The sequence below is a fragment of the Colias croceus genome, chromosome Z, assembly GCF_905220415.1.
Source record: "Colias croceus chromosome Z, ilColCroc2.1".
In the NCBI taxonomy this organism is placed as follows: domain Eukaryota; kingdom Metazoa; phylum Arthropoda; class Insecta; order Lepidoptera; family Pieridae; genus Colias; species Colias croceus.
This window is the reverse complement of record NC_059568.1, coordinates 8,457,234-8,572,117: the sequence shown is the minus strand read 5'-3', so window position 1 is coordinate 8,572,117 and position 114,884 is coordinate 8,457,234. Positions and strand designations below refer to the sequence as shown.

Sequence of the window (114,884 nt, the reverse complement as noted above, 5' to 3'; positions counted from 1 at the left end):
TAAATACCTAACTATAGTGAAAATTTTGATGGGCTAAGTAATATAGGTATGTAGGTAATCAATTATACAAGATTTTGTCTTACATATACCTAAGATTACAATAAGTTGTAACATTTATTTACATTTTGGATACTTTTTCACTGTACGCTTATTGAAGCAATGAACATTTAGGTAATAATATCAATTATCAAATGAGTAAATAAATTATCAAAACGGAAAATCAATTATTGTCCCAATAAAAACCATATTAAGGATATAATTTTCTACGAATTACGTAACAAATTTTAAATTGTCCAACAATGTAGGTAACCTTATAGTCAACTCCGTACCTATCAGTATTTGAGAATTTAATAACTTGTTTGTTGACTTTTTCATGTCAAACCTATGTTACAAAAGTATTAAAAATGTATTACTTAACTTGTATCAAGTATTGTTACCAAGTGGTATGTTAGCTAAATTGATTGATTTATTTACAGTCTCTTAAAACCGTCATATTATAATACCTATCAAATTTTAATAAAAATTGTAAATAAACGAGTGTGTATACGAAAAAAAAAACAATTTTAAAATAGAGCGTAAAATATAGCTCTAGAGTCTAGACTAAGATGTTTAAAAACAGACGTAATTGGAAAGTATATAATATATAGAGGTAATAATATGTAGACCCATAGAAATCTAAATAACAAGACACATAGAAGTGCTTTAATGTCATAATTCGTATGAAAACCGCTGTCGCCAAAATCAACACATTTAAACCGATAGCTAAACAATACACACAAGTAAACTATGCCTTTTATTGGACAGCTTGATTTTAGTGAAAACTCACTTAAATATTAAATTAAGCTTTAGAATATGTATCCTAACGCACGAATTTACGGTTTATTTTAGAATAACATCCCTAAGTATATGAGACGTTTTGTTTCTTTTTGCTCCAATACGAAAAAATTCGGCTTTTCTACAACAGAGGTTGTCAATTTTCAATAGATATAACTTTGAACATAAACTCATAGAAATAAGGTTGAAATTTGTGTTAAACGTGATAATAAGAATGGTCGGCTGTGTCATTCATTGTTATTTCGATTACTATGGTGACACTCGTAATACTTGTAAATATTCTTTAATTTTAAGGAAAAACGGCATTATTTCTAAAAAAAAATATTTACCGATGAGATGTTATTCCTTTATTAGTATAATTACAACTTGTGGAAGTATTTCCGCAATGGGAAATGCTGAAACACACCATGTTTACACACGCACGTCTCTAGAGCAACTGAACAGCGACGAACGCACTTGTGGTGTGGTAACCATCTGAGCGGCGACAATGTCACGCGCGCTTACGACTTCTAGTGCCTTGTTATTTAGATTTCTATGTGTAGACCGTACTCTCCAATTCACAATACACAATATAAAATACGCGTAAATTTCGCAATGCAAAAGATTCGCAACAACTTCTACCATCATACCAGCTTGCAGGCTGTATAGCAGTAACATATTATTTTAGTTCTTTTTTTTTTCATCTTAACGGTATCTAGTACAGATTCTTGATAATTATTATCTCTTGTCTTTTTGTATTAACTATTACACTGTGGGGTAAGGCGCAGATGTATTGCATACAATATCTATTTCACTGATCGAATTATTTCTTTAGGGACAAGAGGGTGATCAGCCTTCGCCCTTCTGTGCCCTGCCAGACCGAGACATTCCACCGGGAATCGAACAAAGGACCCCTCGGTTCTATATGCTAATGCGTCAGCCACTTCACTCGATCAGTGCACACAGCATTACACTTTACACAGGGTCAAAATAATTTAAATCTTTGCGATGCAATTTGAATCGTGCGGGCAAATGATAATTTGACTGTCGAATAATTTAAACATTTGAAGATGTATAAGCTTAAGTTTGTGTTTTCATAATTACAAATAGTTTATGGGTCTGAGATGGTGTAAGGCCACAGACTGGCTTCAACTACTTCGACATCGGGAATAAAATCGTCATCTAGATTGTTCTGTTCTTGCTCATTGTGTTCTGGTGAATCTGTGGCAGGGATGCGCTCCTCCTCGTCAACGTCGTGCGAGTCTTCCGATTCTTTAATAGGATAAAAATATCCGAGAATTTAATAACTTGTTTGTTGACTTTTTCATGTCAAACCTATGTTACAAAAGTATTAAAAATGTATTACTTAACTTGTATCAAGTATTGTTACCAAGTGGTATGTTAGCTAAATTGATTGATTTATTTACAGTCTCTTAAAACCGTCATATTATAATACCTATCAAATTTTAATAAAAATTGTAAATAAACGAGTGTGTATACGAAAAAAAAAACAATTTTAAAATAGAGCGTAAAATATAGCTCTAGAGTCTAGACTAAGATGTTTAAAAACAGACGTAATTGGAAAGTATATAATATATAGAGGTAATAATATGTAGACCCATAGAAATCTAAATAACAAGACACATAGAAGTGCTATAATGTCATAATTCGTATGAAAACCGCTGTCGCCAAAATCAACACATTTAAACCGATAGCTAAACAATACACACAAGTAAACTATGCCTTTTATTGGACAGCTTGATTTTAGTGAAAACTCACTTAAATATTAAATTAAGCTTTAGAATATGTATCCTAACGCACGAATTTACGGTTTATTTTAGAATAACATCCCTAAGTATATGAGACGTTTTGTTTCTTTTTGCTCCAATACGAAAAAATTCGGCTTTTCTACAACAGAGGTTGTCAATTTTCAATAGATATAACTTTGAACATAAACTCATAGAAATAAGGTTGAAATTTGTGTTAAACGTGATAATAAGAATGGTCGGCTGTGTCATTCATTGTTATTTCGATTACTATGGTGACACTCGTAATACTTGTAAATATTCTTTAATTTTAAGGAAAAACGGCATTATTTCTAAAAAAAAATATTTACCGATGAGATGTTATTCCTTTATTAGTATAATTACAACTTGTGGAAGTATTTCCGCAATGGGAAATGCTGAAACACACCATGTTTACACACGCACGTCTCTAGAGCAACTGAACAGCGACGAACGCACTTGTGGTGTGGTAACCATCTGAGCGGCGACAATGTCACGCGCGCTTACGACTTCTAGTGCCTTGTTATTTAGATTTCTATGTGTAGACCGTACTCTCCAATTCACAATACACAATATAAAATACGCGTAAATTTCGCAATGCAAAAGATTCGCAACAACTTCTACCATCATACCAGCTTGCAGGCTGTATAGCAGTAACATATTATTTTAGTTCTTTTTTTTTTCATCTTAACGGTATCTAGTACAGATTCTTGATAATTATTATCTCTTGTCTTTTTGTATTAACTATTACACTGTGGGGTAAGGCGCAGATGTATTGCATACAATATCTATTTCACTGATCGAATTATTTCTTTAGGGACAAGAGGGTGATCAGCCTTCGCCCTTCTGTGCCCTGCCAGACCGAGACATTCCACCGGGAATCGAACAAAGGACCCCTCGGTTCTATATGCTAATGCGTCAGCCACTTCACTCGATCAGTGCACACAGCATTACACTTTACACAGGGTCAAAATAATTTAAATCTTTGCGATGCAATTTGAATCGTGCGGGCAAATGATAATTTGACTGTCGAATAATTTAAACATTTGAAGATGTATAAGCTTAAGTTTGTGTTTTCATAATTACAAATAGTTTATGGGTCTGAGATGGTGTAAGGCCACAGACTGGCTTCAACTACTTCGACATCGGGAATAAAATCGTCATCTAGATTGTTCTGTTCTTGCTCATTGTGTTCTGGTGAATCTGTGGCAGGGATGCGCTCCTCCTCGTCAACGTCGTGCGAGTCTTCCGATTCATCGGCGTCTTCATTACCTTCACATACAGGCATATCATTAAAATCAATATACCTAATATGTTCTAACTTCTACTTATTGCTTTGCTAATAAAAAGAGGCTATACTGAGGCAACAAAATGTAGCAATCATTTGTATCGACGTCACGTGAAAGACAAACTCGCATCATGAATTTACACTTATAGGAGAAGAGAGAGAGAGAGAGAGAGAACAAGAAACGCTTTAACATTTTCAATTAATATAGATTTATCTATTCGATTATCTATCGATTTATGGGGAACTTTACCAAGCAAACACTTACAGATGTAAAAAAATTATGTACCTACCTAATTACTGGCACACGCCCGCGGCTTCGTCCGCATTTTCAAAGAAAATCTCGCTAAGGTCCCGTTCCTGAGAGATTTCAGGAAAAAATAGTCACCCTCTATATGTGTGTCAAAGTTCATGAAAAACGGATCAGCAGTTTTTGCGTAGGTACAGTAACAAACATCCATACATACCTACTTACAAACTTTCGCATTTATAATATTAGTAGAAAATTATAGCTTTTTTTGAAAACCTATTTTTTATGTTATAAAAAATAGGCCCGGTCAATTTAGACATTTCAAATAACCAAATTCCCGGAGAGGTAAATTTTGGTAGACAGCAGAACATTTTTCTCGAAAACGGTAAAAAAAACCTATAGATCTTAGAAACCTTATTAACTATATCTTTCGCTACAAAAATTGTCTTCAAGTTTTTTTTACAGTTTCCATTGCTGAGATTATCGCGATTTATTCTTTTACAAGAATTTTGGTTATTTTATGTGTAAATAGACCGGGCTGTAAATACCACCATCGTCTGTTTCTGCATCATCAATCGGTTCTGGATCAGACTTTTCTACTGGAGCATGTTTCACACATCTCTTGGTAAAGGAATTAAGCTAAAAAAAAAAGTTTATATATTTTATGACCAGCCTATGTATGTGTAGAAACTAGAAAGTACATTCGTGAAAACCACGATTCAAAGACATTTTATACAAAAACGAACTAGGTAGCGGGTACTTATAAACGATTTATATTAATAAGTATCCTCATTTTCCAATAGTTTCCAACTAAAGAAAACCCCCTACTAATTAATTATTGATACCTACTGTCAAGCTGTCTAGACAATAATTCATTCCAAGTGTTTCAGATTTTTTTAAACCAGATTTAACCCTAGAACACTAACCTTATTTTTCAACGTTTAATACTAACCTTCGTCGTTTCGACTACGCTGTTTATTGGAGGGGATTTAGGGGTTTAATTTAAAAAATATATTTGTAGTTATGTCTTTATTTTAAGGACAAGGTATTAATCTACATATAAAAATATAAAAATATTTATTTTAACATAGTTTTAATTCAAACAGTCATCAAAATGAGATCACAGTTTACACGCTTTTTGAACATTCTTAATTTTTTTGAAAAATTCCGTACAAATAATATATACCTCTAAATTGCTCGAAATAAAGTATTACTTACAAAAATAATATCTGGAAAATTAATTAAAAATATAATTTTGATAATAGCTTAGGATCTAAAACATTTGTGACACACATCAAGTTTGTGTTCCCCACACAACGATTTTTGCACCTAGTGCACCTATTTTTAGGTCTACCTTTGCTTTACAGAGGGACATAATATAGCATATTATATGTTTATTTTAGTTTGCTATGGAGGCACATTAGCAGCATTACTTTGCTCAGTCTCATTTATAACTTTCACATTATTTATTTCTGGCATGTTATTGTATTGAGTTATGTAATTGAGTCCCAAAGAGTATCAGTAATGTCACCAGTAATTATACCTGAAAAACATTGAAGAGGATCTAAAATATCTTGAAAAAAGCGTCACACACAGGTCCACGTGCTATGTATCTATGTTCTTTGAAGGTCTTCTGCTTTGTGGCCTTGACTGTTGTGATGACCATAATATGTGTTTGTCTTTCCCAAGAAGAATGGTATGCGATGGTCTTGTAATCGCTAGGGTCAGCTGAAGTGCTAGGTATCTCATCTTCAATAGAACGTGGGGAGATGTATTACTACTTGCCTCATAATCTTGATCTGGAAATTGCTCTTTATTTACAGTAGAAACTTCATCATCACCCTCCGTTTCATGCCTCTTCAGCCTCAATGTGGTCTTCAGGCTCTCTCGCAGATGAATTTTCCTCATCGCTTTCAACTTCTAAAACTAACATATGAATCGTATCTAAAAATAAAATAATAGGCACCATTATAAAACATAAAATAACGTAATTTTAACTTAACTAAATAGTACGAAAAGTTACGTTAATACTAACCTTCGTCGATGTGACGAGCCATGGTTGCTGGAACACCACGTGTGGACCTTCCACGCACAAAGCACTACCGTCCATCGCAAGCGCAACGGGTTGGCTGAGATTAGCTGAAGTCAGAAAACCATACGGTCGCACGCGTAAAAGTTATAGCGATTTTTTTGGTGACGCGTCGTCGAATCGACGAAGGGTAGTAATCTAGGGTTAAAAGCACCTGTAGTTTTGATGTAGTAAATACCTTAAATGGGTTTTCTCTGAAAATCGATTCCTCTTCATAATGTAATTTGCACAGTATCTACAGTAATTGCATTCCATTGGGAGGAATGACAGGCGTTTTGAAGTATTTTAATTGTTTTTTTTTTATGCAAGAGCGACAGAGATAGATCATACCAGAGCAAGAGCAACTTTTGTCTCCGCAACTATTTTGTCTTGATTTTGTCTCTCCCATCGACTCTATGGGGAGTTGCGTCGCGCTACGTGCGCGCACCTTCATACTAGCCCATAGAGTTGATGGGAGAGACAAAATAGTTGCGGAAACAAAAGTTGCTCTTGCGCGCTAGCTCTCAATACTCTTTGTAGTTCACCACCGTAGTTACTATAGAATACGTTATACCTACCTTTTTAACTGTAGATACTTAGTAGTTAGTAGTTACCATATACAAGTTGTGAGGTAATTCATTATTTTTTCAAACACATCTTGTTATGATTACAATAAGCTTCAACACTACTATCATTAATAATCTAGTTAAAACTACACTAAAACAAAAATATTATAAGGGGCATTAATGGACAAAAGCCATTCCCAAAGCTTGACATAAAAAATAAATTGAACATTATAGGTTATTGCTATTGTTTAAATAATCGCGTCAGGTTCACTTCCCACTTTATATAAGTTTTTGTTAATTAAAATATTAACAAATTTAAAATTTCATCAAGTGTATGAGGGAATTGTTAAAGAAAATCAATAATAAATCAGAAACTTGCACTTACCGTTTATATCGCATATCAGGAATTAGAGAACATTGACAAAGTCTATAGATACAAGTGTAGTAGTGTAGATTTTTTTAAGATTGTCATTGTATGTTCTTTTAGAAGGTACAATATAAAATACTTTTATAATATTGAACATAAATCTACAAGAATGTTAGGGAGTGTTTATGGCAATTAAAATCCTGTTATAGAACACATGCAGTTAATTAATTATATTTTGCTTTTAGAACCATATACTTAGATAATAGAATTATTATTTCCTTTTTACAAAATTTTATCAGGAATTCCCATACATAAATAAATACATAAATAAATTGATACTTACTATGAATTATGAGTTTAGTTACCAGTGAAAAACATGACTTAAATTATATCAAGAAGATGATATATTTAAAGGTAATGTTTTTTGACACAACAGTTCTTGAAAATAATTTTAATTAACTATCATGTCAAAATCAAACATCAAAGAACAAAGAAAAATTATTCTGATCATCTTATAGAGAGCAAGAGACAACCAAAATTTTCCGAAAGAACATACCTAAATAAAAAGCAATATTTAAGATAATACCTACATGGTAATCAAAATATTAGGTTTAGCAATAAATAGATATACAATTAAATTAAAACAACATTTTTTCACAAACCAAATATGGAAGTAATCCAATTTTATTAATAATCCATAATAAAATCTCACACTCGATACTAAAATACATAATTTTATATAAAAATAAAACCATAATGATTAAGTAACTCTACTCATAAATAATTTTGTTGATATAACAATAAAGTTGAATATCAAATTGCGTCACTGCTTACACTTACGATCATCATAATTGTTACATTGACGAAATACAAAAGTTCAACACTTTTTTATTTAATTTAGAATTTTATGATCCTTCAATCAATGATAACACTTGGATTAGATACATACAACTATAAAACTAGACAATAATCAGAGTCAAAAAATGTCTTAACCAAATAAAGAAATACAAGGCTTTGCAAATTTACATAAACATACACAAACACATTGTGTAATAATATGCATACAAAACTACATTACATGCTGAGACATTAATACAATTTACTAGTGCATCAAGATTCTTACAATAAAATGAAGAGGATGCAGAATGTAAAAAAGAAAAACAATGAATGGAAATAACATGAATCATCTAAAAATAGTTTAATTCAATAGAAATATAAATTATTCAACTACTATGTATGTAGAGTGAATGCTGGATAATAATTGTATGTTTTACTTATATTTTTATAAGAATGTAATGCAGTAAGTTGAACTTTACAAATTCATCCTTAAACTCAAAAACATATATCTTATTGGAAGAATACTACATATTACAGCTTTCACTCTACAAAGGAAAAATATAAATAGGAAGCTTAAAAGAAACTGCTAGAATTTCATTCCAATGTTGCATTAACTAAACATGTATATATATAGTGAATGATCTCTATAAATGTAACCAAGTAAAAGAAGCAGATACTAGACAATCATACCCATCGACGATGTGCTTGCTCTAGCTTAGTTAATTCTGCATCCTCATCACAAGGATTATCTGCATTAAACCAGTCTGCAAATGTTAGAAGAGGCCTTATAGCTGGAAATGGTATATCCATCTTAGATATTTTTTATTGTTATAATATGAATCCGCAAATATATTTTTAATATGTAATGAAATAATCTATTTTACAAGTGGCCATAAACATAGGTGTTATAAAGAATTTAGTAAGGGTATCTTTACTGATTTCCAGGAATTAAAATTAAAAAGCTAATTATGACAAGTTGGAGATTCTGGCAGCAAAATCTTCGATTCACTTCAAAATTTTACTAGCTAGAGCTCAATTTTCGGTTTGGAAACAACGTATTACAGATTCTAGATGGAAATCAACTAAAATATATAGGTATGTAATTACTAAAAAAATTAACGTAAAATAGATTAGACAAAAGCGAATTCCTCAGACAGTTTATATAAATTTTAGCTAAGAACACATCGTAAACTTTTCATTGTTATGATTTTCTGAATTTCGGTATTCGGATTGAGAAAATATGAGACTTGAGAGTTGAGAGGTAGGTGGAGGTAGGTAGTTAAAATAGGTATTATGTGCCAATGTCAATGTGTCCCAGTGTCAACTGTCAGGTCACAGGTGTCTATTGATCAATTGATCAAGCCACAGAGCTTATATCCTCTAATACACTGGAGATTGCTTCAATGACGTCAGTCATGTTTTTTGTCTCTTTCTGTCGAGTGACCACGCTGGTTTGTAAATTCAGGATTTTTCAAAATAGAAAAAACTAAAAATCATGGTCTATAAATAATAACGACATATATTTTTAACAGTATTTATATTATAATATTATGGTCATACTTTATAGGTAGGTACATACAATTTTAATTGGTATAGAATGATAGTTATAAATAACTTTTGGCTACAAAGCTTGGATATGAACCGATATATAGCATTAACATCCTTTGTAAATAGAGGAAAGTTGTGTTTTGCATCAGATGCTGTTTACCAAATTGTTAGCTACTCAGATCTTCTTTTTAAACGCGTTGCTTCGACGGGTCAATTTCAAGCCAGAATCATCAAAGAAAAACTGTTTATAGCAGCCTTGCACAAATTTTCTTTACAAAGTTTATTTTTCAAAAGGTATTTTTTTCTGGGTCGTAATCCTCAGTAATTTTACCCTTGATGGGCACATATATTTCTTTTTATTTTACTTTTTGGAAAGCTGAAATACCTAAAACAAAAAATATGAGGTAAGTTAAAAAAGTATAAATTTCAATGTAAAAACGAACAATCTTATAACTACATGTGAGTGCAATTAATACCGATGTCGAGTGTTGTTTCATTACTATAGTCGAGCCATTTTAATAGGCAACATTTGACGTCTATCAATTTTATCTTCGAAGAGATGTAACTTGCATAAAAACATCGATTAAAGTGAATTAATCGATACGGATTTGAAACATTTGTCAATCGAATTTATTAATTTATGATGATTTTTATTCACAAGTAATCAATGCATTCGATTCTAGATGTCAGATTTCGATTTTTAGAGTAACATCTCTGGTATTTAAAAAGAAAAAAGGTTTATTGACACAAAATTGTAGCGACGTCAGTTCTTCAATTCAGAAATTGTTTATTATGTTTAGAATGGTTAATCAGTAAAATGAAATCTTAAAATTACTTGTATTGGTCATTATTATTATAAATATGTAATCGTAATTTAAAAAAGTTAAGCAAATGTGCAGTTCTAACAAAACGAAATATCATGTTATTCTATGTCGTCGTTACTAGGTTACGTTGTTGAAATTTGTTGAACTGTCAAATGTTGCCTATTAAAATGGCTCTACTATAGTAAAAATCTTGAAAATGGTGTTCTAAATTTCATCATAATATTGTTATTACAATATATTCTCTTCACTATCCATAAAAACTCGTCATCATGGTTACCTTACTTGTTAATTTTGTTTATTGAAAACTTGTTGAAAAATGATAAAGTATTAGGAAAATAACAAATTTAACATGAATGCTTTCTAAAATGATGCAAAATTTTACAATTTTTGCCATTGAAATGATTCTAAACAGGTAAATGCAGGAGTATTGAGGAATATTGTAAATAACGTAAATATACACTTGCCTGTGAAATTCTATGCCAGAATTTGGTGTCCAAACACTTCTGCAATTTTGCACAATACAATGCATTCTTTATATTCGGAAAATATTCATTAAATAAGCAACAATATTAACTTAAATATTCGAAGCGACGCAATTTTTTTGACACACATGCCATATTGACAAAGTGAGAGTTGCTACAATTTTATTATGGTGACTACCCATAATCAGGGAGTATCGCTTTTTAATAATTGGTTCAGATACTTAGTTTATTTAGCATAAATAATAATTGTCTCATCCAACAATGCTTCTGAATGACGTTGTTGGCAATTTATCAACAAACTCATGTACAAAAACTATCCTTTTGCACAGAATATTACAGCATACATAGTAGCCTTGGGAAAACTTCGTATTAACAGTGGCAATACCAAGTTAGGTGTGAAAGTGATAAAAAACATGAACTGGGCAATATTTTCTTGTTACACGTCAATGTTCATACCGAAATCTCCAGTGTATTAGATATAAGCTTCTTGGTGTCACAGTTATATAAACATTACCATTCGTCTTAGGGCCGATTTTTCAATGCCCAGATAAAGAGCTAGATAGACTTTATTCTTCAGTTAACAAAATATTCAATTTTTCAATAGACGAATAGGACTTATCTATCGAATAACTACGTTATTTGATGAATAAATCTATTTGTCGCTCCAACGGCCAGATAGCACGCTATTCGACGAATAGGCTTTTGATTTGACAACTGACGCGTCAAATTTGGGATATTTTCGTATGTAATAACATAGAGCATAGAATTATTAACAATTAAGCCTCTTTCTATATAATTATTATCAACTAAAATCATATTGAAATTGATGTTTTTGGTAGTATTGATGACCATGCCATTGAAAATTTGCCGAACGCTGCCTTTATGTCGTTTCCATCGTAAAATATATAAATTTAAACACAAATTTAATCAAAACTCTTTACTCGAATCAAAACAATAATCAACAATCATAGAACACAAGATAAACTTAAAATGCACTCCTGACGTGAGTCATAATGACGGTTGTTGACAAATTGCAAGAGTTGACTCTATCCCGCTCTAACCTGACAAATTTAATATGTTTGTTTCGCCACTCCGAGAGCAGAGCTGCCAATATGGAAATATTTGGTCAGATAGTTATTCATCAAATAAATCACAATTGAAAAATAGGCGAGCCGTTATGAGTTAGATATACAATTGAATAAATCTATTCGATGGGTAGTTATTAGACTGTTTATCTCGGGATTGAAAAATCGGCCCTTAGATCATTATGTTAATGATCTAATTATGCTATTTTATTATTAGCGGTCGGCGTCTATAACTAACTGCTCGAGCCGTCGGTTGTTGGTTGACCGCTCGAGCCGTCGCTACCAACCGCTCGAGCGGTTGATTTTTTTGACTAGTCAAGTCATTGATTTTCAGGGGAGGAGCGAGCCGTCGACGGCTATAGCGCAGTCAACGGCTCGAGCAGTCAGTGTATGCCTCACGACCACTCACGAGCCGTCAACGGCACGGTGGAATTTCGTCATGCAGTTGACGGCTTGAAGCGGTCGCGACGGCTCGAGCCGTCAGAGCGTTTCCACATTATCCGATCCGATATCGGATATCGGACGCCGATAGCCGATATCCGATATCGGATACAATTTGCCCTTTCACATTGTCCGATAAAATCGTTCCGATATCATCATGAGTGTTGCCAGAAATTTTTAGAGAAAACTAAACTAAATTGCCAGTTGATAAAAAAGGTATAATTAAAAAAAAATTCAAATGATAGATCATAGTTGTACATACACATTAGAAATAAATACGTTAAAAATAACAACTTCTAAAAAAGAAAAGTAAAATGTAAAAAAGATTTTATATCATTAATTACTGCATGTGTTTTATAATATCATTAATTACTGATAATTAAGATGTGCTATTTACTAAATAGTTTTGATATCGGTCATTTGTATAGTATAAGTTAACACATTATAAATTATATTATAAATTTATATCAATACCTACTACAACCTAGTATTAGTTAATAGTTTTAGTAATACATATTAGTAAATACCTTTCAAAATCTATTAAATGTATTTTTAGCAAGACGTACCTAATCATTTAGTCATTTTTTCACTATATACTATAACTATTTAAAAAAGTTCATGTAGTACCTACGATAAATTTATTAAGTGATACAATCTTTGTTCACATTTTCTTTTCTTTTTCTTATTACACTGTAATATCCTAAGGTAATATCCTAAAATAATATTGTCACCCGTTCAAATATATTTGTAATATGATTGTTGTAATTTCTTGTAAGTAAAGATACATAAATTATTTTATTGTCATAAGCAATTATTTTAGAATTAAGAGTTTTCAAACTTTGTATTCTTTGTTGTAAATTCAAAATAAAAATAAAATCGGTGTGAAATGTGGTGTGAAATCTCCTCCTTTTTTGAAGTCTGTTAAAAACAAAGCACTCAATGACAACAATACAATTAACAGCACAACCAACATCCGAGTAGGAGGAGGAGCGAGGCAGAATGAGTTAAAATAAAGATGATAAACTAACTAATGTTTTCGAAGATAGATATTTGAATTTAAGAACGCAATATATTTTTGTTTACTTAAGCCGTATAATTTAATTCGGTAATTAAGATATCTGCCGTATAAATCCTATTTCTAATGCCTATAAATACTTAAATGTGTGTTTTCTTAATAAAAAAATGTTTCTTTTAATAGAAAGGGTTTTAGGTTACAGCAAAGAATTTCTTTAAAGATTTAGCGCCCTATAAGACTGAAAATACACAAACTAGTGCTTTTTTGCTGTTGGTATACTGCCTTTTTGAAAATTGAGTTGGCAACACTGAAGATTATCGTCCGATAGCCGCTGGCATATCGGTGTTGGCTCCGATATCCGATATCGGACCGGACAATGTGAAAGACAGGTACTTATTTCATACATTTTACTTCCCTCCGATATCGAATATCGGATATCGGAAGCCGATAGCCGATATCCGATATCGGACACAATTTGCCCTTTCACATTATCCGATAATATCGTCCCGATATCATGAGTGTTGCCAGAAACTGGAAAAGTAGATATACCTATGGAGAATTAAAAAAAACAGTGGATGCATTTATGTTACAAAAAATAAACTTTATTTTAAATAAAATAAATAGTAATCAATAAACTATGTTTTTCAAACCGGTTTAATCTGCTGACTGCGGAGTTTGGATTTGTACCCTCTGCAGAGTCAGAATCTAGTTTCAATATTCAATTTCATTGTGAGGCTTGTTTTTTTTATATGCTGTTCTTCTTTTTTTAATAATAGAACATGTTGTGTGGTCGTAGTGAATTTTAGAACTTTTTTATATTAAATCATGTACGACTGTTATGTTCTTATACAAATAAAATAAAATAAAATTCAACTCAGTATTAAAGCGACGAAACTGGCAAATATAAATTCAAATTACATTTACAAATGTAGGTGCTGTTATCTACCACAGAACAGTAAATTATCTACGTAGTACCACAGACTAATAATAATATAGCCATACGAGCAATGACAACCAAAATAGTAAACAAGCCAAACAAGCTCAAAAGTCGCCGCGCGTTCTTGACAAAATGTAAGGTCGCCACATTCTAATTCTGAAATTTTAGAGAAAACTAAACAAAATTGCCGTATTGTAAATTTTCTTTTCAATAAAAAGGGTTTGATTTAAAAAAATTCAACTGATAGATCGTAGTTGCACATACAGTAAAAATAACTACAAAAAAGAAACCGACTTCAAAAACAGCTGGAAAAGTAAAATATAAAAAAGATTTGTTATTATTAATTACTTAATATTATTTAGATGTGCTATTTATTATACAGGTTTGATATCGGCGCTAAAACAAAGCACTAAATCTGTGACTCAATGACAACAATACAATAAACAGCTTACAGCACAACAGTAGTCCAAGTAGGAGGAGGAGCGAGGCAGAATGAGTAAATAAAGATAAAAGACACTAATATTTCGAAGATACGGTTGAATTTAAGAAGGCAATATATTTTTGTTTACTTCAGTTCAGCCAATTGCCGTATATTATAGGACGGTATTAAAATAGCTCCCGTAAAAATAGTATTTTTAATGCCTTTAAATACTTAAATGAATGTTTTCTTAATAAAAAGGTTTAAAGTAAATGAAAGGATTTTTTTTTACATTTAGCGCCTAGAAATGACTGAAAATACACAAACTAGTGCTTTTTTTGCTGTTGGTATACTACCTTTTCGAAAATTGAGTTGGTAACACTGAACATTATCGGCCGATAGTTCACGGGATTATCGGTGTTGGCTCCGATATCCGATATCGGACCGGACAATGTGAAAGACAGGTACCTAAATCATACATTTTACTTAGCCTCCGATATCGGATATCGGCTATCGGCGCCCGATATCCGATATCGGACCGGACAATGTGAAAACGCTCTCACGTGTACGGCGGTGAATGAATGCCTATAGTTCACCGCGCGGTCGCGGCTTCAAGCGGTCGGTCTCAACTGCTTGAAGCGGTCCGTGTATCGCCGCCCTAACCCCGTCTGTGATTTTTTTGAAAATATATTTTTTTTGTCGGCAATACGTATTTTGATTATTGACACCAAGATTGACACACGTAGATCTGACAGAAAATTTCTGAGCAGAAAATCCAAAATCCAAATAGTTTTATTCTGTCTGTGACTCTGAAGTTTACGTTGGTACTTGGTGTAAATTCTATTGATCGGTATCTTTATGTTATACCCTATATTTTTTAATTTTGTATATCCGAAAAGTTCAAAGAATGGAGGAATTACGCACAAAACATAAAGCTATGCAAAATGCTGCACATCACATTGCTTTGGACTGTATACATCCACAGGTAAAAAATTAGTATGTATAGAATTTTATTGTAAATACGGTTCAAAAAAAATCTTTCTCGTCTATATATATTATTGAATTATATATCTTTTGCAAAGCAACTTCATAACTAGAAATATTCAATTATGTGTGTGGCAATTAAAATATAATATAGTTAGGAAACACTTGTCTCATACTTACAAAGCTTTTTCTAAATAACTCGACAAGAAAATCATCCTATGGGAAAGATTTCAAGTCAACTACATACAGTGGTGGACGTTTAATTAGAAACACGTAACAGGATGAAGTAGTCATCAAATTTATTTACTTTTGTGTATTAACGTATTAGAGATTAAGCATTATTTCATATGTAATAGAACACCCGTTTATCTAGTTTTATAAGAAATTGCTTAATTTTAATCAAACGTTAGCTTAAATTAATAAAATTAAACAACTTTAAGTGAAGTCTGATTTCCGAGTATTTTCAGTCTGGACAACAAATTAGAAACAGCATGGTTCGAGTGTTCCAAAGTCAAAACCTGTTGAAATGCATGCCGCCAATATTTTTATCTTCTACAAATATTTGCACCGTTTTTTAAACATTCCATCTAAAAGTTTCTGAAAATTAATTTGCTTTGCAGTATAAATGGGTAAAAGTAAGATTTGTGACCCATCAACAAGAAAAATAATTTTAAGTTTACATTTTGACAAAAACTGGAGTTACAGGAAAATTGCAAATCATTTAGAGTGTTCGATAAAAAGATATTCAATGCTACAGTTTATTTAAAAGAGCATGGTACTTCTGATTAAGTGCCTAAAAAAGCTCGACCATGAAAAACCACTGCATGCGAGCATAGGCAAATAATTCTTTTTGCAAAAATGGATCCATTTAAAGGTTCCAATTGTATTCGAAAATATGTTTTTGCAAACGTGTTAAAATCTCATACAATCTAAGCCACGACGTTGTAAAGCCGTTGTTGTCTATAAAGATTATAACAGTCTAAAAACAACCCCATACGTGCCCATACTATAATATTTCCTCCGCCATGCTGAACTGTTTATTTATTATCTAAGGCATGGTTAACTGAACGACGCGCGTATCCTTTGCCATCAGAATTGATTAAATTAATTTTAGTTTCATCCCAAAATAAAACTTTTTCACTGGCGGACTGTACACTAGCAATATTTCTTAGTAAATGAAAATCGTTGTTCCCTGTACTGCCTAGTAAGAAGCTGTACTTTCCTGGCGTCTCTCCCAAAAAATTTTGCCTCGACTTACTGCCTGCGAACCGATCTCATCGACACATTGCGAGGTTCGTCTTCGGAAAAAACTAATTTTATTATAGAATTTGAACTTTTAAATGGATCCATCTTTGCCAAAAGAATCATTTGCCTATCCTCGCGTGCAGTAGTTTTTCATGGTCGAGCTTTTCTAGGCACTTGATCGGAAGTACCATGCTCTTTTAAATAAACTATAGCATTGAATATCTTTTTATCGAACACTCTAAATGATTTGCAATTTTCCTGTAACTCCAGTTTTTGTCAAAATGTAAACTTAAAATTATTTTTCTTGTTGATGGGTCACAAATCTTACTTTTACCCATTTATACTGCAAAGCAAATTAATTTTCAGAAACTTGTAGATGGAATGTTTAAAAAACGGTGCAAATATTTGTAGAAGAAAAAAATATTGGCAGCATTTCAACAGGTTCTGACTTTGGAACACTCGAACCATGCTGTTTCTAATTTGTTGTCCAGACTGAAAATACTCGGAAATCAGACTTCACTTATAGTTGTTTAATTTTATTAATTTAAGCTAACGTTTGATTAAAATTAAGCAATTTCTTATAAAACTAGATAAACGGGTGTTCTATTACATATGAAATAATACTTAATCTCTAATACGTTAATACATAAATGTTAAATGAATTTGATGACTACTTCATCGTGTTAGGAGTTTCTAATTAAACGTCTACCACTGTATATAGCAGTTGTCTAGAGAAAATTCAAAATAATTATAACATCTCATTCAGATTGCTTGGTGACTGAACATAAAGAACACTTATAAGATAATTTTACATAATAATAATAAAATTTCTCAGGCATGTGCATTCTAAAGCATTTGCTCTTATATGTCAATGTAATAGTTTTCTACAAGATGTTCTATAAAGAAATTTATGGCAAAAAATCATTTAATTGTTTTGTTTCAGCAATGTTATTCTATTTCTACTTAATATTGCCTGCCTCACTATGCTCATTGCTAATAATTTATATTGTACAGATATTGTAATAATTGTTCTGAGTGAACTAGAGCCTAGAGGCTAGTAGCACCCACCATTGCACAGCTTCTGTAATATTGTGTTCAATATGTATAAACATGTGTCTGTATTTAACCGCATGCCAATTAATCAAATCAATCCTAAGCAATTAATAAAAAAAATTAAAACTGATACATTTTTGTTTTGTCTTGTTATAACAAGTTGGAATATAGATTTATTTCAAATGTTATGTTTTTTTTTTTGCTTACATGTACCTGTATAATTATTGTATCTAGTATTATGTATGTATATGTCGCAGTTGGATTGAATAATCCGCTGTATTACATTACAGCTAGCTTTTTTCAAAAACAGGGCTGTTTTGTAATGTGGTGGTTCAACAGTTAGCCGTATTGAATATAATATGTCGCATGTAAATTGTATAATCTCGCCGTTTTGTATCTTAGTGTTCTTTTTTCATGAAATCAGGCCAATTTAATTCAAATTAAAAAGTCTGCTTATGGGAAGCTGATGGGAACTGTAACTGTTAATTATGTGTCATTTTTTTAATTGGTTAATTTATCAGCAATATCTTTTACTGTATTATGTAAGAATCTAATGTTATTCTTTACCATATTAATATAATTACTATTATATATTTATATAATGTGTGACACGTATAGCACTTGTTTACAGTGTGGTTTGTTCATCTATGTCTGTACATTTGGATATCACAGTCAGCACATGGATCTCCATACCATGTACACCCATATCCTTCTCCTGTCCGTCTACAACACGCGTTTCAAGCGCAACCTAGCCCTAAGATGTTTCATCCGAAAGGGCTTAAAGCACACCTTGTAAGTTGGCTTCACCTTTATAAACAGTATAATATATAAATGTTATTGTACTTCGGTTTCTACTTAAGTTTATATATTTATAGGATCCCAGAGCGTATGGGACACCTAACGAAAGCCCTATTTTGGGCAGAGCACTATGCCTTACACCAAGAGGCAGTCCGCTGCCAGGTCGAGTTTCCCACTTGAATGAAAAATTTCAGGACTCTCTAACACTAAACTCAGATACTGACGCTTTAGTGGCCAAAATAAGTGCCATGTTTCCAACAGTCAGTGAAACCCACATCAAGATTTTGTTAAAAAAGTAAGTACATATTGATAAATATTTCAGTTCAGAGTTAGTTTTAATAATAAAATAATATAAATATATCATGTTACGCATATCCTCAGGTACTACAACCGTGAAGCAGTAGTGATAAGTGCGTTACAAGTGGAGAAGCATCCAATAACAACGCCGGGACCGCTCACAGCTTCACCGTCAGCTGCTCGACTCCACAAAGGTGCGGTTGGGGTGTACTCCGCGTTACAACTTGCCAAAGGAGTGTCTGGATCGCTTCATGGCTCATGTCATACACCGTTCACATTGACACCACAAGGTATAAATAACAATGATTTTACTGTACCTACATACGTCTTGTAAATATTATGGATCACTAGCTGCTCCGCGCGGTTTCACCCCCATGGCTCCACTCCAGTTGGTTGTACCGTGATGATATATAGCCTATAATAGCCTTCCTCGATAAATGAGCTATCTAACACCGGAATTATTTTTCAAATCGGACCAGTAGTTCCCGAGATTAGCGCGTTCAAACAAACAAACTCTTCAGCTTTATAATTCTCTTTCTCTGAGGCTTTTTTATATGCAGATGATCTTAAATTTGCCAAAAAAATCGATAAACCAAGTGATACCTGCCTTCTACAAGAAGATCTTAATCGGCTTGTTCAATGGTGTGCACTCAATGATATGCAGTTGAACCCCAAAAAATGTTACCATATGAAATTTTCTAGAAAGAACTCTTCAGTGCATTCAAAGTATTACATTGGAAACCAGGTAGTGCAGGAGGTAGACACAATCAGGGACCTCGGTGTCCTGTTTGATAAATCCCTGACCTTTCTACCTCATATTGAGAATGTAACAAAAAAAGCTTCCCAAATGCTAGGGTTCATATTACGAAATACAAAAATTTTTAGTTTGGTCCGAACTAAAATTATTTTATACAACTGCTTGGTACGAAGCGCCTTAGAATACTGTAGTTCCGTTTGGAGACCCCACTATGCTACTCACATGCTAAGACTAGAAAGGGTACAAAAAAGATTCCTATGGCACTTAGCTTTTTCTGAAGGGAAGCTGAGACAACTACCCACATATAAAACACGCTTAAACCATTTTAAAATACGTGCTTTGCATATACGTTACAAAATTATTGATGCATCGTTTCTATACAAACTTCTAAGAAATAAAATTGACTGCCCTAGTTTATTGAGCCAAATCAGATTTCGCGTGCCATATAGATATCCCCGTAACTGTATCACACCTTTTTACCCTCCAATACGACGAACTGTTCTTGGTTCTAATTCACCACTTCTTAAAATGTATAAAATTCTGAATGAGTGTAGTAATTTAATAGATATAAACTATGATAGCCTCAGTATATTCGTGAAGAAAATCTCAGAACACTATATTAATTTAATTTAGGATCGCTTAGCTTATACAAACTTAAAATGTTTAGTCAATTTAGATTTATAAGTTAAATATTTACATATTTTTTTTTTCTCATAGATCTCAACGTAAAAAAAAAATAATTTAGATGTAAGATACTATCACAGTTTTATTTTTTTTATTTTATTTTTTTTCCAATTAATCGTTGTATTGTCATAACATGTAACCGTTTTCGCATGTGGTGTTAGCCTATAAGTAGTTATTACATTTATGTAAGTTATTTTGTAATCTTTTTTTCTGTATGTTTGCATTGATGTAAATAACTGTTGGCTGACCTTAAATAAATAAATAAATAATAAAATAAATAATATTAGTATAGATTAGACATTTCTTACGATACTGTAAATTTGAAAATACATACAAAAACTTATTCACGGCACTAATATGGAACGCCATCCACATTAGAAGTTAATTTTTCATAAATACACTATACTATATATAATATATATAATATATATATATATATATATATAATATACAAATATACATTGTAAAATTAAATAAGAATTGCTATTAATGAAATCATTGTTTATTGAAGGTTCCCCACTATTACTGCGTCCAGCGTCCGGGGCGTCTAGTTATTACGGGACCAATAAATCTGTGGACGGCCAACATGCCAGGCATCAGTCACCCAAAATGAAACTAAAGCAAGTATCTAATTACCTTCCCATTGTTAATTTATTGTTACCTATTTAAAATATGTATGCATTAGAAATATTGTTTACTAAATGTGTGAGTCATTTTAGATATCTCAAGAGTGTATTTCCAAAGGCAGAAGAAACACTGATTTTAGATGTGCTAGCAAATAAAGATAATAATGTGCAAATGGCAAGCGAAGAGCTTATCACTATGGGATTTAACAAGAAGGAGACAATAATAGGTCCAAAGAAAAAAGAGAAAGAAACCCCTCAACCAGTGAAGAAAACTGTTCCAGTTATCAAGACCATAGAGGAGAAAAATGAGTGTAATATATTTAATTTTTATGACAACACCATTTGTATTTTTATTTGTTTGTTTTAATGACCTGTTCCTTATTTCAGTGAAACTTAAATTACAAAAGAAATACAACAACATTGCAGAAAGAGTGGTCGCAATTGCTCTGGAGAGTGTAGATTATAATGAAGATAGAGCAGAACAAATATTAAATGCTGTAGTTCAAGAGGATCAGGCGCCCAAAGTCAAACCAGTTCCCTTAAAAGATTCTAGACGACCAGAGACAAAATACACCAAAGGGTAATTCATATAAATATTTTAATGTAAATATTTTAAACCCTATTTCGTTAAACTATACGTAATAGTACCTCCTCGTAATACTTTATTTCATACCTGTAACACTACTTACATTTATCTATATAATATTTAATTAATAGAATGTTAATTGACTCTACAATAATTACAATTTACAAATGCTTCTTAGCTTCTCATACGCACAGCTGTACATTCATCGCTTTAAATAAAATTTTATTCAAATAATACCTCAAATAAATACAACATTTTATATAAATAAAAAATCTGACGGCTTGGCGGGACATGCAAAATTATTAAAAAAAAGAAATACATATTGAACGTAAATGAGGTTTCTTTTCTGCATATTATATTATCAAATTTTAATTGAATTTTATTGTAACTACGCTAACTATAATCAATCTATAGCTGATTTTTATTTTTATTCTTCAAACAGAATTAGATACTCGCTTTGGTCTATATATAAATTTATTCAATGTTCTTATACTACTGTAGAGTAAGTGATAATAATTTAGAAGTCAGAATTTTTATTTATTTTAACTTTTAAATTGGTACTATTGCGAAATGTGATCTACTAACATGATCATTCAACGTTTATGATACATGCCACATTTTTATATAATTTTTTTTTTCTGAGGGTATAATTAATCAATCAATTTCTATACTCGATGTCCGTGGACATTAGGATACGATAACAACACTTATAGTTATAACTAATAAGTGACTAAGGCTCGGTTCCACCATGTTACTTTAGCAATAGCAAACATGTTGAAGTAACGCTTAGGGAAAATATGAGTTTTGACAATTTAATAGATGACCTCTTAATTTTAACACTAACCATAACCAAAAACCATTCGCGTTACATCGCCTCATCGGTAGCTATTCTTAATGTTAAATAACTGTAAGAAGCGTCAAATATAAAATAAGATGTGTAAAAAATGAGTTGGTGCAACACATTCCTCAGTCACTGTTAAAGTCAAATTTAACATTAACCTTAACTATAACTAAAACACGGTGCAACCGAGCTTAAGTTGATTCGGTGGTAATGTTATCATAAGCGTGGTAACCCATCGCCCCCTCTCATACATTCCGTACGGGCAGTGTGTGCGAGCACGCGGCCGAGCCGGCGCCGCGCTCGCCGCCCGCGCCGCCCGTAGCGCGCCGCATCAAGACTTGGGCCGAGCATCTGAAGTATGTTCGCTTGCATGCTATGCTAAACCCTGCTGTTTTGCAGTGTCTGTTACACGTAGAGTATTTTTTGTTGTAAAAAGCCGTGTATCATGGTATTGAACGTGTGACAGAATGTCAATATTATTAGTAATGCATTTCTAGATTTCTTCCATATTCTCATCTATCAATAAATACTGAACTAACTAATGAATCACGATAAATACTTTGCGTGTAACAGGCGCCACGCTATTCGACGGATCCTAGCAGCGTTGCGAAGCGATTGCTGCGCGAAGTAACTCGGTCTATGTGCACTGCCATTCCATTCGGCCGAGACGCATTCTCCGTGATGTTTCGAGCAACAATTTCCTCGCGTGGCTGTTCACTCTATGTGATCCTGCCTATTTGTTAGACTTGTACAGTGTACACACTACGACATCATGTAATGTCGCCTGTCGGATATAAATCCATACATATCCGATATTCATCACACGTATACGACGAGTTATACTGCCTGACATTAAATATTTTTTTACCAATTATTCATTTGTCGTGTGTTTACGCGAGATACCTGCTGTTTTCATAGGTATCTCTCCATCAATCGATGTCTATCTATTACATTCGTAATATATTCAATGTAACGTAACAAAACTTACAATTATTTATTGTGTATTGTGTTTTGAAATGTCCGCTTCTTTATTAGTTTTATTTTTATTTACATTCGCTCCATGTTAATATATTTAAGTAACCTTGGCTACTCCTATGTTCCTGTGTTGGATTGCTATTTGGTAGGAGACAATAGAAGTGACAAATCATTTTTAATATATTTGAATGTTTAGTTACTATTTACTAACTTCATCTAGAATTTCCTGCAACCTCTTTTGGTACTAAATAAGTCTAATTGAACCACAAAATTGAACAAAGAGTGCGAATTTGAGCTTACACTTTAGAGTAGACACGTATTCGACAGTCGACACAATGTAACTGACGTTGTGTGATGTGTCTAAACGTAGTTTCATAACACATAGACATAAATTGATCATTTTCTGTTTCAGATAAAAGGGTAAAAATAATCATATGGTTGTTTGAAGTGAAAATTTATATTTTAAAATTCATAGCTATCATTTTCATAGTCATTTTATTATTTTAGCCTTAGTAAACGTTAATTTTGCGTAACATAATATGTAATTCTTAAAACTAAATATAAATTAGCGTGTGTGTAAGACTAGCTTCTAATGGCATGGTTGTCTGTGTTCTTATTAAATGTTGTTTGTATAGTTGTGACATAGTATAATAATTGATTGCATTAAAACCTTGAAATTAATCTCCTTTTATGCATATTTAATTTTACAGGCCAATCCTTAAGTCAAGTACGAAAATTGAACCGAAATATAAATCTGAATATTCGGTACCAAACAATGGACCTAATCCGACCCTTCGTCAAGGTCCAAAGGACAATCTTTTACTGTAAGTATCGTAGGTATACTTAATATCGTTATATTGAAACAAGTTTGAACCTATAGTAACAAATATGGTACCTTGTACAAATTTTAGAAAGTTCTAATTCTGTTACTGCAATAACACAACTATTCAACAAAATTAAGCGTTTTAAAAAATCTCTAGGGAGGATTACATGACCTGGAATGGACCGAACCCGCAACTGCGTGTCGGCCAAACAGTTAAAGCTGAAGGGCCGGACTCGCGTAAAAAGCTCATATCAGCAGCTCGGGGACCTTCCAGCGCCGCTAAAGGACCCATGGGACTAGCTAAAGGCTCCATATACAAACAAACCAAGAAATCTGCCAAAATGTAAGTAATATTAAAAAAAATGAATGAATGCTACTCACGCATGTGACAGACACCTAAAATAGTCTCGACAATTATTATTTTCAGCTAATATTAACTCTGAGCAGTAATTTTGTTTAGTTTCATCGAAATCGCAAATGTATTTTAGATTTTGTCACCAGGTGTCATGGTTTAAAGTCCAACCTAACATATTTATAATTTAGTTAGTAGTTTTGCTAAAAGGTTAAATATCTAACAAGTACATAATATAAAGATATTATGTATCATTGACTTTATAGGTAAGTGCCGTCGTCTGTAACTGTAACTTACGTAACCTATTCGTAAGTTTTTAAAATCAATAGTTTACTAGTTTTTATATGGGTCAATTAAGTTTATTGTTAAGTTTTGTTTATTCCCCCTAATAATACATATATTTAGGTTACCAATGTCTTTTTCCCGTCTCGTTATTCTGTCCTTGGGATATACTATTATACTAGCTTCCGCCCGCGATTCCGCGCGGATGTCGGTCTTCGCGTGGATGGTTTATTTCTCCGTTTTGAACGGGGAAGACATTTCTCACTGAATTAATATTAGACGATCACTCTCGCTCGCCTCACTGGACACGTTCGCTGGCATCAAAATTCATAAATTACATGCATCGCGCGGCTTTTTTTTTTTTTTTTGTAAGGTGTTTCTCAATGTTAGCCAGAAGGGCTTCTACATTTTAACGCGGACGCGGGGGTGAACTGAAGGTTCACCCTGGTAGCGACATGCACAAGGGCGTCCCCCCTTGACGGGGACCACGAACCTCGGCTTGAGCTGTCGCTTGAGTGGAGGAGGCCAGAAGGGCCCTAATCGGACGGGGCATCGCGCGGCGCGGAACGACGTCCTTATATTCGTTGTGTGCGCGATGACAGCGCCCCTAGTGGCCGCAACTATTCAGGACTTGTCATCTGTCAAATCATTTCAACTGATGTCAACTAGATGATAAGATATTTTTGTGATATTGATTTTCGACTAGATTTTCAACGAAATTGAAAAAAATAGTGTAAAAAGTGAGTGTGTATATTATACCTAGCGATTTTCTTCCTGGTGAAAAATATTTTTTTCTCTTCACAGCAGCTATCCATTTTTGTCTTTGCTGTAATGTCCACTTTGATGTTGGAAATGAATTAAACTTGCAGGAACTGTTTTTCCCATTGTTTTTACAATTTACGACACAGCATTTACTATGACCCATATCGCTAATTTTTATGTTTTTACTTAAAATTATAAAGGAAGTTATGAAAATAAAGCAATTTGACACATGACAGCCCAGAATTAATTCACATTTCTGCCACGTCGTGCGCTACGGTCGATTTGCCGTTCCCTACCACCCACTTCGCACATAGCCAATAGGAGTCGGAGAGGCGTGGCGTCGTGCGGTCCGCGTGTGCCGCAAACAGTTCTAGCCAAATCCGACTTTCGGCGCTACAGGTGACGGCGCTGAATCCACTGCGGGTAACGCAACGTGTGTTTGCGGTTCTACAGAACAACGTCTATGGATGAAACTGAAAGATTAAGATTTTTTTTTCTACGTATTTTTCCAGGATGAAATGTATTCTATTTTATGCCCAGGATAATAAGGTATAATTATACCAAGTTTCCTCGAAATCGAACCGTTAGTTTCGTCACGTGATGCCTGAATATACAGACAGACAGACAGACAAATATAATAAAAAAATTGGTTGCCTGTAAAGTCGATATACGGGCGAAAGTTTTACGTGACGACTTTTTATGTCTGTCTCTCTCGCTCTTAGGCGGGCTAACCATGCCCGAGTGGAAGGGACGCGTGCCTCTCACTCGCTCTCATTGTGAGCGCATAACGTGAGCGGAGCGTAACGCAGTTTCTTGAAGTGTCACCCGGCAAACCAATTTATATAACGACGTGTGGTACTCGGGTACTGCCGCGATAAAGCTATTGCATGCTATGCCTTCAAGCCACATCTCCGCCCGTCGGAGTGGGGAGCGTGACATTTTTTCGTCACGGAATTTCTCGATTCGGTCCCCGCGCTCAAGGCCCGCGATAGAAGCTATGCAATAGCTTAAAAAAAATTTATCACATATTTGGGTTTGGTATCGATCCAGTAACACCGCCCCTGCTATTTATTTTTTCAATATCTTCAATGTACAGAATTGATCCCTCTACAGATTTTTTATATGTAACAATAATATAATAGATGAGCGCTTGAATTGTTAAATACTAACTCTTAATTTATTTCATTTTCAGTGTGGTGTAAATCAAATCGCTTCGGGTTAACGTCCAACGTCTTTATACAGGCTGTGGCGTAATGAGTGGATAACCTGGTAACTGGAGATAGAAGACGTTGGGGCATTACCTTTTGGATCACGGCCCACGGGTGACCATTATTTTTTACATCTCGTATAAACTTAGAAACGAAAATAAGGAAAACGTAAAACTTTATTTCTCTTTTTGCTAAAAAATATATACGCATGCGCCCCTCCTAGTTTTGGTTTATTATTCGATAGTGCATCCATCCAGGTACCTATGCTATGCCAAAATAGTTTGAAAAAATATCCTTCATTTGCAGTCATACCATCAGACAATAAAACAAAAGTAGTAAGGGCGTTTGTGCACTACAAGGAATTTTACGGTCCGGCATTCCGATTTTTTACGGTCCGGTGTGGCATGAAAAAACCGATGAATTGGCTTTTACACCATTGTGCACTACAAGGAATTTTACTGTCCGGCATTCCGATTTATTACGGTTCGTCTTTACTCGGATCGGAGTGCGGTACAGTTGGGTTGGCTCTCTTTGAAACTACACGCCACGCACCAATGATATTATATATAGAAACAAGAGGTAGATACGTCACCAACGCACCAAAACTGATTCCGTGAATTGGTCCTATTTGGGACCAATGCAATCAGTCAAAAAACAGTCAGATTTTGACCGGTTCCAGCGAGCGCACGTGCCGATAGGTACATTAAAGTTCTCGAAAATGCCTTCCTGTGTGTTCAGAGAGTGCACGTATTCGTGCAAAAAAATAAAGAAAGATAAAGGAATATCATATCACAGGAAAATATATTAAATTATTACAGTATAAGAGTAAAAATAACAATTTACAATTCTTTATGAATGACACTTGCTTGACACTTGTATTGAAATAATGAAAGGGATAAAATATTGCTTCAATCACTAGTGTGACAAAGCTAGCGTACACTGTGTTCAAAGATTATCATGCAGATACGATTATTGAAAATAGAACGGTTATTTTATTAATTTCGATTTGGGTAAATACTTGATTATTTTTTATTTATTTTAAATCCACACAGTGCATGTAATTAACAAATATATCTATTTATTATATACAATGAAATCGTGATGGCAAAAATGTTTGTTTGGGAAAATGATATTGAATATACGTATACATTAAAGAAAAGATTATCGCTACTGACGAAAAATTACTATTTGCTTTTCTGTAAATAGCTATTGAACATACATTTTATTTGTGTTTTAGATAAAAAAAGGCTTATACTTCATCCTTTCTTTTATTTCATCCTTTTTTTTTCATCTAGGCACCACTATTATTATATCCTACTAGTTGGAGTGATGACCTTGTACGGGTTCCGAGAACTGCCTTGAAACGAATAGCGTAAGATCGGTCCTTATGGAGTTCTATAAGGAGGACTATGCTCAGCAGTGGGTGTTTATCGGGTGAAATGATGATGACCGAAAACGAACACCACAGCTAGAAATAAATACTTAATACAGTTATATCTCCAAAAAAGTTTTTTTCATTTTAAAACAACTTCATAATAATAAATAAATAGTAAATGAAATTTTATATATATACACGTTATATACTCACAATATACCCAAAAAAATGTTCCACATGCAGCGGCAAGCACACACAAATACAAGTTGCATTTTACATAATTTATTACATTGACAGACTGTATAAGAGAGATAGATGGCTATAATAAAATGATATAAACAAAAAATACAAAGATAGTTTGTCACTTCCGCGTAGGTGTAAGTGAACGTCATAAGAATTCACCAATTAAATAAAAATAAATAAATAGTTGCCATGGCAATTGGCATAGACTAACGACACAGAAGTTTCAATGTTATAGATGGTACGTTTCCTGCACACGTAAACAAATGTGACAATTTTATTTCATATTTAATTATTATGATGAAGTTGTATTAAAATGATAAAAACTTTTTTGGGTATATAAATGTATTAAGTATTTATTACTAGCAGTGGTGTTCGTTTTCGGATGTGGTTTTCGGTCAGGGAGTTGATGTGATAATCATCATCTTCATTTCACCCGATAGACACCCACTGCTGAGCATAGTCCTCCTTATAGAACTCCATAAGGACCGATCTTACGCTATACATCTCAATGCAGTTCCCGGAACGCGTACAAGGTCATCACTCCACCTTGTAGGATATATAATAATAGTGGTGCTTAGATAAAAAAGGATGAAATAAAAGAAAGTACGAAGAGATCAGCAGACTTTTTTTATCGAAAGCACAAATAAAATTTATGTTCAATAGCTATTTACAGAAAAGCAAATAGCATTTTCGCCTCCCCCGCCCCGCAGCATAAACACGTTTTTCATTGCTGTCATCTCGGACCGGATAAAAACCATCCGGAATAGGGAAAAGTAAAATGTCGGACAGTAAAATTACGTATAGGTGCACAAGCTAGTATTTAGATTAATGGCAGGCCATACCGGACCGTAAAAAATCGTCGGACAGTAAAATTCCTTGTAGTGCACAAGCGCCCTAAGGGCTAGCTGGCTAAACTGCTAGCTGGCTAAAATACTAGCTTGTGCACCTATACGCAATTTTACTGTCCGACATTTTACTTTTCCCTATTCCGGATGGTTTTTTGTGTCTACGAGTCGCTGTAGGTATAAATTATAATTGTTTTCGAATGCCCACTTGCTTGGATTTTACTGCATATACCAATTGAAAGCAAGCTCTTGTTTTACTTTCTTTTAGTTGGCAATGAGATTTGAGAAGTCGGTATTGTTATTTATATACATTGACCAAGCATTGACCTATAATTATTATCTAAGTAAAAGTTGGTAAGTTAAAGTTCAAGTGGAAATAGCTTTAGCTCCTCGTCACCGATTAAAATAAATAAATGAAACACACATTTTAAATGTTTTACGGAACTTTCCTTTTTTTTATAACGAAGTAATATAATATTTCACCTTCTATATTTTTTACTCGTTTCTTTTAAAATGCAAAAACAATCATTTATGATAGCATTATACCGCCAAACTTTCTTGGACATACCGCACTGATCCGAGTAAAGACGGACAGGTGCACAAGCAATTCATCGGTTTTTTCATGCCACACCGGACCGTAAAAAATCGGAATGCCGGACGGTAAAATTCCTTGTAGTGCACAAGCGCCCTAAAGGTGTAATTTTCGAAAATATCGAGTATTTCGAAAATCGAGGGACTTTTCAAAACACAAAAATCATTTTTATATACCGCCACAGCGTCATCTATCTATAGTTGCCATGTTATCCATTCATTACACCACACCCTCCTTTTTTGCTATAGTCAAATATCGAGATTCCTTTTAAAACATGTTATAATTTTTGGCATTTATTTCGATGTATGGCCAAAAGCTTTATTCAAATCTAAAATAATCTAGTCATATCGGAAAGTGTCTGTATGTTGACGTTTGACTAATGCATTCCCCTCTCCAATATTGTTAAAAATGTAGTGTAAATTTTTGAAGTAAGCATCTCAGAGGTAGTCGATGTATTTTTATATATCTTTATTTTTCTCAAGTGTTTTATCGCACTAAATAATATACCTAAGACTTAAAGTGCTTGTAGCTTGTCTCTGTACAATGTACATATTGATACTATACTGTCAATATAAAAACTTTGATCTCTTATTTATATTCTTTTATTATCATGTGCCAAATTCTGGAAAGAAGTTACATGTTGCCTAAATTATTGTTCGAGTATGAGTAATAGAAATACTTCCAACATACATTTTTATTAATAGATTTTAATTGTGTTGAGGACTAAATTTAGTTTCATTAAAATATGTAATAGCTATGTTCGTTCAAGATTTTGCTACAATGTCTTCAACGATATTCATGACGTCTTCAAGTGTATAAACTAGTCATAAAGCTCAGGATATTTGCTCAATTAAATATTTGATATTAAATTATGTTTTAAGAATATTTTTTATTTTCTCGCACACGTTGAAACTACGTTAAATTATAGATAATAAGTATTGCTAGTAGATTTAAAATATGTAATAAAACGAAATTAAGTAGGTATTCTGCATATCAATTCTATTAAAAAAGCGTATTAAACTGTAACTTGTAACTGTGTAACTTTGATGTAGGAAATTTTCATTTGGTTCAACGTAATCCCCTTAGGGCACCTCTGCACTATGCGGCTAGCCGGGTTGCGGATAGCCGCGAACCCTAACAGGAAAGTGCTGTTAAGGCGTAATGATATATGCGGTTGGATAGACTTATTTGATATTTCCAATTCCAATATGAAACTATTTTATATTTTATCCGCGTATTTTCTGGATTTTAGTATTCCAGATTGCTGGCCTATTTTGAATCTCAATTATAAATTTTACTGAACAGCAATCCATAGTTATCAGCATAATACGCGAACTTCGACTACGTTTGTCTTTAAAACCGCACATTTCGGTTTGGGTTACCCGCCACGCGGCTAGCCGCAAGCGCAACCGCATCCAGACGATTGACTGCATTGCTACTAACCGCATAGTGAAAAGGTGCCCTTAGAAGTACTTAACATAATACAGCTATCTTATAACTAAAGCTTTTACTGAATAAGGCTAAGCGCGCACCACGATTTTAATTTTTGCGACACGATTTCAAAATCGCGCTGTAGAAAATCGCAGAGAGTACGGTGCGCGCACAGCGATAATTTAATAGTGATACTTACTCACTTTCATCATGGATTTCGTACAAGTTGCTTGTCTTTATTTACTACTTAGGAGGATAAGAAGAAAAAGAAAAGAAAATTCGTCTATATTGGACTCATTCTTTTACAGCAGATATAATTGTCAAAGGTTTCTTTTATCCATACTATAATATTATAAATGCGAAAGTAACTCTGTCTTTCTGTAAATTTGGTATAGAGATATTTTGATACCTGAGAAAAGACATAGGATCGGTTTTATCCTGGAAATCCCACGGGAACGGAAAGGATGTATCCCAAAAAATTCTTTGGCTATTATAGAGTGAAAATTCCGCCAAAAGGCCGCCCTTTGTGCTTTTTTATTTTTTTTTATTATTGTAACCTTTATGTATATTTTGTTTCTTGTACAATAAAGTGTGAAATAAATAAATAAATTCAAACCTTTGACTGATTACTGAGTTTATGTTTACTAAACAGTACCTACCTATACCACTACGATGTTTACTGTTGGACAGACGAAACACAAGTGAAGTGCCGGCCGGGCCCGAGTGTGCGATTTTATTATCGCAGTGCGCGCGGTACCATACAATTTCATATTCTGCATTTCATTTTGGCGACAATCGCGTCGCGAGCAGTCGCAGCAAAATGTGACAAATCACAATTTTAAAATCGCTGCGATTATTTAAACGCATGTGCGCGCATTGTCATAGTAACTCATACGTTGTATTTCTGCGATAAAATAATCACGCTGCATAAAGTCGTGGTGCGCGCTTAGCCTAAAACAAATTTTTTGGGAATATTACAATAAGGATTAACTTCATATCTCATACAATTAGGATATGAACATTTTCTAGTAAGTATTTAAAAATTAAAATGGATAACTTCCATTTACATTTTAATTAGTAATAAGTTTTTTTAATGTAAATGCCATCCAAAAATGTTATCTCACATTTAATTATTGTTTTTAAATATAGTTTATTTATTTTTTATACATATGTCTTTGTTCTTATTAGGTTTAAGTCAAAGAAATCTAAATAACAAGACACTAGAAGTCGTAAGTGCGCGTGACCTTGTCGCCACTCTGGTGACTTCCGAGCCACCAGTGCGTTCGTCGCTGTTCAGTTGCTCTCGATACGTGCGTGTGTAAACATGGTGTGATTAGCTGGGTCCACACCGGACGATCCAGCGATCCCGCGATCCGCGATCCAGATCGCGGAGCATGGATCGTGGATCGTGTTAGGCCGATCCACTTTAAAAACTTGCGTTCCCAAATATGCGCTCCAAGCGATCCAAATTCGATCCATGATTCAGCCAGTCTAACTCTTGTACAATATGGAATCACACGTACAACGGCGGCGTCTTACCGTTGCAGCAGTAACTTTGATAATACTTAAATGTTTGCCCAAAAAATCAAGAAAAAGAAATCGACGGTTTTGGTTGAAACAATTTTACAAAAATCGATCAGCATCTGGGCCTCAGCTGTACGCAGAGTTAGTTTCAGATGAAGTTGAACACAATTTTGCAAGAATGAATGCTAATCAATTTGAGATATTCGACTTTCTGAGATTCGACATCGCGGTGGATCGTCCGGTGTGGACCCAGCTATTCAGCATTTCCCATTGCGGCAATTCTTCCACAAGTTGTAATTATACTAATAAAGGCATAACATTTCATCGTTAAGTATTATTTTTTTTTTTGTTAGAAATAATGCCGTTTTTTTTTTAAATTATAGAATATTTACAAGTATTACGAGTGTCACCATAGAAATCTTAATAACAATGAATGTAACAGTCGACCGTTCTTAATTCTTATTATCACGTTTAATACAAATTTCAACCTTATTTGTTTGTGTTTAGTTTCAAAGTTATATCTATTAAAAATTAACGCCCTCTGTTGTAGAAAAGCCGATTTTTTTCGTATTGGAGCAAAAAGAAACAAAACCTCTCATGTACCTAGGGATGTTATCGTAAAACAAACCGTAAAATCGTGCGTATATATTATATAACATATTAAAAAGCTGAATTTAATATTTAAGTTAGTTTTCACTAAAATCAAGCTGTCCAATAAAAGGCATAGTTTACTTGTGTGCACTGTTTAGCTATCGGTTTAAATGTGTTGATTTTGGCGACAGTGGTTCTCATAATTAGACATTATAGCAGTTCTATGTAGTGTCTTGTTATTTAGATTTCTATGGTATGTATAAGTATTTAATCATGATTAAATATGTAAGTGCAATATATCGTAATGATATTCCAGTGTATTTTTCTTATTCGTTTTATCGAGACGTAATATTAACGTAAGGTACCTATTGTATTTCAAGGAACAGTTCTGCTACTGTGCCAAATTATAAAGGTGTTATGTTCATTAATTGTTCTAGTCTGTTTTATTATTCTAATGTTACTTTGACAAACACAAATGAATACGAATAAAGTTTATCAATAAGGACCTAATATTACTGTATTAATAATGATCTCATGTACCTAGTCTAATCTACTCTAGTTTGCGATCTAGTCAAATAGATTATTTTCAGATTTGTAGTCTTACTTAACATTCCATATTTTGGTGACTATTAAAGTTGTTGGGATTACTTTTTGTTTTATTTTATCTACTATACAGGGTTACTTGTAAAACACCGGCAACCTCGCAGGAGAAGATAGCTAACATCATAAGCAACAACATTTGTTCAACGACTTTTGATAATTTGTTAGATTTTATTTTCATACAAAAATAAATAGGTATTCATATAATTTTCCGTTTGAATATTATAAACTCTACGCCTCCCAAAAATTACGTAAACAAGAAGCGAACGAGAGGGGGAAGGGGGCGTCGCGTCGTCCATCCGATAATGAATAGAACATTAACTTACAAATGTTAGGAGAGTACAATAAAAGTTTAAAAAATCATTTAAAAATAATTTATTGCGTTATGCCAAAAGTCGTAGAACAAATGTTGTTACTTATGATGTTAGCTATCTTGTCCTACGAGGTTGCTGGTGTTTTACAAGTAACCCTGTATGTGACACCCACAAGAATCGCTTTAAGGCCCAGATTCACAAGCGAGACTATATAGCAAAAGAGTCTTCACAAAGTAAACTTTGTATGACCGAAGTTTACTTTCAACATATTTAATTTCAGAGACAATTGCTTGACTTTCCTTAGAAAAGTACCTACGGCACCAAAGTAAAGTAGGGTAGACTGGGTACGGTTGAAACAATTTCACTTAAAACGACCATAACTTTGCTGTTTATAACCCGATCGATGAAAAATATACGTTAAATAAAAGAGCATGTATCTGTCTAATAATAGGCGCTATGATTTTAGTTCCATGTGTATTATTTTTTAAAATAGATCAAATTAAAAAAATAAATCCGATTTGTTTCAATCGTCCCCATACCAGGGGCGGTTGAAACAGTGATTGGGGTCAGTTGAAAAATATGCGAATAATACAAAATATAGCATTAAAATATGTTTTATTGATTGTTTATTTTAAATCTAACAATAATTAAGTAACTCTTTTACAATAAGGTCTGCTCTTTAAATATGGTTACATAGAAACAAGACATAAGTAACTACTCCTCATCTTCTGATGATATCTCTTCTTGTATTTTATTTATTTTTTGCTTCTTCGGTGTTACTTTTACATTTTCCCCCTTCAAATTTCTTTCTTTTTCCTCTATCCGATCGCTTCTTCACTTGCTTAGCTCTAGTTCGTTTCAATATTAATTCTTGCTTTTTTCTTATCTCTTCCTTATGTTGTGTGTCAGTGTAAATAGTAGATTTCCTAAGTTTTCGCCCTCTATTATTGTACCTTCTATTGTTATATCCTCTATTATATCCCATTTTTTTATTTTCTTGCTCGCCAGAGTCATCTCGCATTCGAATTTACCTTAGAAGCGAATAATTGTGCTTCTCTGCCAGTTTTCGCAATGATCTCCGGTTTTCACTTCCTCATATGCGTCTTTGTACTTTGATAAGTCTATTTATCTTCCCGAAATCTCTCTTACACATACTATCGGCATTTAAAAATACAAAAAATAATTAAAACAATGTTTCAACCGTACCCAAAAAAAATGTTTCAACCGTCCCCAACTTCTACTTTAGGTAAAATACAGTTATAGTAATTGTAACAACAATGATACACAAAAACTAGTCACAATGTCATATTCCACAAGATTCACTTCAAACAAAAACGCACACTTAATACTTTCACTAAAATAGAAACGCCAATAATTGGAAAAATCTCAAAGCAAAAATACTTACTTTTGGTCATAAAAACACAATAGGGTCTTATAAAATCAGCTGAAGCGCGCCGGGATCGTCGCAACATTGTGGTTCGTGTTTAGAACAGTTGTGCGCTTCATTTTCCCCTTGGACCCCTAACCCCCCCACCAACGGTTTGCGAGATATTCGTGTTGTTTCAACCGTCCTTTGTTTCAATCGTACCCAGTCTACCCTACAGGGAAAGACGTGTGCGGTGTGACTGTTACGTTATACGCATAATTTATGTTTTTGAGGACATATTATTGAATTAAGTTATATTTCCATATTAAAAATAACATGATTATTTTATATCAAAAATTAAATGTTTAGAAAAAAACATTATGTAGGTTTTACGTGGATTTGCAATAATTGTCAGTCAGGTAGCAGTAAGTATAAAGTCCGTTATAACAAGACAGGGTCGGGAAGGTTGTTGTAGAAATATCAAAAAGTCAAAAACCAGTAGACAGCAAAATTCGTCAGTTAAATATAATAATTAATAATGTTAATTGTTATAAGACAAACGAAGCGATGCAACGATCAACACAATAACACATCAACAAAAAAAATTGTCTGCATGTAAAGTTTACTTTGAGACCAAAGTTATGATTATCGGCTCCTTAGGCCCAGATTCACAATCGTGACTTTACTTTAGAGCAAAAGAGTCTTCACAAAGTAAACTTTGTATGACCGAAGTTTACTTTCAACATATTTAATTTCAGAGACAATTGCTTGACTTTCCTAAGAAAAGTACGGCCCCAAAGTAAAGTACAGGGTAAGACGTGTAACTGTTAAGATAAACGCATAATTTATGTTTTTGAGAACATAATATTATTAAATTAAGATAAATTTCCATAAAAAAGATATATTAATAATAACATTATTATTTTATGTCAAAAATTAAATGTTTAGAAAAAAACCATTATGTAGGAAGATTATAGTAGAAATATCAAAAATATAATAATGTTATAAGACAAACGAAACGATGCAACGATCAACACATCAACAAAAAAAATATCACTTAAATCGACATGACGTTTCGATCTATAACCCAACCATATTAAAATGTGTTTCTGTTCTAGGAAATTGGTGTAAAATGAAGGCCTACTTACATGATTTATACGCATAGTCATGTAAAGTTTACTTTGAGACCAGTCATGATTATCGGCTCCTTAGCCTTTACTAAGTAGTATAGTTTCTGGAAAGTAAAGATGAGCTTGACACGACTAAGAAATATATTTTTGGGTGAAAGTAGATCTTTCCATCAAAGTAAAGTTAAAGTGCGATCTATGAATCTCGGCCTTATTAGCCTTTACTAAGTAATATATTTTTGGGTGAAAGTAAATCTTTCCATCAATGTAAACTTAAAGTGCGATCTATGAATCTCGGCCTTTAGTGTCGAGGAAATGACCATGATGGAAAAATCCAAATAACCAAGTTTTTGGATTTTTTTCATTTAAGTATAATATCTTATCAATTGGTGAAATTTCCTATTTAATGTCCTTGGACTGTGTGTTTTTTAATTACGACAATTTTTACGTTACATTAGCCAAATACCGTAACGTAGCATAATTTTAAATCGAAAAGTCTCAGGTTAAAATAACTAACATTTTTTTCAATACTTAAATATTTTTATTCAGTCTCACATGAATAGCCAACAGAAAAGAAATATAAATAAACTGGAAATAACTTTTCGCACTTTTTGCCGTTGTAACCGCAATAATATCACTAGAATCAAGTCACCTAGAGTAAAAATTGTAATTTTGATGAGAGTGTACTTCCAATTAATATCAAAACTAGTAAAATTATCATAATTTACGGAACACTCAATAAATTAGTCGGTTTATTCATAAATATAAATGAAAGGATTCGATTCTACGAGCGCTATATCCTTTTCGAGCTGTCGCAATTCTTGCTCCATCTTTGTTTTTTTAAGAATTTTTGGAATAGTGTCTGTTAGCATTGGCAGTTGTAGAAAAGCTTTCTGCATCATCTGCCAATTGTGTTTAAGGTCCTGCAACGAAAAAATGAAGGTATCTTTATCTAAGTATATAAATAAAAACGATTTTTTTACACAATAGTAACTAGTTTGAATGAACAATGTACATAGGTATGTCATAATATACTAATTATATCATTATATTATATCATTGACTAAAAATATAAGGATTTAGAACCACAGAACAGTAAGAATACTGTTCTGTGTTTAGAACTAACCTCCAAAAGCTTCTTTCGTTCTTCTTCATTAATAAGTTTACAAAGGCTCTCCTTGTGTTCTTCAGCGTATCTAATTTTCTCAATTTCTCTCTGATTTTTTCTATTTCTTTTAACTAAGTATGCAGGCATTCTTCCAAAATCAGGTCGTAAACAGAATTCTGGAACTTCTCCTGAACCTTTTATTTTTTTTACGTGGCCATCTCTAGTATCCACTAGTCTAAAAACAATGTGAAAACTTTAAGAACGTAACCCAAAAATACCTACTACTGGATCACATTTTCCCTTGCTAGAATTAATGGCTTTAAGGCGTCATGGTAATTCCCGTTATACTTACATAGAACCTTTTGCTGATTAAAAATTTAAACATGTTTATCAATACATTGAAAATTAATATCTACATAATATTATAAACCAAGTAATGCATAAAAACCGTATACCTACATGGTGCAATTAAGAAATGTTATTAAAATATACCTATGATCATTTGTCCTATTCTAACGATCAACACATTGTAATATGCGTTTATTAGAATAGGTATGCAGTGATATGCAGTAGGTACCTTATAACTGAAAAAATAAATAAATAGGTAGTCACATGAAAACCTATTACCTACCTGGGCTCAACGGCTTTAGGTTTTGTTTTTATCGCCTTTTTAATATTTACAACTTTGAAATTGATGTTAGGCTTTTCTGGGTGCTTCCCGGGTGGAGGACGTTTTGGAACAGGAGGGAGATTTCCAGACACAAAGCATTTATGGTCCGATTTTTTTAAGGGCTGTCCAATTCCCTCACCTTTTTTCAAAAACCGATCAGGTTTTTTTAGAGGTGTTTCAGCATATCCAAAATCGCGGCGGGTTGGAGGAATCTTAGTTTCTTTTAATTGCTTTTCCAATTTAGACTCATATCTACAAAATACATTGTATCAGTGCATTATGGCCATGAAAAAAAAATGTTTTAATAAACGATTTCGATTAATTTTCCCTACCTGGGTGTTTTGGGGGGTTCAGGAGGAGGTTCATCCAATATCGTGTATATGATTTCATCATGTTGTGTAATTTCCACGATTGACATCGTTTAAATATTAATTTTCAATTTTGTTAAAATAGTTAGTCATAAGACGTATTATTTATTATACGTAATGATTATTGGAAAGAAGTTTATAAGAATACACGGTACAAAGTTGACGTTATGTGTTGTCATGGAAACGACACGAATTCGAATTACCATTGGAAACAGTTTGGAAACAGTATACAGGTGTCCCAAAAAGTAGTGATGAACGGAAGCTGGGAGGTAGAGGACCTAGAGGGCTATCCGAATCACCCCCATGTATATTATGCGATTTTTAGTATTTTCGGAGTTATGACGTTTTTTTCAATTTTTCATCTATCGCCGAGTACGATGATATTTTCACTCATGGTGACGTCAATTATTGCGGAAGATGCTTGATTTTTTTTGTGTGCTAAGCTGAAAGATTGGCCAATTCAGTATGGTAACATTTACTATCGTTAGATCTATGAATGGAATAAAAAAAAAAGAATTAAATGCCAAGAAAGATAAAATTACTCAGTATGTTTACCACTTCAAGGGCCCGTAAAAAATAAAATCACATAAAAAAAGTTTTCCGTTTGGCTTTTAAAAACTTGCTCTATCTATCAGGTACAGGTAGCCACCCTGAAAATTTCATTTTATTATTCTGAAGGCTTCAATCTTAAGAATACGATATTAATTTCACTTCAATACCTCCACGCTATTCTGAGAAAAAGGGTGTTTAAAATAACTAAAAATATTTTTTATAGTTTCTAAAACATACATTTTAGACAGCGCGAGTCCGACTCGCACTTGGCTGGTTTTTTTTTTAATAAAAAAAGTAAAAAAATGTACCTATTAAAATTTTCTCAAGTTTTTGCTTATAACTTCAATTGAATACGATTTTTAACAAGTACGATTGGGGACCTTTTGAGGCTTTTTTGAGGGGTTACCTTTCCAGCCGTGTGACCCCCCCCCCCCCCCCACCCAAAGGTCAGGCTGGGACCGTGCCTGAAAGCAACCTTAGGAATTAATTAGATGGATATTCATGTTGGGTAAGAGTATGCATTGAAAGAAAAAGAGATCCCATCAAAAACATCCTGTAAAAAACCCAAGTCTCGCAGCTCAGTCTTTCTACCGTCAAAAGTTGTGAGATCCATGTAATACCAAGTCGGTTAATCTATATGCCAATATTAAAAATATTTAACGTTTTAAACAAATAGATCGACTTGGACATCGCATGAAAACAAAATGAATATTACAATATTATATTAGATTCTTTAGTCTCTCGCGCCTCACGCGATTGAAACTCTCGTTCCTGTTGGTCGCTGGCCCGTCGTGCTGTGTAGTGTGATACATACTAATAATCAAATCAAGCGATGTCCAAGTCGATCTATTTGTTTAAAACGTTCGTTCGGAGTCAGTGAGTGACAAAATTTAGAAACTTTAACAAGTTGTCATTCTTAAACTACTGGTTCAAATTGACTGAAATTTTAAATATTCCGTGTTTATACAATGCCGGATTAGTTACTGAAGATTCAGGTTTCTTGCTTTATCCACAACCGAATTATAGGGGGTCGAAAAAGGCCCGAATTGCTTCGAGAAAAGGATGGTACGGCCGTGCCGCTTTTTTTTTGCTCGACTTGGCGGGGGCACTGCCGTGCCCCCAGAAATAGATTGTAATGTTTTCAGGACATAGTAAATAGTGCCTAATAAGTAATTATTAAATGTTGTTAAAAATAAAAATAAAAAATAAGAATAAAAAATAACGTTTTATTTATCATAGGTTTAAATTAGTTCTTCTACACAAAACCAAAAGTAACAAATTTTTGTCATTTTTGTAAACTTAAATTACTTATTAGAAAATCAATTTTTTTTAGAAAAATGAAAAAACAAAATTGGCTCTTGTGCCTAATTTACATCTTTCGGTGCAATTTTAACCTTCTTTAGTTCTGCAGCTCTTTTCCTTGTGGAGACATCTTTCTCCAGGGGAACTGAAACTTTTGATTAGACAAAAAAATGTATTGTTAGAATCAAAACAAGTTTATGATAAGAAAACAATGTTGAAGTATATTATATTGCTGTGCAATTTGATTTTTTTAGGGTTTTTTTCTTCTAGTTATCTACTCCCTTATTAGACAAATTATGCAATACTGAATAAAATATACATTTTTATGATAAAAATCTTATAAAAATATATTCGCTTACCTTGATTCTGAATCTCGTTGGATAATTTTATTGGAATCAAGTAACTTCATGAGTTGAGCAGCCATGAACTTAAATATCTTGAATTTTTCTATCAAGTCCCAACCTTTAATGGTTTGGACTTCCGAACACAACTCCAATGTTCGTCGGAAAAGGCTTAGATACTGTCAAATAAAAAAGGTACGGAATTTAAAGTTGGATAAGTATAATACGAATGGAATAATGATAGCCCTAAGTTTTTTGTAAAGGAAAATGCGGACATGTCGCTAAATAGCAGATTCTTCCAGGCAACTAATTAAAGAAAAATAAAATAAGGATAAGGCGCTTTACCAAACGAAAATGAAGATTTATCATTATTTTCACGCATAAACAAATAAAAGTTGTATAATTGAATATTGATATAAAAATTTGGTCTCTAAAACAATAATAAAACTTGAATAAAAAAAACGCTACAGGAAAATAATTCATATGAGCAATTACCAAAAAAAAATATATTTAGTTATGTACATATAAAAAAACCATAATTACCTCCCGTCTCCTCAGACTCAAGGAAACCAATTGAGTATCAGTGGGAGTACGGGTTGGATCAAGATCATAGCAATTGGAAAGACAGTGGCGCATCACTTGAGATGCCAAGTGACGATCTATTCTTAATTCCAAAGCACGCCGCATGCTGTCGGAGATTACAGTACCTACAATTTAATTACATTTTAATTAGTAAACTAAATAACATAATATAAACACCTTATTTAATGCTACTAAGCGATTTGTACCAGCAATCGAAAATACTTCTTTTTAAATTTTTTTACTAGAATTTACTTTAACGAAAAATCAAATTCTGAATCTGTTTATTTATAGAATCTAATAGACCTTACAATTAAGTCTGTAAAAGGTACAAAAGTTACAAAACCTTTTTTAACTGAGTCTTCAATAGTCTTAAAATTCAAATTCTTAAGTGATATTTAAACACTTTAAAATATTGGTAATGCTCAATTTAAGCCTTAAATTGAGCATTACCAATATTTAAGGTTACCTTAAATTTTAAAGTGATTAAAGTCTAGAATCTGCTAATTTGTGACACTAAGTTAGAAGATAAAATTCAATGCAGGTAACAATACAGTTTATATTACATTTTAATGAATTTGTAAGTCCTTGCTATTTTAAAGCAGCTTTTTTCATAACACAATCGTTTAATTTTTAAATCAACTATTTACTATTGCTTCTATTTGGAATTCTATGAATCTAGTACTTACTGACAAGTTCAGATTGGGTAAAGGTGTCACATGGCACATCCATGTTGCAGGGACAACATAAACGGACTGCAGACCCTGGTGTCAACATTTGAACAGAACATAGAGGAATAATTAATAAGACGTGTAATCTATATTTTTGTAGATATGTAATTTATGTCTCTGAAAAATCTCTACATAGTATAAAACAAAGTCGCTGTCCTAGTCTGTTGTCTGTTTTAATCACAGTTTTAATGGATAGAATAGTTCTTGAGGAAGGTTTTAGTATTTAATTTGTTAAGTTGAAAACTAGTAAAACAATCTATCATTTGTTTTGTAAACAAAAATATAAAATAAGTAGGTACTAAGATTTTGATTTTATCATGTGTGCGAATAAATGTAATGTTTGTTTATATACCTGTTACTCCTGTTAATTCCATATCATTAGTTACCACTGGCACTGGTGGATTCTCTGTTGGCTAAAAGTGAATAATTATTATAGTTTCAAAAATAAAAATCACAAAAAAATTATTCAATTATTGTATCTATTGTCACCAATCCTTGATAAGTTTAGAAAGTTTGAATCAAAACTGACTGTTAAATGTGAGTCAAAATGGATTCTTTAAGAGTTCTGTACTAGATACAATCATGGCGGTTACATACAAACATACAGGTGAAGCTAATAAAAGTGTGTTAAAAATAGCTTTACAACTACCAAAACTATTAATAATTATGCGTAAAATCAATAAAAAAATCTTACGTTTGCCTTATGGCTAGCCCTCATGGGTTCCTTAAAGAAGGAATGAGCCACAATTTTATGGAATGGCGTTTCCACCGAACCCAATTTTAGTTGCTTGTTAATTGTTGGCTCCAGGTGGTCTTCTTCTTCCATACACATGAAACCTGGTGCTTGGTAGTCCGCTGGTGTGTCTGTGTTTACAATTATTATGAGAAATATTATTTTCTTAACAACCAACATAAAATATTTGCTTAATCACATTTTTTGCAGCTTGATGAAAGAAAATCTTTATACTATTATACAAAGAAAATGTTAAACATAAAATGAACATAATAAAAGTAGTAAGTATAAATACTTACTTTCATTTAAATAAATCCAAAAGCTAATAATATCATCAAACGTAGAAAAATCTGTTGCACACGACCTCTCGGTAGAGAGTAGTATATTCCTTGCACACGACTGCGCACAGAACACTATTACTCCTAGCGACTGCGTCATGGCGACACAAGCTCTAATTAACTGGATCAGTGTTAGCAACCTGATGGTGGCAGTACACATGGGGCCAACGTGTTGGGCCAACGGGTTGGGCCAACGTGTAGAGAGCTACTTGGCGGTATGTTGGCTTCATTAGTGTAGTTGGCGCCAATATTGGCAGGCCATCCGAATGTTGTCGGTTTTTTGTGCACACTTCAAAGGATCTTGGCGCGCTCCGCAAACAGCGTTCACACGTTGGTGTCTTCTTCAGTTTGTTGTTACTCATCAGCGGAGACAGTATCGTTGCGCGTCTATGAAATTTACGTTTCCATGTTCCGATAGCGATGGCGGCGCCGATGTGGACAAGCAATGAAGTTTTACAATTCTACGAATTGTATCGACATGAATTAATAATTTGGAATCCACGGCATGAACTACACAAAAATAAAAACCATATGACTCAATAAATTAGATGTTTTATTTTCTATTTATTATATTATTCTAGATGTTTTTCATAACTCACTTTCATACATTTTCGATAAAAAATGAATATATTTATAAAATGAGTAAAACAGTATGAAACAGTTAAGTACTTGTTCTTAAAAATTAAATAACAATATACAATGAGCATGATTTTGATCAAATTGTGCTTTAGGTATTACTTACATAAATAATATTATCAAATATCACCAATCAATACATCCGTCCGTACTCTTTAAGTTTCGTTTTATAGTTAAAATTAAATGTAAAATGTACAAATTTTAAACATTTGAAAAAATCTAAACATATTTTTTTAATAATGTTTTATTTGTACAGAAATAAAAAAAGGAAAATAGAGATAGGAAAATGGTATCATCATAGACAGCAGAGTACACTCAATGTTATTGGTGCCAATTGGTGCACATGTACGTAATAATTAAACGCACTGTATAAATAATTAATTGCCGCGGCTGCAAGAACTTCTACGGACTACGTCCATCTTTGAAGCGCCAATGCAGAATGATCAGTACGCCAATGTGTGAACAGGAATCTTGAATCCTTCATTTTTAGCCAACACGTTGGCCCAACGCCTTGGCCCCATGTGTACTGCCGCTATGAGAGCTGATTATCGTACCAGGGGCGTAAAATTATCGTTTATTAGGCGTTTATGGTTCGAAATTATCGTACTTTTTTGAATAAAGTGAATTTTAAGTCAATAAATCATATAAATTGTAATATTGATAAGTATGCAAGTCCCTATAGTTAATCTTTGTTTAACTACCGCTGTCAAATCAACGGGACACTGAAACCCAAACGTTTTACGTGCCCTACTATTCATTATGTACTCTTTGGTTTTACGCGTGGTACAGACTATAGACCTGAACCGATTCCATTTCCACTTTATGTTCAATAAACGCGCCAAGTTTAAAATTCAATCTGACAAAATTTCACTGTTCCCATGAAAGTTCGATATAAAACACGTCAAAATTTCATATTTGTATGGGTGAAATAATATAAATTCTCGAATTTTGGATGATAGAAATTATCGCACGATAATACTATGCTATCGTACATCGTACGTAGGCACAAAATTATCGTGTTTGTACAATAATAATTATCGTACGGTTCCGAACACTGAACTGGATAGTTTTCTCTCTAACATTTTGGAAAGAATACCGCATTGTGTGTTCGGTACTGTCCTGGTTTTTAGAGTGAATGTTCATGGTCACCCCATCAGAGTTATAGCCTAAGGTATACTCGAAAATATAATATTCCAGCAAATTCTCCTTTTTACACTCGTCTTCGTAAAAACATAAAGCTAATTGGTGAAGCTGGAATGAACTGAGCTGTGTTGAGCTACACTTTAAACAAAAACATCACACAGCACGACATTAATCAGTAAGTATAAAAATTAAAAGTTAAGTACGTTACTTTAAATACTCATCTAGACACGCGGCAGCGTGTCAAGCCGAGTTCAAGCGAAGAGAACTGGCGAGCAGCAGCCGTGTGTATATTTACACGAACCATTTCGAGCCACTTTTCACCCCCTTATAACTCGAAAACTATTAAAGTTAAATAAACCAAATTTGGTACATTTGGTACATATCAAGAAGACCTCAAGATAAACAAGAAACTTAAATTTCATAAATACAGATTAAACAGTTGCGTAGATATTAATATCCAAAAATCGCAATTTTTAAGACTGACTGACTTATAGATATATACAAAACCTAACCCACTTCCAGATGACCTAGAAAGTTCAAATTTTGTAATCAACTAGGTAATAGTAAGTGTACAAAGGAAAAAATCAGAAAATACTGAATTTATTTGTATTTAATTTTTTTTTCAATGACATAAATTTTGTTTGTATGGAACAATGGAAAAGTTTAAAAAAAAAAGAAAATAGTATATTCACCTTACTAGTCTTAAAAAATAGATCAAAACTAATCAGTGGCCGAAAAAAATTTTGAAATCCATCAATAAATGACTGAGATATAGATTATTGAAGTTTACATATTTTAGGACGAAACATCTGTAGATTCGAAGCGCCTCTGACATCACACTCACTCGCGCTAGTATCGCTAGGGCGGATTACTTCGATTGCATGATTTCTTTATTCAAAACTGTTATTAAACGTAAAATAAAAGAAAATTGTAATAAAAATATTGCCTTTATTGCTCATACAGTTAAAAATAATATATAATTAAAATATCGATTTTTTTATAAATACGGATATTGTGTGCAAAATAAAATGATTACGATCAGTATCGTCTTTGAGTTCACAACCCCTCTACAACAATATTCCTCAATACTCCTGCATTTACCTGTTTAGAATCATTTCAATGGCAAAAATTGTAAAATTTTGCATCATTTTAGAAAGCATTCATGTTAAATTTGTTATTTTCCTAATACTTTATCATTTTTCAACAAGTTTTCAATAAACAAAATTAACAAGTAAGGTAACCATGATGACGAGTTTTTATGGATAGTGAAGAGAATATTATATTGTAATAACAATATTATGATGAAATTTAGAACACCATTTTCAAGATTTTTACTAGTAATGAAACAACACTCGACATCGGTATTAATTGCACTCACATGTATTATAGTTATAAGATTGTTCGTTTTTACATTGAAATTTATACTTTTTTAACTTACCTCATATTTTTTGTTTTAGGTATTTCAGCTTTCCAAAAAGTAAAATAAAAAGAAATATATGTGCCCATCAAGGGTAAAATTACTGAGGATTACGACCCAGAAAAAAATAACTTTTGAAAAATAAACTTTGTAAAGAAAATTTGTGCAAGGCTGCTATAAACAGTTTTTCTTTGATGATTCTGGCTTGAAATTGACCCGTCGAAGCAACGCGTTTAAAAAGAAGATCTGAGTAGCTAACAATTTGGTAAACAGCATCTGATGCAAAACACTACTTTCCTCTATTTACAAAGGATGTTAATGCTATATATCGGTTCATATCCAAGCTTTGTAGCCAAAAGTTATTTATAACTATCATTCTATACCAATTAAAATTGTATGTACCTACCTATAAAGTATGACCATAATATTATAATATAAATACTGTTAAAAATATATGTCGTTATTATTTATAGACCATGATTTTTAGTTTTTTCTATTTTGAAAAATCCTGAATTTACAAACCAGCGTGGTCACTCGACAGAAAGAGACAAAAAACATGACTGACGTCATTGAATGTCATAGTTTCTTGTTTCAAGTTAATGGTCATAGTGCAATCTCCAGTGTATTAGAGGATATAAGCTTCTTGGCGCTGACATTCATAACATATAAGAAAATATAAAAAATAATACTAAACAAACCACACAGAGAAACCACAAGAAAAAATAAAAAAAATCGTATATAAAAAGTATTAAGTCATAAAGTAAATCAAATTTGCAGAGTAATTTTCTGTACAAAAAGTAATAATATCCCACCAAAAACATAAATGTAAAATATGGAGCCGAGTTCAATCGTTGACTTAATTTGCCAAAAAAAGAAATGAGATGTAAATGTGTGCCAAGTTCTGCAGACAGTCCAGAAATTTATTTACAAAGATGTATTAAGTTCTTAGGTTGACTGAAAACTCAATTGTTTTATTTTCCCTTAGAGAACAATGTTTATTCCAAAATATAAATTTTTAATTTGAATAATATAATTATTTTCACAAAGCAAACAACTAATGACCTATTGAACCCGATTATTTGATGAGGCTAGTTTTTAGAACCTCACAAAATATATAAACAGTATGTAAAACTAGCCTCATCAAATTATGGGGTTCAATAGGTCATTAGTTGTTTGCTTTGTGAAAATAATTATATTATTCAAATTAAAAAAGTTATATTTTGGAATAAACATTGTTCTCTAAGGGAAAATAAAACAATTCGAGTTTTCAGTCAACCTAAGAACTTAATACATCTTTGTAAATAAATTTCTGGACTGTCTGCAGTACTTGGCACACATTTACATCTCCTTTTTTTGGCAAATTAAGTCAACGATTGAACTCGGCTCCATATTTTACATTTATGTTTTTGGTGGGATAAAGATAATAAGTAGGTACGATATGTCTAATTTAATTATGTGTGAATCTGACCAAAGACTACTATGTATATACGGACAAAATCTGACGTATTTCTTGAATAAATCATTATTTTTTATTCAGTCTTCAATTAAAATCTCTAGTTTTAAAGTTTAAACTGTCAAACTCTATAATAAATATCGTAGTATTTGTATTCTCTGTGCTCTTTCATCTTTGCAATATAACGAAATAACGAACGATCGTCGATGTAAATTTTATTACATCCGAAAATAAGCAATGTTTTTATAGATAGGTACCTACCTATCTAATTCGAAATTATTGATGTGGTTTTGAACCCTGTACCTGTAGTGAATAAACGTGGAATAAACATTATACTCTTTGCTGTAGTGCAATCGCGTTTATGCGCAGTAACGATTCGAGATGTTGTCTAATCGCTTCAGACATGGTGTATATAAATATAGTGCATATAAATACTTGGGTATAGCACGACGATCGTTATCTAGCATTGATGCATTGGATCAGACAGAAAATCTGAACAATTGCTTAACAACTTTGCCTACAAAAGCCAAGGTAGTAATATGTGGCGGAGGCGTTATGGGAGCCGCTGTGGCTTATCATTTATCAAAACGGGGATGGGGTGGAGAAACCATCGTCATAGAAAAAGAAAGGTAAGAAAATTTAACGCTTCTATTGATTTTCTTGTCTTGCTCTAATAAATGCAATTAATACTGACTAAATTAGAAATAAAACAGTTGTATAAAGTATATCTGCGAGTCACAAAATGTACTAGTTACTTGATCCTTTGTTATGTTAATGAGATTTCATATTTTAATTTAAAGCATACATGCTCAAAAAATCAAGCACTACAAACTATCAACTAAAATCATATACATTTCTTTAAAGATGAATAGGTACTTATTATAATTTGTAGTCATTAGGGATTAGGTAAGTATTGATTTTTATTCCTACCTATTTAATTGCTTGGGTGAGCTTCAAAACATAGAAGTTGATGTTGAAATCTTATATTTCACATTTTTATTATTTCAAACACCTAATGTATAACATAATACACATACAGTAATCCAAAAGTAATAATGCGCATAGAAATCTTCGTCACTGTTCGGCAACTGTCATATTCTCGGAGAGTCCGAAGATGATATCTATATAGAGCGGTTAAATGCATTTTCTTCATGCATAATTTAGTCAAATTATATGTTTTGTGCTAAAAGAGATTAATATATATGTATTTGTAGGTAAGTAACGATTTTGTTTCGATAATTCCTTGTAAGTAAATAGCGAGTTTACCCCACGATTGCGAATATATTATCTTTGTTGGATTGATTTACTTGGAAAATTTATAGTACTTTTAAAGTGTCTTACTGAAGCTGGTGTAATGATGGAAGAAAAGAAGGTTAAAATAATACAAAATTTCTATTGTACTAGCTTTCCGCCTGCGGCTTCGCCCGCATTTTCAAAGAAAAACCCGCATAGTTCCCGTGCCCGTGGGATTTCCGGGATAAAACCTAGCCTATGTTACTCGTGGATAATGTAGCTTTCGAATGGTGAAAGAATTTTTAAAATCAGTCCAGTAGTTTATGAGCCTATTCATCACAATCAAACAAACAAACAAAGTTTTCCTCTTTATAATATTAGTGTAGATAAAGTATGGTTTTCAAACACAGGTTTATATTTAAACCATATATGTAAATCTTATCATTAAAATCTCAGTTCAAAAGTATTTACAGTACTGATCATTCTTCAATATTATGACAATTACGAAAAAAATAAAAACAATCAAAATCAGGGATTATCTTTATTTCTGACATTTTAGATACATCGGAACTCTTCTTCATTTTCACTTTCCCTACTGCCATCACCTGTGTAAATCATTTCATCGATTAATTCAATTCACCTTTAAAAACAAAACCAAGAAGGGTACGTAATAGCAGCTCTATATAATTTCACACAGAGAGTACACGTGCAGTCACCACCAATATTTAAAGACAACTGACGGATTTTTTAGTTTTTTGACTGACAGGCTACCGTCACCTACCGCCCGATTTGTTTTTGATTGTGTATGACCATGAATTGACTTCTATTTCTTTTGAACAAGGTGTAAAATGCAAGTTCGTTGTTTAGGGCTCTTACGATTCAATGATTCGAGTGTCTTCGGAAATACGACAATTAGCGAAGATTTGCATGTGCATTATTAATTTTGGATTACTGTAATGTATTCAATATTATCTAAAGTTTAAATATGTAATTACTTTAAATGAATTTTATTAATTGTTCATTTATACTGGTATATTGGGTTATATCACTGAGAATCCTATATAAATAAATAGGCAGGTATATATAAATAAATAGGTAGGTATATTATATATATTATATAGTGCAAATGTGATCCATCTGGTATGGTGCAAGTCTTTACAATCTCTTAGGATTGGAGCAGGGAGTCGGTGGCATTCATCAGGTCTAGTTGGTGCTTTTAAGCCATCCTTAGCCCAAGTACGAATTGCTCAGTCTTCCATACAACTTCTTAAAGATCTTGAATCACGTGGGAGAGAAACTGGCTGGAAGCAGTGTGGATCTCTTCTGTTGGCAAGAACTAGGGACAGAATGACTGTCTATAGGCGAATGAAAAGTCAGTCAGTGTATGTAACAATTTTATTTTTAACTCACCTTCAATTTTCCCAGATGCATATTCCCTTATTGTGTGAATTCCTTTCCTATCCCTATGTCACCTTATACTTTCATTAGCAGATTCTTTTTTTTTTACAAAAATCCAAATGATAAAATTGAAGCCTATAGGAATAAACAACTCAATTTTAAGCAGTTGAGTTGTTTATTATTACGGTTCATTTATTTTTATAACCATTCACAGTCGCGCCATTCGATAAAGTAAAATAATTCTAAAAATATTGGTATTTTTTTTTAACCTACCTAACCTAATTAAAGTTAACACTTAGGATAGATTTTTTTATATTTTTTTTCTGAATTATTTTAACTATATAAGTTATTTTCATTATATACCGGACACCCTGTATTCACATAAGTTAGTAAATGATGTGCATAAGTGAGTGACAGTTAAATAAAAGGGTTTTGTGTTCCTAATAATACAAGCGTTGCAATACAAAAAAATGTACAGATTATATCGGTATGAACAGGGTGAATGATAATTTTAAACATAATGTAAACATGTGTGCACCTATGATGGCATACTAGAAGATGGTTACAATGATAAACACAACCTTCACCTTGTAGATGTAAGATGAATAAAGTTTTGTGTTTCTATTGAACTATCTGCTCTTTATGTGCATTACTTTAAATATAATCTTGTACCATCTTCACTATTTAATGGGCCTGCTTCCACCATAATAGCATTATATCCAAGTTAGGCGCGATGGATACATACATTGAATGGTTATTTCTTGTTTATTTTGATTGGTTTCATAGTTTTTAACAGTATTGTAAGTGTTTATATCCTTTCCATTTATTTCAATCTAAGTTATAATACCAGATTAGACAATTTGTATATTTGCCTCAGATAGGTCCTGGGGCATCCCATGTGAGCTTGTTAGTCCAAAACGCTGTCAAGAAATTTGGCCATTGCTTAATGTTGAGGACGTCCTTGGTGGACTTTGGATACCAGGCGATGGTGTTGGCGATCCATATCTTTTTTGCATGTCACTCATGAGGGAAGCTACTGACAATGGTGACTAGCAATTATGCACTAAATCTATAAAATAAAAATGAATCCCAAAATGTGTTGGTAAGCGCATAACTTGAGAACGGCTGAACCGATTTCGTTAATTCTTTTTTATTATATTCCTTGAAGTACGAGGATGGTTCTTATGTTGAGAAAACGTAAATATGTACCACGGGCGAAGCCGGGGCGGACTGCTAGTTGTTAAAAAAAATATATTACATAGATTTTTAAGCTTCTAATTTTATAGATTCTTGCATTGCTTTTTGAACTTTATGCACAAGCCCATGTTAAACCCTTATGATTAATTGGGATTTGAATTTGTGAAATTTTGCAGGTGTAGGAATAATGGAAGAATGTTCCGTAACTGCAGTTCATTCTAAGAACGGTCGGGTTTCCGGAGTCGAAACCACCCAAGGGTCCATCGAATGTCAATATTTTGTTAACTGTGCTGGATTTTGGGCAAGGCAGGTAAGTGGATCATTATTTTTATATTCCAAACGTATTGTACTCAAAATGGAAATTTAATCAAGTATACTTTTCAAGGTTGGACAACTCGCCAAACCACAAGTTAAAGTACCATTACTGCCGTGTGAACATTATTATTTGCACACTAAACGTATTGAAAATCTGGATCCAATGACACCAGGTATCATTACCCAATGTTTTTATATTTATCAATTTAAGAAGATATGTACGATAACATAATTGTAAACTATTAAAATCACAATGATTTCTATTTGTTACAGTTGTGCGCGATCCAGATGGCTATATATATTTACGTGAAAGGGATGGGTGTATCCTAGCCGGAGGATTTGAGCCGATAGCCAAACCTGTTTATGAAGAAGAGAGTAAGTTTTATTTTAGATTAATAATTAAAAATTGTAGCTAAGAAATGCATTTTTTAGGTATATAATAGGAAACAATACTTTCATCAAATATATTATTCTATTTTTATTTTGTGCTTATGCTATTGTTATGAACATTGCGAATATACTTCTAATGGCACAGGCTAGCGATCGCATGGCTATCATATTATAAACTTTAGCAATTTTCATTAGGTACCTGGTCATATTAAATAACTTCGTTAGTAATAGATTTACAAAAAAAGAACTATGTTTTTTTCCCCTTTATTTAGGTTATTTTTAACGTTTCATGCAACTAATTATTACTAGGATTAAGTTTCGCTATGCGCACCAGCATCCTATAATTTAATAAAATCTAAAGTGAAATAATAAAATAATATAATCAATCTTTATCCCCTACAGCTACAGCACGACGCGACGATGCGAGTCAACTTACAAAAATTGTTGTTTTTGGAAATTTATATGCGTTAGTTTTTTTATTTTCTTTTTATAAACAACCGTGTACTGTTTTCGCAAGACGATATTTGTGCAAATAAGCGATTTTTTACTTGCAAAGTTTTTTTAATCGAACATTATTGAACGGTAAATGTATATAAACAGTTGAGAACTCGGCCCAACGGTGTCTCCCAGAGGACTGGGACCACTTCCACGTGCTTCTCCAAGAATTGCTGAAGCGCGTACCCAGTTTGAACCAAGCCGTCTTGCACAAACTTTGCAATGGTCTGGAAGCATTTTCACCGGATTGCAAGTGGATTGTCGGGGAAGCACCTGAGGTAATATTATTTACCTATTCCCCCTTAATTTTGTACCTTGTAGCTAATTGATACTATTTGTTCATGATTATACTGCATACAATTAATATTAGTGGTAAAATTAGCTGTCTATAAGATGTACAAAGTGTTAGTACAATCGAAATATCTCAATAATTATTATTTAAAGATGTACAGGTTTGGTTGGAGGTTTTTTCTTTATACAACTTGCATATGGAAGCGTATTTTTTTTTTTCAAGTTTATTTTTGACTATATTTACCTAGTTATATGTATTATAAAAATGCATAGCAATGTTTATTCTGTATTCATATTTAGACTGCTGTAAGAAAGATTTATTAAAAAAGAAGTATATTTTAAAAATTAAAAAGAAAAAATGGCAAGTACTGACACTAGCAGTAAATGGAAATGTTATGATCTACATTGTACAGGGCGGTATGCAGGGTGTCCTGACAATGGTGGATAATCTAAATCGTGCGTGTACGGGAGATGTGAAGAGAGGGGTTAGCACCACCCGCTGACAAAATTGTGTCTCAAACGGCTCGGGGTATACGCCATTTTTTTTTAAATTTTGAAATATTCGACGTTTTCTGGAATTTGTGGACACCACGTCCGCAGTTAAATCCCGAACTACAAACGTGATGTCCACAAATTCGAGAAATATTGGGAATTTTCTAAATTTTACAAAAATGGAGTAACCCGCAAGTTGTTTGGATATAAATTTTCAGCGGGTGGTGTTGACACCGCTCTTCCCTCCCTCCCGCACACGCACGAACTAGACTATCCACCATTATTGGGACACCCTGCATAAAGTTCATGATAATTGCAACGGTGAAAGGAAGTACAAAAAAAACGCCGACTATGCAGAAAACTGTGTTTTTTCGAATCGTTGAATATCATGAATGAAGCTGTAATGAGGCCGCTAAATTCGTGTTATTCAACGTTTTGCGAAGACATTATCATCTCTTGAGTCTACAACGAAGATGGAATTGGTAAGTATTTAAATTTTTGTTTAGCGTCTCATCTATAAGTTATTCAACCAAAAGTATAATTATATATATTGTATATTACACGTTTGGAAGCAAGCAAGGATTTGCAGTTTAAAAAGTCATTACATTTATTTTAAATCAAGAGATAATGATAAATAAAGAACTGTCATCATTTTTTCATAAATAAGGATTAACTTCAGTTAATCTTCAATCTAGGAAGTTATCTTAAAATAAAAAACAGAAGTAAGATGAAGTACAATCACACAGTCATATCTGTTAAATTATATAGACAGGGCCGTCTTAGACTATGCCGGGGCCTTTGGGCACACAAGAATTGGGGGCCCTTTGAAACCAAACTAGTTATACAAATTTTTTCCCATAAATATATGTGTTTTTGCCCTAAATTGAAACTTATAGAAGTAACTAATAAGAAATGAGAAAATTTTTGCTCCATTTTTTTATACATTTTACAAAAAAGTTACTTCTGACCAATTTTGTATTAGGTATATGGTCTTTTGATGAAACTTTTTTTCCTTATTTTTTGCTGCTGCTGTAATGGCGCTCCAAAGTTGACTTAAATTAAATTTAATTAAGAAATATTTTAAGAATTACTTTTTCAAATTACCTTTCTCTTTTTCAAATTTATCTTTTTAATATTAGCATCTGGATTTTTTGAAGGGAAACTTCTTTATCGGGGTTGGAAAAAAATTTAGTGTAACATTTTTTCGTTACGCGCCATTTTTTTCTTATCCCTACCACGCGTGATTCGATGTCTTCGACGACGTTTCTGTAAAGTTGCATATATGTATATAATTTTTGGAAAAATAAGATTATAAAGAAGTTTCACTTCTTACGTGTGTACACAAGTACACGCACACATTATTCTTTCGTAGCCGTTTCTTATTAAAATGGTAGGAAGCTACATCTACAAATAATGTATTGATTCTTTTGTATAAATAATTTTATGATCTACAAGTACTAGTTCGCGTTCGCGTTCGCGTTCGAATTCGAATTGGTGTTGGAGTATGAGTTTGTGTTCGCGCTCGCGTTCACGTTCGCTTTCGCGCTCGCGTTCGCGTTCGCTTTCGAGCTCGCGTTCGCGTTCGCGTTCGCGCTCGCGTTCGCGTTCGCTTTCGCGCTCGAACTCGCGTGCGCGCTCGCGTTCGCGTTTGCGTTCGCGTTCGCTTTCGAGCTCGCGCTCGCGTGCGCGCTCGCGTTCGCGTTCGCTTTCGCGCTCGAACTCGCGTGCGCGCTCGCGTGCGCGCTCGCGTTCGCGTTTGCGTTCGCGTTCGCTTTCGAGCTCACGCTCGCGTGCGCGCTCGCGTTCGCGTTCGCGTACGCGTTCGCTTTCGCGTGCGCGCTCGCGTTCGCGTTCACGTTCGCTTTCGCGCTTGCGTTCGCGTTCGCGTTCGCGCTCGCGTTCGCGTTCGCGCTCGCATGCGCGTTCGCGTTCGCGTGCGCGCTCGCGTTCGCGTTCGCGTTCGCTTTCGCGTGCGCGCTCGCGTTCGCGTTCACGTTCGCTTTCGCGCTTGCGTTCGCGTTCGCGCTCGCGTTCGCGTTCGCGCTCGCATGCGCGCTCGCGTTCACGTTCGCTTTCGCGCTCGAACTCGCGTGCGCGCTCGCGTGCGCGCTCGCGTTCGCGTTCGCGTTCGCGTGCGCGCTCGCGTTCGCGTTCGCTTTCGCGTGCGCGCTCGCGTTCGCGTTCACGTTCGCTTTCGCGTTCGCGTTCGCGTTCGCGCTCGCGTTCGCGCTCGCGTTCGCGTTCGCGCTCGCATGCGCGCTCGCGTTCGCGCTCGCGTGCGCGCTTGCGTGCGCGCTCGCGTTCGCGTTCGTTTTCGCGTGCGCGCTCGCGTTCGCGTTCGCGCTCGCATGCGCGCTCGCGTTCGCGCTCGCGTTCGCGCTCGCGTTCACGTTCGCTTTCGCGCTTGCGTTCGCGTTCGCGTTCGCGCTCGCGTTCGCGTTCGCGCTCGCATGCGCGCTCGCGTTCGCGTTCGTTTTCGCGTGCGCGCTCGCGTTCGCGTTCGCTTTCGCGCTCGAACTCGCGTGCGCGCTCGCGTTCGCGTTTGCGTTCGCGTTCGCTTTCGAGCTCGCGCTCGCGTGCGCGTTCGTGTTCGTGTTCGTAGTTTAGTTTTACCTAATTTCAGTGTAATGAAAAAAGGCTTCGTCGAAGGTCGAAATGATTTAATTTACGTAATATTAATATAAGTGAAACATCTTTAGGCGCGTTTAGAGTAAAATTTCAAGATCGCGTCATGGCAATACCGTCACGTCATGGAGTAAGGCGACCACGGCGACGATTCTTCTACAACGATCTTTGCATCTTGGTAATAGTGTGTGTACAAATTCACGCTGGATGTTTAGAAAATCATGTAATTTTTTAAACAGAAAACGTGTTTAAAAAATTGCAGATAATTTTTTTCACAGGGCAATGTGCGCTGACATTCAAAACATACAAGAAAATATAGAAAATAATACTAAACAAACCATACAGAGAAACCGCAACAAAAAAAAAAATCGTATATAAAAAGTATTATATTCTTGAAGTAAATCAAATTTGCAGAGTAATTTTCTGTCCAAAAAGTAATGATATCCCACCAGAAACATGAATGTAAAAACTGAACTCGGCTCCAATTTTTACATTTATGTTTTTGGTGGGATATCAATTATTAGTATCAATAGCGGATTCTATTCTCTAGCGTTTCTGCCACTTGTCTACAGGCCCAGAGATTAAAGTTTTGTCACAACGCCCATATAAAAAGCTAGGTATTCTGTAAACTTATACTTGTTATTATTTTCATAATTCCGAAAATAATTCAAGTAAATGTCTGATAAGTTAATTATAATGGTGTTCGAATCACTCGAATTATTTCTATACATAGATGTTTTGATTCGAATAAATCTGAAAATGATCTGACGTTCTGGCAACGAGAAAAGTGTATTGCTTTTAATAAAATATTTTGAGATATATGTGAGAAAAATTGTCTCCAAAAATCTCCTCCAGGGGGCCCCCAGACGATGGGGGGCCCTGGGCACTGGCCCCCTGTGCCCCTATGGTAAAGACGGCAATGTATATAGATACTTTTTTATTTTTTATTCAACAACTGATCAGACATTTGACCATGATCTCGCCTTATGTTAAGCTCGATGCGGTCCCCTTGATTGGCATGCCTGAACACAGAGGTATAGCCTATTCACTATTTTCTTAAATAGATCCGAATTGTACTTATTTATACTAGCTTTCCACCCGCGTTTTCAAAGGAAAACCCGCATTGTTCCCGTTGCCGTGGGATTTCCGGGGTAAAACCTATCCTATATGTTAATCCAAGTTACCATACCCTCTATATGTGTGCTAAATTTTCATTGTATTCGGTTCAGTAGTATTTGCGTGAAAGAGTAACATACATACACACGTCCTCACAAACTTTCGCATTTATAATCTTCTTAATATATATGTCGTGGTCATATCGTAGATTTGATCATTTCATGATATGAGTGGCCATTTCACGAAATGGTCGCATATCGTGAAATGGCCAATTTAGTTTGGCCACATCATGATGTGGTTTGGGCAGATCAAAAATGAAAAGAGAGAAATGGCCAATTAACGCACGGTTTTTTCATGAAATGATCAAAATTATTTGATCATATCGTAAAATAGTTACATTAATCGTTGGTAGAGGCGCTGCAAGCTCTGTGTTTATGTGATAAGATGGCGGCCGCTGGCGAAAATTAAATTATTCGCAGTTAAAAACTTCATAATTCGTTTAATAACAATATTATGAAGAAAGTCATAGCAAAGAATTTACGACGAAGAGGTACGAGTACTATGGAAAATGTGGATATCTTATATGTATTTAAGAAAAAATGCGACTTAAATAAAATAATTTAAGAAACTACTACTTTATTATTATAATTGTTTGTTTTTTAAAAAGCGATCCGCTTCTGGCACTCGCCGGCCGCTGCCGCGGCACGCTCGCTTTGCTCGCTCGGCTCGTGCGTTGTTTATCAAAGTCTAACCTAACCTAACCTAACTGTTTTCTACTGCAAAAACGATTCGCTTCTGGCATTCGCCGGCCGCTGCCGCGGCACTAACTTAAATGACATTAAACAAGTTTTTAGAATATAGTTATTCTGAAATTTTTTAATATTTTATGGACTCTTTATATTTTATACGATCTGGCCAAATGTGGATGACCAAATCGTGAAACGTTGACGATTTAACGATCTGATCAAACTATGTTGGCCATTTCACGATATGCGACCATTTCGTGAAATGGCCACTCATATCATGAAATGATCAAATCTACGATATGACCACGACATATATAAATCTCGTGTCACAATGTTTGTCCTCAATGGACTCCTAAACCACTTAACCGATTATAATAAAATTCGCACACCATGTGCAGTTCGATCCAACTTGAGAGAGATAGGTTTTATCCCGGAAATCCCACGGGAAAGGGAACTATGCGGGGTTTTCTCTGAAAACGCGTGCGAAGCCGCGGGTGGAAAGCTAGTATTATTATATAGTCATAGTCATTAGTAGGATAGGACTCTATAGTCTACTCGATTCCAACGTAATTCCAATTGAATATTCGTGTACTAAGGAATTGAATTTTGATCAGATGTTCAATTACCACGTAGCGGCTGGTATGAAGACGGTTGGCATATCGGCCGCCGGCGGGGTGGCTGAGGCGACTGTGGACGAAATAGTCGAAGGATACACAAAATACGACATGTACGAGCTGGACATCAGCCGTTTCCTCGGATTGCATAATAATAAACGATTCCTGAGGGATCGGGTTAAAGAAGCCCCAGGTAACGAAATTGGAGTGTGCAGTTATCAGAGTTAAAAAAATGGTCATTTTTTTAAATGTCAGAACAATAAATTAATTTCATATTTTAAAATGTCAGTCTACAAACATAATTTTATGTATTTGATAAATAAAGGTTATTAAGTTATAACACCTTAAAATACCATGTTTAAATGCAAATAAAGGATTTATTTTATTGCCTTTTGCAAAACTGTCTTTATTTCGTAGAATAGTCTGACCTCTCAAATATATATGGAATTTGATACAATAAGAGATTTGTCTGTATATTTATGATATATTTATGATAGATTTGATGTATATTTTAGGTGTTCACTATGGTCTATCGTATCCCTTCCACGAGTTTGAGACGGGCCGTAACCTTCGCCTGTCACCGATCTACCCGACTCTTAGGGACAAGGGCGCTGTTTTCGGACAGGTGATGGGCTACGAGCGGCCCACTTGGTTCGAACCTGTTGGTAAGATTACATGTTGTATATTATACTACTAATAATAATTATAAATGCGAAATTGTGTATGTTTGTTTGTTTATTACACCGTCACACTTCACAAATACTATCCTTCTGAATTATAAGTGCCAAAGTTTTATGTGGATGGATCATATAACAGATAAGTTATTATTAAAAATAAAAAAAACTCAAAAAAACGCAGCAAAATAACACATGAGCTTTTTGTAGCTCATGTGTTATTTTGCTGATACTTGATTTTGCCCGAGGGTTAGTCCGCTAGTGAAACCGCGCGTCACAGCATGTAATAATATAAAAACAGATTTGAAATTGAAAAATTTATGGACAGTATTCATATTAAAATACTGTATAAAATTTTCAACACATTTATAGATAAAGACGCAGACAAACCCAGGCCGTTCAAGACAGCCTATACGAAAACCTTCGGCAAGCCGCACTGGTTCGAAACAGTGCAAAGGGAATATTGGGCTTGTAGAGAAGCTATCGGTCTAGCCGACTATTCGTCTTTTACCAAAATTGATTTACAGGTACATAACTTAAATAAATAATATTTAAAATACTTACACTATTTTTACACTTACATTGTTTTCAAATGGAAAATGCATTCTGGGATCACTTTAATTTATCAAATAATTGTGTGCAAATAAAAAAAAAAGTTAAAAATAGCGATGAGAATGTTTTGACAGGCAATTGATCATAGGCATATTTATTTATAAATTATATTTCATAAAAGATACGTCTCATCTGGTTATCAGATCGGTGAAGGTCGATCTGCCACGGTCTCCTCTACTATTAAATTTTTCGTACTACATATATACTAATATTTGCACGGCCTGGGTTACAATTGTATTTCCGATTTGATATTATAGTCTCAGGGCAACGAAGTAGTGGAACTGCTACAGTACTTATGTTCGAACGACGTGGATGTGCCGATCGGAAGTATTATACACACGGGGATGCAGAACGAACGCGGCGGATATGAGAACGATTGCAGCTTGGCGCGTATCTCGGAGAATCAGTGAGTATTAGCATAGAATTCAAGATCGATTCTCAGGCCTACCGAAGAAATAGATTAAAATCGGTCAAGCTGCTTTAAGGAGCATTTACGCTATACCGTGCTGCGACCAGGTCGTGCCCCGTCCGCGGCTAGATCAAGCATTATACTTTTTGTGTTACAGTTAAGTGATTCCTGTCTGACCGTGATTCGGTCTTGTACAGACGGGGCACGACGTTGAAATGTCGATGGATATTGTTTCATTTGTTTCCAGACTCCGACACGGCCCGTCCGCGGCACGGTGTAGCGTGAATCTTCATCTGTAAAAAAATGCTCTCCAAAGGACGTGTCAAAAAAATGGTTTTTGAAGTTTGAACGACTTTATAGACTTTATAGTTTGAACGAGATTATAGATCAAACTCAAACTCAAACATTTATTTATTCAATTAGACTTCTTCGAGAAGCACTTTTGAAACGTCAATACATATTTTTATCATTTACCACCGATTCAGAAAGCAGTATCTAGGGAGAAGAATCGGCAAGAAACTCCATAGTTGCTCTTTTAAATCATTTCAGTATTACAATTTAATTTTACAAAATATGTAAGTAACCGTACGTATATATTATCATAATATGCCAAAGAACTGTCCTGCGGTTCTCACCCGACAACCCTCCATGGGTTTTTATCTTCCATATATTGCTTAATGCTGTAATAGGCTCTCTGAACTAAGACGTTTTTTTACATAATTCTTAAATTTAGCACTACTAAACTCTTTAATACTATGAGGAATTTTGTTGTAAAAAAGTATACCTACCTTGACCCATAAATGAATTTTTAACTTTAGCTAACCGGTAAAATGGCATTTCAATTTTATTTCTGCTCCTTGTGCCATAACAGTGTCTATCTCCTACTCTTGTGTGTAAGTCTGCGTTTTTGTGTACATATAAAATATTATTAAATATATACTGTGATGGTACAGTGAGGATACCAGTATTCTTAAAGAGATCTCTTAGTGAGTCCCTAGCACGTAAATTATATATAGAGCGTATGGCTCTTTTCTGTAATATAAATATAGTTTCAATATCTACAGCCCTGCCCCATAGCAGAATTCCATAGGACATAATGCTATGATCACGAGCATTATTTCAGTTACATGATGATCGCGCCAACGATCCAACAGACGCGCTGCAAGGTGTGGATCAGACGTCACCTGCCGCCCAACGGCTCGGTGACTCTCTCCGACGTGACGTCACTGTACACGGCCATCTGCATACTGGGCCCGTTCACCAGGAGCCTGCTGTCTGAGCTCACGGACACGGATTTGTCTCCGTCCAACTTTCCCTTCTTCACATTTAAGGAGCTAGACGTGGGTCTCGCTAACGGTGTTCGCGCTATGAATCTCACGCACACGGGTGAACTCGGATACGTGCTCTATATACCTAATGAGGTAATTTCAGTGTGGAAAAAATAAATTTACTGTCATATTTTGTTTGTATCAAATAGAGAACTATTTATGTAGTTATGTGATTGTTTGTAATGTATAAAAGTAAAAACTAAATTGAAATCTTTCGCTTGAAGGATACTGGAGATTATTAAAACATGTAGTCTGGAGAACTCAGCGTTAACTTACGTATCCAGTGGTTTAAGAATTTTTGAATCTATCCCAAAAATAGTACCCGAGATCAGTGCGTTCAAACGGACGGTTAATTGGAAATTCTTAATAAATAAAAAAGTCACTCAAGAACAGCCGAACTGATTTGGTTTAAAATAGCTAAACATAGAATACTTTTCCTCTTTTTTTATGAAGAAAAATTTTCTTAAAAAAAGGAATAATTTGTCACCAGTTCGCGCTGCACGTATACAACCGGCTCACAACAGAGGGTGAGAAGTACGGCATCACACACGTGGGCTACTACGCGGCGCGGTCCCTGCGCGTGGAGAAATTCTTCGCGTTCTGGGGACAGGACCTGGACACTATGACCACGCCGCTAGAGTGTGGGCGCACGTGGCGGGTCAAGTTCGACGTGAGTACATGCTCCAAGAAGTAAAAATTCATTTTGTCCAATGTCCAATACTATTGATGAAATATGTGGCCAACGATGTATATGATAACGCTGAAACGTAAGTTTTTACAATTTTAATAGTTATTTTCCTTAACCAGGCGAAGATAAATAAATATATAAATCTATATTATAAATCGTATTCACAACTTTTTTTTGTAACAGAAACACATACCGTTCATCGGGCGAGACGCTTTATTACAACAGCGCAAGGAGGGCGTACACAGGCAGTACGTGCAGCTGCTGTTAACGGACCACGACCACGAGCTGGACCTGTGGTCGTGGGGCGGCGAGCCAATATACAGGGACGGCAATTACTGCGGACAAACTACCACCACGAGCTACGGGTTTACGTTCAAGAAACAGGTACTTTTTGCTTTTGTATAATCTGTTCCACGACATGTGACATCTGCCAACCTGCACTGGGCCAGTGTGGTGGATTATGATGATGATTATTTACAATTCGGTTGTTTTTGGTTGATTTATTATCATGACGAAATAACCTTAATTATTATTTTATTCAGGTCTGCCTTGGGTTTGTTCAAAATCTGGATAAGGATGGCATCCCTCAAAAGGTTACGAACGAATACATCTTGAGTGGTCATTACGAAATTGATATTGCTGGAATAAGGTAAATAATTTAATAAATTCACAGTTTAAAATATATGAAAATGTATTCATTCCCTTTTTTTATCTGTATTTTTTGGTACTAAGGGAATACAGATTATTATCAGCATTGCATTATCTTTTTAACTGTAGTATTTATATTTTGTAGATACGCAGCAAAAGTAAATCTGCACTCTCCGAACTTGCCGACAAAGTATCCCGACAAGGAACGTGATGTTTACCAAGCCACAAGGAAGTTACACGAATCGCAACACTTGGGAAGACATTACCAGCCTTAGATAATAAGGCGCGAAAGTGTCAATAAAACATTCATAATAGTAGAAGATCCACTTTCACCGGCGTGATAATAGAAAGAGACCAATTTTATAATAAATTTAGTCTATTAAAAAATGTATTAAAAATACATTTTTTATTATTTAAAAATGGAAAATCCTGGACAGGACATTTTTAATGAATGAAAAAAAAAATACCTTTTAATTAATTGCAGTATCAAGATAACAAAAAAAAATTATAATAGACTTATATGAAACCTACAGAATGTGCAGTCATAGTCGTTTTCTAATATTTACCGGGACAAATGGTTAGGTTGGCAGGTATAAACAGGTATGTCGGTACCAGTTACTTTCACTTGATAGGATGATGAAAAAAAAAATTGTCAGCGCTGTTTTATTACAAAATTGTTTTATTATCTCGAAACTGCAATTAATAAAAAATGAAAATAATTTTTTTTTAATAATTAATTAAAAAATATCCTGTCCAGGATTTTCCCAGTAAACCCATTTTTAATACATTTTTTAATACACTAAATTTATTATAAAATTGGTCTCATTCTATTATCACGCCAGTGAAGGTTGACCTATATTTGGATCTTAGACTATAATTATTATATCATCACTGTGATTGGTAATATTTGCTGTGTTTAAAATGACTAGTTTATCGAAAACCTTGCCTTAAAAGTAATATACCTATAGCTCTTTCTTGCAACCCTTAAAAATTATAGGCCAAAGTAAATGTTTGCATTAAGTTAAGTATTCAAAGTGGAGGTATTTTAATATTATTAGAAATATATTATATTTTATTAAATCATACTTACCATATTATAAACGTACAAGTTTGTAAGTAAAGATTGATGGATGGAATGGATGCATGTTTGGTACTCTTTCACATAAAAACTACTGGACTGAATTGGATGAAACTTTACAGGAATATTAGTTATACATCAGAATTATATGTGAACTAAAAGTAATACTAAGTTTGCACGCGGGATCATCCGGAGGCCAAACCGTGCGGATCACTGGACAGCTAGTATTTTGTAATATTTAGAACAGTAAATTGAAAATCAATAAGAAAGTTTTTAAAAAATTTGTACTAAGATTAAAAAAACATACATTGTTTTAATATAAACAAGATAAAAGCAATAAATGCATAGTTATGTAACTTGTTTTTACCATTTTTCTCAGAATATTACATAAATATGAAGAAATAAAATTATTCTCTATTCAATAATGTCTTTTATTTCGTCAATTACATTTTAACTACATTTTGCATGGTGAAATTCCAGCATATACTTCAAGTTTTAAGAGGAACAATACAATCATTACAATTCAATATTATAATTACAACTCTTATTACTTAATTTCAAAAGGATCAAATATTCAGGTATCCTTATAATTCTTGAAATAAAATTATGTATGTTACTCTTCATTTTTATACAAGTGTATAATGTATACATTAGTCTATCTCAAGATGTTGTCTTTCTATTACATTCATTATATTTTTATTATTTATTCTATTACATTCATTATTCATTTTCAATAAATTGGTCAAAAATCTGTTAACTTAAACTTAATATTCTTAGGAATAGTAGATATAAATAAATGATAACAATTTGTATCGACACCTACACCTTAACTTAGCTTATAATTTGTTACCACATAAATAAATAAAGTTTTTTAAATCGATTGCTCTATATTAACAGTATAGGTACATGACATTGTAGGCTTCCTTAATTTTTCTCGGAATGCATCACAAGGTGAAGGAGTTGAAAAATCAAAAGGTTTAATGTTATTATCAACCTTCTTACGTAGATATGGAGCAGCCACAGGTCTCAATCTTGACGATAGGACTTTACCAAATGTTGATGATTTTCCTTTACGGACCTTTACATGTAACATATGTGATATATCTGTTGTACATGGTAATAGTGGTTCAGGGCTCTTTAATGTGCACGGATCCTCATCTGTAAATTTAGGTCCAAACAGCGATTCAAATGAACTGCTACTACTAAGCACCTCTTCTTTAACTCGCAATTCAGGTTTATATGGTGTTTGTAATGCCTTCATCAAATCTATGACATAATCATCTTTTTCATCATTAAGTTTTAATTTTTTCATCTCTTCCTCCACTCTCTTTTTTTCTTCCTCTTCTCTTTGTTTTTTTTCTTTTGCTTTCAGCATATTAGCTACTTGCTCAGCTAAAATATTTGTGATTGGACTTGGAGTATCACTCAAAGTTAAAGATGGAATAGGTAGCCTTGGACACATAGGTAAAAATATCCGACTTTCTGAAGATCTTACATCCGGTCTATCTCGCAAAGAAGGGATTTGGAACGGACTTCTGGAAACTCCATCTGAATTGCTTTCCTTTACAGTAGTCTTGGATAAGTGACTGTCCACTAGCGCGAATAATGAAGAAAAACCAGCTGAATCCGACATATTCCTGAATTTTGAACACTCAATGCAGTTTAAAACCTTTTTTTATCAGAATTCTATATGTTACGATTTAGGTAACGATTTTGTAAAACAGTTTTCCAATTTCTTTGTTGATTATTTTGGATCAATAGAGGCAAAGACAACTGACTGTGACAACTGAGATTGTGTCATAGAGTAGAGTAGGTAGCTCTGGCACTATTGTTTATTGATTACCTATTGATTAATATGTCAAAAAGGTAAATTTTAACACGATATGTACTGTAATTAATTCTCTGTAATTGGTCATGTTTAAAAAGTTTTACGATTTTAATAAACTATATTATATTTTAACAAAAACATTTGATAGGTAAGTGTCTAGCTGTGTGTCTAGAAGAGCAAATAATCATTTAACACATATTTTATAACGAAGTAGGTACATAGGTACCTACCTAGATTATATTTTAAGCTATGGCCTGTAATAAGTATATAGTCTATGGCTATGGCTATCTTCTGTGGCTATCTTTTTGTGAATTGTGATTATCTAATGACATTGACACGTCGTTCTCTGACTCGTACTATACCTAGTGTATCTGTATTGTTTGGTGCCTTTCCTTCAAAAATATGGACAGTATTTTCTATCATAATCATTTTACTATCATTGAAATCGAATGAATTCAGATTGAATATTATAGTAGACGAAGCTTTTTAGGCGAAATCTGTAACCTCTACTATTACGGCTATGTAGTTACGTGGTAAATCTTTAGATCGGCTTTAAAAGCGCTCGCCATGTCGGGTGCAAAATATGAACAGCTGTCGGTCAAGACCGATGCCGAAGAAAACGAATTTATTGCTAAACCTAAAGGCAAATGGTTTGATGTTTGTTTTCAAAAAAGTCTCCTTTCCCTAGGATTGATACTGCTGTATTTTTCTCTATCGATAGGCCTTACTTTTTATCAGAGATGGCTTTTAAAGGTAAGAAATTATTTTATTGTATAAGCAATTATATAGCATGTTAAAACTAATATTATTGTACCTCATATTATACACATGAAATGTGCATAATATGAGGTACAATAATATTAGTTTTAATGAAAACAAAGTTTCAAAATTATTTATGCCAGTTTATAACCCAAATATTTTAATTATGTACAAACACACCTATATTCAATTTGGATTCTGTCAACTATATAGATTATTGTTCAGTAAATACTAATTGTAATTGACCTTCAAGATACGTAAATTATGTTTATCAATCTTGTACTGTTTATCTTGTAAACCTCTGGTACCATATTCAATTTTTTTGTTAATTCTATTTGCTTGCTTTAGTTTTTTCACTTGATTCTTACATTTTAAAACTTTAATTGCTTGATCAATTAGATTAAATTTTGAAACTTAATGGTATTAATTTTATGGTTTAGGCTTTAGAGAGATAATTTTATACTTTTACTCCACTGATAAGACTTACATTTAGATAATTTCCTTCAAAATTGAATTAACATTTTTTCATTTCTCAAATGTAACCCAAAATTTCAAATAATCACTCTCAAAACCAAAACACTTGTAGCAATACAAAAAAAAGTACCAAAAAAAATTTAAATTAAACTCAATTATTTTATTGCAGGACTTTCACTATCCCCTAACAGTGGTGATGTATCACTTGATAATAAAGTGGATACTGTCTGTATTTGTTCGCATCATTTTGCAACTAATAACTGGGCAGCCGCAACTGATGCTATCGTTCTTGACTTGCCTTAGATCGGTTGGTCCTACTGGTTTAGCTAGTGGGATCGATGTGGGCTTCTCGAATTGGGCTTTGGAATTGGTTACAATATCTTTGTATACAATGACAAAGTCAACTACAATCATATTCATTCTTGGATTTGCCATTTTGCTGGGCTTGGAGAAGAAGGTGTGTATTATTGGAATATGAACAATTAAATCTTAGTGAGGATAGTCTAATAAGTGTAGTACTTTTGAGTTACACTCTGTCAGTAAAATAGTACTGAAGTAATTTTGTCTTCACTTTCTATATTTATTCATATTTAGACCAAAAACATAGTTTTGTGTCATATAAACCTTCATTTTTATTGAAGCTCAACTTAAATATACCAATAATTAGAAAACATATCTATTGTATTTATGATTATTGAGACTACATCACCTGATTATAGCACCAGCAAATTCTATTATTATTTTTATGCACAGTGTAAAAGGATTGTTTCTTTATTTGCTTTCCAAAAGTATAGTTTATTAAGATGTATGTTGCAAGTAATTTTGTATTCAGTATTTTTATTATATTATATCACTTGAATATGTTAATTAATTACCTAAATGCTTTGCGATATAAATGTGGTGCCAAAGGGCGAATGGGAAATGTGCAAGCCTGCAAATGCTAACTGTTACTTATTTGTATAACTGTTACTGCCCAGCAAAATTTAACTTTTAATGAATATTTGATTACGATCAAAAACATTTGTTTTCAAAAGTTTGTTTGATGGTGGTATGAACGCGTTAATCTCAGGAACAACTGGTCCGATTTGATTTCGGTGTTAGATAACACATTTATCGAGGAAGGCTATAGGCTATGATTACGTTAAGACCAACAGGAGCGAAGCCACGCGGGTGAAACTGTGAAGCGCTGCTAGTTGCCTAATATCCACACAAACCAAACTTTCTCACTGAACTGTCTCTTTATTTCTAATGCAACTTTAACCACCTTAATCCTTAATAATTTGAAAACTACATATTATTTAATTAATATATTGTTAGAAGTAACTTTTGATTTAATATTTTTGTGGATGAATAGTTGTCTAACCGACTTCAAAAAAAAGGAGGAGGTTATCAATTCGGCCGGTACGTTTTTTTTTAATGTATGAACACCGATTACTTCGAGGTTTCTGAACCGATTTACGTGATTCTTTTTTTGTTCGATGCGGGATGGTGTCGAATTGGTCCCATAGAAATTTTATTCGGATAGGCCCAGTAGTTTTTATTTAATGAGCATTTTTGTCTGTATTTTTAAATGTTGCAAGTGCAAGTTTGAAGTCGGTTGTTTTTAATGCAGTTATCACTTGTTTTAGTTGTCACTGTTACCTGTCAGAACATGCTTAGCTGTCGAATACTATATAAATTGCCGCTTTCCTGTGACTCGTGGCGCATTCGTACGAATCGTGACTAGGGGCTCGGACGTTGTTTATACTACGTTTGATCCAACTACCCACACTGCTAATAGTCGTTGACTCGCTGCGATTTGTTATCAACTACCTACATCAATTAGGTAGCTGTGTAGAATCTCAGTACATTCTTATGACATTCAAACTAATATTTAACCCGGCCTCTCGTGTTATTTCTTATAATATGTATATGACGGCGCCACCATCGAAGCTTTAAAAAATAACGAACGGTGGACCAATATAAAACAGCGCGCGCGCACGACTCGGGTCATTCGTTCGCCGACCGTTGCCCAGTGCACATCTATCACGAGCTTACTATAACTTATTTGTGATATTTATTTTTATTAATGGTCATACTTGTAATACCAAGTGATTTTATGGAGACCTTCGTGTTCAATCAATCTCGGAGCCTGACGCCTACATATATGTTATTCAAGAATCTCTGTCATTAAAATATCAGAGATAAACAAACATTATAAATTAATAACTCAGCCCCCGGAATCACAGACACAATAGAAAATCTACTGTGTCGTGTCGATCGGGCCGCTCGGGGCTCAATAGGTTAATTATACATACAGGTTTTGAATAAAGGTTTTCTCCAACGGTTTTCTCTTTTAATGAGAGCCCACAATATGCTTTATACCTTGACCAATTTCTCGAGTAACTTAATAGACTCGAAAATGAAATACTTACGCTCATACTAAGTTCACAAATATACGATATGCGATGTTTTTACTATAATGTTTTGATAAAATATGTAATAACACTAAAAGCAAAGCGAATAACATTTTTATCAATATATGCGAATATTGCATAATTTGCGAATGTAAACTCGAATATATATATCTGGAACTCAATAAAAAAGCACAGCGAAATTATAATAATCAACTTAATTGTTTACATATATTTTTATATTTATAGTATGATATGTTTATCATCCCATGTATAAAAAAAAAGATGATTTTTTCAGTCATGGTCGTTAGTTGGCATCGTGCTTACTATCGCAGCGGGTTTGATGATGTTCACATACAACGCATCTCAGTTCAATCTGTTGGGATTTGATTTTCTTCTACTGGCTTCGTTTGCTGGTGGCCTAAGGTGGACATTCGCCCAACTCTTGATGCAAAAATCCAAGCTCGGCCTACATAACCCAGTAGACATGGTTTTTCATGTACAACCTTGGATGTTTTTGTCCCTTCTCCCTTTCATGATTGCATTTGAAGGTAAATGGTTTTTAATTAGATAGCATATTTAAAATATAGAAGAATACATTTAACACTGACTTTTGAAAATTTTACAAACATAGAAATTTATACTATAGACATAGAGTAATAAAAAGCTTTATTAATTCAGGAAGTATTATATTGAATTGAAAATTATTATTATTATTTTTCTCCATAATACACGGGTATCGCCGTAAGGATGATACCCGGTCCTTTGGAAGGCTTACGTGGGGACACAGGTCCAACACGCAGAGGCCCTTTAGAGAATTTAATGTGTTGTGGGACACCAGCCGCAGCCTGCCCATGACTGCACTATAGAGATACAGCCCTGGGCAGTCCGCGGCCAATGTAGGACTATTGCAGAAAAATGGAAATGAATAAAACTGGGTTATGGAAGGGGGTGTTAGATGGACTGGTATATTGGGTCTATGGGGGCTATGGACGTCTGCCTTTTCAATATTAAAAATTGAAAATTATGGCAGACGGTGACTCGCCAGTTCGGTCGATGGGCTCCCAAAAAGGTTACCGATAATGGCAACAAGGGGGCAACATCAGCTGAACGGCTGGGGGTGTAGAGAGGTGCGGCACCGGTTTCACCATCGCGAGCCCGCGGGCCCGGAGCGGGTTTCCCCGCTATTACGCCATTAGACACTTCCACCCCCGAGCATATAGCTCTAGCGGCTCCACTCTGGACGGCCAACAAAGGCAAGCCAGAGGTGGGGGATCCTGAACCTCGTCATTGTTCACTCCGAACTGCCACCGGGACAGCCCAGAGGTGAGGACAGGCACCTCCCCCGGGAGCGCTCGGTTCCCGCGGGGTCGCTACTCCCCAACACCTCGCCACAAGGTGCCCTGCGGGGTGACTGACTGCACGGTTGGGATATCTATTGTAGATAATTATTTATATTATTTTTGCATTTATCGAGGAAGGCAACGAAAATCTTGCCAAGATATTCCCTTTCACTGAAATGCAGTTGTATAGGTTAGCTAATAATAATAAAATAGAACTCCAGACAGTAATTGGTACCTAATATATTGTAGGTTTCAAATGCTTTGATGATTTGATGAGTCTGCCGCCGGGCGAGCTAACACCCACAGTGCTAAAAGTGTCTGTGGGAGCTACGATAGCATTCGCTATGGAGATCAGTGAGTTCCTGGTTGTTACGTACACATCTAGTCTTACATTATCTATTGCGGGTATTTTCAAGGTAAGATATCAATATTATAAGTACTATAACGCAATAAATTAAACCATAATCGCTGCTCATATGAAATAGTTGTAAAATTACTTGACAATAAATATCTATTTATTCCACCTGATAGTGTTTTAGATCTCAAAACAATATTTGTCATGCAAGATATTAAATAACAGCTTTCTGATTATAAATATTATGCTGTAAGCACGCACGTTAATAGTTATCTCACGTCTTACTCATTTTCTTCCAGGAACTGTGTATTCTAGTCTTAGCGGTAGAAGTGAGCGGGGACCAATTGAGTCCCATCAACGTTGTGGGGCTGGTCCTGTGCCTGACCGGCATCACTGGCCACATTATACACAAAGTCCTATTTATAAAAGCGGTGGCTGGCTCGGTCCGGGCGTTGGAGGATGACGACTTTGTCAAAATAGGAAGGACCAGAGAACCCAAGAGAAAAGATGAAAGGCACGAGCCTTTGTTGGACGATCAGAAGTGGGAAGACGTTCCCAGCGATGACAGCGACATTGACAGCAATGTCGTTATATACGAAATACTACAACGACGAGACGGCAGTTAGAATATCGGACGATTGGAAGTCTATCACATTGAACCATTTCATAAATATTTATTATCAACAAACCAAAAGACGTATTTATGTGGATTTTGTAATTATATCTACAATAATGATAAGGCGCTATAAACAATAGCACCTATGTTTTGTATCTATTATCTTTTGTTATCGCGAATTTAAGAATTATTTGTATGATATAATGTAATAATTGTATATAACTACGAAAGTATTTTAGTATCTCAATTTTTTCCATACACACAGTTTTACACCTGTATGATAATATTGAATATTAAAATATATTCTTTATTATATTATAACGATGATAACTGTTTTAAAATTGCTGTAAGAGTTGATTTTGACTGTAAATTTATTAATTATTTGACTTGTGCTCTAACACTATAATATTATTATGACAAAAATATCTATTCACAATAAATGATGTATATATACACTTATTATAACTATAACACGTTACTAAAGCTGGGTTATTTTCATGATTTGATTCGAAACCTATGTGTACATTATACATAATATAATACAAGTCAATATTCATGAATATTTTGTATGTAAATTACAAAATCCTTACGTATTTTAAAAAATATGTATTTTATTTTAATTGTTAAGATTAAGCTAGTATATTAGTATTTTTTACTTTTAACTGCATAAATCATTCCATTTATGTAAGAAATGCTATTAGAAATATTTTATTTATTAATTACGAAGATCAAAGTTTTTTGTTTGTTTTTACGCTTTAGTGTATTTGTGTATTAAAAAGTCAAAGTATGTATATTTAAAAAGGCTATGTAACTAGATGTTTCATATGTTCATTTTAATTATGTTATTTGTTTTCTATTGTTTATTTGTTACAGGGTATACAATAAAATTGTTATTTCTTTGAATAATATAATTCTAATGCCAAGACAATTATTTTCAATTTTTACAAGTCAGGTAATAGTTAGCTTGTATACAACATGTGATATTTTTTCTTTTTTTATTTCTGTTGTAAAAAAATATAATTAATTATAATTGATAAATAATTATAATACCATTACCCAATCCATTGTAGAATTATATACTTTTAATTATAATGAATCGCACAAGCGCACACATAAGTGTTCAGTAATACTAGATTAACATTAAACTCTACAGTGAGACTAAAATAATAAATTGCAAATATTAAACACCAAAATGAAGTGCAGATATTTAGACACTTTACTAGGTGTAGTAGCTTTATATAATATATACAGTAGTGTTTTATAAACCATTTTATATCAACAAAAGTGAATATAAAGTCAATTTGATATACAACAAAATTTAATCTCTTGGTTAAATTATAATAATGCATTTAAACCATACATTATCTAATTTAGTAAGTGGATATATGATTCCCAAATAAATTATACGACTAAAGATATGTTTTATAAAATCTATAATCGCATTTATATGAAATTCGTAATGTGTACAGTCAGAAGCATAAATATATTACCATTTGCAGATTAGCAAAAATATCTGTCATAAGAACGGGTTCAATAATATCTGTCTGCCCGTATACAGCAAAAATATCTGACATTAGTAGGCAACATAATAAAGTGGCATCAAAATTATGTGACGAAAATGTTACAGCAAATAATTGTGATAACCTCTCGAAGCATAAATATGTGACGTCACCTAGGAGGCAATAATATCTGACACAATTTTATATTTCTGTATTGTAAAATATAATTGATTCCTCACAAAAAGCATAAATATGTGACACTAGCTTTCCGCCCGCGGCTTCGCCTGCGTTTTCACAGAAATACCGCATAGTATCCGTTCCCGTGGGATTTTTGGGATAAAACCTATCCTATTTGTTAACCCAAGTTACTCTTTATATGTCTGCTAAATTTCATTGTAATCGGTTCAGTAGTATTTGCGTGAAAGAGTAACAGACACACACATACACATCCTCACAAACTTTCGCATTTATAATAATAGATTAGTAGGATAGGAAGTAGGATTATAGTAGGACTAGTAGGATAAAATTGGATAGGATTTTAAAAAGGCGAAACGTTTTTTATTGAATTAGTGTTTTGTATTTTGCTGGGGTAAGAATATGAACAAAAGACACATTATATTTTGTAAATATTTCTTATTTAAATGAAATTACGATAATTTATTTAAATGAAATATGTTAACTTGCAATAATTTTCGATACTCAATAAAATAATAGCAATATTATAGGTAAAAGAAAATGAATAACGGAGCAATCGTGTCAAAGGTGTCAAACGCCGCTAACGTCAAATATAACAAAACAATTTCTAAATAATACACGAAGGTTACACTGAACCTTCAAATAAAATAGATCTACCCAAGTGGGTATTCATATAAGTATATGAATACTTTAATTTATATTTTTTTTTTATTTATTTTTTTTTTACTTTAATTTTATTTATCTTTAATTTTTTTTTTTTTTATTTTTTTACTTTTTTTTTGTCATGATATGATATCCTTCTAATATTATAAATGCGAAAGTTCGTATCATGTAAGGATGTTTGTTACTCTTTCACACAAATAAAAGGCAAAACAATGGAATTTGGCACACACATAGAAGGTAACTTGGATTAACCCTTATGAGAGCTTTTATCCTGGAAATCCCACAGGAACGGAAACTATGCGGGTTTTTCTTTGAAAACGCGGGCGAAGCCGCGGGTGTTAAGCTAGTAGGATATAATATCTAGACATACAATATGTAGTATACAACGACGGCACATATTAATTAATATGGTAATAATGTTTTAAAACAACGTAGTTAAAATAAAATTTATATTTTGTATTAATTCAATATTAAATTAAAATAAAATTGTGTCAGATGTTATTGCTTCCTAGTTGATGTCACATATTTATGCTTTTTGTGTGAAATCAACGCAAAATACAGAAATATAAAATTGTGTCAGATATTATTGCCACCTAGTTTGTGTCACATATTTATGCTTTGTGTGAGGAATCGATGCAAAATACAGAAATATGAAATTGTGTCAGATATTATTGCTTCCTAGTTGATGTCACATATTTATGCTTTTCGTGAGGAATCGATGCAAAATACAGAAATATGAAATTGTGTCAGATATTATTGCTTCCTAGTTGATGTCACATACTTATGCTTTTCGTGAGGAATCGATGCAAAATACATAAATATGAAATTGTGTCAGATATTATTGCCACCTAGTTGGTGTCACATAGGTATTTATTATTTATGCTTTGTGTGAGGAATCGATGCAAAATACAGAAATATGAAATTGTGTCAGATATTATTGCCACCTAGTTTGTGTCACATATTTATGCTTTGTGTGAGGAATCGATGCAAAATACAGAAATATGAAATTGTGTCAGATATTATTGCTTCCTAGTTGATGTCACATATTTATGCTTTTCGTGAGGAATCGATGCAAAATACAGAAATATGAAATTGTGTCAGATATTATTGCTTCCTAGTTGATGTCACATATTTAAATGCTTTTTGTGAGGAATCGATGCAAAATACAGAAATATGAAATTGTGTCAGATATTATTGCCATCTAGTTGATGTCACATATTTATGCCGTGAGAGGTTGTCACAATTATTTGCTGTACATTTTCGTCACATTATTTTGATGCCACTTTATTATGTTGCCTACTAATGTCAGATATTTTTGATGTATACGGGCAGATAGATATTATTGAATTTATTCTAGTGACAGATATTTTTGCACATCGCCCCCTAGGCATATATTATTGCTCGTGACTGTACTCCGGATATGTGCATTTGTATTGTGAAATAAATTTAATATATTTATGTGGAAAACTTATTTTTTACATAGAAAATATTTTTGTGTATAATGTAATTATGTTCAACTGAATAAATTGAGTTTAAAAGCAAAGTTTGTTTTTTTGTTTGTAAGATTATTTTGAATAGTTTTAGAGCTAGCGCGCACGAGCAACTTTGTTTTCGCAACTATTTTGTCTCTCCCACCCATGGGCTAGTATGAAAGTGCGCGCACGTAGCGACGCAACTCCCCATACAATTGATGGGAGAGACAAAATAATTGCGTAGACAAAGTAGCTCGTGCGCGCTGGCTCTAAGGGTTTCCTAGAAATGGTGGATAATCTACGTGTGAACTTTAACTTGTCACGCCAAGGGGTTGTATTATGTACTCTTATTTGCAGACAGCTTTCTCCGTGAATTGAACTAACTGGAAAATTCACACTATACAAATTATAACTATGGCTGGTTATTGCGTTCATAATATGAATTTGCCAGTCAGTTCAATTCACGGCGTAATCTGCCTGGAATTGGTCTGGAAATAAGAGGTCATAAATACGGCTACAAGCAACTGGTAACAATGTATGAAGTACAACCTGTAATCTACTGTAATAAAAACAACTCTTTTCTTGTAATTTTTTATTTTTTATTTTATCAAATGATTTTGTTTCATATTTCACAACCGATATGTAGGTAGGTATGATATGTATTTAAAAAAAACGGCTAACTACTAGTTATGGTATTTTGAGGTCCACTCAAAACTTGCTTCAGACGGAGGATTAGCATTCAATTGCCCACTAAGTCTAAACAATCTTCCATTTAAAGTCGTCGCTGCTTCCATTTTCCTCAAAAGTGCATTTTTAGAACTGGCGTTCAGGGTTTTCTCAGTTAGCGTCTTATTCGATTCCGAATCTAAAGAATGAATTATTGAATCTGCATCAATATCTAAATTGAGTATATTTGTTTGAGATTCTTCAAGCCATAATTTTTGCAAATTTAAAGCCATCAGTTCCAATTGCACTTGAGATAATTCCCGAATTACATCTATCTGTACGGACATAGCATGATCGCACGTTTTTAGTAAAGAATTTAATGCCTCCAGAACATCTGCTCTTCTTTTTTGAATACTGTATTGACTGTCAATATTCTTTTCGAAGAAAGCTAGGTGTTCGTATAGTTCAGCTAGTTGCAGGGAACATGTTATGTACTGAGCAGAATGTTGCTCAAAGTCATAATAATGCTTGGCTCTCATCAACCATTTATGTGTAAATGCAAAAAGTTTTCGAGCTTCCTCCGAAGTTTTTACACTTTCCTTTGGTACTCTATTCTCTATATCTCTTAGATCCAAAGAAGGGAATGTAAAAATATTCTCTGTTGAACAGTCTCCTTTACCAGTCTTTTCTGAACCGATATCCTTTCCGTTTTCTTCAAGATTTTCTATGTCTTCATTAACAACATCCATAGTTTTCCATAAATCTGCTTTAGATGACGGTTGTGTAAAATACTTATTTAAAATATTCTTCTGGGAAAGCTTAAATAATGCTAAGCCATATTTGACCCAATGATGACTCAACTCAAGGAACTGTATTTCAAAATCTGCTTTCTGAAGTATAAATTCTTCTGGCATTAATTTACAATTATCATGACAAGTACGTAGTACATGATAGGCAGCACATAAATGATGACAAGCATGATTGAGCTGATTCAGATATGTAAAATAATTTCCAAGCCGTGCAGTTCGTAAAGCCCAGTCTTGGGGAGTACCCTCTTTCATTTCCAATTGTCTTCTTAATGCTGTATGATTGTAAAGAGTGTATTTATCTGGTAAATTCAATTTGTTGTATAAAAAAGCTTGCATTTGAATATTGTTTGTAATAACTTTATCGATTTTTTCCGGGTTTATTCGCTTAATTGTATTAATGGGTTCAGTCGTAAATAAATCTTCAGCGTCCAAAAATGTATCTGGCTTAATTTCATTGATCTTATCATAAATATCTTCTATATTTTCAAGTATTTCTCGGGCCAAAGTTGTTTGATCTAACTGTATCAGATAATAACATAGTAAATTTTGTATTCTAAGTAATATGAAAAGACAATATTCTCTTAATTCGTAAGGTTTGAGTTTATCATATGATGTTTGAAGGATGTTTCGTTTATCAATTAATGATATAGGCATCGCTTTAGCTGTTAATAAAGCTAAATATCCTTCCATTGCCAAGGATCGTACATAAAGGTCATGATTCTCTTTACCCAATACAATAAGTTCTGTTTGTAGGAATTGAATGTCCCTTTTCAAACTTTGAAGTCTTTCTGAAGAATGTTTATTTTTTATAGTATTTCGCACATTCTCAAAAGTACTAGCTATCCGACTCAATGTAGCTTCCATTATATTTTCACATAAAATTTTTGTAAGCTTAGTAAAATATTTGTTACCTTGAATTTTTTTGAATAGAAAATGTTTGAAGTATTTGCTGTTATTGTACGTCGAATTTAGGAATTATTTTTAAATGTTAAATTAATCTTCTGCCAAACTCATTCGAGGAGGTTAGATACCTACATCTCTGACATTTTTTATGCTATCCTCGGCAACGGAGCTGGGCGAGAGGCGCGCCTGATGGTTAGCGCTGTGGTTAGCGCTAACACCGCCCTCGAACAGACAACTGCAAAAGCCTCAGTTCGTTTGCAGACCTTACGGATTAAAGAAGTAAAGTTATGCGATATCTTCCCTCAATTTTGCCTTTTGACATCACTTGTAGACAAGTGTTTAAAGTTTATATATTTTTATAATTATTGACTCTGCATCCGTTGCAATATATAGGAAAATCATACAACTGTAAAACTTTTATGGCTGCAGTAAAAAGATAACACGAGTATATACTTCCAATTTAAATGCACCTCATACTAGGACTCGAGTAAGTTTGCCTAATTTGCTTTCAAATTCGTTTTAAAAAATACTTGGAAAAATATCATGATGAGCTCTGTGTCAATATTTACCTCTCCAGGAATTTGTGTAATTTCAAATGTCTATATTAACTGGGCTAAGAATGGAAGTGGTAAGTTAGATGTAACTAGTATACAATTAATAAAACACCAATATCCAGGAAAAAAGTTTATTAATGAATAAATCTTGGCAAGGCCTGTATATTTATGAGTACTTTCTAACATGATTGTTTGTTCAACTTACGCTAACATTAAATTACAAATACTATTTCACTTAAACTCCAGTGACTCCTTTCAAGATTCAACACCGATTCAATTGAAAGCTGATAATAGACAACTACACGATAAAAATAGAAATATATAAAAGTGCAATAAGATATTTGTCAAATTGAATCTATTTGCATCAATCAAAGTTGAAATTCTTACATTTCAACATGCAAATTGAGACATTTTGAATCTTTCTAGAAGTTATTCTTTTTCACATATATTTTTATAAAATTGAGAACATTATCAGATTGTCGTTTACACGCTTATGACATAGAGTAGTAAATTTCGTACAATATTTCAATGAATGGGAATGTTTATTCTCACTAACTTCAAGTACTGCATAAACAGTGTACACCTTACAACTTATAATACGTTCCAGTTTGTTACGAAAAGTCTTAATTAAGTACAATCTTATCCTATCCCTTAACCGTAACGTGAAAAATCACCATAAAAATATAAAATTAGTTTAAAGAAAAGATTCATTAATCTTATCGGTTCTATACTGGAATTTATTAATGCTAACATCGTATACTTAAAACAATTATTGGAGGTGGGTAGCACTTGCCTAGGCGAAGACTCCAAGAGCATGCTATGTTCGTATCGAAGAAAATAATCTTCACTAGAATAATCAATTCCCTGTATTAACGAAATAATCGCCGCGACATCGCATAGTTTACAAACACAAATACTTTTTCTAAAAATTATTAAGGTTTACAAAAAAAAAAATTAAATACCTCCTACACAGTCTCATACAAATTACAATGAAAATCTAATAGCTAAAGTTACACATTATTTACATTAAATTCACGTCCGCTACGTCACATACGATCAGATACACGAGAGGCAGTGTAGTTGCAACGTCTAAATTAAATAAAGTAAGTACACAGTGAAGTTACACAAGTCAGTATTCTTAATTTTGTGCTCATTGTATTCACGATTAAAATACATTAGCGAACTCCACGTAAGATGAGGTTCAAATGAGGTAGACAGGGCCAGGGAGCCATCTAATATACTTCAATTTAAATCGAGAACAAACAAATGTAAAATCGCTTTAAGCATTCACAATAAAATAAAACTTTAATCCTAAACAAAATGTGATGGATACATATAAACATTACAACATAGGTGTTACAATTATCTCGAGCCGTGTTCTTCCATTATGCGAGATTCCCAATACTTCAAGATTCTATCTCAATATAAATGGGCCAATGAGGCAAAACGATAGGTTTCAACACTGAAGGAGCATGAATAAAGTGAGGACTAAGTGTGGACGGTATCCAGGCGTCGCGGACGGTAAATTAAAGTGGGTCTAATGTTTGCCCCGTGGTGATGTGATAGATGTGTCGAATGAAAAAAAAAGTTCGACATGTGACATCTACCAACCCGCATTTGGCCAGCGTGGTGGATGGCCTGTACCCTCATAGGCCCGTGTCCCAGCAGAGGGAACTGGGAACATATGGGCTGATGGTTATGGGTGGCGTTTAAGGGGAGAAGGTGGGAAGTGTGGCCAACTTCTGCTGCACCTCCGGGGAGGTGTTGTCGCTGAGCAGCAGCGTGTGCGAGAACCCCATGGCCACCTGTGTGATGTTCAGCCCGTCCATGCGGTTCACCTCCTTCGGCTTCGCGGTGGACCGGTTTATTTCACCCATGCCCTGTTGATGAACATGTTCCATTATAAACACGTGTCGAATATCAAAATTTTATTAAATACCGTTTGAAAATATAGTTGTATTATTTTTTACCAATAGCAATTCGAATATCAAAAATATGCAATTTTTGATATTCGAATACAATTCGTAATATAATACATTTAAACAAAATATTTATATAACCTTATCTTTTATAATTTTGAAATGCTACTGTACAGTTTGTGTATAATACCTCAATGTTATATTCTTGTTCAATTGAATGTTTGCAATATTTTTATTAGTTTGAGTTCTCATAAAAACCATTACTATATTTTACACAAGATTTTTATCTTAAAACCCCAATTTTATATTAAAATTTATGTGTCAACTGACCAATTCTCCATAAGTGGGAGACACGCCCCAGGCGATGAGCGAGTCGTCTGCAGAGATCACGATGGATGTGTTGCTAGTACCCACGCTACGGATGTGCCAACCTGCGAAAAAAATACAAATAAATGTTTGTTTTAGTTTTTGAGAATGATTTTTTCTGAATGACAATTTTAAAGCTAATTTTTTTCCTTGTCACCACCATACTGTTATCCTTTTTTCTTTTTTTGTTTATTCCGTTTTGTCAAAATTTCTTTTTACGTAATTTTAATTTTTAAGTGTATTTCTCATTTGTTTATTAACTTAAGAATGTCATCAAGAATACAAATGTTTTTAGTGTTTTTTTTTCTGAATAAATTACAAATAAATATATATTTTTTAATTAACAAACAATATATAAAAGATATTATAATAAAAACACCTGTAAGGTCTTGGACCGGCTTCGGATACATGTTGGCTTCGCCCGTGCGCTTAGTTTGGCCAAACAAGAAGAGTAGGCCTGAAAAAAATTAGACAGTTATGTTTCCATCATATAAACACAATAAATAAATAAAATAATTATTTTAATTTCTCTATTAGTTAATGTATCTTGGATGATTTATGCTACACCATGTCGCAGTCAAACATTATTGTTTACTTTTTGTATTCACCTCCGCCAGCCTGCAAGAGCATGCCTGTGGTACTACCAGTGATAAAAGTGCTTATGGGCGGCGGTGAACACTCATCGTCAGGTGGTCCACCTGCCTCTTTGCTTGCTCTGACATAAAAAAATAACCTGCGGCAAAAATAACTTTCCCCGGGGTCGTGGACGATATAAAAATGAACCTACGGCTCCTTCCCCGGGGCCGTGGGTATCTATTCAACATTTCCCTATATTAAAAGGTCTATAATAAAATCAGCTCACCAATCTCATTGACGGCGAGGCTGTACGTAGCGCCGCAGTGCACGGAGCGCACGCCGCGCGCCTGCGAGTCGAAGAACTTGATCAGCCGCGGCACCGCCTCGTCCTTCTGCTCCGCGTGCCCGAGCCGCCCGAACCCGCCGAAGCCCCAGCTGAACGCGCGCTTCTTTGAGTCGATCGCCACCTACATTGGTACAAGAAACTCTAATTAGTAGAGGAGATCGGCCACCTACATCGTACAAGAAATTCTAATCAAATCATTGATAGCAAACAGTTTATGTAAAGTTTATTTTTATTTTAAATAAATGTCAGTGTGTGACATTTATTTTTCGTCTGAGCCAAGAAGCTTATATCTAATACACTGGAGATTGCACTATGACCATTGACTTGTCACAAGAAAATATAACCTTGAATGACGTCAGTGTTGTTTTTTGTCTCTTTCTGTGGGTGACCACACTGGTTTGTATATTCAGGATTTTTCGAAATAGAAAAAATTAAAAATCATGGTCTATAAATAATAACGACATATATTTTTAACAGTATTAATTATATTATAATATTACTGGCCATACTTTATAGGTACATACAATTTTAATTGGTATAGAATGATAGTTTTAAATAACTCTTGGCTACAAAGCCTGGATATGAACCGATATATAGCATTAACATCCTTTGTAAATAGAGGAAAGTTGTGTTTTGCATCAGATGCTGTTTACCAAATTGAAAGCTACTCAGATCTTCTTTTTAAACGCGTTGCTTCGACGGGTCAATTTCAAGCCAAAATCATCAAAGAAAAACTGTAATAAACGCCTTGCACAAATTTCAGCTAACTTTACAAAGTTTATTTTTCAAAAGGTATTTTTTCTGGGTCGTAATCCTCAGTAACTTTACCCTTGATGGGCACATATATTTCTTTTTGTTTTACTTTTTGGAAAGCTGAAATACCTAAAACAAAAAATATGAGGTAAGTTAAAAAAGTCTAAATTTCAATGTAAAAACGAACAATCTTATAACTACATGTGAGTGCAATACCGATGTCGAGTGTTGTTTCATTACTAGTAAAAATCTTGAAAATGGTGTTCTAAATTTCATCATAATATTGTTATTACAATATATTCTCTTCACTATCCATAAAAACTCGTCATCATGGTTACCTTACTTGTTAATTTTGTTTATTGAAAACTTGTTGAAAAATGATAAAGTGTTAGGAAAATAACAAATTTAACACGACTGCTTTCTAAAATGATGCAAAATTTTACAATTTTTGCCATTGAAATGATTCTAAACAGGTAAATGCAGGAGTATTGAGGAATATTGTAAATAACATAAATATACACTTGCCTGTGAAATTCTATGCCAGAATTTGGTGTCCAAACACTTCTGCAATTTTTCACAATGCAATACATTATTTATATTCGGAAAATATTTATTAAATACGCAACAATATTAACTTAAATATTCGAAGCGACGCAATTTTTTTGACACTTATGCCATATTGTCAAAGTGAGAGTTGCTACAATTTTATTATGGTAACTACCCATAATCAGGGAGTATCGCTTTTTAATAATTGGTCCAGATACTTATTTTATTTAGCATAAATAATAATTGTCTCATCCAACAATGCTTCTGAATGACGTTGTTGGCAATTTATCAACAAACTCATGTACAAAAACTAACCTTTTGCACAGAATATTACGGCATACATAGTAGCCTTGGGAAAACTTCGTATTAACAGTGGCAATACCAAGTTAGGTGTGAAAGTGATAAAACACAACAATTTTCTTGTTACACGTCAAATGTTCATACCGAAATCTCCAGTGTATTAGATATAAGCTTCTTGGTCTGAGCACATATTATTATTATTATTGTCGGCACGTATCACTTGACATTTGGCGTACGTATTTTTTGCTGACATTACTCGAAAAATCAAATGCAGCATCATTGCCATAGTTTCGATGAAAATTGTCATAAAAAAACAGCTAAATTGTATTAGTTTAAATGTGTCTTTACAAATAAACTAATGTTTTTTTTTAATGACCCCCTTTACTTGCATGTGCTGATGATAAGATTAAGATAACTGAATAATATTGAAGAAAAATGAACAATACTTACAGTGTGATTATTGCCGCAGGAGAAATCTACAATGATCACGTCATTCACTGGTATCATGTGGCCATCTTTGGCTTTCTCGAAAAACAGCTCAATCTTCTTTGGCACGGTTTGGAAGTGGTACGACAGCTTAGTTGATGTGACGAAGTATTTGCCGTCAGTATTGTGGCCTATATAAGAGTAAAAAATAAATAAATAATGTTTCTTCTTTATATATAACGTTTATTCGTCTTATCGTGAATATTGATGCAATACAAATATTAAGAACGACTTTACAGATTGTATTAACATTGACTTACCTAATTGACCAAACTCAGGCAAGCCAAATGAATGCAGGACGCCATTGCAATCCAGTATCATGGAGAATTCGGCGCCACATCCAACTTTCACAATTGGAGCACCCCTTAAAAAATACAACATAATATAATAGATATCGAATTATACATTGTAGTTTTATGATCATAAGAAATAGATAAACACGAAAAACATGACCCTACTTTTGCCACAGGCAGCAAAACACAAGAAATTTAGTTATGTCGTTATGTCTATGATTACAATATACCTACTATAGACTATAGTGTATGAAATACTTACTTATACCGTATGCGTGTAGGCTTAAGTATTTGCGGCGTGGTGTTGCCGAGCCCGCACTGACCGCACTTGTTCTCGCCGCACGCGTACACGGTGCCCGTGTCTGTTCATAAAATAATACTATATTTTACCAAATTTCAAAAAAGTACAACTACCATATTTTAAAGGTTTCCGAAATACCATCATTATCAATAGATGGCGAGGGCAATTTTATTAAATTTCGTGATTTGAGGATAAACATTTTGAGATCAATCTTCAAATTCATCATTACTAATGTTTTAACTGCGACAGCCTGACCTCACGCCATCACGCCAAAGGTTTCACGATTTAAATGAAATCACACACTTAAAACATCTTAGTCGAATATTAAAAAAACGAATTATATCAGCACACGAGGTTTACCTGTCACAAACATGCTATGATTCCTGCCCACAGCTGCATGGATGATGTTGAGCCCTTTCAAAGTTGGCACGAGCTCTGGCACATTGCGCGTGTTTGTATCTCCGAAGCCGAGCTGGCCGAATGTGTTGCGACCTAATGAATAATTACCAATAATCATATAACCTATTTCAGCAACAATGCGTAATCATTCTGAATATATTTAGCTGTATTTACACTTTATTCTGTCAGCCGTTTGACCATGTTGGTTGACTGTGGAAACATTAAGGTTGCCAGTGATATTCCACATTGCAAGATATATTTTGATAGTTTGTGGTTGTGATTTCAACTGGTGTTCCCATTGAAATAGTTACAGAACTTGAGAAGCATTCTGCTGATTAGTGAAAGATGCAAGTTGTCTGGAGACATCAGATGCTTGGATTATTAAGGGTTAAGTGAATTTTACACTACTAACGCTAGTTACACTAAGCTTCAATATGTTAAGATTGATTAAATTTGTTCCACTCATTTCGTTTTTTTTTTATACACACATATATAAGATAATCAATTTATTACTTACCAAAAGTATAAGCATCACCCTCTTCCGAGACAAGAATGGAGTGACCAGCACTGCATCCACTTATTATAAGGCGATACTGAAACAATTAATTGAAGTTACAACCTCTGCTATCTTTGTATATTGTGAGTACATATACATAATGCAGTTATCATGGGATTTTATTTTTAATTAACAATTCACTACCTTTTTGTCAGTAAACTTGTGGAAAGTATATAAATTCGGGTGGGTACGTTTACTGGGATTATTATCCCTCTTTGCAACCAAATCCCAGGAGACTAGACCAGCTATCATGAGGACGCCTGGCGTTTTGTAAAATGTTTGAAGCAGTTCCTGAAACATGTAAAATTACACCAATCATACAACAATTGCCTTAATTATTCCTTTGAACATAATAAGGTAACTATCAACATTGTTATGAAAAGCAGAAAATCATTTATTTACACCATTTATTATTCACTCACTTTCACTCTAGACATTTATGATTATCTTTATCAATAAATAAAATACCTCAGGTAACTTCAATTTAGGCTCATCAGGCATAGGAGATGGAGTCCTTTGTTTATCTTGTTCATGTTCAGAGATCGAGGAATCGTTGCTTTCTTCATCTTCAGACACATGTTTTGGTTTCCTTTTTGCTTTGGATCTCATTGGCAGAGACAAAGGTCTTTTACGGCTGGTGTTCGACATCTTTCACCTGATGACAAGATTTTTCATTTTCATATATTATATTCTACTAGGTTTTCGCCCGCGCAGTCAAAGAAAAACCCGCATAGTTCCCATTCGCGTGGGATTTCCGGGATTGCGTCATTTTCCCGGGATAAAAGTAGCCTATGTCCTTTTTCGGGTATCAAAATATTTCCATACCAAATTTCATGAAAATTGGTTCAGTAGTTTAGGCGTGATTGAGTAAAAGACAGACAGACAGAGTTACTTTCGCATTTATAATATTATTATAGTATGGACTATAGAGTTATTACAAGAATGTCTGACGGACTAATAATAGTCTAAAAAGTGGCAACGCTAATTACGGAGATTTTTTGTTAGCAACAGTAAAAAAAATGTGTGCGTGTACTAGTGTACACACGTAAGAAGTGAAACTTCTTTATGACCTTATTTTTCAAAAAATAATTTACTATGTATGCAACTTTACAGAAATACCTCGAATCACGCGTAGTAGAGATAAGAAAAAGATGGCGCGTAACGCAAAAATGTTACACTAAACTTTTTTCCAACCCCGAATAAAGAAGTTTCGCTTAAAAAATCCGTCTTACTGATATTCCAGTGAAATGTTACATAAGTTTTGCAATTTTTAGAGGATTGCAATGCCATATTTGGTACTTAAATAATTTGTAACATTTCAATTGATTATATAAATTTAATGTCTGATGACATGATTGTCAGCTGCCATCACTTTAATCCATTGAGCCCTGAGCGGCCTGATCGGTCCACCGCCCAATAGATTTTCTATTGTGTCTGTGATTCCGGGGCCTGAGTTAGGTATTAATTTAAATTGACAATTAAAGGAGATCACTTGACTACTTGCCAATTTAATTAGAATTTATATTATAACTTCTAGTATAAACACCAATCAGACCAATGTGATCTAACCAAATAAGCTAATTAAGGTTAAGATATCCTGAATATTTTAAAAGGAATGTCCTTGCAAATATATCATTTATTTCAATAAACATTACAAAAAACAGGACATAATTAGACTTTTAAAGGCAATTTTATGTACTATTCAAGTTTAAAAAAGCATCCTTTCAAATCTTTTCAGACCCTATTTACCATTTATCTTAACTTAATATGGCGATAAATACTATAACAATTAGAAACATATAACATCACAATTTTGAATTAATCTGAGAATTTCTGGTTTAGTATAAAACAGATTAATACGGCTCTAATGGCAGTATCTTTGAATGTGATATTGAATAATAAAAGAATCTATTCTTCAATGTGAATTTCTATCTACAATATAGACTATTTGCCCTTCTGGTGGCAGAAACCAGATTACAGGAAACAGAAATGGGATAAGTTCATTGCATTTTATGAAATACTAGCTTGCCACCCGTGGCTTCGCCCGCTTTGTCTAAAACCTAATAAATTATATACTAAAACCTTCTGTTTGAATCACTCCTATCTATTAAAAAAACCGCATCAAAATCCATTGCGTATTTTAAAAGATTTAAGCATACAAAGGGACATAAGGACAGAGAAAGCGACTTTGTCTTATACTATGTAGTGAAGACCACTAAATTCATAATATCAACTGATTAAAAAATGTATAAATATGGTGTGGACTGTTGATATAATACAACTACGTAACTCAATAAATGTAAGGAATGTTTGCACATTGCTGGAGTGTAAACAGAATGAATAATGATTCATGTAAAGTCCAGTAACTACTTTTAAGCTTGGTCAGTCTTCTGTCATAAATTTAAACAACATCATAAGAAAATAATGGAAGTAATGAAACTTATATGGATACAGTCACAAACTTCTGCTCAGAATCAAATTAATGAAACAAATATTATAATAAGTGGTATAAACCAAGCAACAGGATCATGAAAAAGGGAACAAACAACTTGAAAATGTTCCTACTTCCTACTATAATGTTCATATAGATGTTAAATATAAGAAAATTTAAATTCATTAATGCCTGATGCAGATAGTGAATTGTAGCTTAGCCTCCGAGGGTAGAATGCATTAATTAAGACTGCAATACTATAACTTATAGCTGAACCATAGGTATATACAGTAATCCAAAAGTAATAATGCGCATAGAAATCTTCGTCACTGTTCGGCAACTGTCATATTCTCGGAGAGTCCGAAGATGATATCTATATAGAGCGGTTAAATGCATTCTTCATGCATAATTTAGTCAAATTATATGTTTTGTGCTAAAAGAGATTAATATGTATTTGTAGGTAAGTAACGATTTTGTTTCGATAATTCCTTGTAAGTAAATAGCGAGTATAACCCCACGATTGCGAATATATTATCTTTGTTGGATTGATTTACTTGGAAAATTTATAGTACTTTTAAAGTGTCTTACTGAAGCTGGTGTAATGATGGAAGAAAAGAAGGTTAAAATAATACAAAATTTCTATTGTACTAGCTTTCCGCCTGCGGCTTCGCCCGCGTTTTTAAAGAAAAACCCGCATAGTTCCCGTGCCCGTGGGATTTCCGGGATAAAACCTAGCCTATGTTACTCGTAGATAATGTAGCTTTCTAATGGTGAAAGAATTTTTAAAATCAGTCCAGTAGTTTATGAGCCTATTCATCACAATCAAACAAACAAACAAAGTTTTCCTCTTTATAATATTAGTGTAGATAAAGTATGGTTTTCAAACACAGGTTTATATTTAAACCATATATGTAAATCAAGTTCAAGAGTATTTACAGTACTGATCATTCTTCAATATTATGACAATTACAAAAAAAAAATAAAAACAATCAAAATCAGGGATTATCTTTATTTCTGACATTTTAGATACATCGGAACTCTTCTTCATTTTCACTTTCCCTACTGCCATCACCATTTAATTCACCATTCAATACACCAGATTAATTCAATTCACCTTTAAAAACAAAACCAAGAAGGGTACGTAATAGCAGCTCTATATAATTCCACACAGAGAGAACACGTGCAGTCACCACCAATATTTAAAGACAACTGACGGATTTTTGAGTTTATTGACTGACAGGCTACCGTCACCTACCGCCCGATTTGTTTTTGATTGTGTATGACCATGAATTGACTTCTATTTCTTTTGAACAAGGTGTAAAATGCAAGTTCGTTGTTTAGGGCTCTTACGATTCAATGATTCGAGTGTCTTCGGAAATACGACAAATAGCGAAGATTTGCATGTGCATTATTAATTTTGGATTACTGTACCTATACTATTAAATGAAAAGTAGGTAACTCTGTATGTGTCTCTCTTCACTCCTCAACCATTTAACCAATAAAGATGATATTTCGTACAGAGATAGCTTCAAATCTATTAGAACTATGCGGGGTTTTCCTTGGATACGCGGGCGAAAGGTAGTTAATAATAAACGCAACAGGCAATAGTTCATATTATACCATAATTGGTAAAACTGTACATTATAGGGCGTGGAGTTGAGAGTTGACATTTTTTTTGTGGTTAGCTATTGTCCTATGGAACCCAAATCTGAAATTTCACACTAAGGAAACTTTTAGTTTTTGAGTTACGAATTTTTGAAAATCGGAACATTACTATAGAAAGTTACTCCATCTTGTTTTTGTTACGCATATTTATTATTTTGAGGGGGGAAATAAAAAACAATTTCGCTAGAGCTAGGTGATAGGCAGCACATATTTATAAACACAAATAATTAATATAACCAGAAGTGTTTCCTTGCATAACGTATAACTATCGAAACAGCTGTATTGCATTTATATGTTATAGGGACATGCAAACAATGAGCATTTCGTTCATAGTCTGCTTTATAAGTAGGTATTATACAAAAATAACTAACAGTTAAAACTATCCAATATTTTAATCATAATAGTACACTTTAAAAGATATGCTAAATAATACACAATTACCTTTTAATCATTTCGAGGTATAAATCATTTAATTTTATTTATAAAATGAACATTCGCTTCAGAACACGACACGTGCCATATTTGATATAATAATCACAGAATATAACATATACTTAATGTAATACATGATTACAATTAAATCATTTAAATGGAAATAAAAAGATCAGTTTTTACTTACCGCTTGATTATGCTTGTAAAACACTAAAATATATAATTAATTAGCAATGGTTCCGTTACCCACTTCTGTGACAAATCACAAAGCTGTTAGCGGAACGCTGTTGGGGATACCGTAAAAAAATATTTATTAACCCATGACCGTTCATTTTCTATAAAATAATGAGCCAAAATTGTATCACAAATATTGCCAGTGTTGCGGGAAAAAATTAGAATGGAATCTTAAAACATGTCAGCTCTATACTCTATGTCTCTAGAGCAACATGTTGGCGACTGGGGTTCTGGCGTTTAGTTTGTAGCGTTTATGGCTTGTCCGCACAGCTTTCCGCTTAGATCAAAGATTTTTTCCGCAATTGAACAAGGGCTTGTCGGCACAGCGATATTTCATCGCGATGTTTTAAGCTATTGCATAGCTTCTATCGCGGGCCTTGAGTGCGAGGACCGAATCCAGAAATTCCGTAACGAAAAACCTCACGCTCCCCACTCCGACGGGCGGAGTTGTGGCTTGAAGGCATGCTATGCAATAGCTTTACCGCGGCAGTCCCCGAGTGCCACACGTATTTTTTTTTTCACAATTCTGTGACATATCTATACACTAGCTGTCCCGACAAACGTTGTTGTCTTACTCTAATCACTTAGGGGTATGAAAAATAATGTTGGCCGGTTGGCCGATTCTCAGACTTATCCGTTACCGTAAAATGCTGCAACTTTGCACGGATTTTGACGTTTTTCTTCGATAAATCTTTAATCGTTAAGAAAGTCGTATGTTTTTTCAATTACTGTCCAATATTGGACTTTAAGCTATAGGAATACATTTGCTATTAGTAAAAAAAACACTTATAAAGCACCAAAAAATTGCTTTGAAAACGTAGGCAGAGTTGAGGTAAAAACTACAACATTGCCTGTCATAATATCTTTTTAAATGAATAGGTATTTTGGTAACGGATTTGACACCCATATTGCCATGAAGTTCTTTTCCACATCAGACTTCACTGAATCTTGAATAGCACAAGAAATTTTTTTTACAATGCTAGGCAAAGTTGTGCATGTTTCTTTAAAACTCCCATACAAAAGTGAGTTCGGTGTAGGGCTGTCCCAAAGGAAATGCAACAATTTTCCTTAATATTCAAATATATTTTTAATAAATCAAATTGTTGTACTTAAATTTTAATCACATTTTTTCATAGGAAAACAAATATGTAATAATATTAGGTAATAACATTATTTTAATGTTGGTACCTATTACGTATAAGTAATAAAAATTACAACAGCAGCCTGCAGTGAGATCAACAAATAGTTTTCCAACATTTTCCATTAAAAACCTGCGATCGGTCATTTTTTTTTCTAACTAATCGTGCAGAACAATACGCAAGTCAATCATACTCAATTGACAACCGAACTCTGCTGATAAATTAACAACCTCAGCAATATGCTTTTCTTCTTCTGCAAATAATTTTGTAGGATGGCCCACAGATTTTACATGAAGATTCTTACATATTTCTTACATATTTTGTTAAGAATAGTACGCCTAGGAATACCGAATTGCTTCTCCGCCTCGTATGAAGATATTTTCTTACATGTGACTAAATCTACCGCCACATTCAGCATCTCCTGCGAATAATCGGAGTACTGTCTAGCCCCTGGTTTTCTTCTACTCTTGGGTGGGTTGCTCATGTAATAAGTACTATAAATGACTTAAAGAAAATTAAATTGGACATCCTTAATTTCTGATGATGATAAATAAAGAAACAATAGTTCTAGCTTCTATAAAACGTTGTTAGATCAATTACAAAAAAAAAACAATTATTACACAAGCAAAACCACGGTCGATTAAGAGTTTGTTGAAAAAATTACACGGGGCAGCCCTAACCCTAGATAATGTTGAGTAAAAAGTTGCGAAAATCTGACACAACTTTGCCGACCATGATTTAACGGTTTAAATTAAGATATAATACAGAAAAAACAGTTAAAATACATAAAAGAGCATATTTTCTTTGCTATATAACATATTACGCTAGCCGGTAAAAAGCGTTAAGCGAGTATCCGCACTGACAATGAAACGGACTCCTGTGACGGACTCTGAAGTCTGACATTTTTTCATCTAAAATTTGGAGTGACGTGTGATCGAATGTTGCCATACAGATTGCCGACTTGCTTTTAGTACCATAGACAATAAAAAACATTTCCCAGCGGGAATAATTTAACTTTTTTGAATTTAGGCAATGTTGAGCTATAAAGGCAATGTTACAGCATTTTACGGTACGCACACAAAATTTCATAAGAATCGGTACAGCCGTTTTGGTGGAGTATGGTAACTAACATTGTGACACGGGAATTTTATACATTACACTACATAATATAAAACAAAGTCACTTTCTCTGTCCATATGTCCCTTTGTATGCTTTAATCTTTCAAACTACGAAACGGATTTTGATGCGGTTTTTTTTAATAGATAGATAGTAAGGTTTTAGTATATAATTTATTAGGTTTAATTCAAAGCGGGCGAAGCCGCGGGCGGTAAGCTAGTAAGATTATAAAGCTGAAGAGTTTGTTTGTTTGTTTGAACGCGCTAAACTCAGAAACTACTGGTCCGATTTGAAAAATTCTTTCGGTGTTAGATAGCCCATTTATCGAGGGAGGTTAAAGGCTATACATATTATATATCATCACGCTTCTACCAACAGAAGTCTAGTCACGGGGGGTGAAACTGCGCGGAGCAGCTAGTTTAATTTAAGGACTTATCCGCACTGGTAGTATATATATCATGCAGAAATTTATTCTGTGATTTGAAGCAAATTGAAAGCTAAACGGTGCAAACTATTTCCACGCAAATATTTGGCTTTTAAGTGTGGCTGTATCCACACTGCGCAGCTGCGGGATAAAATTTACGCGTTTCGCTCAGTTATTCGTTGTTCAACAGCGTTATTGTTATTATAATAATAAGAATTCCAATGTGTCTCTCAGATACAAACTAAACTCAAATTTGCAAAAATCGCACAAAATTTTATTTGCAGTGCGTACTGGGTTCAATTCTGATTACTAAATTCTAAGACTAAATTTAATACGCGAGAATAAAAATGCCGCGTTGAAATATCGCTGTGTGGACAAGCCCGAACAAATATTGTATTATTGCACAATTTACCTAGGCTCTGATGTTGATCTGACTGTTAACAAAAAAAGATGTGGACGATGACAAATGACATTTTCTGATTACCATAAACCATAAAGTCATAAACCATTCGATTTCGGCCATTTCTATTTTCTTTGCATAAGCAAATTCATTCGTTTACTCATACGGTGTATGTTTAATTGAATTTATAAAAATAAGTTTAAGTAGATTTACGTCAAAAAACGTAAATTACAGAAAAATAATGTCCAATGAAAAGGAAGACCCCTTGCCTGAAGGGTGGGAAATGAGAAAAAGTAGGTCTACCGGCATGGCATACTTTCTGAATACGTATACAAAACAATCGCAATGGGAGCGTCCTGACTCGCCCGCAGATCCCGGCGATGTACGGTGTAGCCATATTTTGGTAAAGCATGCACAGAGCCGACGCCCATCATCGTGGCGAGAAGAAAACATTACTCGCAGTAAAGAGGAAGCATTACAGATTCTCGAGAAATATAGAAAGCAAATTGTTGCCGAAGAAGCTACTTTCTCACATATTGCATCAAAGTACTCTGATTGTTCTTCAGCTAAACGTGGTGGTGATTTAGGCTTGTTTGGGCATGGAAAAATGCAGAAACCATTTGAAGAGGAAGCTTTCAAATTAAAGATCGGGCAATTGAGCAAGCCTGTTGAAACAGATTCAGGAGTACATATCATTCTTAGAACTGCTTAAATTATTTTTTTTTTTTGTTTACCCAAAGTATAACTAACTATTCCTAAGCACTTGATAAGGCACCATATTTTTCTTGTATGTTTGAATAAACATAATAAATTGGCTTACAACTTAACAAGATATTTCATTTCTACATTTTAAATTCTGCTTTTAATAATATTATTTTTATTCATTGCACTAAACTGATTGAATACTCTGATAGATCTTCTAAAGATACATTGATCTTAATTCTCTGGACATACTTTTAAGTTTTAAATAATATATACCTAACTAGCTGCTTGTGCTGGCTTTGCCTAGGAAAAAGTATATCACGCAAGGAACATTCTACTTTGCAAAAATGTAATTTCTTTTATACACTCACCGGCACGGAATCTTGGCCACTTACAAATTTGCCGATAAAAAAAGTTTGGAGCGTTTTTCACGATTTTTTTGTATGCAGATATGTTAACATATTATTTGTTTAATTTTATGGTAAGAAATCATTAAGTTTAAGAATAATCTTTTACCACTTTTTAAGAGTTTCTCGAAATTTGTGATTTGTGCGGTTAAGCCGAAGTTACTAATTGTTCGTTTTAAACTTTTTTCGATATCGTTTATGCCGTTTTAAGATATTTTTATTGTTGTACTGTAGTCAATGATCATAACAAACAATAAAAAATGCCGTTATCATCTGAACAACCTGCTCAGGCCATCACAATGTTAGACCAATGACTGCCGCAACAGAAAGTACCTAATGTACAGTACATACCACGTTCAGCGATGCACTGTGCATGGAGAAGATACCAGGAGACTGGCAGCTACACGTGCAGACCAGAAAATGAAGGCGTGAGGTGCATATCAGCTCGAGAAAACCCCTTTATTGTTCAAGAGATACTCAGAAATGGCTTTTTGACAGTTTTTGAGATACGCCAACGGCTTTAAAACACCAGGATAATAAATGTGAGTGAGCAATCGGTGAGAAGACTAATGAAGGAAGTTAATTTGAAGGTTTGCAGACCAGCACGCCTTCCAGAACTCCTCAGACATCACAGAGAAGCACGTCTTCGTTTTGCACGAGAACATGAAAACTGGACCCACGCCCAGTGCGTTCGTGAAGTGTTCACAGATGACTGCTAAGGCACTTTACGAGCTTCTGATAGCCAAGAGTCAGTATAGAGGACACGAGAAGAGAGGTTTTTACCCATCACCACACTCAAATTGCGATTTTTCATAGAGGGTCAATAATGGTATGGGGAGGTATAAGTTCCGATGCTCGCCCGGAGTTAGTTATCGTAGATAATGGCTTAAATTTGATCAGGTACATCGAGGAAATTCTCCAGGAACATGTTCAGCCCTATTACAGGTTTATCAGTGAAGAAAATTTGCTACTAATACACTATAACGCACGTCCGCGTGTCGTACGATACGTATAAGAGTACCTTCAAGAGGTTATTATTGAAAAATTGGAGTGTCCAGCTCGTAGCCCGGATCTTAATCCAATAGAACACATCTGTGACACATGCTTAAAAGAAACATAAAGTTCGATTCTAACCCAGCACCAATGTAAGACGAGCTTAGAAATACAGCTGGAGCCGTTTGGTACACTATAGCTCAAGTGGACATCAAAAATGTCTTCTAGAGTATGCCAGACTGGATGCAAACAGTGTTTAAGGCAAGAGAAGGAAATATCCTATATTAAAAGGTTCAAATTTTTTTTTATGGAAACGTTATTTCTAATTTTTGTGCATTTTTTAAGAAATCATTTAAATTTCACAGGAAAAGCGTAAATTCTTGTTTAATTCATATCTACGCGGTAGTACTTCTTATAAACTTCCAATTATTACTAAAAGTTAGTAAAAACATTAAAGAAACTAGTTTTGATTAAATTTTTATTTAATTTTGTAGTAGAAAATAAATAGTGTTATTTTACGCAAAAATTTGCAGTGGCCAAGATTCCGTGCCGGTGAGTGTATTTTGTTCTAATATTTCCTAACTACATACATGAATTCTTATTCTCTTTTACATTAATTCTTTACAAACACATAATTTTCTCCTAAAGTACTATTATTTTTAGATTAATTAGACTAGCTAACCTAACATAATATGCATCCCAAAATAGACCATTTTAGTGGGCAACGTTTATTAAATAAATAATATTGAAGTCTACTTGAAATATTAAAAATATATATGTTTTTTAGTACATAATACCTACCTATGTTTTTTTTTCACACAAAGTATTTATCTATCATCAATTGTCATGTTCATGAAGGTACTAAATTTTTATTAAGTAATGTAAACCATACATGCTACAGTCTACTGGGTGGATTTACTGTACAGCTCAGCTAAAACTTTTTTGCTGCACAGGTCAACCGATCATAGGTATGCTCAAAACACTGGTCAATTGCCAAGTTTTGGTCTACCTACACAGGCATACCTGTACACCGTACAGGTGTACCCGTAATGTGTATGTCAGGCAGTACTCATTACATAACTTCAAACTAAAATAATGTTTAGCTATATCTCGCTCAGTTTTTTTTTTTGGTGACTCGATGTTAGCCCGAAGGGCCCCCCTTGCCGGGGATCACGAACTTCGATTTGGGGCTTGGGTTGTCGCCAGAGGGTTTTAGTTTTAATCAAGCTAAACTTTGTTTCAGAGAATTTACAATAAAGGCGTTTATGGGGGGGGGCCGTATTATGACCTTATTTCCAGATAGATTACGCCGTGAATTTAACTGACTGGCAAATTCATAATATAATGATCGCAATATGGCTGGGCCATGGTAACTTATGGAAATAAGAGGTATACGAACTAAGTATACGAATAACAAGATATTAATACGCTTATTAATACGGTTCCTGATCAAATTTTTAAGAAATTACATAATATTGTTGTGCATGAGCGATGAAGTTGTTTTAAAATTACGTAATTATAAATATTTTTATGCACGTAGTTTGAGCTATTGAAATGGGGTAAATTATTATGGTACCTTCTTTTACAGGGGAAAATTATAAGATAATCGCAATCAAACAACACATTCAATAATCTGTCATTTATTGATTTTTTACAAAATGACGGCATTCTTTTCTAATTTCAGGTCGAATGTTCTGGGTACTACTTTTATAGTACGGTCTACCCTTGGTCTACCATACTTGTTCTTTATGTCGATATATCTGCATCCCTATAATGTCGTGAATAATTAATACCTAATATGTAGGTATCTAGATTTTAAAGTAAGTACCTACCTCTACCTATAATATAAGCACAAATTTAAGTTATATCACAGGGTGATTTATTATTTATCCTAGTGATGAGTGATGACGTTCTCTATGGTTTTAAGGCCCGACTAGCCTGAATCTCTTTGCTGAATCCAAGCTGAATCTAATAAAAAGAATTTGATGATGATAATTCCGAATCAGTCTGATTACAAAAAAATATTTAATTATGTAATAAATAATCCATTTAGTACGAAATGTTTTCGCAGTGTTCGCAATAATATTCTTCAAGTTTATAATTTTGTGAGCTTTTTGTGAGTAACATTGTAAAATAACGGAGTTAAATTTAAGTACAAAAATTTATTGAATGTCTCTTTTTTTACTTGACCACAACCTAGACTCAGTATTACAATAGGAAATATCACGGAAATATAGTGACCTAGGTATCTAATATTTATACAATCGTCAATCATAATTTAATCTATTGGACCCAAATACGGCTAGGCCTATAATAATACGCAACGTATGTTCGCGGTTCTACAGAACAACGTCTATGGATAAAACTGAACAATAAGGATTAATTTTTTTCTACGTATTTTTTCAGGATAAAAAGTATCCTATTTTACGCCCAGGATAATAAGGTATAATTATACCAAGTTTCATCGAAATCGATCCGTTAGTTTTCACGTGATGTCTTCACATACAGATAGACAGACAAAAATTTTTTAAATCACATACGTATTTGGATTTGATATCGATCCAGTAACACCCCTGCTAATTATTTTTTCAATATTTTCAATGTAGGTACAGAATTGACCCTTCTACAGATTTATTATATGTAATAGATTAGTAGGTAGTTCAATAATAATTACTTAATGATGTAAAAAATGTGATTAAGAATAAACCTTGAATAAACGTAGTAAGTAGGTATTCCATTTTTTAGATTTAGAAACCTTTGGTTTCGTTGAGTTTTATTGATATTAATATTTTTTTGCGGTCACAGGCAGCTTACTGTACATATTATGTAAACAACCACAGTAAACAACTTAAATTATAAATTGAATTTCCCGCCACGTCCTTGCCAAATGAAAATTTGATTTTATAAGAATAAATATAAGTTGATTTTGTGATATTTACGTTAAAAGTTAGATACGGTATACCTAGTTGATTTTTAAAATGTTAATTAGTAAGATAATAAATAATATGAACATAATATTATTACAATTTTACGGTATGACTGTTACCCGATTGTATCAATAAGAGCTATAAAAAAAAAATAACAACGTGTTTTATTACAGAAAGCATTTACTTTACACATTTCCTAATACGATATTGGAATTGTATACAATTCCTAGGAAGATTATACATTTCCTAGGATATGCATGCATTAAATAGTTTTTTAAACAATATTTTATACATTTCCTAAATGGTATCGGAATTGTACACATTTCCTAGGAATTGTATATGTCTACGCCTGTTAATTTATAATAGCAATCGCGCACCCACCATCATAGATTATCATTTTTATTTTTATTTTATTATATCGGGTAGAATGTATTTTTTTCACTTATCTAAAAATCTTTGTACAAAGGTGTGTCGGTCTCGAAAATAAATTGTTTTTAAAAGGAATATTGAGTTTCCCTAAAGAAATTCCAGTTCCCAAGCCTAAAGCGGGAACAATTTGGCGACCGTGACAGGACCAAAAACGGATGAGTTATCTACACATCTACGCAATCTTTTTGGGACTGATTCCTGCCGAAAGGGATACCTAACCTGCTCGTCTGAACAACGCCACATCTAAAGTGTCGTGCCGGAGTGCAGCTCAAAATTCATACAAAGTTAAGTGCAAATCCTTAATTCCTTCCGTTCCTAACCATAAAACAATTTAAATTATAGCAATTGATTTATTACCTAACCTATTCTCACATCCTCACGCCACATTCCCTTACGTAAATCGTAATTAATTTGTTCAAAATTGAATTCATTTTTTGTTTACAACAATCTCGTATATTATCGCCCCTTCTCGCTTATAAACGCCACTTCGCCGAATAATTTCAGGAGCCGTCTTCTCAGGCGACTAAATATCGCTCGCACGATCTTCTGCGCAGCAGCTGCGTGTCAGCAGCAGCCCGGCTACCAGCGGCAGCTTCCACCAAGCGAGGAGCGTGAGATAAGCATTTTATTTCTTCCATAATTTTATCAAGCTTGTTGACGTGCATTTAAATAATTAATTAATCGAAAAATAATTACATAATTTGAAAGTAATTACATACTTCCTTTTCATAACAATATTCAATACAACTATTTTACAAAATGTCTACGGAATCTAATCCAAAGTTATTAAGAGATTCATATTCAAAAAGGTCTGCTATTAAAGGCCAAATTACAAAATTTAAAAATTATTTGGACAGAATTAGCGAGTCCACTTCAATGGATGAAGTATTAATGGCTGAATTTAAATTGAAACTTAGCAAATTTGAAGCATTGTCAACAAAGTTTGATGTGTTGCAGACCGAGATTGAGGTTCTAAATTCTGAAAATCTTGATTCCGAGATTGATGAAAGAGACGACATTGAGAACGATTTCGTCCAAAGTATTGCTTCTGCTAAAATAATTATTAAAAAATATGATAATTTATTTAATGACAACGAAAATCGTAGAAAATCGATGGCCAATGAAGACTCTTTCCATCAAGACTCAAATATTAGATTACCACGAATCGAGATCTCAAAGTTTAATGGTTCATACTTCCGTTGGCTAGAGTTCCGCGACACATTTTCAAATTTGGTTCATAAAAACAAAAATATCACTGATATACATAAATTTCATTATTTACTTTCTTACCTTGAGGGTGATGCGGCACGGATTGTCTCTAATCTCGAAGTGTCAACAGCAAACTACCAGGCAGCCTGGACGCTACTTTGCGACAGGTATAATAACAAAAGACTTCTTGTTGATCATCACTTAGATTCTTTACTTAACATTCAATCTTTAACTCGTGAGTCCGACAAGTCACTACGTTTTTTAGTCGATCATGTTACAAAAAATCTTCGCGCCTTGTCTAGCCTGGGTCAGCCTACTGACTATTGGGATGTACATATAATATTTATTTTGTCTTCTAAATTGGACAAATGTACTCTTGTTAAGTGGGAAGAGTATCGAAATACTATTGATGACATTCCAACTTTGAAACAATTTCAAAGATTTTTAATCAACCGTGCAGATGTGTTAGAATCTTTAAATCGCAATAAGGTTGGCACTTATAATGAATCACAAAATAATTCCAAATTACAATTCACGCCACGTCTCTCACAACTAAATTCACAAAAAAATAATCAATCTGATAAAAAGAAAATTACTAATTCATTTTCTACATCTAATCAAAATCAATTAAAAGTTTATCTTTGCATAATTTGTAACGGAAATCACAGAATTTATGACTGTCCTACATTTAAGTCTAAAAACATTCAAGATAGGCTGTCGTATGTAAATAAATATAAATTATGTCGAAATTGCCTCAGACAAGGGCATCCTGTCAGTGACTGCCGCATGGGTTCATGTCGACAATGCCAGCAAAAACACAACACTCTCCTCCATAATTCTAATGATGACGTCACTGCCAACTTCAGCACAGATGAGCAAGTTGAACCAAACGAATCTGTAGCAGCCTTTTCTAGACAAATGTCCAAGCATGTTCTCCTATCTACAGCATTGATAGAAGTTTTTAACCCTATTAATAAGCAGGTAGAAAAGGTTCGCGCTCTCTTGGATTGTGGCAGCCAGTCTTCATTTATCACTAAATCCCTGCAACGGAGAATGTCACTAAGAACTTGCCCATTGCAGGCAATAAATGTCATTGGGATTGGCAATGATTCTTCTAATACAGTGTACGAAGGCTGTCTCACTCAAATAAAATCTCTAAATAGCAACTACAGCGTTACTCTTTCATGTCTTGTTCTCAACGAATTGACGGGCCGCTTACCTAAGACCCCAGTTGATATTCAAGCTCTCAAAATACCTAATTCTATTACTTTGGCGGACCCTGAGTTCTACAAGCCAGCTCCGATTGAAGTTTTAATTGGAGCAGATATCTTCTGGGACATTCTAAACAGCGAACAGCTTTCTTTAGGTCCTAATAATCCTAAATTGCAAAATTCTAAATTCGGCTGGATAATAGCTGGCCCAATCAACAATTATTTTAGCAAAGAAATTCATTGCAATCATTCCGGAATTGCAAACCCTACATGTAACGAAACTCACAAAATGCTCACAAAATTCTGGGAGCTTGAAGAGCTTCCCCCAAAAACTTTTCGAAGTCAAAATGACATAGCATGCGAAAAACACTTTCTAAATACCACCACTCGCATAGAAAGCGGCAGATTCTGTGTGAAGTTACCTCTAAAGGACTCACCTGACTGCCTCGGCGATTCATACTCTCAAGCTAAAAAACGATTCCTAAATCTTGAGAAAAGACTTAGACGAAATAAAGAACTAAAATCGAAATACGTTGAATTCATTCGTGAATACGCTGATATGGGCCATCTATCTGAATCACCTACTCTTATTCCAAATCCATCATATTTTTTGTGTTGTGGTTGGACAGGAATGTGGGGACGAAATAATCAAAAACATCATTCAGCACGACTTTTATGTCGATGATCTAATCACCGGCTGTGATGATGAAGATCAACTTAAATACGTTCAAAATTCAGTTTCAAATGCTCTAAATTCAGCTTGTTTTCCTCTACGAAAGTATAAAACTAATTCAAAAAAACTTGTTTCAAAGTTTACACGAAATTAATTTAGAACATTTGACAATCAGTGAGTCGTCGAGCACTCTCGGACTTTGTTGGGATCCATCAAGGGATCCATCGAAGGATGTTTTTAATTTTCTCATCGAAATTTCACTTCATAGTGACAAAATCACAAAGAGACTTATCCTCTCAAGTTCATTTCGAATCTTCGATACTTTAGGTTTCTTGAGCCCGTGCATTATTCAACCAAAGATTTTGCTCCAAAAATTGTGGCTCAAGGGTGTTGAGTGGGATGGACCTGTGTCGAAGAAGACTTACCTGAAGTCAAGGTTCATACAGCCGTCGAATCTGAAATTAATTTTGATTTAAAAAAATATTCTAAATTTACAAAACTTCAAAGAACTTTTAGTTACATTTTACGATTTTTCCACAACTCTAAAAAACAAAATAATAATAATAAACTTACCGGCATTTTATCAATTGACGAATTAAATAATTCTTTTAATTTTATTTGCATGCTGTCTCAAAAACAAACTTTTACTTATGAATTTGATAAGTTGTCAAATAGTAAACCTTTAAGCCCAAATTCAAATATTTTATCGTTATCTCCATTTTTTGATCATCAAGCGAATCTTATAAGAGTCGGTGGCAGGCTCAGTTCATCTGAATATAAATTTGAAAAGAAGCATCCCATTCTTCTAAATTCAACGCATCATGTGACGAAGCTTCTATTTGAACGCGAACACGTTCGATCTCTGCATGCAGGACTGCAACTTCTGTTGTCGATTATCCGCGAGTCTGTTTGGCCTGTCAATGGCAGAAAACTAGCTAGGCGCGTAGTCAAAAACTGCGTTAGCTGCACACGTCTTCGTGGTCAGACCTATAATCCAAAAATGGCTGACTTACCTGCAAATCGCGTCAACGTTGACTTTCCCTTCAAGTCTGTTGGAGTAGACTATGCGGGCCCTTTCTTCATTCTAAATCGTAAAGGACGCGGTGCTAGAGTAGTTAAGTGCTACTTATGTCTGTTTGTGTGTTTGCGCTTCAAATGCATTCACTTAGAGGTCGTATCTGATTTGACAAAAGACGCTTATATTATGACACTTCGCAGATTTGTGGCACGCCGTGGAAAGCCAACCGAAATATTTTCCGACAACGGTAAAATTTTTGTTGCTGCCGCGAAAGAACTAAATAATTTTCTAAAGGCTAATCAAGAACCTCTGTCTGAGTTTGCTGCTCAGGAGGGAATAAAATTTTCTTTTATCCCCGCTTACGCTCCTCACTTTGGTGGAATATGGGAGGCCGGGGTTAAGTCCGCTAAACATCATATAAAGCGAGTCATGGGCAATACCCATCTTACGTTTGAAGAGCTTTCGACATTGTTTGCTCAAGTTGAGGCTATTCTCAATAGCCGTCCTCTATGTCCCATGTCATCTTCCCCGAATGACTTCCTATCCTTGTCCCCAGGGCACTTTTTAATTGGAAGACCATTGAATGCACTACCGGCTCCTTCATTGGATGACGCTAAAGAGAGCTCCCTGGATAGATATGGCAGACTTGAACAAATCCGCCAACACTTCTGGAAGAGATAGCAGAAAGAGTATATATCAGAAATGCAACTACGAACAAAATGGAAGGTTGACAAATCAAAAATAAACATTGGAGACCTCGTACTGCTTCAAGAGGATAATTCTCCACCACTTTGTTGGCGCATGGGTCGTATTGTACGATTATTCCATGGAACTGACGGCGTTTGTCGAGTTGCGGACGTCGAAACTACAAGAGGCTGCGTTCGAAGACCTTTGGTTCGACTATGTCCTCTGCCCACTTCTGAAGACCTTCAAGCTTGAAAATCTACGCTTTTCACCGGGGGGAGGATTATGTCTACGCCTGTTAATTTATAATAGCAATCGCGCACCCACCATCATAGATTATCATTTTTATTTTTATTTTATTATATCGGGTAGAATGTATTTTTTTCACTTATCTAAAAATCTTTGTACAAAGGTGTGTCGGTCTCGAAAATAAATTGTTTTTAAAAGGAATATTGAGTTTCCCTAAAGAAATTCCAGTTCCCAAGCCTAAAGCGGGAACAGTATACAATTCCTTGATTTCATACATTTCCGGTAACATATACATAAACATAATGAGTAGTTAGGTAGGTACATATTTAAATTTCAAGTTTAGTATGACAACTATATTAGATTATTTTTCCGACCCAAATATCGACCAATAGAATTGCACCATTCGACGTCACGTGGTACAACCTACATGGTAGTATCATTGGGTAGTATACTGATAATTTTTTGAAAATTTTCTCTGGTCGTTGACGTCAAACTGACAGGTTGACAGGGGGGGCACACTCAAAACTGTCATGTAAACGCTAAGAGCAATTAACCTATAGAGTACTTGTATCGAGCGTATACAATTTACATATATTTGTTTCTCTCTATCTAAAGAAAACGTCGTATGAAAGAATGAGACAGCTATAGACAACAAGCTACGTTTCAACATAGTCATGGCACCATTTTTACTATAGGTACGTATTTAGATAGATAGAAGGTGATAGTGATGGGATGTGCTTCAATCGATAAAATCGTGAATGTATTTTGCATTTACGGTTTCGTGAAATAATAAATAATAAAAAAACAAAACTTATAATTAATTTCAGTTGAATACATTATTTGTTTAATCCTACGTATATAATAAATGCGAAATTATGTGAGAAGGGATGTTACTCTTTCACTGCGGAACCGATTACAATGAAATTTTGTACATACACACATAGGTTAGGTTTTATCCCGGAAATCCCACGTGAACGGGAACTGTGCAGGATTTTCTTTAAAAACGCGGGCGGAAAGTTAACTTACATTATAAAAGAAATTTTAAAACTTGAAATGTAATTTAAAATAAAGAAGGAAATGATGATAAAGTTAAAGGAGTGAGGAGAAAGGCACAGTCAGCATGAAGGAATCATGCAGCATTTTAACAAGTTAATAAAAGGACAGTCTTAATGAAAACATTTTCCTAACATCCTACTAATAAATCGAAAGTTTGTGAGGATGGATGTTTGTTACTCTTTCACGCGAATACTACTAAACCGATTACAATGAAATTTGGAAAAATTACTTTTGATCCCGTAAATCCAACAGGAATGGGAACTATGCGGGTTTTTCTTTGAAAACGCATGTATATTAAGTATGTATTTCAATAGTAGTTTCTCATCTATGAGAACTGTCATTTAATCAACCGTTTAATTTTCACATAGTTACACATTTAAAGTAGGTAACTTATGTGTAAAAAATTTCAAAATAAAAATTCACTCTCTTTAATCAAATGTATTTATTATCTACAGGAACAAAAAAAAAAACGTAAGCGTAAGATTGCACAATTCTTCTAGAGTATCCATCTTGATAACACGTAGGCTCGAAATGCAGTGAACACAATATTGCAAATTGTGGCGGCGTCCAATCAACTCATGTCTCACGTTTTATACCCATTTTTTATTTAGCTCTGGAAATCTAAAACAAAATGAATTTATTAATAATCTGAAAGAGAAATTAATAAACAACAAACGAAAACTAAAACACATAGTGCAAATAAAACAACCACGTGGTATGTTTTATTTTCCTGCGGTAAAAAATTTACATCTATTATTTGCAACAACAACTACATATAAATCTGATTTATGAAACAAAATAAATAAATCAACGTTAATATGAAATAGATTTTTTGTCATAAATCGATAATATACGCTAGATGTGTTACAACACTACGGTGGTAAACAAAATGCCAAACGTGATATTATTTTGACGTTTTTTAAAAATTATTTCATTATTTTATATTCCACAACCCCATAAAGTGGGTAAATGTTACAGTTACAACATAAAATTACAAAAAAGCGCTTGATAAAACCTTCAAATAGGTTTAAAACATAAATATTTATCAATTTGCTGAAAATCACTTACCGATGGAAAGATATTTTTACATTGTTTTTATCCAAAACTCCCATTCGACTAGTGATAGCCGGTTGCTAAACATACAATAGTTATTTTAGCACACTGACAAATAAAAAGAAACACTGTACACTTTATATTTTCTAAATATTTCGTTAAAAACACTTGACGCACTGAGCCCACCAGCTGGTTGGAAAACAAACTGACTGCCGGCGCGCTACGTTTGAAGACAGTGCAGATACTCTATCGCTATCTCAATCTGGCTTATGCTGTTATTGACTAAGAGTAAGTAGATTAGAAAATATGTATTTTGTTCTGTCTTAATATAAGAACTCTATAGGTTAATTGCTCTTAGTGTAAACGCATAGACGACAGCGACGCGGGCGGTGAGTGGTATAACTAAAATTAAAAAAAAGCCGCCATCTTGTAATGATGTGCGACTGCGGAGTGCGGACTGTCATTGTCAACCATAGTTTTCAACTTTCGGACGGACGTTGATGCGATTTCGAGGTTATCTCATTAATTGTTTTTGATAATTATATCTGGTTATCTTTTAAGTTTTTGTTATGGTTAAGTTTTGTTTTGTTATTTTGTTACTTGTTTTATTGTTGTTAACTGTTGTGAACGTTGTGATCATGAGTTTTCAACGGAGGAGAAAACACGCTAGAAGCTTAGAACTTTTTAAAAACTTGAGAATCCTGCCTCTTGCATGTATTTATATCAAAGAAATTTGTATTTTCATAAAAAAACATCCTCAATATTTTAAAACTAATAAAGAAATTGGAAAATTAACAAGATATCCAAACAATTTGTTTTTACCGAGGCCTAACTTAACTTTGTACAAAAAAAATGTTCCTTATATAGGTATTCAGATATTTAATAAAATCCCAAAAGACTTGCAAGGGGTTCCTCTTCCAGGATTTAAAAATAAATTAAATAAATACTTATTAGAGAATTGTTTTTACAACCTAAATGAATTTCTGTATGATATGAAAAATGTCTAAATAATATAAAATAATGATAGGTATTGATATTAATTGATTGACTGTATGACTAATGATTTATGTATAACCTAATTTTAAGTGACAATACTCCTGACTCGTATGTTTACTATAAATATCTAATCATTTTCATTCATTATGTCAATTAATAATAATTATTGTATGCTATGTAGTTATAGTAAAAACATGAATGTTCCTTAATTCTGATCTTAATATCTTTGTATGTACCATGTTTTTATGCAATAAATGATTTATTTATTTATTTAGAACAAAAGCTTTAGTTATTTCAGTGACTGCACTGAAATAACTAAAGCTTTTGGTTTTAGCAGATTTTAGAGGTTTTAGCAAGTGTATAGTATATAAATCTCAATTTCAATTTAATAAACGTGAATACCGCTAAAGAAATTGTTTTTTATTCTCACCCCTGGTTGCCCTCATTACTTATTTATTATTTACTCAACTTACAAGGCAACTTATGGAGTGAGAGTATGTTTACAAAAATATTACTAACGCCACAAAAAGAGTGTTGTCAAGAAAACGACGCTTTTCTTGGTGTTAGTAATATTTTTGTAAATATACTTTCGCTCCATATCTGGTGCTAAATGTCGATATGCATACTGCATAGCTATATATATATATACCCCTTTAAAGCATTAGTTATCCTACAAAGTTGCAGATGGCAGCACGTTCCATACATGCACTTATTACCACAGAGTAGCCACTCTATCTCAGTTATACATCCTGCCTCTATGCAGGTTGAATTCAATTGTGAAATTATTGGCCGACATTTGGGACGGAAAAATAATCCGCCGAATAGGTACCACACGAGCTTCAAAATTATCTGGCATTTCCCTCAAGGTTCCCTGCAAACAAATAAAGTTGTCTAGTTTTTCAGGAAAAATCACTCGCGCTTCGCGCTCGTTATGGCGGACATATCCGAAGTGAGCAAAGCCGAATCTATGTCGAGATCATCCGAGCACGACAACGATCGTTCTAATCGTGATACCGTGTCAGTGGCGACTACAAGTGGCATTAAATCAGCTCGGATTTGCACTGATTCAAATGGATTTATTACGGTTCCTGTATCATTGCCAGTCGGTACCCTCGTGGCAGGTGATTCCTTCAATGTTATTACATCGGATCAACTACCGCAATTCAAACCAATGCTATGTGTAGATAATGGATTCATCTCGAGTACTAATACCCTCGCAGATGATATCAAGGCTACACATATCGTCATTCAAAATCCGCCTTCGCCTTCAATTGAAGAACTAAAGGAGCAAGAAACCAGTTCGAGGTCATCTCCTTCCAGCAGTCGGTCATGGACAGAGTCCGCCAACATGCCTATATTACCGATAAGATGTAAAAACACCTCAGCAGACTTGCATAAAAACAAATTAGGTTCTGGTGGACGTGGGAAATGTATAAAACACGGCTCGTCATGGTATACACCAAGTGAATTTGAAGCATTCTGTGGACGTGCCTCGAGTAAAGATTGGAAGAGATCCATCCGATATGGGGGAAGAAGCCTACAGGCATTAATCGAAGAAGGCATATTGAAACCTCATGCTACGAGCTGTACTTGTAGTGCATGCTGTGATGACCCTTCAGGTGATCCTTGTTAGTTCTACATTTATACATTTGTTACTATTGCTTAAATATAGATGTTGCTACACAATTTATATTATTATAAAATTTGAGGTGCAACTTTAGTTAGTTCAATAAATAGTATGTTTTTGTTTATTAAAGCCACAGGTCCGGTGAGATTGTTTGTTCCATACAAAAGAAAGAAGCGGTCAAACACAGATGGAGAAGGTATACATATATTGAATCACAAATTTATGTGCCTTTTAAAAATATTTTAACTAATTTTTTTGTTAAATATGTAGATAGCGTAGCTGAACCAAAGAATGTTAAAGTAAAACATGAAGATGTAATGAGTGAGCCAGAAGTGGATAATACGCATCGAACCAACAATAACAGTAACTCTAAAGAAGCATGGCAGGCAATAACTGAGGGACTAGACAACACTACTAATTATCATTTGCTAGCAACTGCTGGACCTCCCCAAGCTACTAATGCATGTAAGACAACTACTTCATTTTATAACTAAAGAAATAACATTAGCATGGCGATTGGCGACTAATTTTTTATATTATACAAAGGCAATTGTCCAATAAAGTCCAATAGCTATAATGGTCATCAAATAGTGAAAACAATCTATTGAATGAGTTCTGATAATTATATCTTTTGATGCACTGAAATTTGTTTTTCTGTTCCTTTAGGTGCAATGACCGAACCAATTCTAAAGGAAATAGGTAGGTGATCACTTTGTAATATAAAGTACTACATGTCTTACTACACCATATAATTATGTCTCTCTCCATAATACACGGGTATCGCCGTAAGGATGATACCCGGTCCTTTGGAAGGCTTATGTGGGGACACAGGTCCAACACGCAGAGGCCCTTTAGAGAATTTAATGTGTTGTGGGACACCAGCCGCAGCCTGCCCATGACTGCACTATAGAGATACAGCCCTGGCCGTATTATTATATCCTTCAATGACAACAACTTTTTATTAAATTTATCATTTGTATTATTTAGATTGTTTGTTTATAATATAAATTCCTTAATCATATTTGTATATGCATGAATAGTATTTGAGAAGTATTTGCAGTACTAATCCTCCAGGGTCCAAGTTTTCAGATAGCTTGCCACTGAACTCCTAAATAGCTAATTTATTGGATTTTTTTGTATGTATTCACGTGGCTTGAGAATTACTTAGAACAAAATCTAATATAATATAATATTTTTATAAAAATAACCTTTCTTCTTTCCACCATAAAGATACACACTGAGTTGTCTGGATGAAATAGGCCACCCAGTGTGCTAAATAATTAACAAATGGATACACAATTCACAATTAAAAAACTGTTTCTACTAAACTAATAATCTACCCCATGTGAAGTTTTGGAGCTTTCTAAGTCTGATATTATTAATTAATCCATTAATATATTTGAATTTATTTTGGAGTACTTTGACCAGCTAATTTAGGCTGTTAAAATGTAATGCTTGAATGAATGAATACATTTGTAGAACCAGGCTGGGTTCATTTGTAGATGTACACAAGTAATAAACTTAACGTATTTGCTATGTTTTGTAGACTAGAATTTTGACATACACATTTTAAGTTGATTAAGGGCTGATTTTTCAATCCTTGATTAAATCTTATCCGTCTAATTACACAATAATATACAGAAGTCACCTAAAAACTGTCAAAAAGTGGGCAAGTAACGCATTTTTTAAATGGATGTCTAATACACGATATTTGTTGAATAAGTTTTAACTAAGGATTGAAAAATCGGATTATGTTGTATCTAGTTGCTTTAAAGTATTGTAGATGTGTTTGTTTTTAACTTGGAACACTAAGGCCGAAGGTGGTAGAATATATGTACTATAAATGTTTTAAGAGCATCATAATATTTATTTGATATCCTTAAAAAAAAAACAGCATTCAAATTTTATTTTAAAACTAGCGGTCCGCCCCGGCTTCGCCTGTGGTACATATTCACGTTTTCTCTACATAAGAACCATCCTCGTACTTCAAGGAATATAATAAAAAAAATAATTAAAGAAATCGGTTGAGCTGTTCTAAAGTTATGCGCTTACCAACACATTTTGGGATTCATTTTTATATTATAGACTAGCTTCCGCCCGCGACTCCGTCCGCGCGGATGTCGGTCTTCGCGTGGATGGTTATTTCTCCATTTTGAGTACCTCTGTCAATAACATCTTATAAATATCTATTGCACCCAATTCCCAAATACGGCTAGGCCTATAATAATACGCAACGTGTGTTCGCGGTTCTACGGAACAACGTCTATGGATAAAACTGAAAAATTAAGATTAATTTTTTTCTACGTATTTTTCCAGGATAAAAAGTATCCTATTTTACGCCCAGGATAATAAGGTATAATTATACCAAGTTTCATCGAAATCGAACCGCTAGTTTTCACGTGATGCCTTCACATACAGACAGACAGACAGACAGACAGACAGACAGACAGACAGACAAAAATTTTTTTAATCACATATTTGGGTTTGGTATCGATCCAGTAACACCCCCTGCTATTTATTTTTTCAATATTTTCAATGTACAGAATTGACCCTTCTACAGATTTATTATATGTATAGATTTAAGTTTTGACTGTCTACAACAATTTTATTATTGATTTTGCTTACGATTGTAATGTGGTTATTGAAGTCATAATGCATCTTATGCTACATTTAAATTTTTTTATTATAGTTATAATAAGACTAACAAAAATCAAAATGTCTAAGCTCATAGTCGAAAATGGAGTACTTTTTCAATTAACTTCGAATATCTATAAAACGGTAAGATATCCTATAGAAGTTATATGGTCAAATCTATCGCGCTAAAGCGACTGAGTGCAGTTAAGCCATATGGCTTATGTTGAGCGGAACATAAGTGATGTAGGCGGTGTCGTCTCCATATGTATATCTCAATGGATAATGTATACATAATTTCCAGATTTGCAAGAATTGGTGCCAGTTCAGAAGAAAATGGAAGAACTGTCTCAGGCAGTTATTAAAATTTATTCGGAATTAAATCTATGTAAAGAGAACATTAAAGCTATAACTAGTAGATTTCTTGAGCGGTTGGAACAAGAACGCGCTTCTTCATTACTTACTACCAATGTGCCAGCACAAGCTGAATCTGATCAAGTGTCCTTGCAAAATACTGAAGATGAAGATAATAAAGCGGTAATATTTTAGTTTATTTGGTAAATCTTCCAATTTAAAGCAGTACGAATTGGCAAATGAGTACAGACAGCAATCGCAACTCAATTTTTTTATACCTTTCTCTACAAATGGTCCTACTGATTTTATAAAATATGCATGTTGCTAATGGCAAATCCAGTGTCATATTGGAGGAAGGAATTGTTATTTCTCAACTGATCAATGTTTTTTTTTATTCCTCATTGAAATATATTCGAGAAAATAACAATTACGTGTAAAAAAAATTAAAGTCTTCTTGCTATATTTTATATTATTGTGTAAAGAATGTAAAATTATATTTTGTAGGATTATTTGAAAATGTTTAAATTAAAAAAAAGTGAATGGAATCATTGTCGGTTCTCGTGTGCTGTTTCGCACTGGTATATTTCAACACACCAAGCGTGGCGAGTAAGTGGCAATTATCCCCTCATGGGTAGCACACCAGAAACCTGGCCCTTAGTACCTAATAGCCCCTATATTTATAGCAGCCATTGTAATTGTTGGCAAGAGGTGCTAAGAATCACACTACCCACAAGGTGGATAGACCTACTCGAATAGGAGGAAGCCACTAGATAGCCTATGATCACCGGTTGTGTCGAAAATTCTTTAGGGAGCACTTTGTTCAGCATTGGATGTCCCGTTATTGATGCGACAAATACAACAGTACTAAAATCTTGTTAAGTAATTAAATGGGTAAAAAAGTGATGGTACTGATTAATAATAATTCTTTTCTTTTTCAGTGCGCAAATTGCAACCGCGAAGCGTCAGCAGAATGTTCTCTTTGCCGTAGAACTCCATACTGCTCCACTTGGTGCCAGAAAAAAGACTGGGCTGCACATCAGATAGAGTGCCTACGCCACGCTCCAGCTTTGCACACGGACGGCTCTCAACACCAATCCATAATGCTTATCGTAGAGAGTCAACACTAGTGAAACTGAATAAGTGAATATTTGTATTTATAGTTTTATTGTTGTTCACTTGTTCATACATACTTAACCTAATTTCTATTTTACTTTCTTCAATTGCTTTGTTTCTGTGCCCCCTGCGGCTAGTCTTCGACAGTAAAATTTTTTTTTCTCAAAGTACCAATGTAGATGTAGCTATTATACTAAGTAAATTTTCGTCATAACAATTTCTGTCATATTTAAATGAACCGTATTTTCCGTTTTGTGTGAATTCTTCACCATGTGATAAAGATATTTTAATTGGATCAAGGTACATTTTTTGTAACACAAAAAAGTTATGAAATTTTTTATCCTTTCAAAAGCTTATTGGATTTAAAACTTAAAATTTAGTTAATTTATGTATTTTCAAGAACAATTGTTTTCAAAGACATTTCAAAGATTGTGTTTTGTGTGATGATTATAATTTTAATGAATTTTTATTTTTTATTTAATGAGAAATATGTAATGAATAAATTATCACGATGTAGATTTTAAAAATATAATCGCAATTTATTATGATAGTTTTAGTTCGTTAATTTTTGAGTTTTTAAACAACATTGTTATTAGATATAGATTGAGCATCGGTGTGGTGCTTAAATTGGGTATTCTGCAAACTATGGTATTTCTGATAATGTATATATATCTTATAAAATATACAAAAATAAATTAATTTACTGCTATTTTTACTTATTTATACATAATATATTTTAATATACTCTCATGGACGTATTTATAAGAATAGTTTAACAATTATTGTTAAGACTGAAATGTGTACAAATTTCTCCAAGTATAATTTGAACATATTATAATACACACATCAGCAAAGTCTAGGGATATTTTTATTCCATTGAAATGTTAAATTTTTTTGGCCTAACCTTGCATTTTTTAGAGGACGCAATTTTATTTTTTGGATGTGTAGGGGGGTTCAATGTGAAGCTAAAACCAAGTTTGTGGGGTCGCCACCCTTGTGCCACGGCCGCCATCTTGAAAATAGTGGTTGAAATGGTTTTTACGATATATCTCATAAACTATTTATCTGATAAAAAAATTTGTTAACATTATTTGTTGCAAATTAAATTCTCTACAACTTTGGTCCAGTAACTTTTTGTCGTAGAACTATAAATAAAAAATTTATAAGCGAAAATGTTCAGAAATTAGAGCTATTTAAATGTTTCGATAAAATTGTTTTTTATCATTTTACGAAGAAATGATATCAGACCATTTTTGTAGATTATTTTTCGAGGAACAACTTTTACATACAACATTTTTTCATTACGTCAATAGCTAAGGTTTTACAGCGCTCTGAAGTGAGTACTATTTTTCAGTACTCTTAACTAATACATATATTGGCTATTGGCTCTTTTCCCATGCAGCACTGCAAGAACAGAATATTTCAGCCCTGCTTTTCGACGTAAAAAAAAACGTGCTTCCAGACTCTACCTCCTGGGTGGTGAGGAAAAGAGTCAATAATTAATTATTAATAATATTGCAAAATTAATTATTAAAAATATTATAATAACAAAAAAAAAACAATTACTGATGACAAATAATTATTAGTACACACATTTTATATGTATAATGTATAGCTAAG

General features: G+C 33.8%; 12 protein-coding genes across 27 annotated transcripts; 6 read left to right on the top strand and 6 right to left on the bottom strand.

Moving 5' to 3' along the window:
• Window positions 1-701: 701 nt before the first annotated feature.
• Window positions 702-9,230, bottom strand: LOC123705010 (anaphase-promoting complex subunit 15B-like). 4 transcript variants are annotated; one of them, XM_045653553.1, is made up of 4 exons: window positions 8,661-9,230; window positions 4,681-4,771; window positions 3,801-3,869; window positions 702-2,034 (listed from the first exon to the last, which is right to left on the bottom strand). In XM_045653553.1, exons 1-4 carry the CDS (start codon window positions 8,778-8,780, stop codon window positions 1,925-1,927), a joined length of 390 nt encoding a protein of 129 aa, XP_045509509.1. In that variant the 5' UTR covers window positions 8,781-9,230; the 3' UTR covers window positions 702-1,924. The 4 variants fall into 4 exon arrangements, with proteins under 4 accessions (XP_045509509.1, XP_045509511.1, XP_045509510.1 ...); XM_045653555.1 differs by having other exon boundaries at window positions 4,684-4,771; XM_045653554.1 differs by lacking the exon at window positions 702-2,034 and having other exon boundaries at window positions 2,470-3,869.
• Window positions 9,231-15,486: 6,256 nt separating this feature from the next.
• On the top strand, window positions 15,487-32,105 carry LOC123705156. 2 transcript variants are annotated; one of them, XM_045653816.1, is made up of 10 exons: window positions 15,487-15,705; window positions 18,675-18,794; window positions 18,878-19,095; window positions 19,182-19,387; window positions 21,050-21,158; window positions 21,258-21,475; window positions 21,552-21,744; window positions 24,277-24,390; window positions 24,547-24,732; window positions 26,978-32,105. In XM_045653816.1, exons 1-10 carry the CDS (start codon window positions 15,628-15,630, stop codon window positions 26,985-26,987), a joined length of 1,452 nt encoding a protein of 483 aa, XP_045509772.1. In that variant the 5' UTR covers window positions 15,487-15,627; the 3' UTR covers window positions 26,988-32,105. The 2 variants fall into 2 exon arrangements, with proteins under 2 accessions (XP_045509772.1, XP_045509773.1); XM_045653817.1 differs by having other exon boundaries at window positions 18,634-18,794.
• Window positions 32,106-37,532: 5,427 nt separating this feature from the next.
• LOC123705196 (enkurin) lies at window positions 37,533-39,447 on the bottom strand. Its single transcript, XM_045653881.1, has 4 exons — window positions 39,112-39,447; window positions 38,741-39,031; window positions 38,128-38,344; window positions 37,533-37,924 (listed from the first exon to the last, which is right to left on the bottom strand). The coding sequence occupies exons 1-4, from the start codon at window positions 39,195-39,197 to the stop codon at window positions 37,754-37,756; spliced, it is 765 nt and encodes a 254-aa protein (XP_045509837.1). The 5' UTR covers window positions 39,198-39,447; the 3' UTR covers window positions 37,533-37,753.
• A 1,464-nt stretch (window positions 39,448-40,911) lies between these two features.
• Window positions 40,912-43,863, bottom strand: LOC123704960. Of its 3 annotated transcripts, none has more exons than XM_045653470.1 (8): window positions 43,816-43,863; window positions 43,685-43,749; window positions 43,347-43,516; window positions 43,005-43,065; window positions 42,611-42,685; window positions 41,886-42,049; window positions 41,361-41,521; window positions 40,912-41,152 (listed from the first exon to the last, which is right to left on the bottom strand). In XM_045653470.1, the coding sequence occupies exons 1-8, from the start codon at window positions 43,821-43,823 to the stop codon at window positions 41,089-41,091; spliced, it is 768 nt and encodes a 255-aa protein (XP_045509426.1). In that variant the 5' UTR covers window positions 43,824-43,863; the 3' UTR covers window positions 40,912-41,088. The 3 variants fall into 3 exon arrangements, with proteins under 3 accessions (XP_045509426.1, XP_045509428.1, XP_045509427.1); XM_045653472.1 differs by having other exon boundaries at window positions 40,912-41,146; window positions 43,816-43,861; XM_045653471.1 differs by having other exon boundaries at window positions 43,353-43,516; window positions 43,816-43,861.
• A 4,613-nt stretch (window positions 43,864-48,476) lies between these two features.
• Window positions 48,477-65,143, top strand: LOC123704958 (pyruvate dehydrogenase phosphatase regulatory subunit, mitochondrial). Of its 2 annotated transcripts, none has more exons than XM_045653468.1 (16): window positions 48,477-49,001; window positions 50,775-50,987; window positions 51,885-52,048; window positions 52,377-52,510; window positions 52,586-52,688; window positions 52,789-52,890; window positions 53,506-53,678; window positions 59,285-59,477; window positions 59,800-59,949; window positions 60,331-60,485; window positions 60,834-60,976; window positions 62,103-62,400; window positions 62,798-62,977; window positions 63,179-63,379; window positions 63,538-63,644; window positions 63,789-65,143. In XM_045653468.1, the coding sequence occupies exons 1-16, from the start codon at window positions 48,754-48,756 to the stop codon at window positions 63,916-63,918; spliced, it is 2,694 nt and encodes an 897-aa protein (XP_045509424.1). In that variant the 5' UTR covers window positions 48,477-48,753; the 3' UTR covers window positions 63,919-65,143. The 2 variants fall into 2 exon arrangements, with proteins under 2 accessions (XP_045509424.1, XP_045509422.1); XM_045653466.1 differs by having other exon boundaries at window positions 48,479-49,001; window positions 60,828-60,976.
• LOC123704959 lies at window positions 65,137-66,597 on the bottom strand. Its single transcript, XM_045653469.1, has one exon. It carries the CDS (start codon window positions 66,352-66,354, stop codon window positions 65,593-65,595), a length of 762 nt encoding a protein of 253 aa, XP_045509425.1. The 5' UTR covers window positions 66,355-66,597; the 3' UTR covers window positions 65,137-65,592.
• Window positions 66,598-66,892: 295 nt separating this feature from the next.
• LOC123705269 (solute carrier family 35 member C2) lies at window positions 66,893-73,950 on the top strand. The gene is made up of 5 exons (XM_045653977.1): window positions 66,893-67,302; window positions 67,952-68,239; window positions 70,474-70,726; window positions 71,768-71,934; window positions 72,173-73,950. The coding sequence occupies exons 1-5, from the start codon at window positions 67,117-67,119 to the stop codon at window positions 72,497-72,499; spliced, it is 1,221 nt and encodes a 406-aa protein (XP_045509933.1). The 5' UTR covers window positions 66,893-67,116; the 3' UTR covers window positions 72,500-73,950.
• A 3,002-nt stretch (window positions 73,951-76,952) lies between these two features.
• On the bottom strand, window positions 76,953-78,734 carry LOC123705228 (KIF-binding protein-like). Its single transcript, XM_045653924.1, has one exon. It carries the CDS (start codon window positions 78,655-78,657, stop codon window positions 77,002-77,004), a length of 1,656 nt encoding a protein of 551 aa, XP_045509880.1. The 5' UTR covers window positions 78,658-78,734; the 3' UTR covers window positions 76,953-77,001.
• A 633-nt stretch (window positions 78,735-79,367) lies between these two features.
• On the bottom strand, window positions 79,368-90,970 carry LOC123705115 (protein RCC2 homolog). Its single transcript, XM_045653744.1, has 12 exons — window positions 90,807-90,970; window positions 86,560-86,746; window positions 86,236-86,382; window positions 86,053-86,128; window positions 85,497-85,628; window positions 85,098-85,197; window positions 84,803-84,906; window positions 84,507-84,673; window positions 82,398-82,578; window positions 81,915-81,992; window positions 81,500-81,600; window positions 79,368-81,130 (listed from the first exon to the last, which is right to left on the bottom strand). The coding sequence occupies exons 2-12, from the start codon at window positions 86,737-86,739 to the stop codon at window positions 80,960-80,962; spliced, it is 1,437 nt and encodes a 478-aa protein (XP_045509700.1). The 5' UTR covers window positions 86,740-86,746; window positions 90,807-90,970; the 3' UTR covers window positions 79,368-80,959.
• Window positions 90,971-94,022: 3,052 nt separating this feature from the next.
• Window positions 94,023-94,759, top strand: LOC123705116 (putative peptidyl-prolyl cis-trans isomerase dodo). Its single transcript, XM_045653745.1, has one exon. The coding sequence runs from the start codon at window positions 94,174-94,176 to the stop codon at window positions 94,642-94,644; it is 471 nt and encodes a 156-aa protein (XP_045509701.1). The 5' UTR covers window positions 94,023-94,173; the 3' UTR covers window positions 94,645-94,759.
• Window positions 94,760-100,951: 6,192 nt separating this feature from the next.
• LOC123705079 lies at window positions 100,952-108,355 on the top strand. Its single transcript, XM_045653683.1, has 2 exons — window positions 100,952-104,934; window positions 108,303-108,355. The coding sequence occupies exon 1, from the start codon at window positions 101,386-101,388 to the stop codon at window positions 102,493-102,495; it is 1,110 nt and encodes a 369-aa protein (XP_045509639.1). The 5' UTR covers window positions 100,952-101,385; the 3' UTR covers window positions 102,496-104,934; window positions 108,303-108,355.
• Window positions 108,207-113,963, top strand: LOC123705077 (deformed epidermal autoregulatory factor 1). 9 transcript variants are annotated; one of them, XM_045653676.1, is made up of 7 exons: window positions 108,233-108,364; window positions 108,443-109,158; window positions 109,303-109,362; window positions 109,437-109,631; window positions 109,833-109,865; window positions 112,102-112,334; window positions 113,090-113,963. In XM_045653676.1, the coding sequence occupies exons 1-7, from the start codon at window positions 108,243-108,245 to the stop codon at window positions 113,276-113,278; spliced, it is 1,548 nt and encodes a 515-aa protein (XP_045509632.1). In that variant the 5' UTR covers window positions 108,233-108,242; the 3' UTR covers window positions 113,279-113,963. The 9 variants fall into 9 exon arrangements, with proteins under 9 accessions (XP_045509638.1, XP_045509635.1, XP_045509634.1 ...); XM_045653674.1 differs by having other exon boundaries at window positions 108,443-109,167; XM_045653675.1 differs by having other exon boundaries at window positions 108,237-108,364; window positions 109,297-109,362.
• Window positions 113,964-114,884: the final 921 nt, after the last annotated feature.

What these genes read in the sequence shown, in the direction of transcription:
- LOC123705010 (XM_045653553.1), bottom strand. Translation starts at nt 8,780, where the DNA reads ATGGATATACCATTTCCAGCTATAAGGCCTCTTCTAACATTTGCAGAC. An exon ending in AGCAAGCACATCGTCGATGG is followed by an intron (nt 4,772 to 8,660) that starts GTATGATTGTCT and finishes TTTTTTTTTTAG; the next exon opens with CTTAATTCCTTTACCAAGAG. An exon ending in GGAGCGCATCCCTGCCACAG is followed by an intron (nt 2,035 to 3,800) that starts ATTCACCAGAAC and finishes TCCCTGCCACAG; the next exon opens with ATTCACCAGAACACAATGAG.
- LOC123705156 (XM_045653816.1), top strand. Translation starts at nt 15,628, where the DNA reads ATGGAGGAATTACGCACAAAACATAAAGCTATGCAAAATGCTGCACAT. An exon ending in TCACCCAAAATGAAACTAAA is followed by an intron (nt 21,159 to 21,257) that starts GCAAGTATCTAA and finishes GAGTCATTTTAG; the next exon opens with ATATCTCAAGAGTGTATTTC. An exon ending in CATAGAGGAGAAAAATGAGT is followed by an intron (nt 21,476 to 21,551) that starts GTAATATATTTA and finishes TCCTTATTTCAG; the next exon opens with TGAAACTTAAATTACAAAAG.
- LOC123705196 (XM_045653881.1), bottom strand. Translation starts at nt 39,197, where the DNA reads ATGTCAATCGTGGAAATTACACAACATGATGAAATCATATACACGATA. An exon ending in CCTAAAGCCGTTGAGCCCAG is followed by an intron (nt 38,345 to 38,740) that starts GTAGGTAATAGG and finishes CATTGTTTTTAG; the next exon opens with ACTAGTGGATACTAGAGATG. An exon ending in AACGAAAGAAGCTTTTGGAG is followed by an intron (nt 37,925 to 38,127) that starts GTTAGTTCTAAA and finishes TTTTCGTTGCAG; the next exon opens with GACCTTAAACACAATTGGCA.
- LOC123704960 (XM_045653470.1), bottom strand. An exon ending in TTGGATTTATTTAAATGAAA is followed by an intron (nt 43,517 to 43,684) that starts GTAAGTATTTAT and finishes TTGTAAACACAG; the next exon opens with ACACACCAGCGGACTACCAA. An exon ending in TACCCAATCTGAACTTGTCA is followed by an intron (nt 42,050 to 42,610) that starts GTAAGTACTAGA and finishes ATTAAATTGTAG; the next exon opens with GTACTGTAATCTCCGACAGC.
- LOC123704958 (XM_045653466.1), top strand. Translation starts at nt 48,754, where the DNA reads ATGTTGTCTAATCGCTTCAGACATGGTGTATATAAATATAGTGCATAT. An exon ending in ATCGTCATAGAAAAAGAAAG is followed by an intron (nt 49,002 to 50,774) that starts GTAAGAAAATTT and finishes ACAATCTCTTAG; the next exon opens with GATTGGAGCAGGGAGTCGGT. An exon ending in TCTGGATCCAATGACACCAG is followed by an intron (nt 52,689 to 52,788) that starts GTATCATTACCC and finishes TATTTGTTACAG; the next exon opens with TTGTGCGCGATCCAGATGGC.
- LOC123704959 (XM_045653469.1), bottom strand. Translation starts at nt 66,354, where the DNA reads ATGTCGGATTCAGCTGGTTTTTCTTCATTATTCGCGCTAGTGGACAGT.
- LOC123705269 (XM_045653977.1), top strand. Translation starts at nt 67,117, where the DNA reads ATGTCGGGTGCAAAATATGAACAGCTGTCGGTCAAGACCGATGCCGAA. An exon ending in TGCTGGGCTTGGAGAAGAAG is followed by an intron (nt 68,240 to 70,473) that starts GTGTGTATTATT and finishes TGATTTTTTCAG; the next exon opens with TCATGGTCGTTAGTTGGCAT. An exon ending in TTTCATGATTGCATTTGAAG is followed by an intron (nt 70,727 to 71,767) that starts GTAAATGGTTTT and finishes AATATATTGTAG; the next exon opens with GTTTCAAATGCTTTGATGAT.
- LOC123705228 (XM_045653924.1), bottom strand. Translation starts at nt 78,657, where the DNA reads ATGGAAGCTACATTGAGTCGGATAGCTAGTACTTTTGAGAATGTGCGA.
- LOC123705115 (XM_045653744.1), bottom strand. Translation starts at nt 86,739, where the DNA reads ATGTCGAACACCAGCCGTAAAAGACCTTTGTCTCTGCCAATGAGATCC. An exon ending in GGGTGATGCTTATACTTTTG is followed by an intron (nt 85,629 to 86,052) that starts GTAAGTAATAAA and finishes ATTATTCATTAG; the next exon opens with GTCGCAACACATTCGGCCAG. An exon ending in CCTACACGCATACGGTATAA is followed by an intron (nt 84,907 to 85,097) that starts GTAAGTATTTCA and finishes GTATTTTTTAAG; the next exon opens with GGGTGCTCCAATTGTGAAAG.
- LOC123705116 (XM_045653745.1), top strand. Translation starts at nt 94,174, where the DNA reads ATGTCCAATGAAAAGGAAGACCCCTTGCCTGAAGGGTGGGAAATGAGA.
- LOC123705079 (XM_045653683.1), top strand. Translation starts at nt 101,386, where the DNA reads ATGGGTTCATGTCGACAATGCCAGCAAAAACACAACACTCTCCTCCAT.
- LOC123705077 (XM_045653673.1), top strand. Translation starts at nt 108,243, where the DNA reads ATGCACTTATTACCACAGAGTAGCCACTCTATCTCAGTTATACATCCT. An exon ending in ACCAATTCTAAAGGAAATAG is followed by an intron (nt 109,866 to 112,101) that starts GTAGGTGATCAC and finishes CATAATTTCCAG; the next exon opens with ATTTGCAAGAATTGGTGCCA. An exon ending in AAGATGAAGATAATAAAGCG is followed by an intron (nt 112,335 to 113,089) that starts GTAATATTTTAG and finishes TTTCTTTTTCAG; the next exon opens with TGCGCAAATTGCAACCGCGA.